This window comes from Tursiops truncatus, chromosome 1 (genome assembly GCF_011762595.2).
Source record: "Tursiops truncatus isolate mTurTru1 chromosome 1, mTurTru1.mat.Y, whole genome shotgun sequence".
NCBI classification, from domain to species: Eukaryota; Metazoa; Chordata; class Mammalia; order Artiodactyla; family Delphinidae; genus Tursiops; species Tursiops truncatus.
The window spans coordinates 16,366,425-16,488,284 of record NC_047034.1 but is presented as its reverse complement, the minus strand read 5'-3'; the positions used below and the strand labels follow the sequence as shown (position 1 = coordinate 16,488,284).

General features: G+C 37.6%; 1 protein-coding gene and 1 long non-coding RNA gene across 2 annotated transcripts; one reads left to right on the top strand and one right to left on the bottom strand.

The window, feature by feature from the left end:
* Positions 1–11,605: 11,605 nt before the first annotated feature.
* RRP15 (ribosomal RNA processing 15 homolog) lies at positions 11,606–58,415 on the bottom strand. Its single transcript, XM_019920547.3, has 5 exons — positions 58,245–58,415; positions 45,374–45,648; positions 42,832–42,929; positions 40,232–40,433; positions 11,606–12,110 (listed from the first exon to the last, which is right to left on the bottom strand). The coding sequence occupies exons 1-5, from the start codon at positions 58,387–58,389 to the stop codon at positions 11,967–11,969; spliced, it is 864 nt and encodes a 287-aa protein (XP_019776106.1). The 5' UTR covers positions 58,390–58,415; the 3' UTR covers positions 11,606–11,966.
* Positions 58,416–58,744: 329 nt separating this feature from the next.
* LOC109547523 (uncharacterized) lies at positions 58,745–106,699 on the top strand. The gene is made up of 4 exons (XR_002173318.3): positions 58,745–59,059; positions 59,840–59,904; positions 80,541–80,656; positions 101,762–106,699. It is a non-coding gene; the product is annotated as an uncharacterized lncRNA (long non-coding RNA).
* Positions 106,700–121,860: the final 15,161 nt, after the last annotated feature.

Sequence of the window (121,860 nt, the reverse complement as noted above, 5' to 3'; positions counted from 1 at the left end):
TGTAATAGGTCCTTCCTAAGTCTGGTGAAAGAAAAACGTCATTTGTAACAATTTTGAAAGCTTTCCACAATGGTTTCAAGCCTCAAAAACCAGGAGGTGGGGAAAAGAAATATACAGAGCTACTGTAATTGATTACATTTTACTCTCAATAGTTACACTTGAGAAAGGCAAAGTAACCCTTTAATGTGAAAATATACCAAAAGCCTTTTAAGTTCTTCCTTGTAACTTTATCTTTGATACCACAATTCAAAAACAATGTTTGGTCCATAACACTTTTTGTCTCATGTTCTGTACGCATTTTTATGCAAGTTTCTGCTCTCAGAATAATGAAATGAAAACGTTTAGTGATTTCCACAAGAAAAATCATCCAAATATTGTTTCCATTCTGTATCTATAGGTTTATCCAAGAAAGAAGTGATAAAGGACAAAGGACGGCACACTGGCAGGGAGGAAAAGGCTGAAAGAGAAGATCACAGGTGGTGAAAGATAAAGGGGTGAACTCAGGAGACAGGGAAAAGCAGACGTATCAGTAGGTTGTGAGGTTTTAAAGTGATAAACTCCTCACACTTTGATGATACACTGTGGGAACACTGATCTTACCCTTTGGAATTGCGATTAGTTGATGGATTACTGCTGGTGGCTTTGGGGCCCTTCCACCTCTATATTTTCAGCTCCGTGAGATTTCCAACAGGGGGCAACCTCCGGAGGCCTGGATACTGTCACCGCCTACTGAAATCAGCCAGAGATTCTGGTTTCTTACCCCCGGTGAAATTCAGCCACTAAAATAGCACCTAGTGATTGATATAAATAAATGAACATTATGGGGACAGCTGTCTTACACTAAAATATGGAGACATGCTTGATAAAATGCTAATGCTGATCAAAAGAAGCCAGCAGCAGAGTTTTCCTTAGTTTTTAGGGCAGGGTTTGACACTTGCCTTTATAGAATCTCTGCTCCTACTTCACTGACCCCACCAGCCCAGCAGTCCCCAGACACTTCACAAAGCAAGAGACTGGAATTAGGTTGCTGGGGAGAAAGGGAGACAAAGAAGTATGAACAAAGTAAAAATTCAAAGATGAGGAAGGATAAGAGAAAAACATAATGATGTTATAATTAAAATGAGTATGACAACATAAAGTGGAATTTTTATCTTTTTAAGATATATAGTTTTAAATGAATTTGTCATCATTTCAGAGGGTTTCATAGATTGTGGAAAATTCTGAATGTGTAAATTTCCATGAGCAAAGTTACCAACCTCTATTTCAAACAACCTTGCCTTTCTGCTGCCTCAATTATCCTGCAATTAAAAAATGAAAATAAAACAAAAACCAACAGGCAATAGCAATTGCAGATAAAAAGAAAACCTGGATGTAGTTTTTTTTAATGTTAGAAGGAAAAACTAGTAAATACGTATTTTAAAAAGCAAAGTGGAAGTATACTTTTAATACGTATTTTAGAAAGCAAAGCTGTATCGGTAGTTATGATTTGTGAAAGTGGAGACTGCGGGCCACAAACTTTTCCTGATGTTTGTTACAAGTCTTAGAAAAGAAAGTTAGTGCTTACATCTAGGGCGACCATATAATTTATCACACAAACCTGAGCACTTCCAAGAGTGAAGAGGATGCTTTTCATCTATACACAGGATACCAGGGGTAAACCAGGACTGTCCCAGACGGTCACCCTAAAATGAAGCCACTTTCCAGTCGGAATCTGTAACAATACATCAGTTAACTTTTCACCTTTTCTCGGTTCAGTATGATATATATTGCGTATTTCCAAGCCTTTTTTTTCTTTGCCTATGCTACCGATTCTAATAATCACTATCAGAGCTATAATTTGAAAATACTTGTACGATTTTTAGCATTTATATAAACATGCACCACGCCCAAAATGAAGTTCCTGAGAGGTGCCTGGTCAAGATTCTTCTGAGCTCCATGGAAGCCCATCCCCCACACAGACAGGGAGAAGAGGAGGAAGATGAAAATGGGATTAACAAGTATTTCATGTATTCTGGGTGCAGCCAAATTCATTTTTAAATTTTGGAAAGTGAACAATAGATAAAAGAATCTGAAAGGTAAAAATAAAGTGTCCTCTTCCCGTTTTAGTGCACAGAACGAACAGAATGTTTCCGTCATTTGCTGCTTCCGGGTCACCTAATACTGACTTTTTACATGTTGATCTTTCCTGTTTAGTAAACAGTGAAGGCTGCAACAAAACCAGGGACACCTGGGAAGTTAACGTCACCTACAGTTCTGGTTTCTTTTTAGATTATTTCAGTTATCTCTATGTGTCTTTTCAAGTACAAACGCAGTATCTTCACAGTCAGTATCAAATGGCAAGCTGGTTACCATAAACCAAAGGAATAAATCCATAAATGGGCGTGTGCTCTGACCCAAAGAGACTTCAGCAATACACAAAAATGATTCTGGCTACCTGGTTATTAGAGAGAAGCTTTTGTTTTTTAAGAGGTCTTTGTTAATTAAGTTACTTAAGGTCACTAGACAACAGATTGTTGCAAGGTCAATCTGGTTATTTGACCAGTTATAACGGTTAAATGGAATCGATACCCCGGTTGTACTGATTGTTCAGAAACTAGTCCCTCGCCTGGTGTGAGGGCTGGAGGGGAATCGTTTAATTCAATGATAGCCTAAATCGTGCCACCTAGAGGAGAAAAGTGGTATGTCCTACAGCTTCCTATTTGGAGAAAACTAACATACTCAATTTCCCTGGGTATTTTCATCACAGCCTATTAAACAATGATACAATGTCATGTGGCTGTAAATTTTTTTAACTGTAATTAACTTTCACCTCAAGGATATTTTCCATTGACTTTTTTTTCCCCCAGAGGAAAAATAAAGTGTTAGTTACTTGTTATCTCCTAGCCAATAACATTCTAAACTAAAATCTAGTCTTCATTTTTACAAAGCATAATTTGAATATCTAAATTCTTAATAGAAAAAATGTCAGCACTTACACTTTTATGAGCCATCTAATGTCATTAAGTAACAACCAGAGCTATGGGCAATATATTGTATCTTAGTATAAAAGGAGCTAGTCATGTTCCAATAGACAAAACTATTGGACACTACTCCAGTACTTAGTAGTACTTCCATTTCTGCAGCATCAAGATAATTAAATAGCAAAGTTTTAATTATCAGACATACTCAAACAAGATCTATAATAAATTCTCCAATAGTACACTGTATAATAAACTGACAATGGCAACCAAAATAAAGCCTGAGCTGACAAGCTACCTTTAAATTGCTAGTGCCAGGAAAGTGTTCACCTTTTGATACGCGCCGTAGGTTCGTGTCATGAGTAAATGAGACTAAAAAATGTAATATGCCTATTTATTTTTCCCAGAGCAAAGTGCAATTTCTAGAATCTCATTTTCTATAAGACCTTAATAATTTCTAGAATGTCATTTTCTATACAACCTTAGTATCACCTACAATGTGAGGAATCACTGTTGTGTAACAGCTCTATGACTGGAGCTTGGACTCAACTGTATTAATAACTGTGAACTTGGGCAAGTTACTGAACCCATTGCCTGTTTCCTCAACTATATGTTGGGGACAATAACAGCACCTACTTCACAGGGTCATAGGACTGACTGGATGAGTTAAGGGCATTATAAACTGTTAAACACTATCTGGCACACAATAATTACTGTATAAATGTTTGCTGTTCTTATGACGTGCTCTGGTCCAACTTATACTTGACTGGTTGATGGGCCGACCTTCATGCAGTCATCAACTGCACCTCTCCATGTCGACCCCTTGGAGTGTTCTATTAAGACAGTATTTAGAGTTTTGGTTCTGGAACAGCTGAAGTAGACAGTAAATATATTTTAATTTCTCATTAAAGGTCAGGACCTTGGTACTCAGTGTGAACTCGACTTTTCAGGCCGTCAAAAATTATTTTCTTAAAAAAAGAATGTATTACGTTCTTCTATTCATCTAATGAATCTTTGGCATTTGAAAATTTTACTTATGCTATCCATAATTTTTTACATTTTCAGTCTACATGCAATTCTTGACACGTGATTTCACCAGTCTTCACGCCATCATGTTAAATGGTAGCACAAAAGTGGAAGTACCACAGTTGATGTCTGTGTGTGCCCTCAAGTCACTGAACTTGTAGGTTGTCTAGAATTTGTTGTTATTAAAAATAATGCTATTATACTGTTCACACAGCATTTTCTGTAATTAGGATCTTTTCCTGAGGAGGGTTTCTAGAAGTAGAATTACTGGGTGAACACAAATTTTACTATCTGCCAGACTTTGAACTTTTCTGGGAGGAACTCATTATCTAGAAGAGGAACGTTTATGATTAGAGATCAGAAATGAATAACAAGTCTACACGCACAGCATCTAAACCTCCAAATACATAATACTGTTTCCTGAGACCCTCCCTACTACATAGCAGGCACTGTGCTAGACAGACGCTGTGCACTCATTGTTCCAATCCCTCCAATATACACAAACATATCCCTGTGCCTGAGGTACATGCTAGCCTTAAAAAGTTTTAAGACATTTTTGCAACAACACATGGCTTAATGTGAGTCCAAATTGAACTCTGAACTCAGTTCTGATTCCAAAATTTTGCCTTCTGTCATCTAACAACGAATACTGATATTTCTAAAAATATTCCATGTAAATATAACTTCATTTATCATTAAAAGTGTACTTGGGAGTCCTCATAAGGACTAAAGTATGGCAGCTGTGTCATGCAATAGATATTCCTATCATTCCTACCATTTGTAGAGAAGGATAATGTCACCTTGAACCTTTTGGACTCTGAGCTTTTACTATTTATAATACACTTAAGAGATCCCAGTGTTACTGTACAAAGACAAATATTACGTAGAGGCAGCCCTGATGTTGTGCTGGGTACTACTCAGTATTTCAGGATAACTGCTGTCTGGCTGCCCGGCTGATGTTTTGAGAGCTGATGTCAATCCCTTGTTTATGTCCATCCCACGGGAGGGGATCCATTTTTACCGAAGACTGAAGTCTGGCTCTGCGAGCACGCAGAGGCAACTGTCTAGAAGCCTCAGGGTGAATCAACAGCTGCAAGGCCACCCACACAAAGGACGCGGCTCTCAGCTGTCTCTCCATTCAGAGCCCCAGTTGGTCCTGACCCCATACAAATTTGGTGTTGCTGCTTTGATGTTTATGAACCGATTGCATTAAAGACCCAGGGTAATGATTCTGGGGTTAGAGAAACTGTTCTTTATACAAATGTGGTTTAACACCTCATCATTTTAAACTGGCTGTACTAACAACGCTCATGGTGCTCTTTGTTTTCCGGGTTTTTTGCCCAAATCTGCAACCTCCATTTGCTCTGGCAGGATGTCGAGTGTGTGCTGGGATAGATCTGAGCTGCTAGATACCTCGGGAGCCCTGCCACTCAAGGCGCTTCCTCAGGAAACCTCCTAAACAAGGAGGCTCCCGACAGAAGTCCCCAGCGCTGGAATTCACTGGCTTAGATGGCACCTGCTGTCTGCTGCTCTGACAGTTCTCAGCACGTCCCTTTAGTGCATCACAAACCTACTGTTTCACAGTACAGCACTGAGACTTAAAGTTTAGTGTGTTCATTCTGAAAGCTGCAGGTGGTACTACTAAAAAAGCAAATGCTATGTGTCATACACAGTGGCCTAACATGTAAGGACAATAGTTATACCTCAGGAAATAATTATAAAGCAACTTAATATAACTTTTTAAAAATACAAATAGTGAAAAAGACATCAACCATAATTTAGTCAATAAAAATCACACCAGTATTTGTATATACTTAAATTGTATCAGTAAATGTTTATGTAACAATTCAAGATAGACTTATGATTCCAAAATTTACTGATATTTTATTAGACTAAATATATGCTCTGTGACTTTATTCTCTTCTTAGGGAGACAGACCACCACTAGCCATGTGCAGCTTTTAAAATTTGAAGTAATTAATGAAAAATCCAGCTTCTCTGTATCCCTAGCCACACTGGAGAGGCTCCATAGCCACTTGTGCTACCATATTGGACAGTGGAGATATATTTCCATCATCACAGAAAGTCCTAGCGGACAGTAGTGATGTAGAGACTAAAATTATAAGGAATCAGGCCCACTTCTCTAACATATACCCTTGTTTAACTACTCGAATGAAAACCAAAGAGCATTGGACAGAAAGCTAAATATATACTCCTGCTATAGTGGAGGGGTGGGTGAATGAGGTGAGCGGTTTTGGACCAGATGTTGCTAACAAAGCAAAATGAAACATATTTTGTAACTGTCTCTGAGGACAACTCTTCTGAATACAAAAGTTTCATCACACACCTAGATAAATAGCCCTAAATCATAACTCCCTGAAAGTAGGCTCAGTAGACCAGATGAAAAATATTAATGTGTTTCTAAGCTACAAAACATCCTTTAGAGAATCTAAAATTGTTTAAGAATTGTTGGACGATATCTTCAAACTACAAAATTCTGATTAGATTTATTACAACTCGTAGTATTTTGTTAACCACCAATCACTACTCTAAATGTCCTGTCACCTATCTCAGACACCATTTTACTTCCAAATCTGTTCATTGGTCCTCCTGATTGATATATTTAATCAAGTTCTGAAAAGCTCACACAGGGAAAAAATTTACCAGGAGGCCTACCTTTGCTGCAATAGTCAGTAAGATTCATCTATCCAGCTGGCCAAAATTCAGACTCCTGCTTTCTTGGGGAAGGAATGAGAGAGCTTTTTGTAGGCATGGAAGAGTTCTCTCTCCCTTTTCCAAAATTTGTTCTAACTGCCAATTCACCTCAAATAGTCTTCGTACTCATAATATCTGCAGGACTCAACAGACTCACTACCTATCACAGATATACTGAGTGGAGACAAACATCAGTCATGTTGATCCTAATAGATACATTTAAGGAAGGAGCAGTATGAACTCTGCTTCCTTCAACTGAAAACCGTTTCCAAGTAAAAATGAACTTATCATCGACAGAGTACCGACAAATTAACCTCTTCACACCCCTAGACAAGCTTCATTATTCTAGGACTCCTATTACTGTACAATTACTGTACAATTCTGTTACAATAGTTTTTTAATGTACAACTTAGATTCCACTATAATAGTTCTTTAAAAGGTTATCTTTTAACAAACATTTTTAAAGTCATGGCACATAACTGATTTATTTCAAGTTATCACTGTTAATCCAAATTGGCACACAACACAAATCATACAGTGGGCACGTACTGCAGGAAGTCGACTTTAAAAAGGAACAGGAGATTTGACTTTTTGATTTTTTACAGGAGCAAAATTACCCGTTATTTTGCCATAAACAATATGACTCAAATGATTCTAGTACAGTTCCTGGAACAGGTGCTCAATTAATGCCAGATAAATGCTTCATTTACCCTTCTAATTCTAGTAGGAAATCTAAGTCAAGAATCAATGGTAGGGCTTCCTTGGTGGCGCAGTAGTTAAGAATCTGCCTGCCAATGCAGGGGACACGGGTTCAAGCCCTGGTCTGGGAAGATTCCACATGCCGCAGAGCAACTAAGCCCGTGCGTCACAACTACTGAGCCTGCGCTCTAGAGCCCGCAAGCCACAACTACTGAGCCCACGTGCCACAACTACTGAAGCCTGCGTGCCTAGAGCCTGTGCTCTGCAACAAGAGCAGCCATGACAATGAGAAGCCCACACACCACAACAAGTAGCCCCCCCGCTCGCCGCAACTAGAGAGCCCGTGCACAGCAATGAAGACCCAACGCAGCCAAAAATAAAAAAACAATTTATTAAAGAAAAGGATCAACGGTAGCTACAGTTATTTCACATCTAAGTTAAAAATGTACCATTTGCTATTTTATGCATTGCTGTGGACTGAATTTTTGATCCCCCGCCTTCCACAATTCATATGTAGAAGCTCTATTCCTAATATGATAATATTGGAGGTGAAGCCCTTTAGGAGGCAATCAGGTCATGAGGCCCCTATAAAAGAGGCACTGAGAAAGATGATCTCTCTCTGCCTCAAGTAGACACAGCAAGAAGTCAGTTGTCTACAAACCAGGAGGAGGGTGCTCATCAGACATCAAATCTGCCAGCACCTTGATCTTGGACTTCCCAGCCTCCAGAACCATGAAAATAAATGTTTGTTGTTTTTCCCACCCAGTCTATGGTATCTGGTATAATGTCCTGGACTAAGACACACACACACACGCACACACACACACATTCACACTTCCTTAAGAAATTACAAATGTTAAAAAGTATCTACTGATTTTTCAAATGTATGTGTTAAAAGCGAAATTCACGGGGCACAAATATATCACTAATACTAAGTGCAATAATGGTACCCTGTGATCATTAAAAAAACTGAAAAAATAAAACTTCCATCCCATTTCACTTATGACTCTTTTATATTATATAATTTTATATTAATATAATTTATATATATATTAAAATTAGTATAATATAATTTTATATTAATAAACATCTATAATAAAATAAAGTAAGTAAATCCGTATAGGGAAGAAACAAGTTATCCAAAAGATGTAATATCAACTTACTTATTTGACCTCCTCCTATCTCTTCTAAATATTTATGCTCTATGATGAGTCCTTTACAGGCATTCTCTCAGGCCTTACAATTCCTTACAAGGTCCTCAGTTTGTCCATGTTTCTGTTCACACTTCAACCTTAGGACTTCTCTGCTGTTATATGTTAACTGGGACATCTGTAGGTGTCTAGAAACTGCAATTAAATGGCTTTATGGTTAAGTACTGTGTTTACATGTCCTAAAGACCAGCACGGGAGGAAGGATTAGTTTAGCTGGCAGCCACTGAATATTAAGTATGTTCATATGTGCAAAACACAGTGACTGAAAAGCCTTAAGAGGTTTTCCAAAATTTAAACATTCCCTTTCACCCACTTATTCATATTATAAAAGACAAAATATTTTAAAGGATTGGACTTACCCTCAAATAAATCTTCCAGAATTTCCTATGGAGTCATTTCAGGTTCTAAGTACTGAAAGCGAGCCTTTGAATTAGTCCATCCAAAGCGTTTCCAAGATATATTTTTCAATGAGTAGAATAATACTTAATCTATGTAGAAGTCTAGGTAACTTGAAACTAAATTCAGTATTCTAAGTTAAAGTACTAAACTACTGTAATGATTCTAAGTTATTGTCAGTCTGTAACAGGTATTAATTTTGTGAGATTTCAACACCTAAAAGCAAAAAATAAGCAATATTAAACTATGCTAATACTGAGAACATTCACCCTAGCCATCTGAATATCCAGATAAGGGAATAAGATAATACCTAGGTACTGGCTACCTGGTTACTATTTTCCATTGTTCTTTTTAAACAAACAAAAATAAAATCTTTTTATTACTCTATTACCCTAAATAGTTACCAAAAATAAAATCCAAATATTGTTATTTTTAGATAACTATGGGGGGGGAGGGGTATAGTAATGCTGTTCTTTCTCTTTTCCCTCCTTAAAGAACTCAAAGACAATATCAGAAGTTAGGTGCAGAATTATTTATCTGATTGATGTCAGAATTTAAATGTTGTAGGGGGACTTCCCAGGTAGCGCAGTGGTTAAGAATCCGGCTGTCAATGCAGGGGACACAGGTTCAAGCCCTGGTCCGGGAAGATCCCACGTGCCGCAGAGCAACTAAGCCTGTGCGCCACAACTACTGAGCCTGCACTCTAGAGCCCGCGAGCCACAACTACTGAAGCCTGCACGCCTAGAGCCCGTGCTCCGCAAGAAGAGAAGCCACCACAATGAGAAGCCCACGCACCACCACAAAGAGTAGCCCCTGCTCGCCACAACTAGAGAAAGCCCGCACGCAGCAACGAAGACCCAACGCAGCCAAAAATAAATAAATAAATAAATTTTAAAAATAAATAAATAAATGTTGTAGGTAAAATATTTAGGGTAGAGATGACAGAGCTAGATTATTTAAAACATCCATCTAAAGATACAGAGCTTTTAAAATAATATGCTCATCCTTAGATTCATATATGGTGGTATTTTGCTTAGATATTTGATTGCCAATATGCAGAGATATTAATACATATAAAACATCCTATCTTTATGACAAAAATTATTTCACGTGATTTACATATGCTTTACACCTTCTAACATAAGTGATTTTTTTTTCTTATAGCAGCAACTCAATTTTATTTTGGAATAAAATGATTTCTGAAAGAAGAAAATCTGCCAATATTCTCTTCCTTCCTTTCAGTTTGAAAATCTTGCTCAATTTTTCTAAATTAAACTAATGACTATATGATAAGTTTATGTTAAAAAACAACTTTTTTCCTAAACAAGAAGTTATTTACCCATTTCTATCACCTGATGTCCTGTTCAGAAGAAATTTTGCAAAGCTTTAATATGATTCAGAAACAGAATAATAGCAGGAAAAAAAAAGTAAAATCTTTAATTCTGAGAAGATAAAAGTTTTTAGGTGCTGCAAATTTGTTTCTCAAAATTATCTACGTGTAAGGTTGTATTGAAATATTTATCTGTGTTAAGTTATACTGAGATGTTTAGCATGCTCATGTTACTACTGAGGACTAGTTGTTCACATTTACTTATATTACACTGACAAAATAGCAGTTCTATAATTTAAGAAGACACTAAATTTCAAAAGTTTGGATACATACAAAAATGTACTTTGAGCTCTGCTGGTTTAATCATTTGATATCTTAGATGTATACCTTCCTTTAGGATAACAAATACCAGGCCATGGACTAATTTAACTTTGGTTACATAATACTTGTAACACCCAAATGGGTTTGCAAATATAAACGTCTCTGCTCTAGCACAGTTTTGAGGGGAGGATTATCCTTCGATATATAACAGATGCAAGCATGTGCAATTTGGTAGTAGGAGGGAACTATTTTTACTATGGAAAGATGGAGTAAGGGATGGACCCTTTTAAAAAAGAACAGATCACTTTTATTAAATAATTCCCCTACAAAGTTTGCATCTTAGGCCCAGTTTCACAGAAATTTTGGAATGATATTAAATAGCCCTGCTTTCTCTTCTCTTTTTGTTTAACACCTAGATTCTGAAAGTCATCCAATTTAATAATCTTTAAGACAACTATAAGAAATCAAGTCTCAGATCAGATGCAGTATCTGATGCAGACTATCTGTTGTCTAACTACCATTTCACTGGTCAGCCAGTCCATAAAAAAAGAATTTAAGCTAACTCAAATATTTAGGGAAAATAAGAGAAACGAGAACATGTCAAATATGCTTCCTAAGAAATTATGCCTCATTGCATAAGTTAAATATGAGAATTTCCACCTCAGTAAATCTCTCATACAAAAATAACCTAACACTTAAAATAAATCTAAGCCATTATTTATATATATTACTTAGCATATAAAAGGAAATAATATAAAAGTAGAAATTTGATGTTTCTTAAATCATAATTGCCAGAGTGTCTAAAAATAAAATCATCACCCCAAATCAGAAATGCTATAATTTAAAAATTTGCTACATAGTTTTTCTCAATAGCTCACCAAAAAAAACACACCAACCCTTCCCCACAAAAAATATACATATATAGGTCTGTAAGTTAGAGGCTGAAAAATATTAACTTCAAGGAGTTCATTTTAATTATGAATTGATATTGCATTTCTACAACCCTTGGTGATACTTAAATAAAACACCAATATCCAAAAGCAACAGGTAAACCTATAATGAACTTGGCAAAATGCATATCTCAAGTAGAAATATTTCTTTCTACGAACGTTCTAAAGAACAATGCTTAAAATTATACAAGGTTTGAAATATCATTTTAACCAAGTTTACATGAAAAAGAGAAACACCAAAGTTGATAACAGTGAAAGTCTTTTGGCTCTCTTACAAATGGTATCTTTATAATTCCCCAACTTTCAGAGCACGAGTATTTTTCTAGGAAAAATAAAATGGAAACTGTGTTTCTTATATAGCTTTATGTGTCAGAGTCACTTCCAGACCCCGGTCTGTTGTCATCTGGTCCATCACTTCCTTTGTCCCAGTCTTTCATGGATGCTCCCATCATGAAATTATCACGTAGGATAGCCCATCCTGGGCCCTCTTCTGATTTTGCTTCAGTCTGTGGAAAATTATACAATCAAAATATTCAGAAGTCAATTTCATCATAAGGAAATTTTAAAATTCCAAGCTATAAAACAAACCTGTCAACACTTTTATAATAGGAGTGAAATCAAGACAAATTATAGACTGACTTTATTTATACATTATGATCATATATGCACAAATATGTAGTACTATGTTAAAATATTTCAGCCTTATAAAAGAACCATGGAGCAGAATTAAACTTTTTTTTTTTTTGCAGTGGGGGGTATAATACAGTAAAATCTAGGTTTGGTATCAATTTTTAAAATCTTCTGACAATCAAAGCAGACTTACAAAATATCGTTTAACATTCAGTGATAACTTATTAGAAAATGTTTGGCAAATTATTTTAACACAAAGAAAAATTTAACAAAGGTTTTTAACCCAAAATAAATTAAAGGCGAGAAAATGAAACTAACCTGATACTGTGCTAGGTTTTAATAGATGCTATCTCATTTAACATTTGATAAAAATTTGAACCAGGGCTTCCCTGGTGGCGCAGTGGTTGAGAATCTGCCTGTTAATGCAGGGGACACGGGTTTGAGCCCTGGTCTGGGAGGATCCCACATGCCACGGAGCAACTGGGCCCGTGAGCCACAACTACTGAGCCTGCGTGTCTGGAGCCTGTGCTCCGCAACAAGAGAGGCCGCGATAGTGAGTGGCCCCCGCTCTCCGCAACTAGAGAAAGCCCTCGCACAGAAACGAAGACCCAACACAGCAAAAATAATAAATTAATTAATAAAACTCACTCCAAATTTCAAAAAAAAAAAAAAATTGAACCAAATGTTCTTTATTTAGGTTATAATCTCACTGCCTGGCCAAATCATAGACTCAAAAGACTAATCACATGCTAAAACCATAAATATCTGAAACAGGCAATAAACATAATAGGTAGTCAATTCATTTTGTTTATTCATAGGATTTATATAAAACTATGTAAGAGAGGCTAAGAATTACAGCCTCTTATTTCATGCTACAACAGTACCACCTTGTGGCATTAATTAGGTAATGCAGGATGCTGAACTCTAAACTGGTTTCTGTCCTTCATTCCACAAATATTTACTGAGAACTGCATATCAAATACCTTTCTCAGTGTTAGAAACAGAGTGATGAACAAAACAAAGTCCCTGTCTTCATGGAGCTAACAGTCTGTGCTTTTCTACTCATGCCATTCACAGAAATACACAATGTGGGAAAAATCTCTCTAAATATACGGGAACCCATTTGGTTAGAAAATACTGTTACCTTATGGGAGCCATTAATCATATAAAAAGCAATTATTAAGGGAAAAGATCTCTTAACTGGGTTAAGAGATTACTTATCTAATTCTGCTGAAGCTATCTTTTATTTTAAAAAATATAGCCCTGAAACAGTCATACCATTAAAAAAAAAAAAAGGACACTATTACAAACAGGAAAAATCTCCTATTGGCTTACTCCTCAGGGCTTGTCCCTCAGTAGAACCCAAAGACTGGACAGCATATAAATGTGACCAAAGATTTGCAGAAATGACTTAGTGAATCAAACAGTGCACTTTGTACTATAATTTAACCAGCATAAAGAAACAAAAATATCTGTGCTAGGTTAAACCCAACAGTAAAACAGTTCCAATGGTTTTCACGCCACACTGATAGAGAGTAATGAAGTAGAAAGGCAATTTATAACGCTGCTCACAGAGGATGCTAACACCTCCCCATCCCTCATCTCTACAGTGTCAAACCTACATTCCTAAAAACGATTTCTGCTTCTGTCAGATTAAACTACCTAACTGGATAAAAGGCCATTTTCCCTGATTCAACTGAAGTTTTCTTTGCCAATCTCTTCACCTTACTTAAAAGAGACAGTTGCTCCCAATGAACAGAGATCCACTTAGAACCAATAACTGTAACACTTCTCCTGCCAAATTAATTATTCAAAGTTTTCAATTAAATTCTAAAAAGTGTATGCTTCCTGGTATAGGCATACACAAATTACTAACTAGTAAAGACAGCCTGACATTAATGTTTGTGTTTACATGCGAGTATGCACAACCTTAATGGTAAGGCTCCATGTTTAAATAACTACACCCAACATGCTATGAACACGTTACCGACCCAGAGCAGGCAGACCCCACGTGACCGACCTCAATGCAGACTTGCTTCTACATGAGAGCTCACCCTGACAGCCAACTTCTGCCGCATCACAGAGTTGCAGGCACCACAAGAAACAAGGGAAGGAAGAAGGGGAGACGAGGACAAAATCTCAAACAGGCAGTTCAGAAAGAAAGAAAGGAATAACAGTGGACCAAAGGAAAGGATTCATTAATTTAAATGGTTAGACCTACTGTCTCGATCAAGACGATCAAGTAAACGTATGTTTTAGGCAAAGAGAGCGATCATAGCATAAATTCAAAGCTCTTCTCAATTGTCCAACTGGAAAATAATGAAGTAAAGCTTTACTGGAGGGTCTTGGTGGTGGCGTTCTGGTTTTCAAGCACTCATACAGTCTGCTTCAGTCAGTCTCAAAGTGTGGCCCTCACACCAGCATCAGCATCACTTGTTAGGAATTCACAATCTCAGGCCCATAAACACAGAAACATTAAAAAAAAAAACAACCCCCAAAACCTGGGCCCTGTTCCGGACCTACTGAATCAGAAACTCTGGTTTAATCGGTTTTAATAAGCCAACCAGCGCTTCTGATGCTCACTAAAGCCTGAGAACCACCAAATGAAAGGACAAATATTTCTTAGAGACAGTTTTCTTTCACTGCTGTAAGACTAAGTACACTTTACGGCTGAGAGAGAAAAGATTTCAGATTTTGGAATCCAATGCAGACACAGCACTGGATGCTTGACAGACTGCCACCATTCAAGCTTCATTACAGTGGCATTTTTATACCACAAAGCAACAATATGGAGAAAAAAACTGACAACACAAAATTTAGTACTAACAAGTGTAGGTTAATATAGTTTAAAACCAGGTATTTTCTATAGTATCTCTCAAGACGGCAGCTCAAGAAAAAAAACATCTCTCAAGATGACCCTTTAACTTCTAATGCCTCCACGTGCTGAAGAAATATGCAGCAAGAAAGAAGGCAGGGGATCCGTGTGAAGGCGGCTGTTTGAACACAGACAACTAGTCCTGCTCAACTGCACAGCTTAAGCAACAAAGGAAAAGTGACTGTTGTTTTAAAGACATAATCCACTAGGACAAGATCCAAAGAGAAAAACAGCCACAAAGTTTTAGACGGTGGAAGCAGATGGACTGGAGGCAACTGTCTTGGCAAAGCCAAGGAAGGTGAATCCTACAACTGCGACTGTCAGGCTGACAGCTAACCCAAATCACACGGCAGAATGTTCAGGGGAAAAAACCCAAAAGTTAGAAACGGGCAGTTCTGGGTACTTCTGGAAGTGAGGGTAAGAACAGAGGAACCAAAATAAAGAGAATTGGGTGACAGTTATCTTAAGAAACAATCAGGTCTCTAGATCCGTTCCCCCCTCCACACTCCCCTGGCAGAACATTTGAGGCTTAACCCCTGGAGAGGTTATGAGCTAGCACAGATGAAGGCACAGGTGCAGTACCAAAACCAAGGGATTAGGTTACACACACACACACACACACACACACACACACACACACACACACACACACACCACCTCCAACAATGAGTCCCAGCCTTCTTCTCACATTGGGCTCCCAAAATGCTGGTCAGCAGATCTTTTTTCTCCAGGCAGGAGATCAGGAATACTCTAGAAAATCTGACCAGTTAATAACAAATAACCCATAGAGAGAAGCCTACATTAAAGCTCACATGTCATGTGGACAATATCCACATACTCAGAGTTTCCAGTAACCTTTTTAGGATTATTTGTTCTAGTCATGAACAGACAACTAAGGTTTATCAGAAAGAAGACAGAGAATAACATAAACACAAGCATTTAAAAAGCAACTTGCTTGGGAGACTGGATTGACATATATACACTAATATGTATAAAACAGATAATTAATAAGAACCTGCTGTATAAAAAATAAATAAAATTCAATAAATAAATGAAAAATAAAAAGCAAATTGCAGGAAAAAGAAACTATTCAGGCAGACAGCAGAAGCAAGAAGAACTACAATCCTGCAGCCTGTGGAACAAAAACCACGTTCACAGAAAGACAGACAAGATGAAAAGGCAGAGGGCTATGTACCAGATGAAGGAACAAGATAAAAACCCAGAAAAACAACTAAATGAAGTGCAGATAGGCAACCTTCCTGAAAAAGAATTCAGAATAATGATAGTGAAGACGATCCAGGACCTCAGAAAAACAATGGAGGCAAAGATCGAGAAGATGCAAGAAATGTTTAACAAAGACCCAGAAGAATTAAAAAATAAACAGAGATGAACAATACAATAACTGAAATGAAAAATACACTAGAAGGAATCAACAGCAGAATAACTGAGGCAGAAGAACAGATAAGTGACCTGGAAGACAGAATGGTGGAATTCACTGTTGTGGAACAGAATAGAGAAAAAAGAATGAAAAGAATTGAAAACAGCCTAAGAGACCTCTGGGACAACATTAAACTCAACAACATTCACATTATAGGGGTCCCAGAAGGAGAATAGAGAGAGAAAGGACCAGAGAAAATATCTGAAGAGATTATAGTCAAAAACTTCCCTAGCATGGGAAAGGAAATAGCCACCCAAGTCCAGGAAGCGCAGAGACTCCCATACAAGATAAATCCAAGGAGAAACATGCCGAGACACACAGTAATCAAATTGGCAAAAATTAAAGACAAAGAAAAATTATTGAAAGCAGCAAGGGGAAAACGACAAATAACATACAAGGGATCTCCCATAAGGTTAACAGCTGATTTCTCAGCAGAAACCCTACAAGCCAGAAGGGAGTGGCATGACATATTTAAAGTGATGAAAGGGAAGAACCTACAACCAAGATTACTCTACCTGACAAGCATCTCATTCAGATTCAATGGAGAAGTCAAAAGCTTTACAGACAAGCAAAAGCTAAGAGAATTCAGCACCACCAAACCAGCTCTACAACAAATGCTAAAGGAACTTCTCTAAATGGGAAACACAACAGAAGAAAAGGACCTACAAAAACAAACCCAAAGCAATTAAGAAAATGGTAATAGGAGCATACATATCGATAATTACCTTAAACGTGAATGGATTAAATACTCCAACCAGAAGACACAGGCTCGCTGAATGGATACAAAAACAAGACCCATATATATGCTGTCTATGACAGACCCACTTCAGACCTAGGGACACATACAGACTGAAAGTGAGGGGATGGAAAAAGGTATTCCATGCAAATGGAAATCAAAAGAAAGCTGGAGTAGCAATACTCATACCAGATAAAATAGACTTTAAAATAAAGAATGTTACAAGAGACAAGGAAAGGACACTACATAATGATCAAGGGATCAATCCAAGAAGAAGACATAACAATTATACATATATATGCACCCAACATAGGAGCACCTCAATACATAAGGCAACTGCTAACAGCTATAAAAGAGGAAATTGACAGTAACACAGTAATAGTGGGGGACTTTAACACCTCACTTACACCAATGGACAGATCATCCAAAATGAAAATAAATAAGGAAACACAAGCTTTAAATGATACATTAAGCAGGATGGACTTAATTGATATTTATAGGACATTCCATACAAAAACAGCAGATTACACTTTCTTCTCAAGTGCACACAGAACATTCTCCAGGATAGATCACATCTTGCTTGGGTCACAAATCAAGTCTCAGGAAATTTAAGAAAATTGAAATCATATCAAGCATCTTTTCTGACCACAATGCTATGTGATTAGAAATCAATTACAGGGAAAAAAATGTAAAAAACACAAACACATGGAGGCTAAACAATACGTTACTAAATAACCAAGAAATCACTGATGAAATCAAAGAGGAAACCAAAAAGTACCTAGAGACAAATGAAAATGAAAACGTGATGAACCAAAACCTATGGGATTGCAGCAAAGGAAGTTCTAAGAGGGAAGTTTACAGCAATACAATCCTACCTCAAGAAACAACAAACATCTCAAATAAACAACCTAACCTTACACCTAAAGGAACTAGAGAAAGAACAACAAACAAAACCCAAAGTCAGTAGAGGGAAAGAAATCATAAAGACAAGAGCAGAAATAAATGAAACAGAAACAAAGAAGACAATAGCAAAAATCGATAAAACTAAAAGCTGGTTCTTTGGAAAGATAAACAAAATCGATAAACCATTAGCCAGACTCATCAAGAAAAAGAGGGAGAGGACTCAAATCAATAAAATTAGAAATGAAAAAGGAGAAGTTACAACAGATACCGCAGAAATGCAAAGCATCCTAAGAGACTACTACAAGCAACTCTATGCCAATAAAATGGACAACCTGGAAGAAATGGACAAACTTTTAGAAAGGTATAACCTTCCAAAACTGAACAAGGAAGAAATAGAATATATGAACAGACCAATCACAAGTAGTGAAATTGAAACTGTGATTAAAAATCTTCCAACAAACCAAAGTCCAGGACCACATGGCTTCACAGGTGAATTCCATCAAATATTTAGAGAAGAGCTAACATCCATCCTTCTCAAGCTCTTCCAAAAAATTGCAGAGGAAGGAACACTCCCAAACTCATTCTATGAGGCCACCATCACCCTGATACCACAACTAGACAAAGATACTATAAAAAGAGAAAATTACAGACCAATATCACTGATGAAGATAGATACAAAAATCCTCAACAAAATACTAGCAAACAGAATCCAACAACACATTAAAAGGATCATACACCATGATCAAGTTGGATTTATCCCAGGGATGCAAGGAATCTTCAATATATGCAAATCAATCAATGTGATAACCATATTAAGAAATTGAAAAAAAACCCATATGATCATCTCAATAGATGCAGAAAAAGTTTTTGACAAAATTCAACACCCATTTATGATAAAAACTCTCCAGAAAGTGAGCATAGAGGGAACCTACCTCAACATAATAAAGGCCATATACGACAAACCCATAGCAAACATCATTCTCAATGGTGAAAAACTGAAAGCATTTCCTCTAAGATCAGGAACAAGACAAGGATGTCCACTCTCACCACTATTATTCAACATAGCTTTGGAAGTCCTAGCCACAGCAATCATAGAAGAAAAAGAAATAAAAGGAATACAAATGGGAAAAGAAGAAGTAAAACTGTCACTGTTTGCAGATGACATGATACTATACATAGAGAATCCTAAAGAGGCCACCAGAAAACTACTAGAGCTAATCAATGAATTTGGTAAAGTTGCAGGATACAAAATTAATGCACAGAAATCTCTTGCATTCCTATACACTAACAACAAAAGATCAGAAACAGAAATTAAGGAAACAATCCCATTTACCATTGCAACATAAAGAATAAAATACCTAGGAATAAACCTATCTAAGGAGGTAAAAGACCTGTACTCAGAAAACTATAAGACACTGATGAAAGAAATTAAGGATGATACAAACAGATGGAGAGATATACCATGTTCTTGGATTGGAAGAATCAATATTGTGAAAATGACTTACTACCCAAAGCAATCTACAGATTCAGTGCAATCCCTATCAAATTACCAATGGCATTTTTTACAGAACTAGAACAAAAAATCTTAAAACTTGTTTGGAGACACAAAAGATCCCAAATAGCCACAGCAGTCTTGAGGGAAAAAAACAGAGCTGGAGGAATCAGACTCCCTGACTTCAGACTATACTACAAAGCTACAGTAATCAAGACAGTATGGTACTGGCACAAAAACAGAAATATAGATCAATGGAACAGGATAGAAAGCCCAGAGATAAACCCACGCACCTATCGTCAACTAATCTATGACAAAGGAGGCAAGGATATTCAATGGAGAAAAGACAGTCTCTTCAATAAGTGGTGCAGGGAAAACTGGACAGCTACATGTAAAAGAATGAAATTAGAACACTCCCTAACACCATACACAAAAATAAACTCAAAATGGATCAGAGACCTAAATGTAAGACCAGACACTATAAAACTCTTAGAGGAAAACATAGGAAGAACACTCTTTGATATAAATCACAGAAAGATCTTTTTTGATCCACCTCCTAGAGTAATGGAAATAAAAACAAAAATAAACAAATGGGACCTAATGAAACTTAAAAGCTTTTGCAAAGCAAAGGAAACTACAAACAAGACGAAAAGACAACCCTCAGAATGGGAGAAAATATTTGCAAAGGAATCAATGGACAAAGGATTAATCTCCAAAATATATAAACAGCTCATGCAGCTCAGTATTAAGAAAACAAACAACCCACTCCAAAAAAGGACCTAAATAGACATTTCTCCAAAGAAGACATACAGATGGCCAAGAAGCACATGAAAAGCTGCTCAACATCACTAATTATTAGAGAAATGCAAATCAAAACTACCATGAGGTATCACCTCACACCAGTTAGAATGGGCATCCACAGAAAATCTACAAACAACAAATGTTGGAGAGGGTGTGGAGAAAAGGGAACCCTCTTGCACTGTTGGTGGGAATGTAATTGATACAGCTACTATGGAGAACAGTATGGAGGTTCCTTAAAAAACTAAAAATAGAACTACCATATGACCCAGTAATCCCACTACTGGGCATATACCCAGAGAAAACCATAATTCAAAAAGACACATGCACCCCAATGTTCATTGCAGCACTATTTACAATAGCCAAGTCATGGAAGCAAGCTAAACGCCCACCGACAGACGAATGGATAAAGAAGATGTGGTACATATATACAATGGAATATTACTCAGCCATAAAAAGGAACGAAATTGAGTCATTTGTGGAGATGTGGATGGATCTAGAGTCTGTCATATAGAGTGAAGTTAAGTCAGAAAGAGAAAAACAAATATCGTATATTAATGCATATATGTGGAACCTAGAAAAATGGTACAGATGAACTGGTTTGCAGGGCAGAAATTGAGACACAGATGTAGGGAACAAACGTATGGACAGCAAGGGGGGAAAGTGGCGGCGGGGGGAGGAGTGGTGGTGGGATGAATTGGGAGATTGCAACTGACATATACACACTAATATGTATAAAATAGATAACTAATAAGAATCTGCTGTTTAAAAAATAAATTAAATTAAATTAAAAAGAGAATATACTAGATAAACTTTAGTCAGTTGCTTTTAGTGTCTTTTACAAAAACAAGAAGCTCTGGGGAAAACAAGATGTTTCTGCTAGGACAAAATGCATGACAGGACAATACTGCCTGGGTGTGGTTTGGTTTTTAGTGCCTGGGGCATAGTCCATATTAATAGTATTTCTCATAATCCTCCTGATATGATCACTGGAGAAGAGTGGGAATTGAGCTTTTTCACTTATTTCTTTAAAAAAAAAAAAGAAACTATTCAAATAAAGAAAATTTAGGGGAAAATACCATTAATATCCTTGAAGAGTTAGAAGATTATATTGCATCCACAAAGAGAGAACAGTTACTATTTTAAAATAAACATTAAGAGAATAACAAAGAGCTTGAAATTTAAAACACGATGGCAGAAATAAAAAAATTATTATAAGGGTGAGAAGATAAAGTTAAGGAAACCACGCAAAAAAGAGTAAAAAGAAAAATGTGATGGAAAACAGAAGAAAAAGTAAGATAATTGGAGAACCAGTCCAAGAGGTTTAACATACAAATAACAGGTCTACAGACAGAGATATGCAAAAATGGAGAGGAGGAAAATTGATGAACTACTTCAAGAAAATTTCCCGAAAGTGAAGGACACACATTTCCAGAGTGAAAGGAGCCCTCCTGAAAGTCCAAAACACTAAAGAAAAATTGAGCCACATCAAGGACACCATGTACAATTTCAGAACAAAGGGGTGCTAAAAGAATGCGCTATAAGCTGCCAGAAAGCAAACAAATAAATCACATACATACAGATGATCAGGAATCAGAATAAGATTCAGATTTTCCTACAGCACCACTGGAAGCAAAAAAGCAATAGATGAATGCTTTCCAAATGCTAAAAGAAAAGAATTTCCAATTGAACATTTAATACCCAGATACACTGTTATTCAAGTGTGAGGACAGAATAGAGGCACTTTCAGACACATGAGGTACCCAAAACTTTACTTCCAATTAAGCCTTTCTCGAGAAACTACTGAGAATGCCCTCCACAAAAAGGTGGAGTAAATCAAGAAGAGAAAGACACAGGAAAGAAAAAAATAAGGACATCCAATGCAGGAAAGAGAAGGGCATGTCCAGGATGAGACTGAATGGAGACTCCAGCACGGTGACTAGTCAGGCAGGGAGGAAAGCTTGCAGCAGTGACCTCAGGAAAGGCTGCTGAGAGCTGTCATCACCAGCCAACTGCCACAGTCCCATCATTTTAACTGGACAAAACCCCTAGAGGGTATGCTTTACCGAAACAGTGGGAGTAAACCAAGAAAGAAGAAGATACGAGATCCAGGAAATAGGGAATCCAATCCAGCAGACATTCCAAGGATCAGAAGAAATTTACGTCCCAGGATGACAACTGTGAAGCGGCCCAAGGGAGCAATCAACCCAGAAAAAGGAAAATAGAGGATTCTAGGAGAGAATGTCTCCAATAAAGTTTTTATAATAGATACATTACCTGAGGTAATTTCATTTTGAAAAACTAAATAAATTGTGGACATTAAATATGAAAATCAAGGCAATTATTCATTTCAGGAAAAACAAATAGAAAGGAAACATAAGTAAGGAATATTACAATCTTCAGCTGTAAATAATACTTGTACAGGCATAATAATATATGCTGAACACTGAATTAGCAAAAAATTATAAACTAACTATATTGAAAGGACATCCGGGAGGAAACAGAATGTGTAAGAGGAATGAAATATTTGCCTACAATAAGAGAAAGCCAACAGGTAACACCTCAAATTGACAAATCAAAAGATCTGGCTCTGTGATAGCTGGGAATATGAGATGTGTAAGTGCCAGCAGAACTAGCCACAGGAGCCAGCTGTCCTGGTTGCCCAGGTTGCCCTGGGGTCAGAGCCGTGCAGAGTAGACAGAATGGTGCAGAAAACTGCTTTATTTGATCATGAACTTTTTGGCAAAATGTGGTCTTTTAAACTATATGCCTAAGTAAAAATTAATTTAAAAAGGAAAAAATAGGACAACAAGGAGAAAACCAACTATTCTTCAATCATTTCCACAAATCCCCAAGTTTTACAAGCCTCCTCCAACATCTTCCTAAAAAAATCTCCCCCAAGAAACCTTTCTGGTTTTATTAACCATAATGATTCTGCTTTCCTTTCTAACTTATTCAATGAAAAAAAGAATTATACTATGAAGCTATTATGTGCCAGACACTTTATATAATATTCCCTTGCTTCTAATTCTCCTAAGTTTCCTAGCCAGGTTGCCATCATCCTTCTCATCTTTAATAAGGAAACTAAGGCTCAAAGAAGTGAAGCAACTTATTTAAGTCAGAGTTAATAAACAGCTGAGTCAATACTTAAATCCAGATCCATTTGATTCCAAAGCCCAAGTTCTTTCCATAATACTACACTGCTCTACAACTTAATCAATATGAACACAATATATTACTAAGTCATCTGTTATAACCTAAAAATTACACAGTAGAGTGAGTACTAAAGTACACTGAAAACAACTGAATACACTTTCAGATAATTTCTACGAAAGTCAAAACTTGGGCAAATTATCTCATACAACAGATTTACATAATTTCAACTTACTGGATCTTTTCCATAAAGATGACTTAACCATTAAGTAGAAAACCTCCTAAATGCTTGGAGCACCCACAAAGAAAAGGTGGATCAGAGATTAATATAAGAAAAGGAGAAAGCTTGAAGCAAATTCCAAATGTGTCATTTGTTGGTAAAATTTCCCTAGGGCGATCCCTAGATAGGTTTCATTAAATGTTAAGACATCACGAGAATTAAAGTTTTTGTTTTATTTGTAAAATAGAAGTAGTGGCAATATGATGTATTATGTTTACAACAGGAATAAAAAACCAAGAGAGTTCTGGATGTGAATCATTGTTAACCACTGACTACAACACTACAAATGAGAAAGTTTAGATAGAGGTCCGAGACCTGAAAGAAATTAAATGTACTTCCCTTTCTTAACCTTGGTATAAATGTAATGTAAGAGACAGTTAATCATACTGTACATGTGAGGCACAGATATTTACCACCATCAGATGGAAGTTGTTTTGACACCTAAGTCTGGATGTCTTGACATCTAAGACGGGATTGATAAAAATTTAGCAACTTATGAGGTCTGTCAGGGTTACTGCAAGGCAGCAATGACTCAATGACCTAAAGCAACCTACAAGACAACTCTCTGTGCCTACATCAACTGAAAAATAAAACTGACTTAAATGCAAAAAACTTAATGAAAACCATATGACGCAAGGAAACAAAATAGTCCCCACCCTCACTGGCCTGGTTTTACACAAATATTTAATCAAGATCATACAGAAGCAGTCTGTGTTGATTTTGAAGATGAAGACAACCCTTAAAAATGTTAATCAGCTTCCATTTCAAGGTTCAAACATACACTGGCAGCTATTGAAAAGAAAACTGAAAACAGAGGTTTGGAATTATTCATTAGTCTAATACCAAATAATTAAGAGCTTAACCTCATTTCAGTTTTGAAGGGGGAAAATTAAAGTCAAATCCTAAAAAAATAAACATTATAATCATATCTAAATTTAGCAATCAGCAATAGCTGATTTCATTGCTTTCCCTAAGAAGAGCGTTCTGTTTCCATTTTAATTTATTTTCACCTAAACTAAAAAAGGTTCATACCACTGGTTAAATTCATCTTAATACCTTTGTTGTTGCAAATTTTTGTAAGCTATTTACAGCTGTAGTTAGTAATCTCCCCTACATTTGTGAAAGGAAAATCAAAATGGAGTCAGTATTGCTAAGAGAGCCCTCTAAAACACAGCCAAGGGGCCATTAAAGAAGTGTGACTTATGCACATCTCAGCCTGGACGGAATCTCACCCTTTGACCTGATGAAGCCATCCAGAACATCTACCAGAAATTCGTGACAGCATAGCCTATCTACTTATTGGACCCTACCCTAAAACAACTCATGATTTCTTAAGGACAAAAATATTTTCTGACTTCAGTCAGAGTCAATCACAATTCTCGTCGGGTGCCTTTTAACAACCTCATGGCTTTTCATCTTTATGATGAAACTTTCTCTTCCCTGTAACACTCTTCTGGGATCAACCGAATCGTCTGCATCTCCCAAACTGCAATTCTTAAGACCCCAAATAAACTCTTTTCTTATTTGCAGACTCCTGCTTCTTTTTTTTTTTCTTTTTTTTTTGGTTGACATATTAAATCCTATCTAAAAGTTCTGCCTTGAAATGAAGGGTATATGAGAAATCCCTTTATATTAAAAAATGTATTCTGGTAGAAATCAAAAGAAGTAAAATATAGCCCCAAATCTTTAGAATTTAAATAAGAGCACAAATGATTTTCTAATTGTGCAAGACATTGTTAACATACCTCTAAAGAACTGAAAATTCAATCATAAAGGACTGAAAATTTTCAATCTAGAATATACGAGAATTCCAGTGAAGAACCTACTGATTCAAGTTTATATGAAAGATCCCATATCTGAACAAACTCAAACTTTTCTCTGATTCCCACAGAATTCTTAATAAGCAATTCCTACTTGCCTTTATCAATTTTTGCCTTCTCTATTCCTTCACAAGCTTGTTTAACTCTTACTAGGATGGTATTCCAGGCAACAAGCCCACTGGGCTTCATTTTTGTTAACTTTTTGTTTAGTTTCCAGATTCTTGTACAGTTTACAAATTCAGATGGGTAATTTCTAAGATCCAAGCAAACTAGAAAAGCATTTAATAAGAGATCCCAGGAAAAAAGATCAAGATGCTGAAATCATGTCACCTTTAATTACAGCCCAAGCACATATTAAATGTACAGAACTCTCTAAGAAAACCTAATGCTGCCTGGCTTTCCAAGAATTCAGGCCTAATATTCCTGGAAAACAAGCTTTTTTGATGCATTTTTTTCCATCCACTATACTGTTTTTTGCTTTTATTTCATTTGCTGCCCTTCACTTTACTATGCACTTAACACTTACGTCCTTGTTCAAAGTGGTTCTATTTGGTTTCTTCTGTTCTAACTTGCTATCTATATACATCTAGCTCCACAAAATTAAGTCTTAGGAAACATTCCTGCATCCCTGATTTTCTTCATTGTTTATATTCTCTTAAGAATTGTTAAAAGCTGACTATACTGCCTAAAAAGACAAACAGAACATCTCAAGGAGCCTTTTGACACAAGTGCTCTATACATTTTCATACTCAATTAGGATCATGAAATATTTAGAATACACTCTGCCAGTCAGTCTCTTAAAGCACATCCTTATTCTTATACCTACTACATTACATAGTACATTAGTGAGAATTGAGATTTATAAACAAATTAGCAGAGCTATGAATTTATCTAGAAAAGAGACACCAATGTTTTAATATCACAACTTTGTTAAAAGCTTAAATGAAAAAAAACATACATAAGCCCCTCCTCCATGTGAGGACACAGCAAGAAGACATGGCTATGAACCAGGAAGCGGGTCCTCACCAGACACCAAATCTGCCAGTGCCCTGATCTTGGACTCCCAGACTCCAGAACTTTGAGAAATGAATGTCTGTTGTTTCAGCCACCTAGTCTGTGTTAATCTATTATAGCAACTTGAATGGGCTAAGACAGCATGTTACCTATTTCCTCTTCTGAAATATGAGGGACGATAATAGTAAATACTCTCTCCCTCACATATCACATACACACATAGCCATAAAGGTCATTGATATAAATAAATGGCTGCTTTTGCCAACACAAAACTCCTTGTCATTCTTTTAAATGTAATATGTGATTATTATCCCTCCATTCTTCTCCTTAATTTCTTGAAGTACCCAACCCCCAAGGTCTTTGCAGCAATGAAACGTACAGACTTCTTGCTAGTCCAACACTGCAGTTAGTTTATGAGATGGGGTATCAACAAGGAAAAATTTTTTTTCAAAATATGGAAAAGTTCTTTGTAAAACCATGAAAAGCTAGCTATACAAACAAAACTAAGTTATATCTGGTAGATAATATGCATACTATCAATCAATCTAGTGAAGTCAACAAAAGATTTAAAAATAAATGGATTGTCTCACTAGAGTTCCTTGTACAAATGGGTGATTCCAAGTCTGGGACACAGGAAGTTCAAGGTTTGGTCTGGGACATCTTGTTATCCCAGAAGGCAAGAAGTACTCAAAGAAAAATGGGGTCATGTCAAAAGGGCACAAGAGCCACTTTGCACTGGTTCCCATTACCTCATTTGTGAATTTAAGCATCAAAAAGCATAATGTTTGTAAAATACTGAACAAATAAAAATTCTTATGTCCATGATACTAAACAAAAAACAACAAAAGGCGGGGGGAGAGAAGGCTCTCTTGCCAGCACTGGAGATGACTGCTAACCCAACTCCTCACTCCAGAAAGCAGTAATTAAAGGGAAGGGAACATTAGCCCCCATCTTTAGGAAATTAAATTCATCCCTAGAAAAATTAAATAAATAAAAAATAAATGAGAAAATCACCATTCTGTAAACTCCAATGACATAACTGTTTTAAACAAGGATCATCAATTGATGCTAAAAGGCAAAGGAAAGATAGAGAAAGGTACTTGCTCCTTCCAAAGTTATTCATCCCAGAAATTACTTTATAACTGTAGGGGGGAAATGCACTTTTAATAAGGGACTATTTATTACCACTTTAACCAAATGAAAAACTACCATCACTAATATGGATGTGATGCAATAGTAAGTACAGAGCATCTAAGTATCACACCTATGAAATAGGCCAAAAGAGTTTAACCTAAATCCTAACCTTTAGTCCTAACTTCCAGCCTACTAAAAAAGGGGTAGAGGGGAACAAGTTAAAAGATATCATGACAAAACCATCAGGCAAATTCAGAATCTGGATTCATTCTTCAAGACAACTGGTTTGTCTCTTTATATATTCTTCTTAAAAAAAGGTGGGGTGGGGTGGGAGAGGACAAGGGACTGGTCAAGAAGAAAAGAGACCAGGATACAAGCAAATGCTCGGTGTGAACCTCGACTGGATTCCAGTTCTCGAAGTTATAAAAGAATCCTTTGAATTCTGTGGTATGTGAATCATACAACAATAAACCTAATTTTTAAAAAAGAATCTCTGGGACAGTATAGGGACTACCTTCAAATAATCATCCCAAACAAACAAAAACTAGGTGGAGAGAGGATAGGCAGACAGGTATAAAATAAACACATGGACAAGTGCTAACAATTTTAGAAACTAGGTGACAGAAATACTGGTCTTTCACATGTTTTTCCTGTTTGAAAATTTTCTATAAAATAACTGAAAAAAAAAAGGATTCTAAAATTTCTATTAGGCAAACAATGATTAAATGATATCCAATAACTTTAAATTCCTTGATAAATGAATAGAAAGTCAATTCTAACAGTAAACTTATAAAGAATTTTCTTTCTTTTTTTTTTTTTTTTGGCCACACTGCGTGGCTTCCGGGATTTTAGGTCCCCGACCAGGGATTGAACCCAGGCCCACAGCAGTGAAAGCGCCAAGTCCTAACCACTGGACCACCAGAGAATTCCCCAAAGAATTTTCTAAATGAGTCTAATGAGTTTCATAATTCTGAAGTGTTTTACTATAATATTTTATCTTACTTCCTCCTTAACCAGTTTTAAGGAATGAGGTTTTAAAGTGGGTCATTCCCCAAGTGCTACTACATAACCAGTGAAGGGGAGGTGAGACCCAGAACTCAGCAAGCTGCCTTGCTTACCTCTCTGTCTAGTCTGGGCAGGCAACACTGGGGCTCGCCAGACAGCCCCCCTTCTTTCCAGCTCATCTAGGTGAGAGAATGGAGACAGTTTTCTGTTCTGCTTCTAAAAAAGTACCTCACTATTTTAAGCACACGGGCACTAATGGCTGAAAGACAGTTCTGGAGCAATAGAGACTAGGTTTTCACCCCGAGTCTGTCAATTATTATCAGTGTGTCCTGAGGCAAGTCATTTAATCTGACTTTGGGTTTCTCATCTTTAAATGAGAGTTCTAGTATTTCTTAAAATGATAATTATATAAAAACACCTTCCATAGTACCTGGCGCAAAGCAAACAATAATAAGGCCCCTCCCAGCCCATTTACCCTGTCCCTACCACTAATGCCCTGAGTCATCACGTACACACAGAGCCCCCGACTGAGGACATCTGTGATCTTCTAATGTTCTGCGCACTATTCACAAAGTTGAGAACGTTCAAATAGTAGGAAAGCACCCACTTAGAAACCAAATCCCCCTTGCTAAGGAAGAAAGTTACAGTTCAACCACAGCTTGAAGTGTGGGGTAAGAGAAAGTGGACACATTTCTAGGTCCTCAAAATCTAGTTTTATTACTTTGTAAGAAGAATGCATTACTAGGCCAGACACACCTAAATGAGAGAGAACCTTCCAAATCTAAACACAATTTTTATTCAATTATTAGATAATTTTTGGACGATCCAGTAATTCAGCAGTAGTAACAACAGTTTCCTTACAAACTAGCTTCCAAATTCAGATTCATCTTTAACTATTACCTGTTAGGAAAAAATAAGAACTGACTATAAGAAACTCATTCTAATGACATGCTATTGCAAACATTTATATAGTGCTTCCTAGATGCCAAGCTTTCTAATTCTAAGCACTTTACGTATACTAAATCACCTGACTCTCACAGTATCTCTGTGAGGTCGTTATAACTCCTAGAATGACTGTCTTAAACAGAGAAGTATCCTAGGTTTGGTGTGGGTAAGCAACCCATCTGCAGTTAGCGGCAGACCAAGTATTCTGAACCCAGGCGGTCTGGTTCTCTAGTCAGTGTGTAAAATAATTCTTTTGATTTTTAAAAATGCACCATAAGTGCAAACACATGGGTGTAAGACACATCTTGTGCAGGACATTTAAATTAAAAAACAAAAATCAAAGAAAGAAAGAAAAAGCCTCAATCTCACTGATGAAAATCCTATGCAAGCAGCCACTTCAGCCCCTTCAAATAGAACATTTCTTCAAAGCAGGCCAGAAGATGTACGGCACCACTATTAATTTTTATTTTAACAGTAACTAAAGATTTCCACAGCAGCTCCATAATTATATTTTTCACTTATACCCATATTTCCCCCATGTCAAATGCTGTATGTTACCACACTGCCAAACGTACGTTCCCTTTGATTAAAACTGCTGTTCAAATCAGAAACCACCCTATGTTAAAATTAAACAGCATATTTTAAAAGTGAGTACAAAGAGAAACTGGCTTTAGGCTGTTCCCATCAACAGCAAAGTGTACAATCATGCTCATTCTTACTTCAAACTTGGAGTCTCTCTTTTGTCTAAACTCTAATCTATTTAGGCATTTTCAGTAAACAAACATTAAGCTGAATTATTTACAAAGTGAGCATTCCACACATTCCTGTTAGAGCCGCTTTCATGTGAGAGTAAAACAGTGTTGCCCTGCAATGTAGGGGCAACTTAAGGACAGCATCTTTCTCCACCCCCTTGCCTGCCTTCCACACCCCCAACTCCTTTTAAAAACGGAGGCCTGGAAATGGCTGGGGGACCACCTAGGGACCTGTGTGAGGAGTCCCTCCATTCCTAGGCTTTCTCCCTTGGGAGGAGAATTCAGTAGGTCTATGAATCAACAGGAATGCACAATTTTAAAAGTACACAGCAATTCAGAGTCTAGGTCTAAGTTACCAAGATACCAAAGAAGCCAGGTATTTCAAAAGTATTCCCACCACTAAATACCTAGCTGTGAAGAAATCACATAGTTGTCATTTATGAGAAATGTATGAGAAACAGAGCCCCCTAACTTACCTCTATGCTTGACACTTAAAGCACTCATATCACAAAATCAGAAAAAAGTAAATACCTAGTCTCTTCCAGTAACTTTTCCCCTTGATTTTGATTGAAATTTGTTGTCCTGCAATCAGTAAGGAAATTACTTTCTAACAGAAACTAGCTAGCACTTTCTCTTACTACAAAATTATTATTGCGGTTTCGTTTTAACAAAAGCCCAAATTGATATATTGACAATTTCAAATAAATGAAAACACTGCAGAAAGTCTGTAATTTCAAGAGTGTTAATAACATATAGTCAATGATCTCCTAACAGCAGCCAATATGCTCTCCTTAGAGACTTAACAGATTTAAATTGCATCACCTTTGCTTCTGTGCCACCTTTAAGGAAACAGGCACTTAAGTTCCAAGAAATCTTACTGAATTTTAGTCAACTTTTCAAGAAAAGAGCAAAAGGAATAATCACAACTTTGAAAGGTAAGGAAAAAAATTAGCAGCTCTAATTATTAAAACCTTGATTATTCAACATACTGGGAAAACATCACTCTAGACTGGTATGTGTTCTGAATGGGGGAAGGAAGGTACTATTATTCCCTTAAGGATTAAAACTAATCTCTAGTGAAAACTTTTCTTATACAAAATGTAAGTTTTTGTTGCTTCCTTAAACAGAGTGCCCTAAATACAATCTTATCTTAAAAAAAAGAAATTCACTCAAGGTCAACATCAAGGAAGCAGCCAACGTGCCCTGCCACATGTTGGTATGTGGCTGGTACATTCAGGGCTGCATTTATTTGGTCCAAGGGAGGGATTTACAGATTCTGGATTACAGCATTCCCTCCGAATAGGTGACAATTAATTCTTTAAACCTAGAAATGTTTCCATTTCTAAAGTACACTATTCACCTTCCCCGACTGGGTAAACAGACTAACTGTCCTCTGTGTTCGGGACCCTGCAGAGACAGACAGACTCCTGAGCTCCTGCACTAAGCGGCCTTCACACACACTGCTCTTCGGGCCGCCTGTTCCTTTGTGTCAGGCTTCCCGCACTAACCCAGGGCCTCTGCCCCGCGCTTGACGTTTTTGACCTGATTTACTGTCATTCGTCTCATTTCTCATTACAACCTGGAGCAGACATTGCCTCCAAAAGTCTTTACCTCTCAGACATGTTCCACCTTTTACAGTCTTGATTTGGTGAAAGCTGTCACCATTTCTGAATCTCCCAAGCACAGTCACCCCACCCACAGTCCCTCCCTCTCCTTCATCCCTCTGAATCAGGTGAGTCCCAGACCCAGTCAACCTCAAAACTGCCTGTCAAATCTGGCTCCTCTTTTCTTCTCACCCCTATGCAACCTTAGCTCACCCCCTTTTAGTTCTCCCCTCCTGCTCTGATTACCACAATAGCCTCCCACTGGTTGGTCTTCTGACACTGGCTTTACATCCTCCAGCCTTCTTTTTCTTAAAAATAATCAAACCTTATCACATCACTTACCTGATGAAAAATTACAACTGGCTCCCAAATGCCTAAAGGATAAAGTCCAAATTCCTTAACTGAAGGTACGAGACTAAAAAATCTGATCCCAACTTACTCACTAGCTCCCCACCCGTCAGCAAACACCCTATATTCCAACCCCTATGGAAGAAGAAAAGAGAAAAGAAAGAAAATTATAAAGAATGTGAAAAACTGGAAAACTCTTAGGCTTTTTCCCCTTACAGTAGTACAAAGATTGGCAGTTCTTTTCCTCCTAACCAACTGCTTAAGTGTGCCTTGAAAAGAAGTAAAAATGAGATGCACGGTCTCTTTTTTCCTTGAATTATTACTAGTGAAAATGTCTACTGATTATGGCTTCGTTCTCTGATGCTTATTTCATTTAAGTGTTTTCAAAGACTGTCTCAGTATAGGCTGGTTTCAGCAACACTGAACACTTGTTCCAATTTATGACTTTCTTCACGAAATTCTTTAGCTTGAAGGTAAACACTTCAACAGAAGTATCACTCACTGCTGCCTCCTTCCCTGTTATCATCTGAATTCACCATTATACAATGAAAAATGCTTCTTCAGTTACTCAAAGCACCTTTACCTACAGGCTAGGTTGGTTCAATGGATGAACTAGTGCCACCACTACGTTTGCTTCATGACATTTTAAAATCAAAGCTAAGGTTCTTATATTCTTCCAAAGCACATTCCTCTTGAGAGTCACGTTTTCTATGAACATTCTCACATCATAATTTTTCCAACTTTAAAACTTTCTAATTTCATGAGCTAACATCTATACCACCTGGAACATGTACTAAAACAATTTTTCAAATGGTTTCTCTTCTCGTTTCTATGTGAAATATTCGATGGACTGATTCATTCAAAGAACCAACCTCCACTGAATTTGACATTCAATACTTTACCCCAAATTTTTATTTTTTGGCTAAGAATCACTCTTTTCTTAGGCTTTCTAACTTCCACTAACAATGTTGCATTTCATAGCCCTATCTCACAAAATATAAATAAAATAAAAATAAACTAAGTCCCCTGTATTGATTTAACAAGATTTACTGTGACATGATATGATAGGGAATAGAGAAAACAATGGGCATAAAAGTGGATACTGGGTAGTGAACTCACCAGTAAGTGACATACTTCTGCATATAAGCTTTACAATATGAGGAACTTTTTAAAAAAGGAAAAAGCAAAAAAAAAAAGTGTTAAATTTGTGAATGCCAAGGTGTAATGTGTTTACATTTATTAACGTGATGTATATCATCTGTACAAATGACCTGGCTTAACATGATGAAAGAGATACACAATTATTTATTAAGAAAAAAAAATAAACCATACATATGTAACTGAAGAAACAGCTCATTTTTTTAGAGATGAAAAATGCTTAGAATAATAACTGCCCTAGGCACTAGAGTGAAGGCTTTTTTTGATTTACAAATATTAGCTGTTATTTCTTCTGAAACAAGCCCATCAAGTAACTTTTTGTCTTACTTCACAGTACCCAAGCTCAGCTCCAAGGAGTAAAGTACAGTAATTGGTGACTCAAATGTAATTTAATATATCAGTGTGACATCTTTTAAAATACTTGTAAGTCATTTCGAAATCTCTTTCCCTAAAAATGATCTTTAAAAAGCAATTACACCTTTTCTGCCCTAAGGAGGGGTTTCTAACATATGAGTTCCCAAGTACTTTGCTCTAGAAATAATGACTATCTACAACAAAATTAGGAAAGAAAAAGATTTAAAAACTTCTAAGGGCAACAGCATTATCCAAGTCAGCAGGATCAGAGGAGGAAAAATGTCTTGATAAAGAGCTAATGATATGAAAGGCAGTCTTGGAACATATCAAACAGTACTCCAATCTGGGCATCAAAAGCCTTGAAGAAGATCATGGTTTTAAATGAAATAAGCAGACTTTAAACAGCTGAAGTTGTAGCTCACAAAAACAGTAAATATAAAAACATAAAATGAAGTAAGTCAAATGTAGATGTATAGTGCACAAATACATATCACCCTTAAAAAAGAGTTATAAATCATAGATACGTGACTTGTAAAGAAATGAATTAGTAATTCTCGTTATCTATCAATCAGATTACGTAACAAAAATTAACAGACTAGTCATATTTTTTAAAAAGCATATACTCTCTTTTCTTCTTTATTTTCTAAGAAACAATGCTAAACGCACATGTGCCAGAGCATGAATCTAAATATCTAAAGACTCTCAAAGGAAGAGAGATAATCACAACGATTGTTTCCAAAGAAGATGCAAACCCATAGAAATAGAGGTGAATATATCTGCTTCACGTGGACGTTTCCCTCTTTATATGGCTAAAATTTTAGGAAGTGTGCCTATAATGTATTTTTCAAACAATTCACTTCAAAACATTAAAAATGTCAAAATTTAAAGGTTTATTGTTTGTGAAATACTTTATAATCAACTTAAGACTACCAGTAATTCCATTAAAGCAATAAGAAGCTACGACAGATGAACCTTTTTGCTTTTAAAATAAAAAGGAGGTCTTCCAATTAACCCCCAGACATGCATTTATCTCCAATTCTTACAGGAAAGCCTACAAAAATTAAAATAAAGGTATAAAAGTTATAAACATACAAGGAAACAATACAGAAGGGAAAACAATAGGAGACACAATATGCCAGCAAATTTTGGGGGGATGAAAACTAGACAGAGTAGTAGCAACCAATTAACAGAGAAAAAAATAAGCTGATGTTTAAGTGACAAACAGTGGATCCATGCTCAGGAACTGGGGGCAGTGGGCGGAGGTAGGGGTAATGGGTGTGATAAAACAGAAGAATGGCTGATAGTCCGTGTAAGCAGCAGTTATTAGACCTCTTGGCCCCCTCGCCAGCTTATGGAGGCAGGTGACTGACACTAACATGGACAGCAGTTTACTCCCTGAAAATATTAAACCAGAGAGGTCCTGGACTCTGGAGCACTGGCTAACACAAAGAGCTTGTACTGGATAAGTCTACGTACTGAATGCTGGAGCCCCAAAGACTATTCCTACATTCTGCTCCAAGAATACTGGCAGCAAGTTCTTACCCCATACATAGGCAGAGGATTCTTAAGAGTCTTCTCTAGAAAAGATATAAAGTTCCAGAAGAAAGTCCTACAGAAGCTGACATTTGGACATTCCCCAACAAAAGCACCAACTCTCTTGACTCTTCTATAGCTGAGCTCACCAACCAGTAAAGCCTGGGCTCATGCTGGGATGCTCAATCCATTCTCTAGTACTTTACTCGTAAATATGAGTAGACACTGAGGATCGCCATGTACTAAGGAAGGCCTCCAACTGGAAAGACTGAGGCCAAAGCAAACAGCAAAAATGAGCTCAGAAGAGACTAAAACAACGCAGAGCAGAAGACAAATTTAAGATGCCTATAATTAATTCCCCAAAGAGAACAGACAGTGCATTCGTGAAACAATAATAGGATCCCAAGAATAAAACAAAGGAACAAAAAGTGTTCTTCAAAATTAAAAAATATGAAGTCATATATTTTTAAAACTCAATTTAAGGGCTAGAAATCAAAGAACTTCCCCCAGAAAGGTGCCAGAGAGAGAGAAAATTAGAGGGGAAAAAAGTTATGAAAATAAGAGGATCAATCCAGAAGATCTAACAACCAATTAGCAGAAATTCCAGAAAGAGAACACAGAAAAAAAAAAAGGCACAAAAATCATCAAAGATATTAAATCCAAGAAACCAAACAACGTGTCTAGAAGGGAGGAACGTGAACTTCTCACTGGGTTGAGAGAGCCACCACGGGCTCAGCACAGGGAGTGAGCAAGCCGCCCGGCACATTTCACTGCAGAGTTTCAGAACAGCAGAGATACAGAGACGAGCCCAAAGGTTCCAAGGGGTAAAGAACCAGAAATCAAAACAGCATAGGGCCTCTCACTGGCAAAAAAAAAAAAAAAAAAGAAAGAAAGAAACAATAACTTCAAATCTCTGAGGGAAGATTATTTCTAACACACACATCTATACTACATTAGTTTCCCATGTCTGCCATAATATCACTACCACCAAGTGGGTGGCTTAAAACAACAGCCATTTAGCATGCCACAGTTGAGAGTGTGGCCAGGCCCCCCTTCCTGAGGGCTGTGGGAGAGAAGCGCTTCTGTGCTTCCTCCAGCTCCTGGGGGCTGTCGGCACTCTGACTCGTGGCTGTCACTCCAGCCTCTGCCTCCGCTGTGACACTGCCCCTTCTGCTTCTGCCTGTCAGATCTCCCATGTGTCTCTTACAAGGACACTTGTCACTGGACTTAGGGCCCATGCAGATAATTCAGTATGATCTCTTCATCTCAACATCCTTAACTTAATTACATCTGCAAAGACCCTTTTTCCAAGTAAGGTACATCACAGCTTCCAGGTATCAGGACGTGGACTTATTTCGGGGGCCACCATTCAACCCACTACATATATCTAGCCAATGCATCAATTAAAAATGAGGATACCCAAATACGTTCCCAGAAAGCTACTGGTAAATGTAACCTCATCAAAATGAGGGAGAAAGCCAAGAGAAAATAAGACATTTAGTCCAAGAAACAGAGACTACTGCACAGGGAAGAGGCAAAGGGAATTCCCAGGACAGTGATAAAGCAAAGTCGAAAATAGACAGTGCCTAGCAGGTAAAAAACAATCAGTCTGGACTGTAGCAGGGTGACCATGAAGAAAATAGTACTGAGAAGGGTTTAAGAGTTCTTTTGAAGAGTGTAGCAAGCCTTTGGTGCATAAAACAAAGCAAATGTTAATTCCAGGAAAACAAAAACTGTAAGGAAATAAAGAAAGAAAATATTATCATATATTACTTGGCTTAGCAGTGAATAATGTTTACATTGAATACAGATTTAGCCAAAAACATGAATATACTATATTGGAAGGACCGAGTATGAGATGTATGGGGTCGAAGGAATGTTAAGAATGCCAATTCTTTACCTTCCATAAAAGATAATATCTAATATTGATAACAACACAGTATGAATATTATTTAATATATGGAGGTAAACACTAGAAGAAAGATCTATTACCTTGGGGCGAAGGGACAAGACAAGGGGTAGAGGGGGATGGGGAAGGGTATTTTATTTAGTTATAGTTCCCTTTTGGAGCAGTGTTCCTATTGCGTTGCAAATAAAATTTAAAAAAAAAATTAATGCAGCAAAAAAGAAAAGGTTCTGAGAAAAGTAACTTGTTCAGGGCCGTAATATAGCTAAGAAACGTTTGTCACAATGTCTCAAAGTTTCTAATATCTTGCAGGAGTATGGAAATTCTTGAAACAGGGTTCTTAAATCCCCAAGTCACATGTCTTCCTAAGGATTCAAAAACGGACAAACAGACAAACAAATAAACCAACCAACCACACACAACACCAAGAGCACTCCTGAGGTATACTGACAGTAATGGACCCAACCTCTATGTTAGATTATTACCACTCTACCCAGCTTTGCTTAATATAACACAACTGGCTCTTGTTTGTTTTGAACTTTAATGTCACAACCACCGGGTAAAGGGCCTGAAGATATGAAGGTCTTTCTAGATTGGTATCCTGACAGACAGCTGCCAGTGAATCCAGTTTATATGTGGATGGACGCTAAAGATTTCACAATATTAGAAATAAGAGATTAAAAGCCTGTGTTCTGAATACCATTATGCTCAGAAAAGAGACACCAATGAGCAACTTCCATAAAATCTCTTCTGTCAGACTGTATGAGGAGAGAAGGCGCATTTATTAGGCAAATGTGTAGCAGCAGTGGTGCTAGGATAAGGTGAACTAAGAGAAAAAGCTGAAATCTTATTCTCTACTTAATTAACGTCCTCCTTTATCCAGTCCATTAATACATGACTCATTTCCGAATGGTGTTTTGGCACACCAAACCGATTCCCACCTTGGCCTTCCCTCCTTCTCTTCAATTGCCTTAAAAGTCCACCTATTTCAAGTAACCTACATAGACTTAACTGTTCTATGTCCTAAATGAATAATGTAGGTTACTTTGAAATTCTCCCCACAGATGGGAATAGCCACTTAATTTATAGTCTATTGTACCTAGTGTAATTGATGATAATAGTCTAGACATACTAATTGAGAATTTGTATGTTGTCATGTTAATCTTATTTACTTGAGATCATGTGTCTGTCTGAATTGTAAGCCTTTAAAAGATACAAGGATAGCACCTGGTACAAATAGGTACTTTACGTTTTTCCATAAGTATAAGATCAAAATGAAAACAAACATTTTTAAAAGAAAAAAATGTGCCAGGGTAGCACTGGTGTGGGATAGGTAGTTCTAGAAACAAATTACTTTTAAAGCAAAGCCACTTTGGTTTAAATCTCAAGGAATTTTTGACCTTGTCTCAGATTAGTACCATGCCTGTGATCACTCAAGTAGAAAAAAAGAAGGTCAAGGGCAAAAGAGCAAATGGTAACAAAGAAAATGCAATAATTCCACTGAAAAGAACCCTTCATGTATTTTCATAACTCATGAAAAAACTAATCCCAAAGCAAAAACAAATGCTTCTACTAAAACTTACTTTGAAACCAACGAGGAAAAGGGAAAAAAAGTCTTTCCTTTTCCATTGCCCCATTAGCTCTTTCTCATCCAATGCTGCTGGATCTTTCTCCAGTTCTTACAGTAAAATATCATTACATCACAAGTGAGAACAGAACACAGCCTGTTAGATTTTTTAACTAAAAAGTACAAATCCCCATGCACAGTATTCATGTGTTCATAATTACTTCTGACAAACACTTTAAAAAGGCAGCACCAGTGAGCACCACATTTACATAAATATACAAAATTTGAGTCCTTTGATATTCAAGAGATCAGCAAAGTATAAACAGCTTAGAAAATTTTTGTCAAAATTAGGTAAAATGGCCACTTAATCAAGAAACTTGAAAAATACTTCAACACTAGGCTAGCATGAAATTCCTAAATGCTCTTCTTGCCAGAGTTCCCATTGTCTTCCCAAAATACAAACAAAAAACTTACGAAAGCAACTCTAGTTTCCTGATTGAAGTACTCTTTGTTGGCCATAGAAACCAAGCCATCAAATCCAACTATGTACTTTGCTTTAATTTAAAAAAAAAAACACAGCCCTTCTGAGAGTAAAGCACATTTCAGAACCTTTCACCTGGTACAGTAAAAAGAAAGCTAGTGGGGGTTCATAGGTCAAAAGGCTGGAGAAGCAGAGATTCATGCCAAAGATCATGAAAAGTATTTATGTTCTTCATCTCCCAAACAGCCAAGTATCATCAAAGCTGCCTCAGCACAAGGATGAATTCTCACCATATTTCCCAAAGCTCCAATTCTTCATTTCAGAAGTTACACACCATCACAATTACTGCTGTGGGTAACAGTCTCAATTGAAGCTGTATCCCTCACTTAGTCTTCTACAAAATGCACAAAACGCAGGATTTCAGATAGGAGAGAAACTGCTCTTGTCTCTAAAAAATTTACCTGAATCTACTGGTTCCTGAGTTCTAACAACATCTATAACTGGCAACTTCCATACTGAATAAGTCATCATGAAATTTAAGAATACAAACTTTTAAATTAGGCTGTGGGCATGTAGACATTTTAATAAAATCTGAAAAAAAAACAAAACAAAACCAACCCTATAATTTTATAGTATGCTTTTTCACCTCAAAACTCTAAGAGCTGACATCTGATGCACTGAATCCTATCTAACGGTCTTACCTGTTTGGCTTTTGAGTTCTTCCCAGTCAAACATTTCTCATTTGTGCTTCCATCCATTCCTCTGAGAACACTGATGAAATCTTTCTTGGAAACAGTTGATATCAGCTTAGCACGCTTTCTAATAGAGCCTCCAGCTTCTTTAACCTTTTCATCAACGTTCTTCTGATGCTTTTGAACAGCATTAAATAATTGCACCACACCCCTATAGAACATAAATAACCAGAGCAATGTAGTTAAGTAACAATTACAACTAGAACACAAACTCTGAGGACAGAAACAATGTATTTTCACAGCTCAGAAAAGAGGCACTAATTTAATAGGCACTCAAGTGAAAAGCGCTGAATAAATCTGAAAAGTGAACATACATTTCAATGAATGAATATAAACTTCTGAATAGAGAATAAATATATGTGGATTGATTTGTGATTTTTTTTCAGCTTTAGTCTTTCTAAATCAACTTTTGTACAACTAGAACTAAGAATCAGAACTAAGATGTTTTAACACAAACATCTACTTCTCAAAATATAAAGGCTTTACAGTGTAAATGGAATGAGCACAGCCTTTATTTACAGTTAGCTGTCTAATCATCTGATGCTAGGAAAGATTTTCTGGATCTCAATTTCATCTGTAAATGGGAAAAACAATACTCAAGAAGCTCAAAAAGTATTCAGCTATGTTACCTGCAACTCTTATAAGACTAATTTAAAAAAATATTTTTTGAAGTACTTTGTCCTATAGTTAAACTCACCGAAAGATAAACTCTGAAGATTAAGAACTGTCATGTCCATTACAGTAGCCACGAGGCACACGTAGCTAGTGAACACACAAAATATGGCCAGTATGAACTGCAATGTGCTCCAAGTTTAACATACACACTGGATTTTGAAGACTCAGTATGAAAAAGAGAATTTTAAAATCTCTTTAATAATTGTTTTATATTGATTACACGCTGAAATAATAATTTGACTACACTGAGTTAAATGTATTATTTAAATTAATTTCACCTCTTTCTTTATACTTTTTTCAATGTGGCTATAAGAAAATTTTAAATTACACACATGGATCACATATTTCTACTGGACAGCAATGATTTAGACCATTAACATCCCTTCCAGCTCTAAAATTCTACAACCTATTAATTTTCCTGCTCTAATCATCACTGGCAGAGGCAATCCGCCACAGGCCCTGAGCATCCCTGCACGTTCTTGCTGGGTTCTTCAAGAATGCAAGGCCCCGACTGCTCTTTACCCAGGCCATTTCTCAGGGTTGTGTTTGCAGTACGCAACCTTGAAAGATGAGGTAATGTCTCCCCCCGGACAAAGAGCAGGCTTGTTACCATTCACCATAAAAGCAACAGACTCCCAGGTACAGAGTTCCTCTCCTGTAACACAACCCACCACAGGCACAGGCATCCATCTAGGGCACCTGCACTGCCCCCGTGGGACACAGGGAACCAGTGGGAACGTGAAGCTCTGGCTACTGCTTTTGCCGTGAGTAACAAAGTCCTTTGTCTCTGGCCCACAAGCCTCTTGTCTCCTGCCAGCATCGAAGAAACTTTACCAAGCTGGCTTATTTGTTTATAAGGAGGGTAAAATTCCATACCCTTCACAGCAGGGCTGGGACCAAAGTGAGGAGAGTGAGATGCCCAGGGTATAAAATTTAAGGAGGCACTTATTCTCTGGCACTAATCCTGCACTCTTCTAAGCTCTGCACGGGTATTAATTATTTAATTCTCAGAGAAATCCTATAGGGTAGGTATAATATTCTCTCCTTTTTCTAAGGAAAAATAAACTGAGACAGACAGAAAGTAAGTAAATGCCCAGGGACACCCAGCTAGCCAGCCAGTGTGCAGGGACAGGTCAGCAGTCTGGCTCTACTGCTCCCTCTCTTACCCATGCAGCCTCACTGTCTTACTGTACAACACCCAGATGGACTGTTGTAGGCAAACAGGACATTTAAGGGAATTCCACTAAATGTAATTGCTATATTCTTTAAGCAGCAACCCAACTGTTACCTCCACCGTGGAGCCTGCTGCAACTCCCCTACAGTCTCCCATCATATGTTCCTAACACATCAGACGTACCTTTATTTACAGAGACTAGAACTCCTATACGTAAGTGGGCAAAGACGATGCAGCAGCCACCAGCTTCTATTTATCTTTGAACACAGAGGGCAACAAATGAATGTTTGGTGCCAATGATTTAAAAAAATGCTGAGTGAAAGGACAGCACGAAGCTGCTATAATGTGTAATTTGTGACGTCATATAGTGCAAAATAACAAAAATAATCATCTAGCGCCATAATTTAAGACAAGCATCCTAAGAGAAATGCAGTAAGAGGTCTGATTATACTGTTCTTGTGACTATAAAATACAAGATGATATGAAATAGGTTCATACCAAATATCCACTTAGCACGTTATATTCTTGCCTCACGAGACCTCCAGAATCTGCGGTTGAATCCAGTATTAAATAGGCAGAGGCTCAGACATAAATCACTTGGCTCTGAGAAGGCAGACCTTAAGAATCAAAGCTAGTCAGAAATGGATCACTCCACAGCTTTAGAGTACTTATTTTTTAAAGGGCAAGAACACTGTCTTACCTCGTTGCAATTCTCTGAAGATTTCTCTCTGTTTCTTTGTCTTTGACAACATCTGGCTTTACTCTGCACATCATTTCCCATTCCCGCTTCTTATCAAGCTGTGTTATAAATATTGTTATGTGAAAGAATATTAGGCATTTTTGAAAGTGCAGCATACTTTGATATGATACTCTGTGAAAGGACAAAGGTAATAAATCATTCTGGCTTAGTTTGTCACAGGGACTTTCAAAAACCCACACTTTCAGAGGTTCGGCTCAGGGAGCCTGTGGTTAGCACTCCGAGTGTCATGTGAGAGGCACCAAGTGAGCTGACGGCAGGCTCTCTGACAGCAGGGGCCTGGAGAGCCGCCAGCCGGGCAGGACAAGGCAGGGTGTGCGCAGCCCCGTTCCCGCCCTGCCATCACCAGATCCTCGGAGGGGAGCATCAGCAAGGCTCCAAACTACCCTCTTCCGTAACCACAAGTTTAAATACCATTTCTCTTTATTTTTAGAAACTGACTTCCTCAGCAGTCAGAACTATTAAGAATTTGTATCAGCTTTGAAAAGAATAGCGTCGTATCCAGATATACCCTGTTTATACAGTGACTATTTTTCTTTTCTCTTATGGCACATCTGACCAATATCCTTGCCAAATATGGCATATCAGTCACAAACTACAACAAATGGATTCTTTGCTATAACACAGAAATAGAAAGGGATCAGGAGATAAGGAAATCTCAAAGACAACACAATCTAATTCAAAACTGTTTTCCGGGGGTATCCTGGTCTCAGGTACCTGATTTGGTAGCTCAGGTACCTCAGCTTCTCCAGGTCCCCTCCTCAGGCCAACCTATCACCAATATCAAATATACTGAAATGATGAACTAATCACCAAGAAGCTGATGAACATCAAAACAAGTAAGAATCAGTGGAAAAAAGTCTCCTTTTATCTTTTCCTTTTCTCCATTCATTTAATCTCTCATTTTGTATTAATAAAAACATCTGATCACGGTAAAACCAAATCTTTGCTCTTGGTATCAAGATTACTCTGATTCCTTTTTAAAGGAGTAGATTCTTCCCCAAATCATGTAATTTATTTTAACTATCATGAAATTCATTATCAGACTATGCCAGAAATTAAAAAATCTTACTTTTAAAACAGTTGATTCTTAATTTTCTATTGTACCCAGGGGATAACAGGCATGCAGGATCCCAAAATTTTTTTTAACTTTGAAATGTACTTTTATACTTATGATTAGAAATAAGTAGCCAATATTCTGGAAACCAGTAATATTTAACATTAAAAAACGATGATAATTTACATAGCCTCTACCCAAAAATATACACTCAGAGTGTTTGCGGCTGCTGTGTTGTGTTTCTGGTATCCACACGAGTGCTTTCATGCATTATGTGGACAGTACCATCTCTAGCACTCAAAGCTTTGGCCTAGAGCAGAGTTACAGACTCGTTTCTGTTGGCTTCAAAATGCTGTTCTCTCATTGGAACACGAGGACTACAGGTAATTAAGGATTAAAGCCTCTTCTAGCTTTTGCCAGATAGAAAACAAAGATTCAAATTTTCAGTTGAAAAGCTATCAGTAAGATTTAGAGATAAAACTGATCTTAAATAAACTACAATGAGAATATCGAATTAATAAAAGAGCGGTTGTTTCTAAGAGCAACACTTGAAAAGTTCCATCTTTATATAGCCTCTTACAGAGAGCCAACCAGTATTAGGAACAAAGAAAACATTCATCTTGAAACAAGATAAGGGGATGGTGAACTTAAAAGGAAATAAATGCCATTGAAATCTATTTTTCTTTCATTTTTACCTATAACATAACTCTTGGAAATGAGTACTTTTATATTGTCAGTATGATTGTAGAAAGTTATTTTTCTCTCATTAAAAAATACCTATTTCAGTAACCAAATATTTTTAGACCCAGAAATACCTCATCAGGGGATATAAAACCTTATTATTGTTTCTCTATCTCCTCTGTAATACACAACAGCAAACTTAAGTCCAACTTTTGGCCTTTCCCTTTCATTAGTAGGCGGCACTAGTCTAACTTCTTCCACCAGTGGTTTAACAAAAGGTACCAGGAACTCAAGTTTATCCAACAGTGAAACAGTTTGTTTTCAGAACTGCAACCAACCCCTGACAATGACATCATCAAAGATTTATACCATAAAACAGATTCTGAGCAAAAAGTAACTAACATGATTCTATTAGTTTAGAATTAATAAAGTTAGTATCTGGACAGCTAAGTTGAATAAGATACTCAAACCCAGGAGTCACTGTCACATGTATAACTACTTGATTTTAAAAGGATAAATTTCCTTGGCGTTTACATTTCTATTGCTTTGCTTAGATGAACAAAAAGTGAACATGCTCAACAGAATGATTCAGACTAGATTTCTGAACACAACCTTGGTTATGCACCCTCACGTAAAACGCAAGTTACAAACTGTAATGTTAGTTGGACAAACACTGCAGGGAGCAATCTGGTGCAGATAAGAACTAGACTAGACAACCTAATCTACAGAACAACTGGTAGGACACACCTGTTTTCTTTTCTCTAGTCTCTCTTGCTTTAACTTCTCTTTTTCCTTTTCCAGCTCCTTGTTTTTGACCAGAATGGCGGGTTTACTTTTAGGAGTCTTCTTGTTAAGGATTTTAGCCATGGCATCTGCCCAGCCCACATTAGTTCCAACGCTAGCTTCTACAGCATTTTCACTGCCATCGTCACAGGGCTCAGCTTCATCCTCATTGTCAGCTTCTACTGCTTCTTCACCAGAGGAAAAGTGATCCTTTTCCGATCCACAGCTTCCTACAGAACCTAAGAGTAGAAACAAATTAAACTTTAAAACCAGAGGCAGACCTTGGCAAGGCCACGGTAAGACCCCGGGGGCCCTTCCTAAGGCTAACGGTTCTCCATCAGTCTTCATTCTTGCAAGGGGAGACTTTTCCGAGTCCCACAGCTGCAGTAATAGCGGAGAATGGCAGGACCCTCCATCCTACTGCCATCCTCCCCCAAAGACCTGGCCCAGCCATGTGGACGGGGAGGCCGCAGTGGCTTCAGCACCGAGGACCCAGGGAGTAGAAAAAAATCCAACAGCCCCACCACGTCTTGTCATCAAGGTGGTGACAGACGCTGACATGGTGCCAGTGCAGAGTGTGTTCAAATCCCCAGGCTTTGTGTCATTAAACTACTTGAAATGACTAATGAAGGTTACTTTAAAAACAAATAACAACAAAAACTTTAATCTGTCAAGAAAATGGTATAGTGATCCCATGGCACAGAGAAGTCAGATTAAGTTCTCTGAGGGCTTTGGCCCAGATGTTTAAAATTCTGAATTTGTGTGCAGAAAAATCTAAAACCCAACTTCCTTTTATAGAATCTGCATATGACATTAATCAATTGGGGTGTTTCAACATTTCTGAAAAATAATCTAATGAAGTGATATGTGCCCAGGGTTTGACTGCACTGCTGGGTGACTGAGTGAAAATATCAAGTTCTGGGTTGAGGATACAAATTCGTATACTATTGAATTTTCTATTCAGAACCACCAAAACAAGCATATACAGGTTACCAGCAAACTATGTCATCATGTAAGATTCAAATGGCTGGGATCAGAGGAGTGGCCTAAACAACAATCCAGTTGGTGACCTTACTCAAAAATCAACTTGCCAAGAAGCTCTGGGTACTTTTAAGTTTTGCAGCCTGTCTCAAATTCTAAAGCTCACTGTACTTAAACAACAAGAACACAAGCGCCAGCACAGTGTGTGGGTAACTATATGATCCAGAGCCTTCTGAAGAGCTTCTGCTTTGCTCTTCAGAAACCCATGGAACTATTAGGAAATACTTCAAAAGTAGTTTTATATCAGCTTATGGCTACAATCAAAGTGAAAGGAACTGAATGTGTAGTCAGCTCTTCAATTCTGAGTGATCCTCCCTAAACTCTTGACTTTAAGCCATGAATTAAGAGAACTGCTGAAAAGACCTGACTTTTAGCTAGTCATCATTATATTTGCTTTTTGGTATTACTTTTGCATAAAACTTTTTTTTTTTTTTCCTCGCGGGCCTCTCACTGTTGTGGCCTCTCCCGTTGCGGAGCGCAGGCTCTGGACGCACAGGCTCAGAGGCCATGGCTCACGGGCCCAGCCGCTCCGCGGCATGTGGGATCTTCCCGGACCGGGGCACGAACCCGTGTCCCCTGCATTGGCAGGCGGACTCTCAACAACTGCACCACCAGGGAAGCCCCAATACCTTTATTTTTTAATTGTTGAGAATTCATGAAATAAAAGGATGGAAAACTAAACATTTAACATATTGAAACTAAACTTGTAACATATTAGAAAAAAGCAAATAAATATAAAACAAAACATTTTATACACATATAAAAATGAGCCTCAAGCATAGGAGTAAAAAATGAAGTATCTTTGGGCTTCCCTGGTGGCGCAGTGGTTGCGAGTCCGCCTGCCAATGCAGGGGACACGGGTTCGTGCCCCGGTCCTGGAAGATCCCACATGCCGCGGAGCGGCTGGGCCCGTGAGCCATGGCCGCTGAGCCTGCGCGTCCGGAGCCTGTGCTCTGCAACGGGAGAGGCCACAACAGTGAGAGGCCCGCGTACCGCAAAAAAAAAAAAAAATGAAGTATCTTCAAAAAATTAACAGAACAATACATAAACTAGAGTTGAACACAGAGAGCAAAATAATACTTTGTATTTTTAAAAACCATGATCTTAAAACATAAAGTATGTTAATGGTATCAAAAATATTAAAGGAAATGATAAAGAAGCAAGAATCACTAATAATTCTACTGCCTTAATGTGCTGCATATTTCTTAATAAAGAGAAAGAATTTTTTTAAAGAGAAATTAATTTGCCACATATTTAATTTGAAGCTTCCTCTGTATCCTGTACGCTGGGCAAATTTAAGAAATCTGAGAACATGACTAGGATTTGATATGCAAATGTAAGGTGATATAAGAAATCTTACTGCCTGCAATATAAGAAAAAGTATCTAAATTTTGCCAAACAAAAGCTGAAAGCACTATCATTCAATGAAAATCTGAGTTTCTGCTATATACCAGATTCCAGAGTCACATTATTTTTCCCCCAGAAGCATCTCCTAGGATCAGTGTTCCCTGGGAAGTGGGTTGAGAAACAAAGTTTGGAGAACATATTTAGCTGAAAAACATATATGTTAATATCGCATATGTTTATTCCTCAGTCAGCAGCACTAGACAGGCACGAATAACAAAATAAACAATTCTTTGAAAAGTACTTCTTCTAAGTAAGCATTTATCCAAATGTAAAGAGGCACAACAGCTTAAAAGTTTGTGTCAATGAAGAATCTCTGAGTGATTAAAAGCAGAAGTCTTTACTAGCTCCTGGTAAAATGTCAAAACTACAATACTGACATCTAGTGTTTTGTCCTGATGAATTCACACACAAATTGCAGCGAATTTCAGTTTCACCTACACTGTAAAGGCAGCCAAATGTAAGCCACTCCAATTTCTCCATTTCTAAACCCTGGCTATTTTTCTTTGGTGTGTTTCTTATCCAGCCTGACTACCACAACATGCATGTGATGGACACAATAAATCCATGACGTTTTATAACACCATTTCATACCACCTGCACTTACCCCACCAATTAAAAAAAAAAATCCCAGAATAATTTACTGAAGTCATAATTTTTATTTTATTATTTTTTTAAGAAGCTCCAGCTCAGAAGTTTTTAGTCACGCATTCACTGCCGATGGAAATGATGATATTTTATATAAATTTAAAATGCCACTGTAATGAGGTCTTCCAGCATACTAAAAAACAGGATTTACTTCTAGGATACCAAAGATAATCACTATGCAAATCAGAAAATAGAACTGGTCCTTAAAAATTTACTGTAGCCTATGAGGACGAGATTTTTTGAATTGACCATGAACTGATATTTAAAAGAAGTTAAGTGGATGTAGATAAGCAAAAAATTCCTTTGAAGTTGTGTGTGTTATTTTAAACATTAACCCTAATTCTGCATTCTATTTTAAAAATCTGGAAATTAAGGAAGGGCTACAAAGAATGCTTATTGGAAGTAATAACTCAAGGTTCCAACAGAACTTTCTGCATTCATGGAAATGTTCTATTATCAGAGCTGCCCACTAGCCACCAGCCACAAGAGCCTACTGAGTACTTCAAATGTGGCTAGTACAGCTGAGTCACTGAATTTTTAACTTTATTTAATTTTAGTTATTTCAAATTTAAAGTGACTAGTGGCTATCATATTGGACAGGGCAGGGTTAGACCTCTGAGATAATGAGGTAGACACAGGCATTTCTCCATCTCTTGCTGCCTTTTCCCCAAACTTCCACCAGCCTTTCAAACTTGCCATCTGTCCCTGATCCCAGATATATGGTTAGCTGCTGGCAGAAAAGTGAGCTATTTACCTTAGCCTTTGGGATAAAGTTTTTAAAGAAGACTGGGATAAAGTTTTTAAAGAAGACTCACAGTCCTTCAATATTTACCAAGAATCGTGAATGAAGACGAAGGAAGGCGAAAATGAAAAATCAAATTCTCCTCGAAGAAGCCAGATGTTTAGTAGGATATATAAATTAGTTAAAACCGATTGTAAAATTTGGTTTTACAATCTGTAAAATTTGTAAGTGTTCTTCTAAAAGAAAAACAATGAAGAAAAGGGTGATTGTTTAGGGGTATCTTTTACAAAGATGATTTCAAGTTGTTTCTTAAAAGTAAAGCAAGAGTTTGAATGACAAGAGAAGGAAAAAGGCCAAAGAAATAAGTTTCTACAATGAGGCCAACTGAAAGAGGCAGGGGGCAAGATCACTGAATCTAGAACCAAAAACATCCTAGATTTGAGTCAATGCTCTGTATTAAAATTAAAACTATTACTGTAATCATCATTATTATTGACATTCCAGGCAGAAGAAACCAGCATGTCCAAAAGCATGGGTATGTTGAAGAAGGTAAGATTATTTATAAAATAACAAGAAGTTCACACTGGCTGAAACTGGAGATTTGGGGATTGGACGGTAAGAATTGGGTATGAAAAGCTGGTTGCTTTACATAAATAAGCTGGCCTGATTTATCATACAAGAAATAAAATATACATCAAGCCCCAAGTTCTGCACTATAGGTGTGTACTTCCAGTAAGTGGCCAAACTGCTAGTGCTTTTTTCTCTTACCACCTACCTCAAGTCCTTACTTTTAAAAAAGTTTCTCTATTGGATTAAGAAGGTTGTTCTTTTAAAATACAAATATCATCTGGGAGCATTAAGGCTATTGGTTAACCTTGATATTACTTCACACCTTTAGAATTTACTCTAAATCAAACAGAACTCTCATAAAAATTTGACTGAGATCAGCTAGCAGTGGCTAAAGAGTAAAGACACAGAACTCAGGCTGCCTGATTCAATCGTATCTCCAGACAGAAATCTATGTAACTTTTCTGAAGGTTTTTATGTTCTCAACCTTAATTTCCTTGTCTGTACAAATGGCAATAAAATAGTATCTACTTCATCGGGTTTTGTGATAATTAAATGAGTTAATATATACAAAGTTCTTGAAGAATGCCTAGCCCATAGTAAATGTTTACATGTCAATTACACACCACACACAGGACACAAACAACGTGGCTGTGGAGAAGAGAGGAACAAAGAAGAAATAACTGGTGGCTGGAATCTACAGGACATGTGAGGTGCTGAATGGGAAGCTTTAGATGATCAGTTACAGCACAGGGGTTAAGAGCTCAGATTATAAAATTAGGCAGACTTGGCGCTATGTCCTGTTTCCATTACTTCCTACCAGGATAATCTTGGGCAGGTAACCTAATCCCTGTGTCTCTGTAAAATGGGAATAAAAACAGTACCTACCTCACTGGGTTGTTATGATGATTAAATAACACATGAAAAGCACTTAGCACAGCCCTGGCACATAGTAGGCACTAAAGAGATGACAGTAACCAGAAGACAGACAAAGGTACTAAGAACCTGGGAGCCAGAGCAGGGGGGAATCCCAAAAGCTTTAAAAAGGATGCCAAAAAACTGCGGGGAAGGGGGAATAAATTTTCCTTCCACTATAATTCTACCCACCGTCTTGGCTATCGTCTATAACCCATGCACCAGGCGTTCATGCTGAGAAGCCACCTTTGACTCTATTTCAGAAGTGGTCGATGTCTCCATCCTACACCTTTCCGAGCACTCTAAAACATGTGTTTAGGGCTAGGTGCTATTTAAAACACTTTTTATGCGTTATCATTTAATCCTCACAATACTCTCTGAGTTGCTATTATTCTATTTACAAAGGGAACGGTTCTCAAGCTTAAAAAAATGGCCAAAGTCACGAAGTTAATAAGGTAGGATGACAGGGCTGTTGATTTCTAAGGCACTACAAAGCTTTGAATCAAAGATTCAGCTCAGACTAATGTGTACTGAACTAATGCAGAAAGTATTCACAAAATAGCTTAATAAAGCTTGAATTAAAAAGGAATTTCTCTCTAGGCCACAGGTAACAGAACAGCCACTGCTTGCGTCCATTCTCATTCCGCCCCTAGCTATGCAGAGCTCTACAAAACTACTGCTCCCCACTCCAGGTTTAAATCATCTGTTCCGATCGATCATGTCACGTGATCTTTCCTGCCCATTAGTACTTAATTTAGAATATTCAAAACTGATACTTGAAAACGTTTTTAAAAAGCATTTACCTCTTAAAAAAAAAAAAAGGAAGTTACCCCAGGTTTCCATAAAAATAACCAAAAATAAAATGAAAGTTCTACCACAGGACAAACTATCGGATGTGATTACTGTGTGCTATCTGGGCAAGCCAGAGCAGACAGAGCCTGGAAGTAGTCTGTTTCCTGAGTCTGTCCTATAAACTGCTAAACCACTCAAGTAGGACTATGATATACTTCATTTCTTAGGCATGTTCCTCCTTTGCTATTTAAGTAACTTAAACGATGAAGGAGGCTATAAGCTACAGTTTGATGAAAAGCCCATTTATCTGCTAGGTTATCACATCTTGAATACTGTTTTGTAGTTTATCAAAAATGAAGGGATAGCTCCTCGGATCTTCTAAACCGATTGTTATCAAGTCTTGTGTTAGAAGTATATGGCCATTTTTCAAGTATGTAACCAGATAATTCAGAAAAAAATGAAATTACCATTCCTCTCTACTAGTTTATAGGCATATGGACACAGTCTGTGAGGGAGGGGTCAATCACTTCATGGCACTGGACCAAGGCTTTTCTCACTTGGGTTGATTCACTGACTACAGAGCTTTTTTTTTTTTTTTTAATAAAGACTATTAGTTTAAGAAGCAAGTAGGTATTGTGTCTAAACCTCCAACAGTGCATAAATTCCATAAATCTGAGTAGGTCAATGATAACTCAGAGGTAGAGGTTATCATACTCTTCTTTATAACACGTGATATCATCACCAGTGTTCTCATTTTTTTCACGATTTACTGACTGGGAAGGCTAGGTGTACCTTTGTTTTTTATTTAGACTACAAACTTAAGAGCCAAGTATACATTGTATCTAAACCTCCAACAAGGTATCAATTCAATAAATCTGAGTAGTTCCAGGTTAACTCACTTAGGCGTGGCATCCTCTCCTTTATAATGCTTGACATTTATGTGTTACTCGAATGTTGACTACGGCATTTTACCTTTCAAATACCTCTGATTCGTGATCATCCGCAATTTTACTATGACCAGATTTCAAACCCTACTGAAGAGTATTACAATTTACCAAAACTTCAGCCTGAATCATTTTGCTATCATTCAAGTTTATATTACATACAACTTCTGTTAATTTTTAACTTCAGCTAAAAATACCTGGTACATGAGAAAAGAGTGTAAAAATCACATTAAGAGAGTTTTCCAATTTATAATAAATGGATATTGAGTACTACACCATGTTTCTTATGCCAAGTTCTGAGACACAGCTGTAACCAAAGGTTTCAAGGTCTCTCCCCACTGAACTAGGAAACTTCTGCAAAGTCTGACAAATAATACTTAAGAGGTTTACATTCATAAATGCACAATTTTCTACCTTTCTTAAACAATGTGTCAAAAGAAGTTAAAGCCAGAAGATAAAAAATAAAGTTAAAACAACACATGGGTTATACCTGTGTGTTTTCTATGGAATTTAAGTAGCATCTTGCTAAAGGAAGTTGCTTTCAAATGTTGATATAAGGCACATCTCTATCAATTTTTATGAACCAATTAAAATTCAAAGATAAGTCTCTAGTCTCTAATTCAACTTCCTGATAAAATGAGCTGGTACACTTTAATAATAAGTCTATAATTTGCTGATTCCTCATGTGTCTGAAGTCAGCTTCAATCGTCTGCCTTTATAATCTCTCAGAATCCATTCTCTATAAATTTTTGATAACTTAATAGTTCTGCCAAGGCCACATGTACACAAATATCTGAACTAGAAAAGCTGTTTCCATGGTTCACTTTTTTCCAGAAATATCTGATTTCACAAGAGGAAAAAAATCAACTTCTTATATTAAATAGCAAATTCTGAGTTAAACCAAAGGAAAACGTCCCATCCAAAGGACCTACATTACTGAATTTATTAAATAAAAGGCCCTTTATTATTTATGTCTATTGAAGAGATACATTCTAAATCCTGAAAGAAACAGCAGAGGGAGACAACTAAGTAGAAATCTAAAGGACACAGAGAAGCTGGTTACGAGAAAGTGAAGAAAAAATAGCAGCTACTAGGACAGCATAAGCATGGCTAGGAGGGAGGAGAGCAAATGTGTTCACGGAACGAGGAGTTCAGAAACTGTGACACTAGCGAGCTGGGGGGCGACAAGGTGTGAGCCTTGAGGAGTAAGCAGCCGTCAGATCGTGGAGGCTGGGTATGCAGACTACCACCAGTTCACAATGATATAGTCCATCCTCCTCATTCACTGGCTTCTGTATTTGGGAAAATGAAATTATGAATTCAGCCTTGCAAATATATATATATATTTTAATATCTTTATTGGGGTATAATTGCTTTACAATGGTGTGTTAGTTTCTGCTTTATAACAAAGTGAATCAGTTATACATATACATATGTTCCCATATCTCTTCCCTCTTGCATCTCCCTCCCTCCCACCCTCCCTATCCCACCCCCCCATCCCACCCCTCCAGGCGGTCACAAAGCACCAAGCTCATCTCCCTGTGCTATGTGGCTGCTTCCCACTAGCTATCTACCTTATGTTTGGTAGTGTATATATGTCCATGCCTCTCTCTCGCTTTGTCACAGCTCACCCTTCCCCCTCGCCATATCCTCAAGTCCGTTCTCTAGGTCTGTGTCTTTATTCCTGTCTTACCCCTAGGTTCTTCATGACATTTTTTAAGGTCTGTGTCTTTATTCCTGTCCAGCCTTGCAAATATTAAGTGTGAGGTATCTATGGAACAACTAAGCATAGACAACCCATAGTTGTCAAAATCACTATTATTAATCCTGAATTTTACCACAAATACATGACTAAATGATTAGATTATGGAGTAAGAAGGACAGAATTAAGAGACAACATCCTGCAACTATGGACTGAACAGTTTTCCATTGGGAGGCACAATGGAAACAGTATCTCCAAGCCTCTGTCTCCGCATCTGTAAAACAGAAACGCCACCAGCTACCTTGCAGGGTTACCAGAGGAAATTCTAATCTTTTTTCTGGAGAAAGCTCCAGCTTATAAATATCACGGTTATCAAGGGCTGGAAGGCTTATTGGGTGGTCAAGAGATGGGACTAGCAGTTTTGTTAGATCCGAAAAAATGTCATGATCATTAACCCAAATATTTATGAGTAGGTGCCTTGTGCCAAACATTAAATGCTTTACATGTATGAGCTCATTGAACCTTTGCAAAAATCCTGAGGAGACACTTATCACCTCCATTTTAGGGATGAGGAAACTGAGGCAGGTCACAGTAAATAAGCAGCACAAACACAGGTGCCTCTTATACAACTGAGTAAAAGTGATCATTCATTTCTAGAGATAATACATGGATATTAGGAGAAAAGAAGGAAGGCTGGAATAAGTGAGGAAGGAATGAAGACTACACAGTTAAAAACAGCGGAAGGAATGCTACAGAAATCTGACCACAAAAACACCCCTTAGTGATGGAACCTCCCTGAGTGGAAGAAAAATCTGTCTCAACACCAAGGTTTCCTCATACCCAATCTTTCTTAAGATTCTATGCCCTTGCTCTTTTACTTTCCGGAGAGCTTTTTTTTTTTTTTTTTTTTTTTTTTGATCATCTCTATCCTCCTGGTTCCTCAACCATATCAGCGGAGTTAGGGGTCAGAGTAAAGGCTCTAGAGCAAACTTCAGTAATGGTCGTGTCATTTACCAACTTGTTTATCAGCTTGTGCATTGGGGGAGCACGATAAAACCTCTCTGTGTCTCAGTTTCTTATAAGTAAAATGAGGATAATAATAACCCTGTCTCACACGGTTGTTGTCAGAATTAAAGTGATACATAGGGAGCTTAGAAGAGTACCTAAGCTAATATTATTGTTATTATTAACTAATTCCTCTAACAGTATAGTACACCCCAAATTTATGATGCTACAAGTTTATTTGGAAGTTGGTTATCTGGAAAATTGAATGCTTTCCTTCTGAAACACATTTCAAGTGGGGACTTTCTCTCTGTCTACCCTGTACTTTGCTAGTGCAATCCCTGAAAGAGTTTTGCAATTGCCTGATTGTTCTGGCTCTCTATGGCAGTCACCATACAGTTAGCAGTGATGTTTATAAAGATGTGCCGCCCTCTTGCTTAAAAGGTCTCAAGTGCTCCGTACTGCCTACAAATAGAGAATCCTATTTCCTTCATATGGCAAACAAGGTCCTTTACAATCTGGCTTTATCCTCTGTTCCTAGTCTCAGTGACTCCTCTGAAGAGCTAGAGCCACAGCCAACAATTCATCTCAACCTAACCAGCCATGAGTTTTAAGAAGCTGCATGCCACTGTATGTGCTTTTCCTATGTCTGAGAAAACTGTCCTCTCCACCCCCAGACTTAGAAAACTACGGCTTCGATGAAATGACACCTTACTTATCCATATTCATTCAGCAAGAAAACATACTTAGTACCAAAATGTGTAAGGAAGGCCTTATGAAAATAAAGATACATAAGACATCGTTCCAGCACTTGAACTTATATCCAAAAGGAGAGAGACACGTTAAAATAAAATAATAATACAGTACATTGTAAGTAATATGTATAAGATAGAAGGAAGCAACGCCTACGCTGGGTTCTATAGGATATGGATTTCTCTGTCTCCATCCTTACCATTTTTAAATGGACCAGGATCATGGTAACTATAACCTTTATAATGAGCTCTTAATAATACTCAATACATTGTATTACAGTCCTGTGTTTAATATCTATCTTCCCAAAGACTAATTCTAGGGCAGGAATTTACTCATCCTTTGTATCCTCAACACCCAGAGGGTGACCAGAATACAGAAGAACATAATTGTTCATTGAACTGAATTGAATAATAAGGTCTCTATATTAGCCAAAAGCCTTCATAACCCAAAATGTAATTGAACTATAATAGCAAGAGAACCCTAGAACCTAATATTTACAGTAATGCACTGAGAAGTCAGGACAGCTCTAACTTGAAATTATCCAGTACTTGAATAGAGAAATCTACTTTCCACCTAAATCTGTAAGCAATACTGATATTCTGCTCCAAATGCAGTAGTATTTCTTTCTCTGACAACCCCACAGGAACCAGTCTATTGAGTTCAAAAAATATTGGGAGGGCTTCCCTTGGTGGCGCAGTGGTTGAGAGTCCGCCTGCCTGCCGATGCAGGGGACACGGGTTCGTGCCCCGGTCCGGGAAGATCCCACATGCCGCGGAGTGGCTGGGCCCGTGAGCCATGGCCGCTGAGCCTGCGCATCCGGAGCCTGTGCTCCTCAACGGGAGAGGCCACAACAGTGAGAGGCCCGTGTACAGCAAAATATATATATATATATATATATATATATATATATTGGGAGGTGTTCCAATCCCTGCTCAATGAATAGTCTGTTTTCCTTAACTCCTTTGGCAGGAGATAAGGATTCCAATTACCTAGGGACTGCAGTAGTATATGACAGTTTCTTCTCCTTAGTCCTGGAAGTCGAGGTTTATTCACTTATTTACTTAAATAGCTGCGAAGGATCCACAACACGGCAGGCACTGTCTTAGGCACTGGGGACAGAGCAGTCTCTCCTCTTATGGAACTTACATTCCGGCTCGGAGACACACACAGCAAATATACAATACGTCAGAGGGTTTGAGAAATGCTGAGGAAAATAAAGCAGGGTAGTAACTCAAAAAGTGAAGGCAGGGAGACACGGAGAAGAGTAGTGGTGTACATTAGATAGGGCGGTCAGGGACGAGTCTCGCAGACAAGGCACTGAATCAGAGACTGAAGGAGTGAGCAAGAGAGAGAGCCATGCAAGCATCTGAAAAGTGTTCTAGGCAGTGAAACCAGCAAGTGCAGAACCCATGGTGTGAGAGTTATGCTTAACATGTATAACAAACCACAGGATATCAATGTGGCTAGTAAGGGGCAGAGCAGAGGGGCAGATGATGAGAGAGATGCCTGAACTAGATCATACACAGGCTAAGGACTTTGTATGTTATTCTGAGATGGGTAGCCACTGGCTCATCTTGAGCAGATAACTGACATGATCTGAGGTACATTATAAAAGAATAGGTCTGGCTGTTACAAAGCTCTAGACAGTTCAAAGGAGCAATCACTGGCAGTAGTAAGTCAGGAGTCGTCTGCGACCCCTTTAACCTAAGAAGCTAGTGCCAAGAACGATGGTAAAGAGTAGAAGCATGGACACATCATGGTTGAAAGCCTTAAAATATATTTCCTTCCTTTCAATAGCAAACGTCTCTGAGAGAGAGAGTTATCAACTGCTACTTTTATTTATTCTACTTTAACCACCTACTCTTCTTTCATTTACTATCTCATTTCTAACTCCCCAACAGATGCACGCACCTACCGCACAAGAAAATTCAAGTATACCATCCGTCTTCCTCTTCCGGCCTTTTGCTCCTTGCTCCATATGAGAACTAACTCATTCTTGTAATTCCAAATATCCCCCTTCCTTTCGTCCCTTGCTACTATAAGCTTCGTTTTGCTGCTATAAGAAGGAGCAGTTTCATCTGTTTTAATTAATTACAGTGACGATAAAAATGTCTAATAAAAGAACTTGGAAACTTTAACACGCAACAGGGACCCTTCCCTGAACACCACTTTCCCAAGCCTTCCAAAGGAGCCAAAGTCGCCCCTTCGCCGTCCTGAGGAGACGAAATTCGGGCGGCTAGCGGCAAATGCATTCGCATCCCCTGCTTCCCGCAAACTCATGACGGCCTTTCCTCTGAGCAGCCAAACTCAGCCCTAGTACGTTACCTTCATTATCGGTAGCATCTTTGTCCTTATCTTCCAGCTCCGATGCTGCAGCCGGGGATATCATTTTCATCTTCCCCTTCTTCTTTAGTGAATTTTTCAGCTTTTTCCCCGCACTCACACGTGACTCTCCAACGGCCGCGGCCATGATTCCTAACCGGAAGCGTTCCGTGAGCGTTGCGTCCGGCTGTAACACAAAGGACTTCGGCATCTAGTTCCGGTGATACAAGGTTCCGGGGCGGTGCCATTTAGCCGGGAGTTCTCGGGCTGGAGGCTCACAATATGGATTGGATAGAGGACTGATTGGTTGTCTTTACGTGCTATCTGCTCCAGTAAAAAACAATAATAATAATAAAAATCAGTGAATATACGTTCTCGGCCGACTCCTCTGCCAGCTCGCCCTTTTCCTGGTCCGCCGCCCCACTCTGACCCCCAACCCGACCCGGTCCACTTTCATTTCCTCCCCACGGCTGTTTCCGTATCTGCTGCCGTATTTCATGTTGGTTTATGGTGTTGGACTAACGTCCGGAACGTGCCTACTAAACGCACTAGAAGGGAGGAAGCGAGGACAGTCGCGTGAGGGGTCGAAATCTCGCTCTGATTAACCCCTGAGTGGCTTCCAATTGCAAACCGAATAGAAACTCGCTTTCTTCCCTTGGGTCGCAGGTGTGAAGGGTTCCAGCCCCCACCCCTCCCTCCCACCTAGCTCCGCCCCGCCCGCTCAAGGCGTCCGACCGCGCGGTGGAGACCGAGAAAACAGCAGCTTTGCGCTCCGCGGGCTGCTCCTGCCTCCCTCCCGGGGCCAGCTTCTCCCTGAGGTCAGCCTTTGACACCAGCTTTCCCAGCCCCGCTTTCCCTCGAAGCTGCTCCCACAAGCTGCCCCTATTTCCTTTCCCTAACTTGTCGGCTCCTGGATAATAAGGACCATATATCATTCACTACCCTACCCCCGAGGCCAGCAACGGAGCCTGGCCCGTGATAGGAACCCAAACATATTTTTGGAAGAAATGAATGAATGAATGAATGAATGACAGGATACAACCATTCACAAAGTTAATGAGTCAAACGGATAATGTAGCAAACTCTTACATCGTGTTCCATCGGCCAGGCGTATTCTAAAGACTTTCCCTAAGCTTAGCATTTTCCTGGAAGAGCATTTCTTGTTTTTCTTTAAAACCCAAAATTTCTAAAGGGGGAGGGGGCACACTTCTTCTTTGGGTGCTGTTATCTCTCTGCTCCTTTTATCTGCTATTACTATCTTCTTTAGAGTTGTCTTCACGTCTTACTAGCCAATCCCTTGTTATTCCAATCCTCTGTTAAAGTTAACAATTCTGTATATTAAACTTTCCGAATCAAATTACTAAGTGGTTTCCATCTCCTGATTGGCCTTAACTGATACAAAGATCAGTGTTGTGATGGAAATATTATCAGTTCCCAAATACTGTCCCCACCAGCCTGCAGCACCGTTAAACGGTTCCGTTAAGGTTTAGTCATTTTTAGAAGAGTGGGGGTACTCAGAGTAGAGTTCCTTGTTAAAAATGCAAATATTTATAGGACGATAACATATAAAACAATTTCTTCTGGATGATTTGTTGCAGCTTGGCTGATGTGAGTGCATCAAAGAGCTTTGAACTACTGGACATGGAAGAGATGAGAAGGAGAGGTAATTGCACAGTGTATCCAGAGCAGGGGGTGCTGGGTCTGCAAGGTCTGCATGCTCTGGAAAGATATTCTGGGTAAAGTAATAATTCTTGGGTTCTCTACAGAGAAAGGAATCTATAAAAGGAGAGTGTAAAGGGAAAGAAGATATCTCAGGATCATAGGGAATGATCAGTGAGAATGATCATAGGGAATGATGATCAGTGTTGCTATGTGGGAAGGCATAAGAAAGAGGGATGAGGATAGAGAGTTACGAGAAGAGCAATGCTAGGTCTCTAAACACTAGTGGGACACATTCTCCAAAAGAAGTGATTGCCATCAAATGTGGACTCACAGGAAAAGAAATCATAACTATTTAATTGATTTGTCACTTTAACAAGAGATGTAAAGGAAAACTTAAAAAAAGAAAAAAAAAAGAAATGATGTACTATATTCCTGAAAGACAGATCAAATTTTCTAAAGCAATTTATTTATTCCAACAAAAGTGCCATTGGAAAGTTTGGGGAGAAGAAAGGAAAAGAGCAAAGTCTTGATAAAATAATTCTAAGGTTCAAAATAAGTAAATGATAATAATATTTTTTAAAAAGAGGAGTCTTGAGACAAAGCTTGCCTGTTCAGATATTAGAATATACTATACGTAAAGCTACAATAATTAAAATGTACAGATCAAAAGAAAAAATAAGTGATAATGAAACAAATTCTAGAATATGTAAAAACTTAAAATATTATGCAGGAACTATCACGAGGAAAAGAGAGAAGAGAAAAATTCTGCAAAACTTATTTTAGTAAAATTAACTGTTTAGTGAGAAAAGAAATTAGAGGCTCACATCTTACCCTAAAATTAATTCCAGAATTAAATATGAAATAAATATAAGGAAAAAAAAGAAGTGAAAGTCTGATTTATTGGATTGTAGAAACAATTTTCCAAGTTTAAAATCAATGGAAGTAATTCTGAAAAAGAGAACAATAGATGTAATTATATAAAAACCAAAAACTGTGTATCTAAGAAAATGACCAAAATATAAAGGTAAATAGAATGTGAATAAGACAGAAAATCGATTTTGAGATGACTACATGAAGAATTCATATGACTTTCACATCTGGTCAAGGTGGAGTAACAGGGAGCAAATTTATCCTCCCACCTGAAACAAAAAATAGACAAAATAAACAGAGCAACATTTTTCAAGAACCAGACATTAGATAATGAAGGATAATGACCAATGAGAGATGGGAAACAAACTAGGTGATCCCATGATCTCCTCAGCATACTGCTTGGAGAAAGTTTCCAGACCTGGGCACAGAGAGAGGGGATCGAAGCTGAGCCTGGAAGACTTTTCAAGTTGGAAAGATACAGCTGAGAGTCAGGGAAGACCAAGGCAACTAGAGTTAGCAGGATAGAGTACCAGAGAGAAGAGAGACAACTCAGGAGATCTGTGAAGAGGCTCCCTCAGGGATTTAGGTCAGTACTGATCAACACATACATGTGAGAAACTACCCAAGAACCACTCAAAAGAATTAGAGTCGACAGCTACTTATGCACACGTGGGACTGGGAATAGTGCCTATTCCCACCAGCCAGACTGGCAAAATCTCACAACACACAGTGTATTGGTTAGAGTATCTATCAAAAACTTAAGGGTATGAGATTTTATCTTATTTGCAAGGTAACAAGAAGCCTGCCAAAATTTCATGAATTCTGGTAGAAGACACAAGACTTTTGGGTAAGAGTGGAAGGGCAGATTATTTATTATTCAGAGCAATAGTAGTAGCAAGAGTATCAGCAATTTTTTAGACATTTCTCCGAGCCCCACCACAGAGTGACTCAAAAAGAGCTAGATAACATTTGCACATGCAATGGGTTGACTTACAGGAGAGGGGCTTGAGCTATTTACAATAGCATCAAAACCCACAAAATACTTAGGGGTAAAAGATGTGAAAGACCTATCTGCTGAAGACTACAAAGCATTGCTGAGCCAAAATTAAAGAAGATCCAAATACATGGAGAGGTCTACCATGTTCATGGATCAGAAGATGCAACATTATTATCAATTCTTCCCAAATTGATCTATAGATTCAATGAAATCCCAATCAAAATTCCAACAGACTTTTTTTGTAGAAATTGAAAATCCGATTCTAAAATTCATATGAAAATTCAAAAACCTAGAATAGCAAAAAAACAAATGAAAAAGGACAAAGTTGAAGAGTTAGCACTATATAATTTCAAGACATTGTAAGCCTACAGTTATTAAAATGGTATAATATGGCCATCAAGTAGACAAATAGATCAACTGAACAAAATAGAAAGTCAGGAAATAAAAGCACACACATATATATATACTTATTTATATACTGATTCTATATATATATATGTATATATATACTGATTTCTCTCTATATATACTGATTATATATATATCTACTGATATATATATAAAGAAGAAAGATCTAAAATCACTAATCTAAGTTTCTACTTTAGGAAACTAGAAGGAGAAAAGCAAATTAAATCAAAGTAAGCAGGAGAAAAGAAATAATAAGCATTAGAGCAGAAATCAATAAAATTGAAGGGAGGATCTCAATAGAGAAAATCGATGAACACAAAAGCTTCTTCTTTGAAAAGATCAATAAAATGGATAAGCCTCTAGCCAGGCTAAGAATAAAAGAACTTCAAGAAGTTCAAAAATTACAAATATTAGAAACAAAAGAGAGGACATCACTACAGATCCTATGGATGTAAAAAGTATAATAAAGGAGTACTATGAACAACTCTATGCCCACAAATTTGATAACCTAGATTAAATGGACCAATTTCTTAAAAGATACATTTTCCCCAGATTCACACAAGAAGAAATAGACAATCTGAATAAGCCTGTATCTCTCAAATAAATGGAATAAATAATTAATAACCACCCCAAACAGAAAACACCAGGCCCAACTGCATTCACTGTTAGGGACTGAATTGTGTCCCCAAAGTTCATAAGTTGAAACTCTAACTGCCAATGTGATTCTATTTGGAGATAGAGTCTTCAGAGATGACTGAAGTTAAAGCAGGGCCTATGGGTGGGCCTCAATCCAATAGGACTGGTGTCATTAAAAGAAGAGGAAAAGATACCAACGATGCATATACACAGAAAAGGTGGCCACTTATAAACCAAAGAGAGAAGCCTCAGGAGAAACCACCCCTGCTGGCACCTTGAAGCCTCTAGAACTATGAGAAGATAAGCATATTTATTTAAGCCACCCAGTCCGTGGTGTTTTGCTACAGAATCCCTAGAAAACTAATACTCCCGCCCTATACATGTCCTTCATTTTAGTAAGATAAATTGGATCATTGTTTAGGTCAGTTTATAATATAAGTCAGGTTTTCTGTTCTTTACATCGAAAAAACATTGCACTGGATACACTACATGACCTTGGTCAAGTTGCTTTACCTTCAAAAGGGTAAAGGTGTTTCCGTTTCCTCATATTAAAAATAAGGGAGCTGCACTAAATAAACTCTAAAAATCTTTTCAGCTTACATTTCTATGCCATTATAGAATAAATTTCCAGGTAGACATTGTTTTCCCAAACCATCCCCCCTTCGTTCAAAATCTAAGGTTCAAGACTGATATGCAAACTTTTCCTAAGTTATTTAATAGCAGTAATCTAAAAGTAATAGTAACAATAATGATGATGATGATGATGTTGATGATGATGGTGATAATGTCTGGCTCTGAACTCTGTGTTTTTTTAAAGTAGTAACAGAGTGGAAAGAATATAAAGATGAACATAAATTCTCCTGTGTAGAAAGGTTCTGAACACAGCAAAGTAGAGAAACTTCCTTTGTGGGAAAAGAGGACTCGCAGAATTTAGATGCCAATGAGTGTGTGGCTCTGTGTCTCCTCTGGAGATTGACTAGAAATTCCTAGGAATGATCTTTCATGTGTCACCTTAAGGCTTCTGAAATCCATCAAGGAGCAGGTAACTAGAGCTCCTTTCCCTCTCCAACCAGGTAGCTTTGCTCTCTAAAGGAAAAGTGGAACTACCAACAAAACCCCAGCATTTCAGACTCCTGTTCATATGGGTGTTTCTGAATCTTATCATCTTTATTTTAAGGACACATGTTTCTGAATGCTTTGGAACATCCTCAAAAAGAGGATAGCTTTCCTCTTTATCTTTACTCTCCTCTGGCACTGGACTTCTGCCGGTGATATAATTAAGACCCAGGCAGTGGCCTCATTATTCCTAACCAGACTGAGGCAATGTTTGACTGCCTCTTTAGAAACATCCCTGTAAACAAGAAACGGACAGCTTACATCATCCGGTTGGTGTTAAGCAACGAAGCAGGAGAATACTGGCAAGACTAACAGGCTTTATTTCATTTGAACAAATTACTCTTGGACTCCTGGTCTCAGAGCCTTCATTAGTGACACAGGTACTTTCATGCATCAAGAAGACATAGTCCACCTTGCATAAAGCCTTTCCATTAAACACTCACCTCCCTATGGGAGTTAACAGTCTCTTAGGCAGTATTCATCAGCCATGGCAAGATTTGCCCTGGATTTTTGAATGATCAAGCAACCAAAAGAGAAAAGTGGGCTACCTCGATCCTTCCAGATTTTCAGATTCTCATTTCTACTAGTACAAAGTGCATCCTGAATTGTATACAAGGAACTGCCACTTCTTTCTCATGGTGACAGTTGAACCCAATCTGTGTGTCCTTAATAGACCAGTGATACTTACCATGTATGGTAAATGCTGCAATTTGTCCCCTTTCTAGAACTTTAGGTGTTGCCTCAAATGAATAGGTCTAGGCAAATCTTGCCCATTTCCTCCTCTTTTATGCCTATTAAGGTATTATGTTATTATTATTAAAGTATTATTATTAAGGCATTACATGCACTAAAATTGACCAATTTTAAAAGTGTAGTTTGATGAGTGCTTGTACAGAATCACGTCACCACAATAATTAAGATACGGCATCATCTCCTCACCCTAAAGTGTTCTCGTGTCCCTTTCTATTAGACCCCTTCAATCTACCAGCAGCCCCCTAACAACAACTGAGCTCCTTTCTGACACTCTAGTTTTGCCTTTTCTACAATTTCGTATAAATAGAATTGTACAGTGCATAGTCTTTTGTATTTAAGGTCTGTCTATTTTTATCGATTCTCTAATTGTAATTTCATTAGCACCACCCCACTGATTCAGGAAAGTCGACCATATTCAGCTTTATCTGTAAAGATACAATGTTTGTAAACTAGCTATTTTAAAGCCACCACCCCCCATTTTTGTTATTGCACAATAAAACACTGCAGGCAAATATTCATATAATGCCAAGTGCTATGAGATGGATGGTAGGAATTTTACGGCTGCTATTCTTCATCTTCCAACTTGCCCTACAGGGTCACACACACAAAAGAAAAAGAGAGCATTTGAATGCTGTAACATAATATCCACCTCTCCTGTGCTTAGCAAAAAGCATGTAAATTTTTGGCATAACAAGCCGAAGTCATCAATACGTGGATAAAATTTTGAGAAAAATACAAGTTAAAACTGGGGTGACTTCTCAACTCGCGTAGATTTGCTAAATATTTCTATAGTTTCAAAATGGAATTGGTTGTATTGTTTACAACAAAATTAATCAAATTTTACTGTAAGAATTTTGGAAAAGATGCATACAAAGAAAAAAATTTACATTTATGTTTAAATATAATTTGGATCAAAGTTGTATATACTACTTTTCCACTAAACATTATGCCATAAGGATTTTTGTCACCAGATTTTCTGCTGTTTCACTGCACTAACTACCACCAGCACTGAATATGCTTTCCTCTCAGTACCTGGAAGGGATGCTAAGCACAGAGCACTGATGCTGTTACCCTACAGAGTTTTTCAGTGTTTATTTCTTATTGAATTTAGGGGTATTGGTTACACTTGCTGGGTTCAAAATATGGGCTCCACACGTGGCACAATGCACCACTCAGACCTCAGCCTTCTTTGTCTTAGAAAGCAGGGATTCTGTTTTCTGAATCTCTGATTCACAGATGGGTGATACCAAGAATCTTGACATTTAGACAATGGAGAGATTTGTCTAGCCTTTCACTCTTGTTCTGAACACTTGCTGCCCAGCTGTGTGAGAAGAACATTTTTATTTTCAGAATGATCCTGGACCTGGGCAGTAAAGGATCCCAATATGCAGTGAGTCTGGAGAGGGAGCTCTCAATTTGAGAAAAGAGATTAGGGATGAATCGCCAAAAGACAACCTCCCCTTTCTTAGCAAGGAAATTTGTCTTTCTGTTGCCTCTCATGGTCATATGAAGTCATGGAGGATTAAAAGAAAGCATGTGATCTTGTGGATTGTTTTCATTTTGTTTCTGTTTTATTTTTTTATTGAAGTATAGTTGATTTACAATGTTGTGTTAATTACTGCTGTACAGCAAAGTGAATCAGTTATACATATATATATATATATATATATATATATATATATATATATATATATATATATACACATTCTTTTTTGTATTCTTTTCCATTATGGTTTATCATAGGATATTGAATGTAGTTCTCTGCGCTATACAGTAGGACCTTGTTTATCCATTCTGTATATAAAAGCTTACATCTGCTGACTCCAACCTCCCACTCCATCCCTCCCCCAACCCCCTCCCCCTTGGCAACCACCAATCTGTTCTCTATGTCCGTGATTCTGTTTCTGTTTCATAGATAGGTTCATTTGTGTCATATTTTAGATTCCACATACAAGTGATATCATATGGTATTTGTCTTTCTCTTTCTGACTTACTTCACTTGGTATGATAATCTCTAGTTGCATCCATGTTGCTGCAGATGGCATTATTTCATTCTTTTTTATGGCTGAGTAGTATTCCATTATATATATGTATCGTATCTTCTTTATCCATTCATCTGTCGATGGACATTTAGGGTGTTTCCACGTCTTGGCTATTGTGAATAGTGCTGCTATGAACATAGCATGAATCTTTTTGAATTATAGTTTTCTCTGGATATATGCCCCTTTTTCTTTTAATCATAGAATTTTAATGCCTGACAAGGCCTTAGATGTATGGGAGCAGGTGGGTTGAGACTGATATGCCCAAGGCCACACAGGAGGAGGAACTGTCCAACACTCACGGGCCTGACTCCCAGCGCTGTGTTCTTTCTTCAGCATCACGTTGCCTCTCCATGGAAAACAAGGCTGTCCTTTTCAGGCTCTATTGAAATATTAACTTTCCAGCATTTTGGACTCCACTACCTTGGCGAGTTGTTGTGGTATTAAATACACAGAACTTTCCTTTTAAAAAAAATTGGGGATAGTCATGTGTCTGATGAAGCCTAATCTTAGCCACTATCACAACACATTAAAAATGGCCATTACTACCACAAACACTTTCAAGGTAAGCTAGAGCACATTGCCTACTTGCTTTTCTAATTTTCTTCAAGCTTTGTTCATTTTGTCATTTCCAATGGACTCATTCATATGAAAGTAGAAACCACGAAATTAATTTTCTTAAGATGGAAACTAGACCACATTTGGCAACAACAACAGCATCAAACTCAGTGCACTAGGGCCTTGTCTTTGCACAGGAGACAAGAGAAATGGGTGGAGAATGTGAGGGTTTGCAATAGAATTTGTAGCTAGCTTCACCTCCAGAGAAGGTGTCTCCATGAAGCTAGAAGTCCTCCAGTGACCTGAGACCAGATTTCGAAGTCCTGATCCAGATGTGTGCATACGGCTGTAGGTTGAAGTGCGTACCATGGCTTTGCCTCTGTGTATATTTACCCACAGATCTTTTGGGGAGGATTTTTAATAAATTGCTCCTGGAATATTGTTGGCTTTAAGGAAACCTTGGTGTCTTTACTAAAGAAGAGAGTTTTCCTCTCAGTGTCAATATTATTTCCTGAGCTTGCCATTGAATACGGCTCACAATGGTAAAACTAGATATTTAGCATGGCTTTGGATCAGAAGCAGGTCCCAAATGGCTACCTGTCCATTCAGGTTCTTTAATGTGAGCAATATTAATAGAATCCCTGGAGCTGGAATCTCACATTTAGAAAACCCGTCAGTAATATTCTTGTTACACTTTGACTATCCGTTGATGATCTGTGTCTCACTCACAGGAAAACCAACAGAAATGAAATTGTATATTTTTTATTTTGTAATGGCCCAATTATGTTCAGCCTCACCTAGTAACGGGTCTCTCTAATTAGTGGATAGAAGTTGCAGGGAAGCTATGACCTTTGGTTCTTCCTTTTACTAAGGGAAAAGGCCTTATACTGTGTGAGGGGGGTCATGATGAGATTGTTCCTGAAATCCACTAAGTAGGTTAATAAATATATTCTGACGACTGTTGATTTTTCTGTGAGATAACCAGAAGACCATTCTGCTAACTTCAGCAAGCTCAGATTGTGGTAGACTCATCAATGCTACTTTTTTGGTCCTTTATACTTGGGATTCCTCCCTGAGTTTCCTTGTAAAATGGGGATCAGTGGAAGGATGGGAACTGCTTTGACAAGCTTCTAGTAATTTCCTGCCTCCAGGAAAAACAGGTAGATAGTCAAAATGGGCCTGTGTGGCCTGAGCTTCTCTTCAAAAGGAAATGCAAACAATGTCCTTCACAGACAGTTCCAATGTCAACCTTCATAAGAAGTAAAGAGTTAGAAATTATAGTGATAAGCAATAAGTAATAAGCAAAGAGGTCTCCTGAATCAGAAAAAAAGATGGAACCAATTGAAATCAGATGGGTATTAACAAGAAGACCTGCTCTGCTGGTTCTTCCCCAGGCCTTGAGTAGGGTCAAATAGAACAGTGAAAAAGGTCAGAAAAAAGATGCCTGGCAAGATTATGAATACCACTCGCATTCTACTTCCTAATACCTCTTGAATCTACCAGGTTCTGTCCATCCTACTGCCACTATCTTGGTCAAAACCTCCATTTTCCCTCCAGTGGACTTCTTGCCAGTGGTTCTCAATCTCAGAAGTTTTTCCCCCAAGGGGCCTTTGGCAGTATCCAGAGACATTTTTGGTCATCCCACTGGGGCATATTGTTGGCATATAGTGATTGTTCTGCTAACCACCCACAAGGCACAGGACAGAACTCCACATCAAAGAATTTTCTGGCCCCAAATGTCAATATTGCAGAGGTTGCCAACCCAGCCCTAGCCCCTGCCCACCCCTCATCTTGGACCACTCTCCTCCTGACCTATGCTTCAGGCATGGTGGATTTCTTTGTTTCACAAAATTTCCATCTCATCTCCCATTTTCAGTCCCTCGTGTATGTTATTTTCGCTGAAGGATATACTCCCTCCCCTACAACTCTACCCTCTCGTTACCTAAACGTTATTTTGAGTCCCTTCCACAAGGAAACCTTGTCCAACATACACCCAGTCTCTTATACACTAACAAGCATATTTAGGGTCATTTCCAAACCTGGGTGGAGCTGATAATGAAATCCTCAGTATTGGCGGCTGGCCAGTGAGAGAGGATGTGATGGACATGGGTTTCGCAGGGCATGGAGCAGACATGGCCGAGTGCTGACCCTTCCCTGCTTAAGTTTTCTATTTGAAATGATTGTTAACTGACAGACATTTTACTGAAATAAATTCCAAGCACCATCTGTGCTCCAGCGATTGTGTCAGGTAAAGAAGGGCGAGAAGAATACCGAGAGGAACATAACACGCTTTCACATCGTGTATTGTTCAAAGTGCGTACCAATTGCGAAGAGCAGATGAGGAAGTGACTAATCTGATCTCTATTGGTGTTCATAATCATACAATAAATTTTCACTGAGTATCTACTAAACGCCAAGCATTGTGCAAGGTGCAGGGCATACTAAAGGCAAATAGCAAACTGTTTTTACTCTTAAGGTATTTCCTATCCAGTGGAAATAATAGCTAATTTTACTGGACTTCACAATTCCTTCACATGTATTGTATCTCATTCCTTCCCTCACACTTTCCGCATGAATCTGATGTTATAATTATGCCAAATTAACAGAGGAGGAAGCTGAGCTTTGGAGAAGACAGTTAAATAGAATGAAATATTTTGAGTGAAGGGCCCACGTCTGCCTTATTTATTGTTGTAACTCCAGTGGCCAGCTCAGAGTGGGTGGTCATTATGTATTTGTTGAATGAATGAGTAAACTTCCTTGCCAAAGGTCACAGCTTAGTAAGTGATGCACTAGGATTCCCTGCCTTCCAAATTCGTACTCATTCTTCCACATCAGATCCTTGAAACGGTTTCATGTCTGCCTTTAATTAATGTCCATTTGTCTACTAGGTGTTTAATCCATGAGGTATAAGAAGGAGACCTATAAGAGGAAAGGGGAAAGAGACATGCAGGCAAAGCAAAAGGGATGCTCATGATTCATTGTTTCTCTCTCTCCCTTCAGCTAGTTAGAAGCCCCTGGAATAACAGGCTAGTGCTTTAATGAATCCCTTTGACTCCCCCTGTTAATGGCAAAGAGTATTCAATTTTACACAGAAGTTATAACAGAGGAAAACTTCCACAGCAGACGGAGTCCTTTAAAATTATGTTTCATTTTCACAACTATAGACGTAAATTTAAGTAAATGAGATCTCTCCTGTTAGTTGTGAAGGTTTTGATGGTTTCATAAATCCCGTGATACGCCTCGGGTGTTAACTATAGTTGACTTTTGGAAGTAGGGTCAGGAAAGTTAGTGAAGGGGAAATTATACAACAAGGTGGGTTTTTTTCCCCTTAAATTGTTGAATACGTGTTCTTTTGGAAACAAAAACACTAATTCAAAAAGATATATGCACCCCAATGTTCATAGCAGCATTATTTACAATTGCCAAGATATGGAACCAACCTAAGTGTCCACTATTAGATGAATGGATAAAGAAGATGTGGTACATACACACACACACACACACACACACACACACACACACTGGAATATTACTCAGCCATAAAAAAGCACACCATTTTGCCATTTACAGCAACATGGATGGACTTGGAGGGCATTATACTAACTGAAGTAAGTCAGACAGAGAAAGACAAATACTGTATGATATCACTTATATATGGAATCTAAAAAATACAACAAACTAGTGAATAAAACAAGAAAGAAGCAGACTCGCAGATATAAAGAACAAACTAGTGGTTACCAGTTGGGGGTCGGCAGTGGAGGGGGAAGTATAAACTACTGGGTATAAGATAGGCTGCAGGATGTATTGTACAACATGGGGAATATAGCCAATATTTTGTAATAACTGTAAATGGAAAGTAACTTTTAAAATTGTGTAAAAAAACTTTAAAAAAATTTTAAAGAGTTCTTTTGGGGAAAGATCTTATGGGAGCTTTGTATAGAGTATATGAGTAATTGTAATGGTGTCAAGAAGATATACACACACACATACACACATATATGTGCTGTGTCATTAGTAACTCATTTTGAATAATCATATACTGAGGGTGAAAATTAGTCCTGGCATTTGTGTCATTAATCCAACCCTGGGCAGGTCATGAACGTTGGAAACCTGATACAAAATGGTCTGCCATTCATAACTCCAAACCTTTCTTTTTTGGAGTCACAGTTGTGAGTTGTGGATGTTACAGATGGTGGCGATTATCATAACGATTATCGTTATGATTATCTAACCTTAAACTGAGAACTACTGCCAGGCAGTCTTGTCTGAAAAGCTCTTAGGCATCAACACTGCAGGAAGACCATGACATAGTATCTGAGGTTAGACTTGCAGAGGCTGCCAGAATTATTCTCCCTCCATCAAAGGAGTTTGATCCCCAAACCTAAGCTCTAAATGCAATCTAGCAGTTACGTTTGCCTGTTCCTGCCTGCCATAAAGAGCGTGACCATATAAGTGTGATACTTGGTAAACTTTTAGAAGGTGAAAGGGAGCTAGGCCCAAGCCATGATGGTTTTGAGAGGAAAATATGGAAGAAGAGAGTTGAGGACCTTTTTTTTTTTTTTTTTTTTAATTTGAGGATGTAAGGAGGAATTATTAGAAGTTCAAAATCAATTCTGAGGAACTAGAGCATAATCAAGACTGGCTACTGACATCATTGACCAAGAGGCAGGTCCAGTTTGAGAGAGGACATCAAGACTTCTGCATGGTGATTCTCTGCATTCCGTGTAATCAGTGCCAGTCAGTCTGAGAGTCTGTTCAGGAGACTGTGAGAGATACCAGAACAGATTCTGGTTCAGGGACTGCTAGGAGAAAATGGGAAGGAGGAAGTAAGTCACGTTCCTATCCACCTCTGTATGAGTCTCCTAGGCCTGCCACAAAGTACCACATACCAGTTGGCTTAGAATAGCAGAAATTTATCCTTTCATCATACTGGAGACTAGAAATTTGAAATCAAGGTTTTAGCAGGGTTGGTTCCTTCTGTATACTCTGAGGCAGACAGATGTTCCATGCCCCTCTCCTAGCTTCTGGTGGTTGCCCGCCGTCCTTGGAGTTCCCTGGCTTGAATATACATCACTGCAGTCTCTGCCTGCATGATTATATGGCATTCTCTCTCCGTCTCTGAATCTCTCTCTCTTCATAAGGACAGCAGTTATTAGATTTAGGGTGCACTCTAATACAGTACAACCTCATCTTAACTCAACTGCATCTGCCAGATAGGCTCACATTACAGGGACCAAAGATCAGGACTTCAGCATATCTTTCTGGGGAAGACAGTTCAACTCATGGCAACCTCCTTCCCTCTCTTTTCTTTTTTTTTTATGTTTTTTAAAGAAGATGCTGGGGGTAGGAGTTTATTAATTAATTAATTAATTTTTGCTGTGTTGGGTCTTCGTTTCTGTGCGAGGGCTTTCTCCAGTTGTGGCAAGCGGGGGCCACTCTTCATCGCGGTGCGCGGGCCTCTCACCGTCGCGGCCTCCCTTGTTGCGGAGCACAGGCTTCAGACACACAGGCTCAGCAGTTGTGGCTCACGGGCCTAGCTGCTCCGTGGCATGTGGGATCCTCTCAGACCAGGGCTCGAACCCGTGTCCCCTGCATTAGCAGGCAGATTCTCAACCACTGCGCCACCAGGGAATCCCCCTCCTTCCCTCTCTTATGCTAGGGTGTCTTCCACTTGTCTTCACCCAGCTGCCACTCATTCCTGATGTGTCACAACCTAGCTGTCACAAGACTTGAGCATCCGTTTGAGCTGTCTCTCACATAGTAGACACTGTCTGGATTGGTGTTCTCCTGCAGCAGGCTGGATTTGTGATTTGGACTGCTGGCCCTTTCTTTGCTCTGGAGGTGGGAGTGGGTGGGGTGAGGGGATGGGGGGAGCAGCGTCACACTTGTCTCATCGTTCCCAGCTCCCTCCCAGGTAGCATTGATTGCATCCGAGCATCTGGGCTGTGTCTGTCATCAGCAGTGAGGCCTCAGCTTGTCTCTGAGCGATGAGTTTGCCATTTATGAAGAGTTTGCAGTCATTTTGCATCCTCCTTTTCATGTCTTTCTTTGCTCTCTGTTACACTCAAATTCTGACAAAAGAAAGGACAAAAATAGGGACTCACAACTAAACACTGATGCAGTTATGTGTGAAATCTTTGTTGCAATTTCCCATGCAAAACATTTTTCTCTCTCAGTAATACCTTGCAGTACCATGAGATTCTGAAGGGAGGGAGAAATGTTTTGCTGTTGATTGCTATATAACTTGGAAGCTATCACTATTCTTTAGAGTACAGAGGTGACAATCTCTAACATTAATGCACAGTTCCAAGGGGGACTGTATACTGGGATTCATATTTTCAATATAATTGAAGGAGGGGATCCTACCATAATAGAAGCTGTAGATATGAGTAACTATACAAGTCCCACAAATCCAATGCTCTTTTAAATTAATTTAATTTAATAAAGCCATAATTTCCAGTTTCCTATGTAATCTGAACTTAATTTTTTTAGAATAATAAAGTCCGGAGTTTGAAGAAAAAAAATTTTTTTTTGCTGAGATGGGAATAGTAAGAACTAAAAGAGAAGAAAATTATGCCTTCCAAACGCTATCTCAATAGCAAGAAGCAGATAAAAGGCTTTCTGTTTTGCTATAATCTTCTTATTGTTACTACAGCTAAAATATTTTTAAAGAGAGTGTTATTGATAAGAAAAATTTTTGAACACCAAATAAATTTCTATTCATCACAAAGGCTTTTCTTTATCTGTCTTTGCTAAAATAGAAATGTTTAAAGGAAAAAAAACAAAACAACAACAACAGGAAAATCACCTTAAAATGGACATGGAAAGCACCAGACTCCATAAAAATATTCCCATCTTGCCTGCTTCCTTATTTGTATTGTGTTACATTTCCTGCAAAACGATCTTGTTATTGTTTCAATGTACAGAAATGCAAATTTATTTGCCTGACCAAGTGCAAATACTAAGCCATTGAGGAGAAAGAAGTGGTTGTTTCCAAATTAAGGACTTAACAATTTTCTGTCCCTGAAGACCCTCCCAGGATGCCATGAAATGCACAGCCACGTCTGAAATCTGAAAAAGTGTCCTGTGACCCTGTGGTCAGTTCTGCGATGGAAAGAGGTCTTTCCTCCCTCTCTTGGGGGAGGCCATTGCCGGCCTCACTCTCGAATTCTTTATTTGCATGTGCTAGCCTTTTTATTGCAAATAGGGCTCTAAATCTTACTTTAGAAATGAATATTGCACTGTGTGCAGGTGGCTGCGCGGTAGAAGCTATCAATAATGTTCGTTATGAAAACCTGATCATAAGTGTTTTTAGTCCATTAGCCATTTCACTTTATTTATGTCCCCTTTCAGGCAGGATTTGAAGGCAATATTCAAAAGATGAAGTTTGGATGAAGAGCAACACAAGAGGATATAAAACACTGTCACATCTTTTCATGCTAGAAAATATTTCTTCCTTATATTATTTTTTTTTAACAGCTCCTAAAAATAAGTAACCTCTGGGGGAATGAGGAAGGCAGGAAGAGGAACTGGGCCAAGCACAGATATATTTAACACCTATTTATCCATCTATCTATCTATCTATCCATCTCTCCCTTTTCTATCGTCACATTTAATTACCTTTAACGCACATTACCAAATTTTAAAAATTACTTATCACACCCCCAGTGTACCTACAGGCAAATTGGACCCATTTTGCTTCATTTCAGCTCCTAACAGAAATTCAGCTCATGATTTATGAATAAAGTCCTATTTGCTGTTATGTGCTGCTTTATTTTCCAAAGAGCTTGCAGTCTAAACAGTTACACCTGCAAGGAGAGAAGGTTTCTGTGCCTTTTCCTGGTGGACAGTGGCCACCAACTGTTGAGATAGCTGGTGTGTGGTTACCAGTTTAATGTATCCCCGAAGCCACTGCCTGATCCTCCCGCAGAGAGAAGCACATGCAAACGTCAGCCCACGGACTTCGCTCCAAGCTTCACCTCAGCGTAGGTAACACGGCCTTAGCGATCACTTCCAGAGATTCGCTCCCATTTCACAAAAAAATGCCCAAGGAGAGCAGGAGAAGAAACCAGACTGGCGAGGAAAAGGATGTCTTGAATCATCTAACTTTCTGTTATATTAAAACGCATCATGCGGGCTTCCCTGGTGGCGCAGTGGTTGAGGGTCCGCCTGCCGGTGCAGGGGACACGGGTTCGTGCCCCGGTCCGGGAAGATTCCACATGCCGCGGAGCGGCTGGGTCCGTGAGCCATGGCCGCTGAGCCTGCGCGTCCGGAGCCTGTGCTCCGCAACAGGAGAGGCCACAACAGTGAGAAGCCCGCGTACCGCATAAAAAAAAAAACAAAAAAAAACGCATCATGTTATAAAAGCAAAGGAGAATGCATTTTTTTTCCAGGAGGTTAATAGGCATTTGGGGGTCTTTTAAGAAAAGAATCAAATGTTTAGTCTAATGTCCCAAACCAGTAAAAGAGGTGTTGTAACTCAGTGTTGGGCCCCATGCTTCATTTGAGCTCTGCACACTTAATGGTGAGTCCCTGACTTTCATGTTAATTTTCATGAATGACGATGCGTAAGTGATGTTTTAAATCCCCGTGCAGACCCAAATGAAGGTGAACCCTAGCAACCTGAGTTACCTAGTCCTTCTCTGTGGACTCATTTCTAATTGAATGTTAAGATCAAAGTTTAAGTTTATAAGAAAGAAAAAACAAGTGCAGATAAATAGTTATTATCTGACATCCTTATGAAAATTCATGACCTGCCGTTTTATCAGAGACCTTCTAAGAATTCTAATTGTGAAGTCTGCGGAGCTATTAAACGGCTAGTACACTTCAGTCTCTTGATAAGAAGTGAGTTAAATAATTGTCCTGTTTAACTTGTGCTTGTTAACCTTTAAGGTCAACTAGTTTGAACATACGTTTAATGAAATCCTGGAGCCAGAATTTATGATACCGCTGCTGAATGTTAAATTGGACAATTTACATAAGCAGGACATTAACCTTCTGAGCACTAAATAGCATTTTAGCACTTAGCCACTGGGGGCAATAAGAAACATGTTCTATATATTTGTGATAAGCTTGCCTGGAAACTCTCATGATGACCAATTGGCCTACCAAGTTCAGCAGCATAATTAAATGAATGGACTCAGCCTAAGTAAATGATCAGTGCTGTGTACAGTATATCATTATAGTTCGAAGGAAGAAAAAAAGATATGAATAATTTAATAATACATTACTAATTTATCAATGCTAAGTGACTTCGAGGTGGCTCTTTGCAGTTCATTGTTTTCAATTCGATATTTGATTGACTGCTCATGTGATTAAAACTGAATGTATTTCATTTCTTACCAGATATATATAGAAGCAGTAGATTTGATTTGATTTTTTTGAGCTGAGATGCGTGGGGTTTTCTGCTTTGGTGAGATTACAAGATACCTACTACTGTGCACTGATTAGCAGGTAAACTAGGCATTTGTCACAATCAGATGTGTGTAGTCCCTACTCCTTGGTAGCCTTCCTGAGGGGAGGGCACTAACCCCTGCATTGTGCATAAGCCCAGCTTGCAACACAGCAGCAATTATCATTATGGTTTGGAAGGGTCAAGCACCAAGGAAAGCAGTTTGCGCTTCACCCAGGAATGTTCCTGCTGATTGTGGACAGTCAATCCACTGGGCTGGCTGTCCAGGAGTTGCATTCTGTAAACTCAGTCTAATACTCGGGCGTACTGCTGGCCAAGCATGTATTTGGGGAAACAGTACGTTACCCTGCGGTCAGCTGGGGCCCCTGCCCCTTGAACTTCTAGGGTAAAACTGGATCCCAGTCCATTTCTGTGACAGTCCAAGACTCTTCCTTATATTTCTGAGAGGTCCTGGGTTTTTACTTCCTGTGCCTCTCTCTCTTAACCTCACTCTCATTCTCCCTGTCTCTGTTGTCTTGAGAGACCCTGTGTGTGTTGTCCTCAGCCTTTTAAGTAGCTTCTTCTAGACGCTACTCATGTCCGCCATTCTGTGATTCTAATGCCAAGCAGTCTGGTGAGGTCACATTGCTGAGCACCCTATCTTTCGCTGGTCTCAGCCTTTATCCATTCCTCTCTCCTCTTCACCTTCTTCTTTAAAGGAACAAGATTGTTTCTCTCCATCTTGCCGAGGTCCCTCTTAGGTTTACCTTCTACCCCAAAGAAACAACCATTTCTGCAAACAAACATTTTCTCCTTTCTAAAGGAGAAATCGTAAGTATTTTCACATCTAGTTGCAAAAGAATGGGAATATGGTACAAAGTGAAGCGAATATTTGGCAAATATCTGGTTGATCTGCTTGACGTGGCAAGTCAGGCTATGCGTGGTAAGTGCTCCCTTTCTGAAGACATGGCTTCCTGATCTGAACCACAGCCTGCTTCAGCAACAACAAACAATAATAATTCCTGGCATTTTTACACTTCAGAGAATGCTCTGCTGTATATGGTCTCATCTCATCCTTGAGAATCTGTGGAGCGGCTGTTATACCAATTTCCCATACATGAAATTATAGCTAAAAGATTTAAGTCCCTTACACAAACCCTGCCCTGCTAGTTGGTGACAGAACCAAATTAAAATTTTTTTTGTCTGCTTCCAAGTCCAGTGCTTCTAGGTTGGCATGACCCATGTGTTCCGATCATTGTTCAGATCCACAAACATAGATTGCACACCTATTATTATTTATTAATGTTAAAATACTTCTAAGTAATTTATGTACATGATAAAAGATAGAACAATACAAATAATTATGTAGTAAAAAGTAGACTTTCTCTTTTCTCTGAATCACAGTTAACCCCCTCCAGAGACAATACCAGGATCTTGTAGATCTTCCCAGTGATATTCTATTTTGCATGAGTTTGTATGTCTATCTTTTAAGGTCTGTTTGGTAACTTACTGCTCATACTAGTCAGAGCCTTGACTTTTCATGTAACAGTATGTCTTGGTGACTGCCGTATTAGCACACGTTAATCTATTTAATTTCTTTTAAGGTTGCACAGTACTCTATTCTATGTATTTGTCATAATTCGTTTATTCTTCTGGTTCCATCTAAATTGTGTGTCTTTTCCTATTACACACAATTTTAAAATCTTTGTAATACATTTTTATATTTGAATTCAAGTATATCTGGAAGATTAATTTCTTATTTGAAAAGAGTCATTTCTGATACTATTCCTGGCCATGCACTGGTTACTCAGCTTGGCGCCAAACTACCCCATTGCAGAAAGCGGGCTTTCCTATTCATGTGTGTTCTATTTTGCTCTCAGTTGATTTAACTTCATTCCATCTTTCTAAAGTAAGCTATCTCTGGGTTTGAGAACCAGAATTAGGAATATAGCAGAACATTAGGAAGTTAACTGAGACAGAGTATCTGGCCAAGGTAGAGTCAAGTAGACATAGTAAAGGGTTTAGACTCTGAAATAATACAGACCTGGGTTCAAGTGGTAGCTCGACGGATTACCAGCTATATAACGTGGGCAAGTTACCTAGGCTCTAAGTCTGTTTTTTGCATTCTTCTCTATGTGGCTAATAATAGCACCGACATTCATATAACTGTAGCAGTATGAAATTGCATAATGCTTGTAAACGCACAGTTTCTGGCTCACAGGAAGCAGTCAAAAAATCTTAACTATTGTGGGCTATTAATATTGTTTAAACTTTACAAAATAATTGACTAGATAGCTGAGTCAATCCCAGACAAAATTTGATTGTTCATTTTTAATTTAAAACTGTTTACATCAAGCTATTACTTGACAGTTTTTACTTGGTCAGAATAACAGCCAGACAATTCTGTTGACCTAACATTGTTTAGAACTGTCTTCTGAGTAGATATGGTCCAAGCTTTAGCAACTACTATATACACACTGTTGGGTGAGAAAAGTATTACTGTTCAGATAAGTGTTTTCAACTGAGACCTTATACGAAAATATTTTATAGGCATGATGTTTTATTTCCCTTCTCTGTTGCTAGTTTGCTTTTATTATTAATTTTATATTGTTCTGTAATGTGAAAGGACTCAAGTATGGGATTAACAGACACATACTAACATATATAAAATAGATTAACAACAAGGATTTACTGTATAGCAAAGGAACAATATTCAATATCTTGTAATAATCTGTAATGAAAAAGAATAGAAAAAGGAATATATATGTGTGTGTGTTTGTATATGTGTATACATATGTGTGTGTGTGTGTATAGAACCGAATCACTTTGCTGTACCCCAAAACTAACACAATATTGGAAATCAACTATACTTCAACTAAAAACAAGTAGAATTCAATGGAAAGCAGTTTAGCTATATAAATCAAATATTACATGTGCATATTTTTGAACCCAATGGTTCTACTTCTAGAAATTTATGTAACAGAGATATTTGGAAAAATCTACAAATACTGTTCCTCATATTTCTGTTCTATTGCTTCTACTAATAAAAAAGTAATAGAGTAAGAAAAAAAAAAAGAACCCAGAAAGAATGCTTGGCCTTCACTACTTTGGAAACTGCCAGGTCCATGTTTTTTATATAGTTAGAGAAAAGGAAAGATAGAATCAAGTTGCTGGTCATCCAGATGCCTAGCCTGACTGTGGAAAGATGGAATCCTTCCTCTCGAATTCCCTATGAGGATCACTCTGATCAAAAACCTGCCAAGATATTTAATTCCCACTTGGACTGTACGAGCCCTGCTCAAACTCTGCAAGTTCGCCTCTAGACATTCCATGACATTTCAGCACAGTGAAAATGAAGTACTTGGACTTGAAGTCAGAGGACCTGAGTTTGTGTCTTATTTGGCTGCTTTTGCAGCCTGAGTGGGCAGTTGCTGAAGTCAGCTTCTTTGTCTGTCAAGTTTTACCTACCTCACAGGAGCAAATGAGGTGATGGAAGTTTTTGTGAATAACAGAACATGGGGAACATTTTAGCAATTGTTGTTATTATGATTATCATTGAGACTGGAAATAATGTTCAGAGAGTCAGAGATAGTGTCTGAGGCCAGCAAAAGGAGTCATTTCTGGATAGCTGGCCCTTTTGTAATACTTTCCATTCTGTTCAGCATACCCTTCATCAGTATTTTCAGACCTCCTAGAGCTTTTCTGTTGGCAGAACTTCTGTCTTACTCCAAGGTCCAGCTTGACATTTCTAGGTATGTGTGTGTGTTGACAATATTGCTGAATGGTTTTCTCACCTTTGTTACCCCTCAGGTAGTATACTTTGAGCTGACACAGCGGAAACTATGAAAAGTCGGTTTCTTGTCTTTTAGATCTTTCCATCATCTCCCTCCTAGCCTGTCATCCCAAGGGCCTCCAACAAATCACCGTGTGTTCTGGAAATGCAAAACCACTGGAATAATCACCATATCAAGATGAAATGAGAAAGGTAACTTGCTGCAGAGAAACCCTATACACTTTATTCTCTCAAAGCTAAACAGATGTGGTTTATGGATTAGCTGATAGTTTGAGTTAGTTAAACCAACAATCCTCTCTTATGTGTTTGACACTCAAGAGTTAAAGGTGTCACTGATTCTTTTTTTCTCCTAATTCTTCTAAAATGCTCAGTGGTTTTGAGGAATTTCTGGCCAACAGATGTAGTAAGAAAGTATTTCCATCTTTGCTTCTGCCTCTCCTTTGTGGCACACCTTCCCTTGAGAATATATCAATACATTAACATTTTTAGGATGATTAGGTATGGAGAATAACAATTTTTTTTGCTATATTATATTTTGTTTTTAAAATTTTCATTGAAATATAGTTGATTTACAATGTTGTGTTAGTTTCAGGTGTACAGCAAAGTGATTCAGTTATACATATACCTATATACCTATTCTTTTTTAGATTCTTTTCCATTATAGGTTATTACAAGATATTTAGTATGGTTCCCTGTGCTGTATAGTAAGTAGGTCCTTGTCGGTTATCAATTTTATATACAGTAGTGTGTATATTTTAATCCCAAATTCCTAATTTATCCCCCCCACCCTTTCCTCTTTGGTAACCATAAGTTTGTGTTCTATGTCTGTGAGTCTAGGGAAACAGGTAGACTTTGGTACTTAAATATCTATTTTGGAATCTGTAGCGCCCCCTAATGGTTGCCATGTTTATCCACTTAGAGTCGGCTTTTTCTCTTCAAACATACTACTTGCCAGATGCTAGAAGAACAGTAGTTTGGGGACATTTTTCAAAGGATGCAAATGATTTTATGGCCTTCTTATTGGCTAGTATAATCTTAGCTAGAGCATCTTTTCAATAAACATTTGATGCCTTCATAAGCATATTTCCTCGTCTCCTATTTACTGTTCTTCCATGTTTCCTATACTTCCTTTCTTTTCTTGGCTTGGAATAAATTATTTCGTTGAGCACCTTACACTATTCCCAATCAACATCTGGCTAGAAATCTATACAGACAGATTTTTTCATCTGTAAAGACAAACTCAAAGAATTTGAAAATGAAAATGTTGGTGTAGCCATCTGAAAAGCTTTGAAACATTCTTTCAACTTTAGGGCAACCATCCCCCACTTTGCAAGGAACATGCTTCCTGTTAACTGGAAGGAAAAGAAATTTCTCTGACATATTTTCCACTCAGCCCTCTTCTAGATAATTCCCTTCATTGCTTTGGTAAGTCAACCACACTAACAGGTACCAGTGATTCTGTGCCTGCCTTGGGCTAAATGGAACAGGTGAAAAAACCCTTTCAGGTTGTCAGGTATTAATGTAAAATACCCCTAGACCTCACTGCTTATTCATCTTCATCTAGTTGACTAATGCTTTTCCCATGTTGTTACATGTTGGTAAATTAAAGAAACCTTCCAGACGGTTCTGTCAACAGTTTACTGAAATGTACCTCATTAGCGAAGTTGAGCTGTCGCACGAGTGTAATTTAACCCTATCGAATTATCACTCAAAAATGCCTAAGTGCTCGGTTTTTGTACACCAGATAGAACACTTGCTACTAACACTGTCACGTTTCCAGTTGATGAGAGAGGAAACAAGCAAAAAATATGCAGCATCTCCTCTGTCCCCCTGCCCCTCCTTCGCCAATATAGTGATACTAATGTCAACTCCTGAGCAGAATATTACGTTTCACTGTAGATCAGAAACATCCCCATGGGTCATCTTCTTTTCAAATCTAAAAAGTAACGCTTGCATGCTGACTGCTACCTCCTTTATTTCCTTGTCCACTAACAAAAGGACTCATTGATACAGAGGCTAATCTGAAGGAGTTCAGTTTTTAGAGTCTATGTGCAGCATTTCTTTAACGTTAGGGGAGCTTTTTATTGTAAGACATTATTTGTGACCTGATGGAGGCGGTATCATGTTTCATCGATGGCAAAACAGCACATGAAATTAATTACTTTGCTTTAGTTGTATCTTTATTGTGATTATTACATTATCCCGAGGTGAACTGTGTCAAGGGAAGGATAAGAACTGATTATAAGAGGTTGGGGTTTGGGGGAGTTTGGGGTTAGTAGATGCAAACTATTACATTTAGAATGGATAAAAAACAATGTCCTACTGTAGAGCACAGGGAACTATATCCAATCTCCTGGGATAAACCATAATGGAAAAGAATATAAAATAAGAATGTCTATATGTGTATAATTGAGTCACTTTGCTGTACAGCAGAAATTAGCACAACATTGTAAATCAGCTAACCTTCAATAATAAAAAAAAATGAACTGATTATAAGAAACCCATGCAGGGTTAACATTTTGTGAAGCTCTCCTTTGCAGAACACATTTGTAACTGTTTCCTTGGTTATTCAGGTAATTGTCACAATGTGGTCAAGGTGTGAGTTTTTCATTGTTGTGATTTACCTAGTTGATCAGCCTAACCTGTAGAAATTGAGGACAGTCTCTTTAATAGATAAAGACGAACAGCCAAGAAATATATAAGCAGGTCTAAGTAAATTAGCCTGACATATCGCACATATACTGATGAGGTATCTGTCATAATCAAAAATGCTTCCTATGGGACGTGTCCTGTACTCTGTATCTCACATGGATTAGTTTTTTCATTTCTCTTAACAACGCTCAGTGTTTGGCTTTATTCTGATCACCATCTTATAGTTAAAGAAGATGCAACTTATTGAAGTAGAAGCTAAGGTTATCCAGCTCACAAACGGCAGAACGAAAATGTGAACTCCAAACCCACGCGCTTAGCATCTAGGCAGCATTGCAGTAGCAGCTATGAAAGCACAGGGTCAAAGCCTGATCATAAGTTCTGGATGCTCTAACTTGTCACGATGGTTCTCCAAAAGAATGTAGTTCTGTTGCTTGCATTTGGCCTCCTGGTTATGGGAAAGAGAAGCTGCAGAGTTCTGCAGTTGTTTTCCTATTCTGTCAGAGCAGATTAGCTATGGCCCTAGAGTGGGACTTTTGTGCACTGTGATGCAGGTCACAGGACAACGAAACAAGACCCTGTAGCTTGCGGAGGCCTGGCTAGTGCCCCCGTGACAGCGCGCTCAACCTTATCTGCTTGCTGTGCTTTTATGGTCATGAAGATTATAAATTATACAGCTGCTTTCTTAGCCCTCTTACTTTCCTCCAACCTCTCTCCACCAACCCTCCATGTACCTGTCAGGCTTCACCAAAGATGCACTAAATTCTAAATGGTGGAAAACTGACTCTGCATAATGGTGGGTGAAAAGGACCAGGGAGCCTTATATTCCTATTCAGATGGCAGCCAACTTTGCCTGAGAAATAAAAAGGGAAATTCCTGGGAGAAAAATCGCAGAAAGAACACATATTTTCATATTCATTTTTTCCTCTAAAGGTAGAGCAAAGGGACCAAAATCAATCTAATGCATGTGTATTTTTTCTGTTATTTCTACTGGTGGAATAAAACCCATAAGCAACCTCTGAGATCGCTATACACACAGAACTGTTATTGATTTCCACAGCTATTTTATATGGGAGACACAAATGCGGGATGGCTTTCGGGGATTTTACTAGATCTGGGAAACCTCATTTGGGAAGCAGAAAAGAAGTTGGAGAAAAGTTGGGTCAGGAATACGGACCCACCACTATTCACTCGTGTTACAAAATATTTGAGAAATTAAATTAGAAGATCTCAGAATTCCCTTTCAAGTCTAAAATTTTAAGTCAGCCCCGCCATCTTATGATTATTTGGGAGTAAATATAATCTCACCTACCCACCACTGACACCATATTTTAGTCTTCTCAAAGTGTGGTCCCCAGACCAGCAGAATCAGCATCACTCATTAAAAATGCAAAGGCTTAGCATCACCCTGTTACCAAGTCCAAGCTCATACTGCTCACCACATGACAGGCCAATAAATCAAGAGAAGAGTTTTTGGGGTAAGGCATAGTGACTTTATTTGGAAAACCAGCAGACTGAGAAGATGGTGGACTAGTGTCCCAAAGAATCATCCTCCCCGTGTTAGAATTCAGGCTTCTTTTATACTAAAAGGGGAGGGGGATGCAGTCCCTGTTTTAGCCAGATTCCGGAGATGTGTTAATCTCTTTTTTCCTGCAGCCATTCATGGTGGGCCTGGGCAGGATGTTTCCTGTGAGCCAAACAAGGTATTTAACTTAACGCTCATTACTTGGGAGGCAGGGTTCCTGGAGATGGGCCATTATGTATAATTTAAGCTTATAGGAAATATCCCTTTAGTGCTTAACTTGAATACAAAAGTTAGCTTAACAGAATACAAAAGTTCTTCCTTATTACAACCTAACATCTACTGTATTAATGACTCTGGTGGTGGGGGTCCAGTAATATGTGGATTAACACACCTTCCAGGTGATTCTCATGCATGGCCAAGTTTGAGACCCACTGACATAATACTTACATTATGGTTCATTTATACATATGTTCCTCCATGTATTGTATGATAAACTTCTTGGAGCAGGAACGTATTGGTTTTGCTCTAACTTTAGCTCATCGATTAGGAGTGAGGCACAGCCTTTGCTTTCCTGGAGATTATAATCAAGTAAGGAACATAAAACTAGCAACCCTCAATGTGTGAAAGAGATGGGTTTCTCTCTACTCATCATTTGGAGAATCATGAGTGTGGGAGTGACAGACACATATTTGATGCCCTGCTTTTCCCCATCCACAAAGGCACAAATGAGCTGCTTACTTTTGCTGGACAAGCTTTAATATACCTTTGTAAATTAAAAATCTAAGTGGTAATGTTTGATAACAGTACAAAATGCAACTTAAAGTTCGTGCCTAAAGATCAACTGGCATGGAAATATATTGGATTCTCTAGAAAATGATCATCATGCTGACATCACCTTTTTGGACATATCAGCACACTTTTGAGACAGGAAAAAGGACTGAGTACCATGTGCCAAGCCTTTTGATAAAGTTATCATGCACTCCATAAGTGAGGAAGACGTTGCTAACCTTCTCCAAGGAAGAACTCAGAGTGAAGAGTCCCCACTGAACGAAGGATGTTTCATTGTCACTCCTTGCCTCAAAACACATTGAGCCAAGTCACAGTTAGTTTGAAAATGGTTGCAATTTTCAGATTTTGCCTTCTCCTCACGCTTTCAATAAAAGTGAGCCTGCCCTTTCTATGAACTCGTCAACAAAGAAGTAAGAACTAATAATACATCTAACATGCCTTTTAGATGACTTAAGAGTTAGTGCATCAATGTGGTTCCCTTCAGCAACTCTTCTTTGTCTTATTATTTTTCTTAATAAACCACACACACACAAATTACATGCACACAGCCATTCATTCATTCATCATTCATTTATGAAGTGGTCATGCCTATTTCCCATTCCAAACCTTTTTATCCTACCATGTCTGGTTGGTCAATCATAACAATCTTTTGCCTGTCTTCCCGCCTTCTGTTTCTCCATCGTCAGAGTTCACCTCCTCTTTACTAATCGCATTTTTCTTATTTGCCCTCAGGGTCCCTCACATTTATTGCATTAGAAGACGAAGGGCGTAGTAGCCCTATTCACATGGGTGACAAGTGTTGGAAGAGATTAGAAGGTGGATAGAAAGGACTGTTTGGACTTAATGTACTTGAGGTGCCTGTGGGACAAACATGTGGAAATTATTTCCAATATGCATGGGTCCAGGGCTCAGAAGGAAGATGTGGTGTGATGAATTAAGGATACACATGGTAGTTTAAAGTCCAGATGTAGATGAGATCACTGCAGAGATTAAGAAAAGGGAAATGAGATTTGAGCACAGAGTAGGTTCCCAGTAAATGTTTGCTGTTTGTGGCATTTTACTGGGAAATTTACTACTAGTATGTGTGTCATGATCCTTTTAGGTTGTCATGACCTGACCCTTTGAGGTTATGAAACTTGCTCATTCCTGGTGTTCATTACAGATTCTAACTCTCCACTTCAAAAGTTACTTTAAAGAGAGATATTCCTAGAAATTTTGGTTAATCAAATGGCAGCTCAGTGGATGGAACACTTCCAAAATAAATACTGAAAATAGGTTTTAACCCTCACCCCTCTTAAGGCTAAGAAAAGAAGTCTGCTTTTTGTAGAAGGAAAATCCAATAGGAGCTATAGTCAGAGAAGAAACGCTAGCAGGGTCTTCAGAGATCAAAGCTGAAGCGCTTATTTCCTATGAGAGGAGACTGAGGCAAAGAACGGTTAAGAAGCTAACGCAAGGCCCCCTGCTTAAAACTGGCAGAAATCTCAACCCATGTCATCTGAACAACAGATCTAGAGAAAGACTCTTTACTATACGTTCTGATAATGCTGGGAATGCTCCCTGGAGCTTAAAGGGTCAAAATAATGACCTATTGCACAACTTCAAATTAAAACTTAAAAATTTCAGTTACATTTTTACTTAATTGAAAAAGGAAGGCAAGGTATAAGGTAACTTCTTAAGTTTCATTGTTTTTTTTTTCTTCAGCTGTTTTTTGGGTTTTTTGTTTGTTCGTTTTAAGAGGGGAATGTGGATTGGAACAGGTAACATTAAGTCACTTTTAGCTTCAAAATGTGGCATTCTATAATTCCTAAAAATCATAATATACTTGTGTAAGGAAGGATGAGAATGTCAGTAAATAAAATAACACTCATGCTAACATTTCATAATTATAAAAAGATTCAAAATTCTTGATCAATACAATCAATTGTAAAGTGACGATTTTGCTTTCCTTGTTCTAGTTTGTCTGATAATCTGTATACACAGCTCTTTTTTTAAAAAAATTGAATTATCGTAGATATGAGTGATTTCTACAGTCTAAAGAGCCATACTATAACATTCAAAGGAAAACTTTAGACTATTATTTCAGAAGAACGGGCAAAAGTAATAGTTTATTCTTTCTTCATACTCTACATTTTTTTTCTCCATGTTAATGAATGTTTTAAGTGTGAAAGCCCAAACTTCGCAAGTACCTAATTCTTCCTTTAAAAAGAACCGACACTACCTTTTTCCTGACTTCCCACCACATAAATTGGTAGTGGTGGAGGAGAGGGGAAGAGTGAGTTTTAGAAATTAAAGAAATGATCATCTCTAATATTCTCCTCCAGTCCTGCAGGTGACTCACTGCAGCTAATAGCAATAAAACATCTTTTATGTGTAGCCGAATTCAATAATCTGCCGATTATTTATGGATCTGACATTAGTTCGTTATTTATTATTCATTCAACAGACATTTTTCAACCTCGACTTCTGTGCTGGGTAATCAGGTAAAAACATATATGATGTAACACCAAACAGTTGCTTTTGTTGAACTGAGGGAGGAAACTCTTCCATTAGGCAGAACTTTTCAAAAGCAACTTAGAACACGATATGGAGTAATTATGGAAGTTGGTAGCAGGAAAAAGAGATAACGCAATTCCTTCATCATTGCCCTAATCAATTCAACTTGTAAAACCACTAGGAATCCCTAAATCTTTTGACAGATTCACAAATTTGCAAACAGAGTCACAATGATAAGATGAGAGAGAAAGTTTTACTGTTTGGTATGAACATCAAACAATATTTTTATGAATTACAGAGATTTATTTAAGAGTTCCTTCTCTTTACCCCATAAAACACATACAAAACATTTCTGAAAATCAGCAAACAATCAAAGTCACCCAAAGTTTTTGATTTCCTTGCTTGCCATCCAAAAATGACCGTGAGGCTGTAACAAGATAGAACAGTAGATTAGAAGTAGGCTTGGTAGATAAGACAAAGCAACCCTAAAAGAAAATCCTGAACCACACACTCAATGTGGTTGAGTATGTTAAGGACAGTCAATTCTAGACGTGTATCACAAGGTTGTTTCTGGGGTTAATGTTAAATCTTTTAGAAAATTCAGAGTAAAAAATCTTTAAAGGTGGAGATAATAGAGCATGGTGTGCAGAATAAAGATTGTGGTTAAAAGACCCAGGTTTAAATCCTCCTATAAAACTTAGTTTTCTCATTTTTAAAATAGGCATAATAATTCCTACCATGCAGGATTGTTATAAAAAGAAATAGGCAACAAGTAAATGGTCATTTATAATAGTGGTTCTCAATAGGAGATACCTTGTGCCCTCTTTCCTGTCTCCCACCTCAGGGGACATTTGGCAAAGTCTAGCGACATTTTTGGTTATCACAACTAGAGAAGGGATATTACTGGTATCTAGTGTTCAGAGGCCAAGGATATTGCTGGGCACCCTATAAAGCACAAGACAGGCCCTACAACAAACAATTATCTGGCCCAAGTATCCATAGTGTGAAGGTTGAAAAATCCTAGTAAGTACAGAGCATAGCAGGTGGGTAGGAAATCATGGTTATTACCATTAGCTACAATACTTCAATACTAGATCTTACATAAAAAAGAAGCATTGTGTATGTGGGGTGAATAGACTAAATATTTTTCTAGCCCTTATGAATGAACTCCAAGATCTCCCTGGAGATCTTGTACATAATCCATTGTACAGCTTGAATACTATTCTCAATTAGCTCTAGTGACATCCAAAATGGATCTAGGTTGAGACAGGCTTCTATGAATGTATAAGGAATTTCCTGTCAATGTTACTGTTTGTCAAATAGCCAGCCTCTTGACAGGCAAAACAACTAAAACTTAAGACGGGCTTAGACTGGAAAGGTAATTTAAAATTGTTTGTCAAGGTTGATTTTCCAATATGTTCTGTCTTAGATCCATCTCTCTTATGATTACCTGGTTATTTCTTCCCACTCTTTCCTCCCTTACCATGAGCTGAATTTGGGTGTTCTCCTCACAACTCCCTTACCAGGACAATTAGGCTTTGGGTCAGTGGGACACAGCATGCTATCTATAGAATACATTCGAAAGCCCATGGTCCGTGAAAGTCTTAAATTTTTATTTCTGTGCTTTCCTGTAAATATAACAACATTCCTCTATCTTCTCTATTATGGAAATATCCTATGATGTTCCTCTGTAGGAATTTTTTCCATGGTAACTTTGAAAAAAATCACAGAGTACTTAGAGATTTTTTTTGACATATCGATAAAACAACCTAAAAAATGCAATCCATTACATCAGATTCTGACATTTTCTAAGAAGGATCTGTATTCAATTAAATCTAGTTTCTCACACATGGTTTTTAGGATTTGTTTTTTGGATTTGACATCCTCATGTACAAGTTTCCATCTTCATTTTGTCATGTAACAATTCTGAACACTCTTTTTTTTAACTTCTTTCCCAGCTTGCCTTCACCATCCATGAGACGGTTCATCACTTCTGTCTCACTATGGTGATTGTACTTTTCCACTTTTCTAATGTGGCTCATGCACATTTTTGATTACTCTTTCATATTCAGTGTTGGTTATTTATTTACACAAGAGTTAAAACATCGGCTGTTTTATTACTCTTTGTATTTCTACAAAGTGTCTAATGCAATGCAGGCACACCATAAGCCTCCCAATAAATGAGGATTCAACGAATAAAGACCTACTCACGTGCAACCAAGTTATGATGTAAGCACTGTTGATTCCCAAAGAGTGATCTGTTTACACAGTCTTATCAATGCTGCCTTGGTTCTTTCTGCTTTATGTTTAAAACATCATGATCATGTCACAGGTGAAATTTATCTGTAAATAGTACCAGATGTTACAGTAGATCTAAGCTTTATAGCCACAAGAAGGATTTTAAGAAATATTGTTAAGAGTTTGTATCTATTTTGAACACCTTAAAGTCCCTGAATAGGATACAACATTGTATCCTTGATAAGTATGAAATGAAATGAAGTTAGGCAAAATCTTAATTATAAATAAAGTCCCCACACTGATGCAGTTCATTTTTTATTAGTTACCTATCAAATGGCACTGGACTAAAAATTCCTTGCTGAATATTTAGTTTTATAACATGCTGTCAAAACAAGGGATTTTGATATGTCAATATGACTTTTAAATAAATATTATTAATTGAAACTGAGAAAACATTTCAGCCTTGCCTTCAATCCAACAAATATTTATGGAATACCTATTATGTGTTAGATGCTATTCTAGGTACTAGGCATATAGCAGTGACCATACCTTTTGTCCTTAAAACTTACACGTGCAATCTGTATTCATTTGCAACTGGAGGTGTATGGAGAGAATAGTAGTTTGCTTCTTAACTAAGTTAATAAATATGCTGTTTGCATTTTCTGGCGTATTTACTTACTTGATGATCTGGATTTCACATGAAAGAATCAACATAGTAAGGAAAGAAGGCATGAATTCTTTTTGTATTCTTTCCAAACGTTCGAGACTGAATAGTTTCAAAGCTGTTACCTAGAATGCTTCAATAATGGTTTGGTGAATTCCCAATTAGGATGACATTTTATTTTACTTTCTAATTTACTGTTTTACTTACACATAATCACTGTTCATTGTCTTACAGAAATATACTTACAAATAGCTATCTAGTTACGTATTTAGGTGTGTTCAAATTTTAATATTTTATTTTAAAATAAACAGAGAATTTGAGGATAGGGAAAAATAAGCAGAAAAAAAAAACTTACCTCTGGTCATTAGTGTAAATCCAGTTGTCTGTACTTTACAGGGAATTAGTCGCTTTTTAGAAAGAGCTTTTAATTGCTTAATCTAAGTAATGTGGGCAATGGCATACGTATTTTATTTTAGAGTCTATCTAGCCCACTCAGAAAATGTAATGGACCTAATTTTCATTTAGTATAGGTCTGCGCAGTTCCTAAAACATCTAAATGGCTATTAATTTAATCAGGTAATTTAACTATAGCTCTAGAAAAGGCCACCAGCTAGTTGTCACGCAATGATTATGAGGATGACATTTCTATCCCATGATGCCAACGGCAGACTTTGATACATCATTTTCTTTTTGAAGGTTAAACTCAGATAACCTGCCTTTGGCATTTAATTAGCTACATATTAAACACTTTTTTAATAATAAAATGATTAAAAATTTTATTGCTTCTCAAATGAGGCCCTTTTCGATAGATTTAATGACTTGGTTAGAGCTCTATAGTTTGTGAACCAAACCTTACTTAGGCCAGTATGTAGTAATGATATGCTTTACAGCTTGCAAAATCTGTATTTTATTCAAATGATGGCCATAATCATTTTGGATAAAACTTATAATGCTTTTTTCTGTATTTTTAAGTCTAACTGTTAAACATCATTGGAAAGTAACCAGAAACCCCTTGTTTCAAAATTTCCAGAAATTATCAAGTTCAAGATGAATAAAGAGACCATGAAATCTGTTTAATGTGTGGAATCTTATATACTAATTGTTTACATTTCAAAAAATCACTTGTCACCATTGAATATCTGCCAAAAAATAATACAACTATTGTAGAAATGATGGAGAAGTGTGAGTAGACTACAAATCCCCATCCATATTTTCACTTAATATTAGCTCTTTCTTCAGTGAAAACGGTCATCAGGAGACTCTTCATTGTTCATTCTTAGTGCGAATTGGGAGGGAGAAGGGGGAGTTAAAATATCTGTAAAATAGGTTGAAGAGACTGAAAGCTATCATGCAAGAACAGGGTGTAACTACAGTCTGAATAAAAGCGACCGTTGTCCTTTTATTCATTTTTAAAGTTTTTTATTTAATTTCGAATTTATTTTATTATTTATATATGCATAGGTTTTAAGTGCTCAGTCCAATGACATTTGACAAAAGTATACAGCAATATGACCACCACCTCAATCAAGCTATGGAACAATTCAATTATCACTCACACTTCCTCATGCCTCTTTCTAGTCAGCTGCCCAACTGTTTTGAATTCTGTCACCATAACTTAGTTTTACTTGTTTTAGAGCATCATGTAGATGTAATTATATGGGGGACATACTTCTTTTGCTTGTCACATTATTTTTGAGCTACACAGTATTCAAGATTTTCCCCCTCTCAGTAGCTTGTTCCTCTTTATGGCTGTGTTCACACTCCATTGTGTGAGTACATCACAACTGTTTATCCATTCACCTGTTGATGGATGTTTGGGTTGTTTCTAGCTGTTTACTATTATTAAGTAAGCCATGAACATTTTAAAATAATTTTTTGAACATGTTTTTATTACTATTGACTAAATATCCAAGAGTAGTACTGCTGGGTCATTATAATACTTGTATCTTTAACTTGAGGAGAAACTGCCAATATCTTCACTTTTGATGTAGTTGTCAATGGACCTGCATCTACTCCCTTCAGCATAAAAAGATAAAAGGATATAATGAATACTATTCAGTGCAAAGTATAATATGAGGTTGTTTAGAATTTTAATTGTGATTTTCTTCTGTATGTAGATGTAGAAATTTTCTCTTTGGTGGTTTGACAGAATGGTCCCCCTCTTATTCCATATCAACAGATTACTGCTTTTATTTCGGGTTTAGGTAAATGTGGACTTGTTTTTTGGGATTTTGGTTGTTAGAGAAAATAAGGGAAAAAACATAAACACAAATTATTAATCAAATTAAAATGAATGATATAGAAGAGGCTACCTGTTATTTTGCTAAATGTATATCTCTTTTTACATTAATTAAATTTCTATGTAATCAAGCTATGTAGATGGCAATAATTTTGGTCATTAAGATCGTTAATCAGCAACAAATAAGCACATTTTACTATTAATCCACATTACTCACTTTTAACTTTTTATGGAGCATTTTGTTAATTATAGTACAAAAATTTTGAGAACATCTGTGAACTATAGAAATATCCTTGACCTTTGATCTTGTGAAAAGAAATTTATTACAGTTTGACTCTATCAGCTTAGAATACGTTCCTGTTTACATAGAACCTTTATCTTTAAGCTAATTGTATATAATCGTATATAATTATGGTGTCTCGGTAGAAACTAACAATTTTGAGTCAAATAAAATGGTCTGGAGGCACTTTATTTTAACTTTACTTAATGATTTGCCACCTCTTTTTGATGATTTAGAGCTTCACTGCCCAGTAAGGTAGCCACTGGCTACATGTGGTTATTGAGCACTTGAAGTGTGGCTAATCAGGATGGAGACTTAGTACCAAAGATAAAAAAATCTCATTAATAATTGATATATTGATTATGTATTGAAATGATAATACTTGGGATATGTGGGTTAAACAAAATACGATATTAAAATGAATTTCACCTGCTTCTTCTTGTTCTTTTCAACATGACTATTGGAAAATTTTAAGTTACATATGTGGCTCCCATTTTATTTCTATCGGACAGTGTTCATCAAGATGTATATTCTCCTTCTATAGAAAATATAGAGCAAGTATCTCTATGTGCTAATTATCTGTTTTCATGGATATGAACTGAGAGTGGTTTCAATAGGTAACTGATCCACAGAGTCCCCTAAAATGGAGCTCTGATGAGTAAGAGAATGGCTAGGAGGAGAAATCTTAGCTCTCCCGAAGTACCTAAGCTCTGTAGATGGCAGAAGACCAATTCTCCCCAGCAACTTGATAGACCCTCCCCGTGTTGAAGTTCCAGATTGTTGAAAGGCATTTATACCAGTTTTTATGAGGGTGAATTGAGGGTGAATGGATAAACTGAATGGCATTCCATCCTGGATCCTCTATTCTCATTTCAAACCTTGATGATCACCATTCTGCCTATGCATCATTTGCATTTATCCTCATGCAGTCTCAACACAGAAGACAAGGATGAACTCAAGTGAAGAACTAACCTACCCTGAGGCAACTAGAGACTTAAAATTTGAAAGTAAAACTCCACTGAATTTTTGTTCATGTTCTGTGCATAACTTAAGAATGCAGTAGAGAATTGAAGCATAGATCCATCCCTAAAAAATAATAAACAAAAAAAAAATTTGTAGACAAATGACTGAATGACCAAATTAGGCATTTGATTTGAGGCGTTTGTAGAATTCCCCCTTGTGTGTTTGGATGCTACCAAAAGGCAGGCTGTATGGGGTAATGGAAACATGAATGTTTGGGGAAAAGACCAAGGAAGGTTCTCTGGCTTCTGGGAAAATTCCCATCTACCTCAGGAGTACTTGGGGCATGGTCCTCACTGATAACTTCTAAAAGTGAGTCTATAGAGGGTATAATTGAAAGAGTTATGAAAAAAGAAAGAAAACAATTTCACCCAATTGACAAAAGGACTACAACCTTAATTTGCTCACCTGTGTATAGGATGCTACATCAAATGGAAATCTACCTGCCACTCCTCTAAGTTACTCTGTTTAGAAAGACCTCTGCTCGCTTAGACGTCCTTCTATAAATGTAATGCTTGCTGAAATGTCAAATTGAGACTTAGACTACCTATACATATTTTACCCACCAAATAGAAGCTATCTGTGCTTCCTCAAACAAGCTCTATCAATGCATTTGAATCATGTTATGTTTTCATAACACCAAACGATTCACTGATGTGTGAAAAGACCAGTAAATCGGCAAGTTGCTTGTTCTGTGTAAACCCAATGAGCTCATGTATTTGAGTAATTAGACTGGAGGTGCAGCTGTTTAGTGCCATGAAGTTTCTAGTCCTTGGTGAGACAGAGATCCAGGAACTGTTATTTCTTATTGAAGAAATGCTCATGAATGTGACACCGAATTTCTGAACTACGCAATCCAGAGCTCTTTGTATATCCTTATCAATCATAGTTTATATGAATAACCATTGAATTATCAGAGACGTAGGCAGTCTTCTTTAAGTATAAAAAGGCACTATGATACAGCATTTAAGAGCAAGGATGCTGGAGCCAAACTGGGCTCTGCTACCTACAAGCTGTATGTCCCTAGGTACATTCTGTGCCTGTTTCTTCATCTTTAAAATGGAATAATAATAGCACTTAATTCATGGGATTATTCTGAAAATTAATGAATTAATAATTTTAAAATGCCTTGAAAATTGCTTGACATATCTAAGCTGTTAATTGCATATTTTATATTGCAATTGAGGAAGTCTCACTAGTTCAATGGAATTACAGCTGCATCAGTTTAGGAAGATGTCACCTAAGGTTCTATGGCCTTGGGTGGACTTAGTCACAAAGAACTGAAGCTGATTTCCTACAGCCTTTCAACAAACTGCTAAAGATGAGTTCTATCTCTTCTCCATGGGAAAGCATTTTGAAACAGGGACCTAGAGGCAATGGAGCCCTTTCTACTTACCAACTACACATTTTTCTTTTACGTGAGATAATTATGTAAAAAACTGTGCAAGCTAGCCATCCACTGGCATCCGCTTCTGCAACCCAAGCTTTTAGCACAATCTTTGGCACAGAGCTAAGACACCCAGCAAATAATCATAATCACATCCAAAGTTGCTATGGACTGAATTTGTCTTCCCCCAAATTCATATATTGAAGCTCTAACCCCCAATTGATGGAATTTGGAGGTGGGGCCTTTGGGAGATAATTAGCTTTCCATGAGATCATGAGGTGGGAACCTCATTATGGGATTAGTGTGCTTATAAGAAGAGGAAGAGGACAAAGCCCTCTCCTCACCATGTGAGGATACAGCAAGTCTGCAAACCAGGAAGAAAGAGCTTACCAAACACCGAATCTGCCCTTGACCTTGGACTCCCCAGCCTCCAGAACTGTGAGAAATAATGTTTGTTGTTTAAGCCACTCTGTCTATGGTATTTTGTTATAGTAGCCCAAACTGACTATGACAACAGCTAACATTTGTTAAGCATTTATTCTTGCCAGACACTGTTCTAAACATTCTATATATATTAATTTTTAATCCTCATAATTCCATGAAATATATACTATCATTATCTTATTACCCCTATGTTGAAGATGGATACCAAGGCACAAAGAGGTTATATACCTAAGATCACCCAGCTAGAGAATGGTCACACTGATGTTAAGACATGAGCAGTCTGGTGTGGGGCCTGCACTTTCGATCACTACATTATACTGCAATAAATATCTTCGAAATGAATGAATCAGTGCACACTCAGGACACAATTTTCCATCACAATTTTATTGTTAATGTTTCCTTCAAATAAAGAGCAAAGATTTCCCTGGAAGAAAAATTTGAAACAATACTGAGATATGATAGAACAAATATGCATAAAGTATGGGTTCAACACATATAGGCAGTTTTGAACAACATTCACCACGTCTCCAGGGATGGGTGAATATGAAGTCCATGGTAATTCAGTCCAGGGACCAAGGGGCAGGGAAATGGAAGCGTTACCTTGGAGAATGGCTCATGATCTAGAGAGTTAAGATAGTAGATGTTACATGCATCAGTTCAGGCTCCAGACTTCCAGGGACCTCTTACACCTAAGATACCTAAGGCACGTGACCTAACAGCTTTCAACTTCAGTTTCTTCCTCTGAAAAATGGGGATAATATTAATCCCTACCTCTTGGGGTTGTTGTGAGAACTGAATGAATTGGATGTGTGCACAGCAAGGAATACGGTGCCTGACTCACAGCGAGTCCTCAATAAGTGTCTGGTGTGTTGTTAGTGCCGGGGCTCTAAATCTCATCTCTGTAAGCTCCTGAGAGCTTTTTGTTGAGTCGTTTTGGCCTCTTGCTTCTGGTTTTCTCTCTGGAGAATTGTCAGGGTGCCCTTGTGATTTAGTCAGGCTTGAAGAAGAGGTTTACTAAAACCACAGATGCTCCTGATGAGGCTGGCTCTGTCGGTCATGGGTTTCTTGCTCAGAGCAGGGAGACTTCTCTCCAGCTTTCTCTCGGCTTGGATCAAGTTGCTTCAACAGACCAGCATCTACTTGCCTACAAGCTATAAATCAGCTTTGGAAAACATGTTTTTCTACAAGTCCAGACATAAAAAAATAGACCTGATTTCCTAATAGTGCCTGCAGTGCCTCCCTCTGAGACAAAGCCAGGTTGATTTGTTTTTTCCAGAGCAACATGAGTGCCATTAGTGCAATTGTATCAGTAAACTTCTTTTGTCAACAGACATTCCCAGCTAGGGACTTGGGCACTGATAAGATACAAGCCAAATGTGTATTTAATCATTAGATCTATATATTTATTTATTTAACATCTTTATTGGAGTATAATTGCTTTACAATGTTGTGTTACTTTCTGCTGCATAACAAAGTGAATCAGCTATACGTAAACATATATCCCCATATCTCCTCCCTCTGCGTCTCCCTCCCACCCTCCCTATCCCACCCCTCTAGGTGGTCACAAAGCACCAAGCTGATCTCCCTGTGCTATGCAGCTGCTTCCTACTAGCTATCTATTTTACGTTTGGTAGTGTATATATGTCAATGCCACTCTCTCACTTCGTCCCAGCTTACCCTTCCCCCTCCCCATGTCCTCAAGTCCATTCTCTACATCTGTGTCTTTATTCCTGTCCTGCCCCTAGGTTCTTCGGAACCACTTTTTTTTTAGATTCCATATATATGTGTTAGCATACGATATTTGTTTTTCTCTTTCTGACTTACTTCATTCTGTATGACAGACTCTAGGTCCACCCACCTCACTACAAATAACTCAATTTTGTTTCTTTTTATGGCTGAGTAATATTCCATTGCATCTATGTGCCACATCTTCTTTATCCGTTCATCTGTCGATGGACACTTAGGTTGCTTCCATGTCCTGGCTATTGTAAATAGTGCTGCAATGAACATTGTGGTACATGACTCTTTTTCAATTATGGTTTTCTCTGGGTATATGCCCAGTAGTGGGATTGCTGGGTTGTATGGTAGTTCTATTTTTAGTTTTTTAAGGAACCTCCATACTGTTCTCCATAGTGGCTGTATCAATTTACATTCCCACCAACAGTGCAAGAGGATTTCCTTTTCACCACACCGTCTCCAGCATTTATTGCTTTTAGATTTTTTGATGATGGCCATTCTGACTGGTGTGAGATGATACCTCATTGTAGTTTTGATTGGATTTCTCTAATGATTAGTGATGTTGAGCATCCTTTCATGTGTTTGTTGACAATCTGTATATCTTCTTTGGAGAAATGTCTACTTAGGTCTTCTGTCCATTTTTGTATTGGGTTGTTTGTTCTTTTGATATTGAGCTGCATGAGCTGCTTGTATATTTTGGAGATTAATCCTTTGTCAGTTGCTTTGTTTGCAAATATTTTCTCCTATTCTGAGGGCTGTCTTTTCGTCCTGTTTATGGTTTCCTTCTCTGTGCAAAACGTTTTAAGTTTCATTAGGTCCCATTTCTTTATTTTTGTTTTTCTTTCCATTTCTCTAGGAGGTGGGTCAAAAAGGATCTTGCTGTGATTTATGTCATAGAGTGTTCTGCCTATGTTTTCCTCTAAGACTTTTACAGTGTCTGGCCTTACATTTAGGTCTTTAATCCATTTTGAGTTTATTTTTGTGTATGGTGTTAGGAAGTGTTCTAATTTCACTCTTTTACATGTCGCTGTGCAGTTTTCCCAGCACCACTTATTGAATAGGCTGTCTTTTCTCCATTGTATACTCTTGCCTCCTTTATCAAAGGTAAGGTGACCATATGTGCATGGGTTTATTCTGGGATTTCTATCCTGTTCCATTGATCTATCTTTCTGTTTTTGTGCCAGTACCATACTTTCTTGATTACTCTAGCTTTGTACTATAGTCTGAAGTCAGGGAGCCTGATTCCTCCAGCTCTGTTTTTCTTTGTCAAGATTGCTTTGGGGGCTTCCCTGGTGGCGCAGTGGTTGAGAGTCCGCCTGCCGATGCAGGGGACATGGGTTTGTGCCCCGGTCCGGGAAGATCCCACATGCCACGGAGCGGCTGGGCCCGTGAGCTATGGCCGCTGAGCCTGCGCGTCCGGAGCCTGTGCTCCACAGCAGTAGAGGCCACAACAGTGAGAGGCCCGCGTACCGCAAAAAAAAAAAAACCAAAAAAAACCACTTTGGGGAACTTGGACGTATATATGTCTTAGGCTCCATACACAGGGATTTTACTAAGAAGGGAGAAAGCTTTTTCTCAAAAGATGGTCTTGTGCTAAAAAACCCCCCAAATTTCTTCCTCCTTTAAATTTCTAAAATGCTATAATTCTTCAGAAGGATACTAGACCCTCGATACTGTGTAAAAGCCTAAAACTTTGTCATAGAGAGACTTGGTTTCACGTCTTGCTTCATTTGCTACTAGCTGTGTAAATTTGGACACGTGATGCATTCTTTCCAAGCAACTCCCTGCAGCATCCCTGTTCTTCATCTGGAAAGTGGGGATAAAAATACCAATTCCGTACGAGGTTTTATAAAGGATGAAAGGAAACAATCCATATAAATTCCTTATCATGGGCCTTATATATAATAAGAGCTCAATAAATGGTAGCAATTATCACTGTCACTGACAATTTGTTTTTAGTGTTCCTGTTGGTGACATACTACTTGAATAGTTTTGGCTGAGTATGACACCTCCTGTTCCTATGATTTTGCAGATTTGAAATTGATAAGAAAAGCAAGATGATTTATTATGTATGTAATATAACTTATTGCCTTGTGCTTGAAACTTCATTGAAGTAGAGCTCTCTGTACGTAATTGGAAGGTAGCTAACAACACACAAGAAAATAATGATGGTAAAGATAATTCTTGTTATTGACTGAGCTCCCACTATGTTCCAAGGACTATTCCAGGTATTTTATGTACAACACTCTATTAGAAATATGTTCTTATTTTTAATTTACAGATGAAGAAACTGAAGCTTGAAGAGTTTGCTTGCCCATAACTGGCTTATAAGAAGAGCCAGTATTCTAACCTTCTGCTATCTGAGTCAGATATGGACTTGATAAATCTAAAGATAGGAATCCTATGTTAATTATTATTTTTGTCTCCTCGAGTTTTTATTGTGAGAATGAGAAAGTGAATGAAAAATAATGAAGATAATGGGGTAGAAAATGTTTAGGATATGAGCAACAAGATTTCTAACCTATTATTAAATTTAAAAACACACACACAAAAAAACCTTTCCAAGCAAAATTGGTGGTCTTCGGAAGAAACAGGTGGAATAATTTGAAATTGTTCAATTTTGAAATTGCCATCCCTAAGAGATTTTTTTATCCTTTACTCTCAAATAGGCATACTTTTCTAAGGGCTGGCTTATTCTTTTTTTTTTATTTCAAATTTTTGATAAATTTTATTGGAGAAAAAAATCAGATGAGGAAATAGAAAGTAACTGGGCGATAGACGGTGGGGCGCAAAGGCTACTTTAATTGTGTGGCCAGGGAAAGCTTTTCTGAGTTGATGACATTGAGGCTGAGAAAGACAGAGTCATGGAAATACCCAGGGAAAAGGCTGGGGGCAGGGGAGTAGCAAACGCTAAGCCAGCCAGGAGGCCTGTCTGACAGGGCTTGCTTATTCTTTCAGCTTATTGGTCAGCATTACTAATGTCTTAATGGAGAAGTTTTGGGCAGTTTAGGAAATGACACGATAAAGGGGGTTATGGTGGTGAGGAAGAGATTGTAATTTTTCGTAATTTTCTACTTGTCTTCTTTCTCCAGGCTTTTAGGTGAGTCATTAGCCTTGTCCAAGGAGACGACTGCTGTTTGTAACCCTACTTTTTTTTAATGCTGTTTTTTATTCTATATATATATATATATATTTTTTTTTTTTAACTAGACCTTTGGTTTTTTTTTCTTTCTTTCTTTTTTTGGCCATGCAGCATGTAGGATCTTAATTCCCCAACCAGAGATCGAACCCATGCCCCCTGTATTGGGAGCATGGGGTCTTAACCACTGGACCGCCAGGGAAGTCCCTGTAACCCTACTTTGTCAATGAACTTACCTTCAGCTGAAAAAGTGGGCAGCATTTTCCTTCCTTAATACTGCTGTAGGGTCTCCCTGTTTCTCTTGCCTCTGGCTGTTTCTTTTGCTATACCCTCACCTAATAAGATTTATTTGAGTTGAATATTCATATCACTCTTGCCTAAACCAACTTTCTTCCCTCCTTTTTGCTTTCCTGCTGTGGAGACGTTCTATTCATGCCAGTTTTATGATTTGGGGGAGGAGTTTTTCTTTTTAAGTCTCTTTTACCCTCTGAAGGTCTCCAGAGGGTAGAGCAAAGACTGCTGATACTGGCCGTGTATCTCAGTTGGAGTGAAAAGCTAAGGATGGGGGGCAAAGGGGAGATATTCTACTTGTCTGTGATTTCACAGGACCCATTTCTCTACTTTGCTGAACAGGAAGGAAGCCTCCCAATGCTATCAGATCAACAGATACACATTTTTTTTGTTTTTTTCCAGACCAAATGCTCACTGGAGGGGAGTGATATGCTGACCAAAGACATCCCCAAACATGAAGCTGTCCTGCTGGGATTGTCCTGCCAGTGGTCGTTTTCCTTCCTGCCATCTCAAATACTCCCAACCCCAAAGCAAAGAGCCCTCTGCACAAAGGTTGAGATTGTGTCCCAGCTGTGGCCATAACAGGGACATCGATCCTCATCTGTTCCCCACCACTGAATTCTCCACTGCAGGTTAGAAACAAGCAATGCAGCCTCCGCTACCAGCGACACCGGCGGGACCTGGCTTTTAGAAGTAAGATTGAATGGCTATTAGAAGAGGTGACGGCTATAACCTAACACTGTACAGATAGACCAAGGTAATGAAGTAACACAGGTTTGTAGAATGTGGAGACCTGGAAGGCTCTTTAGACATCATTCTGGCCAACCCCTTTGCTTTACAGGTGAAGAAAACCAGGACCAAAGAGGTTAATTGACTCATCCAAGGTCATAGTGTGAATTATTGTCCTTTGGTTGTTCAGGTCACCCTTAAACAAAAATTTTTTTCCCAAGGTTTCTAAGAGTTCAGAGTTCGTAGTCCATCAGCTTTAATAGTTTAAATGCTTCCCTTTAGAACTCATTCATCGGCGGTGAATCATGGGAACCTATCATGAACATGCCCCACATGTTATAGGTGATTAAAAAAGGGGAAAGAGGTTTCTGCACCTAATATCTTACAATTGAATTGGAGACTTAAGAAATATAAATAGCAAGAGGAAAAATGAAATTCTTATGTATGAAAAAAAAAAGAAATACTTGATGTATGTGTGTAAATGCTGTGCATAAAGAGAATTCTATGGAGTAAGTGTCCTATGCTTTATCTTAAAGAAACTAAAGACCATGTGTTTGTATTAATATTTAGAGAGCCATTAATTTACTATTGGGATTATAAAGTAAAAGTGATCAATAACAATTTATATTTTGTGTTCTATAATGTCCACGTATAAAGTTTCCTGGGCATTTCAGCAACCACCAACATCACTGAAAATATGTTTATGGCCCACGAAAAAATTCCATCTGAACCTTGGCTGTTTGAAACATAGCTTCCTCTCTTCATCCTTATTGCCTCATTTCTAGTATAAAGTGGTCAGATTAGATGATCTTTAAGCTTCTTACACATTTCCACTTTCCTTGATTAGTGAGTGACTAAAAACAAAAGGCAGAATAGTCCAGATGTTCTAGTAGGTTTACATTTGCATCTGAGAAAAGTCTTGAAGTACCTCAATAGGTTTAAATTATTTTTTGAGTGGTGAAATATCACTGAAAATTTTCTATGAAATTCTCCCAGGAAAATAACTGGTTTTAGAGCTCTGCACTGTTGATCTTGTAGTTCCAGGACAGATTTGGGATAATTATCGTGATTTCCACTGGGTAGAACAATATTTTAGGATCAGAACAATCAAACTCAAATTATACAGGTACGACAGTTTAACAAACGTGACACATATTTTATAATTCATATCAAACTGACGAGTTCCTTTGGTCTACCCATCAAAACAATTGTCAGAGGTAAATAGGCACTCATTTTCCATGTGAATTTTTCCATGTTGCTGCTGGTAAACCGTTTCTAAGGATATAATAGCAATAGCTGCCCCTGAAAGCCTCGAGCCCCAAATGATCATTTAAATGGTTCTTGTGAATGGCACAACTCTTGTTTATGGGTGCCAGGTCCCAGTGTTTCAGATACATAGAAACAGCCTTTGCCAATACAGCTTTAGCCAGTAAGAATAGCTAATATTGATACTTACTGAGTGCTAACTATGACTGTACTGAAAGTTTTGCATATATTATCTTATTTAATACTCCCAATAATCTGAAGACGGAGGTACTGTTATTATCCCCATTATACAGAGAAAGAAACTGAATATTAGAAGGTTAAATAGTTTGCCTAAAATACATCTAGAAAACAGGAAAGCTGAGATCTGAAGCCAGATGTACTGACCTCACGGACAATACGCTAATCACTATACAGTATTACCACGTGGCTTGCAATAGTCTAGAAGACAAATGATTTTTAAGTTGCTCTGATAAATACCCTTTATGTGGAAAATGATGGGTGTGCAGACTGAGTAGTGTGTATGATGGTGGTGGAGGTTAGAGGTGCGGGGACCATTAATTTTTATTGACTTGAGTTAATTGCAGTTAATTCGAATCTTTCAACGATTTTGGCCAACTGCACGTTGTGCCTGTCTGGGTCTGCAGTATCACTGACAGCAGAGATGTGTGTACCAGGCTAAGTAGGCATCCTTCCTCCAGAACCTTCACTGGCAGACACGAGCATGCATCATCCATCCCGGGTCTGAACAGCAAGTTCAGAAGCCATCTCATTATTTAAATTTCTGATCTGCAGTGTTGTATGAAATACCGTGAAGAACCCCGTGCTTTAGGATCTGTGGAATAGCCACACATTTCCCAGCCTAAATCTAAAGCAATGGTGCTGATAATTTATATGAACGCATCTCCCCTTTCTCCATGTGGTTAAAGATAATGAAATAGAGAACCGCGCTGTCCGAGAATGTGACAGGCCAATTTACGATTCTAATTCTCCGTTTGGTCATCTAAAATATACTATTTTAGCAGCTTTCTGCCTTTAACAGGTATTTCTTGAAAGCAATTCCTACTTGCATGACTGTTCCGTAAATGTTTGGTTTGAAAGAAAAGGAAATGTGTCCTTCAAACAAGTGTGTTTCTTTCAGGGCTACTTCTGTATGTGAATTTCTCCGTGGTGACTACCCAGTGTTTTCTGTTATCATCTTCTCAGCGTTCAATTCATTACCCCTGTTCATTATTCAATTTGTTGGGCTTTGAGCACCTGAATAATTGAAAGCTATGCAAGTATTATAAATTATAGTGTCCACGTTCATAATCCCCATTTTAGAGTTTATAGCTTCACTGTAAAAATTCACTGTGTTGGAACCTTACATACAAGGTCTTATACTGAAAACAAATTAATTTATAAATACATTTTTTTCTTCCCTAAACTCAATATTTAACAAATCTTACATTTTTCCAGTTACGATTTTTAGGGCTTTGACTGCCACAGCAAGCCCAATGAAAAAGAATGTTTTACATGTTCATTCATTCATTTTTGTAACAAATATTTACGGAGTGACTATACCTTTGACAGTGTGAGGCTGGGGCTAGGTCAGCCTATTCTCTTTGAGAAGAATAAGAGAGAAAGCAGGCTTTGCAGCCCTTTAAGTTATGGCCTCCACCTCCTGATGGCACTCAAAAATCTAAACAAACCAAAAAAAACCTAAACCAAATCCTCAGCAGCCCTTCCTCTGTAGTCTCTGCCCCTGGGTCCTTCCTGGTCCACCTAGGGCACTGAGGGCTGGAAGATTCTGTAGCCTCCTTGAGGCAGGTAGCCCAGTTCTTTGCTCTGCAAATAAATATGGGAATAAAGTTTTTCAATGAGAGTAAGAAGGAAAGAAGAGAAGATGGGTGAAGTTTAAGAGACTGATGACCCAGCTAGTAAGTGCCTGAGCTGGAAGGCAGGCTGCAGACTCAAGTCTTGTGGATGCAAATCTAGTGTGGTGGGTTTTGTTTGTTTGTTTTTTGCGGTACGCGGGCCTCTCACTGTTGTGGCCTCTCCCGTTGCGGAGCACAGGCTCCGGACACGCAGGTTCAGCGGCCATGGCTCACGGGCCCAGCCACTCCGCGGCATGTGGGATCCTCCCGGACCGGGGCACCAACCCGTGTCCCCTGCATCGGCAGGCGGACTCTCAACCACTGCGCCACCAGGGAAGCCCTAGTGTGGTTTTTAATTTCATCAGCACTGCCTCTGCATCGCTAGATTGGTTGATTGGTTGGCTTTACCATAATAAAAATAGCTTTACAGGGGTTTTTTTCTCCATAATTATACCAGCAATCCCCACCCTTCTCTTTGTAAAAGCTGAAACAGTGGATTAAGGTAGAAAGTTGAAGGTGAAAATCACCTGGAAACAAATTTGATTGGCATTAGTTCAACAAGTATTTCTGAAGCACATATTCTGTACCACTTGGGCCTTGGTAAATAGGATAACTATTACAGATGTGGTTCCTGCCCTTAGTTAACATAAAATTGGTGAAAGATACAAAAAATAGGCAAGAAAGCAAATGAATGTATATTATTTTTCTGATGGCTAAGAGCAGAGAATCATGATGGCAAATGAACAGGGAAGGTACTACTTATGTCAAGCTATTAGAAATGATCTCTCCTGGGAAGTGGTATTGTAGAGTATGGCCTTCCAAACTGTATTCTATGGCTCTGTTTATGCATTTTTATTTTTGACAAAAACAAGATCATATATGCATATTGTTTTGCAACTTGCCTTTTCAATATAACCGTGTTAATCTTCCATGTAAATAAGTATAGACTGAGTGTATTATATTGTATGAATTATATCATAATTTAAGAAAATCAATCCTCTATTGATGAATATTAATTTTTTTTTTTTTGCTTTCATATGCATTGCAAGGATGGACTTCCTTTAAAATATCCCTTGGGGCGTATTTACCATTATTTCTTAACATAAATATATAGGAACAGAATTTCTGAGTCAAAGAGTATACACACTAAAAGTTTTGATACATGTTGTCAAAATACTATATGAAAACTTGTACCAATGTATACTCCCTGGAGTGTCATGTTCAAATAGGAGACGGAAGAGAAGAATGATTTGAGAGGGCAGCTTTGGAGTTAGATTGCCTGGGTACAAGTCTCAGGTCCTGCACATGTGAACTGTGTCTGACTTTCGACAAGTTGTGACACCCACCCAATATCTCAGTTTTCTCATCTAGAGTGTGGGCATAATAACTTATGGGATTGTTGTGAAGATTAAATGAGATAACTCATGTTCATCATTTAACAAAGTACATGGCACATAATAAATGCTCAATAAAAATATGAGCTATTACCATTATTTACCCTGTGCACTTGTGAGTACTGGCTATTATCATTTTTATAAATTTTTAACATTTTAATTATAAAAATTCTAATTATACCATGCTTATGGTAAAGAATGTCTCCAACCACAAGGAAGGATATTGACGTAATCACTCCTCCTCCAACTGCTATTCCACTTCCCAGAGATAACCACTTAAAACTTTTTAAATTGCCACTATGACTGGGTTAAATGCCTACATCTGACAGTCACAAATGTCAATTTTAGACAAAATCTCCAGATAGACCACTATCAAAGAAGAGGATTTCACTCCTCTCCTATGTCTACCTGATTTTTGTCAGTTTATTTTCCAGTTCTTCGATTTCCCAGTTCATCTAAAACTAGTATTTCAAATGGAGTGTAACGTTTACACTTCTGTATTCATATTTGCCTCCATAAAATCCACTAAGTTCGATAAACCTGTTACTGCAGTGGAGCATCTAGCAATTGTAGTCTATAGTCTATAGTCTGGTTTGGTGGGACAGTCCTGGTTTACATTTTTTGTTCCAGTATAGTTTTTAACAGTGCCCGTGTTTGCTTTTAAAACTATGTTACTTGGATGATAACTTAGGTGTTCGCCCAATTTATAGTAAGAATTTGAGCAGCCTTTTGAGCTTGCTGGCAGAAGGAGGTGTCTGATGGCTTCCTGGCCACTGTGTCGTCATATTTTACTGAGTGGCTAAAGAGAGTATGTTGCCTTTGCTTTTTAAAGTTTCATATCTATTCTTGTGGGCTCTGGTCCCTTTGCCATGTTTGATTTAAATGGTGCCCCTCATGTCAACATATCATTTCTATTCAGGGCACTGTTTTCCTTAACAATTTTGAGATGGCAAAGAGAAAAAGAATCTAATTAGGATATTTATCCCACGGTAGATTAACTACTACCTTGTCAATGTTATTTTCTTATTCCTTTAAAAACTATTTCAGATTTACAGAAAGGTGAAGAGAATGATAACAATAAAAAAATCTCATGTTCTCAACATCCAGCTTAAAAAGTAAAACATTACCAATACATTTGGCTTCCCCAGTGTTCCGTGTTCCTGTGTACTCTTCTTGACTGCAATATCCTTTTCTTACCCCAAGGCAACCACTCCACTGAACGTAACGTTTCTCATTTCCATGCATTTAAAAACATAATTTCAATGTGTAGTGTATAATAAAATAGACAGTATTGCTTTCATGCTTTAAAACTTTATATAAATGATGTACAATTTAGTTTTTTTTTTTTCCCTCAACATCCTATTTGGGAGAGTCTCCTTGGTAACCTGTATAGGGATAGTTGATACTTTTTCACTAGTCTACCATATTGCCTCCTATGAATATACCACTACTTACCCATTCTGCTTTCCTTTGTTCTTACAAACTGTGTTCTGCAGCTTGTCATTGAATATTCTTGACCAAAAGTGTAAAAAACAGATTGCCATCCAAGTGGTTGTAACCATTCATATTCCCACCAGCAGTGAAGAAAAGATTTAAGACCATTGGTAAAACGATCTATCTAACTCAGGAAATCGGGCAACCAACTAAATATTATACATCTATTGTAAATAAGGTGCTTGTCCTAGACATTGAAGATGGATACAAAGATATACAAGAGAGTCTGAGTAGAATATATATGCACAGTGAAATTCTTTGCAGACAAATGCCTACTACACGCCATGTACCGCCCTAGGCAGTAGGAATACCAAAGTGATCAGGAAGGTAAGATTTGGTCAGAAAGGTAAGAACAGAGGTGGAGAGGAATCAGACAACATCTCAGGGAGAAATGCTGCGAGTGACCTGGATATCCCCTTTATTCTCCTTCCTTCTGAACCTTCTGTACAGTGGGGGTTATACACCACATTGCTGAATTTTCCAATTTGCTAAGGAAGACAACTCAGAAATGAAAATATTTCGTAAATGTTAATAGACGGCTTGATGATGCAAAGATTTTATTATTGCTGGTAAATTCCAATACCTGAGGCAAAATATTTACTTAAGTAAATAGGCTTTTCACAATTCTAAACACACTTGAGAAAATTACAGCTTTCTGTGTATAGACTTTGGTTTGCTCAAGAACAAGAATTGTTATAAGAAGATATAAAAGCTACTTATTTTTTATGGGACTTCTGCATAAATCTTATATCTCTAACATGATCTAGTGACATAAATTTTAGCAGCTTGTTTCTGTTTCACCTGCTGTGGAAACAGTGCTGTCCTACAGCAATATCCAGGGGTGGAATTGAGCTATTTGCTGGTGTCATAAATAAGTAAGGATGTCATGGCTGTTTTCATTTGACTGAGCAGTAATGGAGTTAATTATACTATCTGTCTTTGTTTTTGATCTGTGTTTCCAAAGTCATCTAAGCTTTGGGGAGTTCTCCTATTTTAACTCTTCCCTTTTCTGATTGGATTTCATAGGCTTTGGGATTTCACAGCTATCGATTACTACTCCCTTTTAATTTCCACTTTTCATTCACAACTGTGCAGATTGTGTTTCATATGGACTCTTCTTCAAAGAAATAAGAGAACTGGCATTATTTTGTACTTGATATGTAACTTTTAATTTGAGCATTTTATACAAGTTATCTTTGGAGAAGGACGGATTTTCGCCTAATTTTGTAGTTGAGACAGACTCAAGAGAAATAAGTAACTTCTGAAGTGTGAGCTAGCAAGCCTGCGAGATAGGAATGGATTTAGAATTTTCTTGAGTATTTTTGCTGAGATTAGGAATCATTGTTGAAATGAAAAAGGATTTCTATGAGTTTTTCTGCCAGGCTATTACTTATCAAGTTGAGAGAGACAAAGTAGATAAATACACACATACATACAAATATGTAAATAGTTGGAGACCTCAGATTAATTTTTCATCTTTATTGATATTATTTATCTTAACTACATAATCTGAAATACTTGGATTACTTAATCACTCTAGATACTTTACCTTTAATTAATTATCCTTTTAATTTTTTGTTTATTTATATATTCTCTCATTTAATTGGCAACTAAGCTCCCAAAGAAGAAAACTGAGGGGAAAATTATATTCACATTTTATTCAATACATATAACAATACATATTAAAATATTTAAAAATAAGGAGATTTTTAATTTTTTGCTTTTACAAATTGCTGGACAGTTTAGATATCAGATACAGATAGCAGCACATGCTATTCTCAAATATATACATACACGCATGTATACATACATAATATACATTGAAATAATAAAATGACTTTCTAATTTTTTGGTTTAATTTTATTTAAACTGTGATCTTGCTTTTTAATAGATCTAACTCTTCTTTGATAATGTTCCCTTGGTAATGAACAGCTTCATACAATAGCTTTCTGATCCATCTTATAAGTTTGAATTTGTTTTCCAAATGATTTAAACAATCTCTAGCTGCTTATTTTTATTTAAATTAAAAGTAAAGAAATCCTGACATAAAATTATTTTATCTTGTCTTTTGTCTCCTGCACAAATGACTTTTACTATTAATCATGGTATTTCTATGATTGCCATCATTTTTTTTTTTTTCTTTTTTGGCCACGGGGCATACAGGATCTTTGTTCAATCCCTGACCAGAGATCAAACCCGTGCCTCCTGTAATGGAAGCATGCAGTCTTAACCACTGGACCACCAGGGAGGTCCCTTACCATCATTTTTATGAAGAACTTATGAGTCAGTTATTTTTAACATGAAAAGAAGTAGGTTAAATGCCAGAGAAATACACTAAAAATGGTGCTGAGAGTCATGGAGGGATTTTGTTGAAATGCAGGTGAGAAGTTGAGTAGGAATCAACTATGAGGCATAAAAAGATGTTTTAAATTTTGGCCTGAGATTTTCCATAAGGAATTCATATAATTCTTCTTCTTGGCAGGAGTGTGGAGAGGTTGAGATAGGATTAGTTGTCAAGGATTTTCTACAGACCTGCAGAGGGTAAATTTTCTATCTCTGGGTATTGAGGTATGACCCCAACAGTATTCTTTTAGCTTTTAGGGTTTGGGTAGGAATTTTTGTTGGTGACTGTTAAGTTAACCCTGACCTCATCACACCTACCCAAGTACTGCTATGGCAAAATCACTTCGCAAACTGATAGGCAAGTAACTTGGGAGAGATTCAAAGAAAACCTTCTGATATTAAAAAAAGAAAAAGGTGGGAGGGCAGGTGAAATCTGCATTTTGTGCTGATTGAATGTCTTGATTTTAACGCAATCACAATTAAATTGGACTTGCTGTTCAAAAGTAAAGAAAAAAAATTCCACTGACCCTAACACCTCCAAAAGAGTAGAATTGAAAAGAAAAAACAAAGCAACACACTCAGGCCCTTTAGTGGCTGCTAAGTTTCAGTCTCAGCTTTCTCTGTGCCCTAATGTGGAGAAGAGGTGTGTGTCTCTTGTCTTTAACAATCATGGGATTCAACATAAGTCGCTGTGAAGTTTGACACATCTTTGGAATGTAGGAAAAAAAAGTACAAACTAGAATCCCAGCTTATTAATTTTCTGAGTTGTTTAGGAAGTAACTTACAAGGGAAATAGATTTTCTTCATGGGTTTTATGAATGCTACCAAAATTCCATACTTAAAAGTGAATGTAACTGAGCAACATGCTCTTCCTAAGGAAGGTCAAATGTTCTTCCCTTTGAAATCTTTCAGGCTCCCAAACCAGTTTGCATATTGAGTTTCCCAGAACTCTTTTCAACTACCTGGAGCGGTTGAGCATGAAGAACACCATTCTCAATGTCTTTAGCTACAAATTGGTAAGCAAATAGGTTCCAGAGACCTGGTGAGGAGGGGCACTCCCCTTCCATCCAGTCTGTTTATTACTGAGGAAGTTCTGATCAAGTTTATGGTGTTAAAGACTCCAACATATCAACTCTATTGAAGAGCAGGACAAGCCATTGTAAATATGAACCATCAAAGCATTAGCCATTTCAATGAAATGAAGCAAATCAATTGTTTTTTAGAAAGGTGCCTTTCAGATCTCCTCTCTCAGGTTCTGAGTTGCTGTATCAAGTTCACATTAAAACAACTTGTGCTAATGGGATTTTAGCTCAGGATCTTGGAAGGTCAGTGACTTGGCCAATAAACCATGATTTCCTGAATCTGTAGCAAAACAATCACCTCACTGCTTTAAAACCATTGAAAACAATTCAGGGACATATTAGCATTAGGACAAAAATGAAATAGCTAAAATAATTGCAGTTACTTGGGTTGTGAATTTGCTTCTATCAATCAGCTGCCTTTTATTTAATATAAATAATCGTTTTTTTCCCCTAAATGTGTTACACTTTATTAAAATTGGTATATGTATCAGATGCATGTAGACAAAGAGGTATTATCTTTTGAAATCAAAACATCTTTGGTTACTCTCTTGGAATTCTGTGTTCTGGAAAATAATTTCAGCTGCAAAGAGCATGCTGAAAGTAATTTCTGTATAAACCAGTAAGGTAGCCATTACTGTATCATAGTCTGATTATTTCTTTTAACACATTAATTGAGCACCTTGTATGCAGCAAACACTGAACTACATATTCTCACATGCTCTCTTGCTGACTGTGAATATCGTCAGCCTTTGTACACTGTGGGCTTCTAATGATCAGGGATCTTGTTTCATAAATCTTTGCTTATCCTTAGGACCTAGCAACGTGCCTGGGATATGGTCCTCAAAATCTTTCTGTTAGATAGACATAAATATACGTACTTAGCTTTAAAAAAATTAACTTCTGGCTGAGAATTTGAATTCAAAATATTTAACCCTTTGGAGAAAGCAAAAACAGTTACATTATGGAATTTTTTTCCCATGTGATCATACCAAAATTCTGTAGTGTTTTAGAAGTAAATGCTATGTTTAAATTGAGAATGGACTGAAATGAAGGGAGCATGTTTTGCCAAAACATTCTATTTGTACTTAAAAAGTTATTCAGTATTAAAAATTAACCAGCATTTAGGTAGAAGGTTGGGATATTTATTTGAAGTGAGCTATATATTAACTAAAACTAGATCATGAGAAACAGAACACTTTACCCATAGTCAAAGAATTCATTCTCTTTAAATTGGTTAGATATTCGTTTGTGTACAATCTACCAATAAAGATAGGTATGTAGGTAAGTAGGTAGATAGATGTATAGACAGATAGATGCATATGTACATACACAGACAAATAGAATTTTTTTTTTCATTAGGAGCCAAACACTAGGCTAGCTACTGCAAAGCATAGGCTAGAATTTGAAGAAGACAAACTTTCTGCCACCAGTGCATTCACAATCTTCTTTATTTGGAAATGGACAGTAAACATAATTTTTTTTTAAATTTATCGGCCGCACCACGTGGCATGTGGGATGTGGGATCTTAGTTCCCTGACCAGGGATGGAACCTGCACCCCCTGCATTAGAAGTGCAGAGTCTTGACCACTAGGGAAGTCCCTGTAAACATAATTTTAATACAAGTCAAGTAGATGACTTGCGCTTTTTTTTCTTTCCTCTTTTTTTTTTTTTTTTACAGTCCCGGTCTTTTATTTTCTTTACAGCCATCATGCTATGAATTCATAGGGAATGGGCTCCATCCAACAGTTCAGGCTCCTTTCCATTGGTTCTCACGAAGTGTGCTTCTCTGGGTGGAGCAGGCTGGAGCTTCAGCTGAACCCAAGTACCTTTCTCTTTGGCTTCCTTCTTTTTCTGATCATTTTCCTTCACACGTTTCGGGAATCTGTCTCAGCTCTTAGAGTGCTTAATATGCTCAATCTGCACATTAGTCTTGGCAAGAATTTTGCCAGGTATGTTCGTGGTGAAATAGTGGTAAAGATGGGAAGCAGAAGAAATGGAGGGATTTGAGAAGGTAGTTATGAAAGAAAGAGGTTCGAGAAGGATTTCCAGATTTCTGAGATGGGCAATTAAGAGGAGATGGAGGGCTTCCCTGGTGGCGCAGTGGTTGAGAGTCCGCCTGCCGATGCGGGGGACGTGGGTTCGTGCCCCGGTCCGGGAAGATCCCACATGCCGCGGAGCGGCTGGGCCCGTGAGCCATGGCCGCTGAGCCTGCGCGTCCGGAGCCTCTGCTCCGCAGTGGGAGAGGCTACAACAGTGAGAGGCCCGCGTACCACAAAAAAAAAAAAAAAAAAAGAGGGGATGGAGTTGTAGTCCACAGATATAGTAACAAAAAGAAAGAACTTTTTTAGTAGGGAGGAAAGTAGTACAAAAGTTGTGGTAGAAAAAAAGAATGGATTAATTTAATTTTGGATCTTTGACTTTAAAAAGTCTCTGAGACATTCAAGTAAAAATATTCAGTAGTTAGTAGATTGAAATCAAAATTTGGAATAGAGAGGGAGATTGGAAGTCACCTGGCATTCTCTAAATCCTGACTCTACTACTTCAGCTCCAGAATGTCTTGTGAAACTTAAGTCATCCAGGAAGTCTGTATTTTTTTAAATTGTTTTCCCCCAAATCTTTATCTATTTAGTGTCTATGTTTTAGAAAACATCTTTCTTAGTGTAGATTGATCTGCAATTTTTTAAGATATTGCTTTATTAAAAAAAATTATAGTGGCTCAGAGCAGGAAATGTAATCAGCAACTTCTGAGTTGGTATTCTAGCTTTGCTACTTCCTAGCCGTGTGATCACGGGCAACCCATTTCACCTCTCTGAATCTTTCCTTACCTGTAAAGTGAAGATATCATTGCTGAATGAAAGCACTGTCATGAGAATTAGATGATATATAAAATGGCTGGCAGAAGAGGTGATGTTGCAATAACTTAAAAATGGCTATATTAATGTTAATAGGATAAATATTGTTGACTGGTAGTACATAGTAGACGGTATAATTGACCCTTCTACTAAATTTCTCTCGTTTATTGCTCACAAAAACCCTGGGAGGTAAATATTATAATTCCCATTTTATAGAAAGATAAAAACTCAGAGGTCAATAGTCAAAAAGCTGCAGAGTCAAGATTTGAAGCCAGATTTTTTAAATCTTATTCTGGCATTTTACTTGCTCCCTTAGTGCTTCAGAGATTATGGATTAAAAATTCTTGTCTGTTTCCCAAGAGCCTTCGGTTTTGTACCATATAGAAGGATGCTCTGTAAGTACAGATGAGCAGATTCAGGACAAGGCAGAATATTTATTCAGCTCTATTATGTGCCAGACACTGTAGCATGCAGTGAGAATACAAATAGTTCTTGCTTTGCTATTGATATCTTGGCACAACAAGCATTTTTACAGATAACTATAATGCAGTATGTGGTCTGTGCTCAACTAGAGGTGGGCGGCGAAGGGAAACAGCACAACGAGGAGGGAACAATTTAGTTTTGTCGTAAGTTTGGGATGAGAGTGAGATAAAGTCCCCCCAGAATCCTCAGAGAAGGTGAAATCTGAACTGAGCCTATTTTGGAGACGTTTATGCAATATAAAAATAATTCTTGATCTGTGTCTCTATTAAATTTGGAAGGCCATAGTTGACATGAGACATCTCCTCTTTCTCACAGTTTCTTATCCGACACTAGAAATAACACTATATCTGAGAGCTTATAGTAATTGGTGAATTGTATTTTAGTGGTATTACTACAATTGTATGTTAGTAATTGTATTTTAGAAAAATGATCTGACCACTTTAGAAGACCTAGATTTTTATAAATTCTGATTTAGTAAGTACAAAATATATACATGTTTTTAAATATTTTATCTGTTTATTTATTTTGGCCGTGTTGCACAGCATGTGGGATCTTAGCTCCTTACCAGGGATAGATCCCGCACCCCCTGCAGTGCAAGCGTGGAGTCTTAACCACTGGACTGCCAGGGAAGTCCTAATAAGTACAAGATATTTTGAAAAATTAAATAACTACCCTGATGGCCTGAACTCAAATTCCAGAACTGTTTCTGGAATACTTCAGATACATCATCTTAGGAGGTTACTTTACTTTTCTGTTGTTCAGTTTTCTTATTCGTAAAATAAGGTTGTTGGAAAAATCAAGTATTAGGAACAGATGGTGTAATAGTAAAAGCTTGGGCTCCCGAGTAAATTGGCCTGAGTTTGAGTCCTAAACATATTGTATGCTAGCTGTGTGACTTTAAGCAACTTACCTAACTTCTCTGTGCTTCAGTTTCCTCATTTGTAAAATGAGGATAATGATAACCTCCTTCGATTGTGCTAGTACAATTTACTGAGTAGTTTGCCATTTCCTAATTTGAAATACCACCTTTATTATATATTAAATTCTTACATAAGGTAGATAAATAGGGGGTTTTCTAATGCATTCATTGTTCAGTCTCTATAACATCCAACTAGTATATTTTGTTAATTGCTTTAGCTTTATAAGACATAATCTTGAATACATAAAAATCAATTCTCCCCCCCATCATTCTCTATCTCTATACACACACACACACACACACACACACACACACATACACGCACACATGAGCATGCACACACAGAGGTTTTGCTAGCTCATTCTTCCTCATGGTAAACTTAAATTCATTTTGTAAAGACGCAAAATAAAATCCTGTTGAAGTTTATAGAAATTGTATCAACCCACAAATTAATTCAAGAAATACTATGAGATCTCACTAGCTAGAAATAAGTCAATTATTTTCTAATCTTCTTTCATATCCCATAGGAAATTTTTGTGCTTTTCTTCACAAAAGCTTGTATCTTGCTTGTATTAATTTCTGATTCTTTCATATATATTTGTTGTTAACGTGAATGGAAGAATAATTTTTCCATTGTTTTTCTGATTAGTGCTCTTCTCTGGAAATGTTACTGATTTTGATATTTATTTTGCAACTAGTCAACTTTCTGAGTTATCTTGTTATATCTAATAGTCTTTTAGTGGAGCTTATCTGATGATCAACTGGGTTTTTCATTACAACTTCTTAAAAAAAGATCTGAAATTATGTTTTATCATAGATTGTTGCCTTAAATGTTGTTAAATTCCTCTAATTTATATAGGTTTAAAAAATAAAGGCAAAGAAATATCTTACTCTAAAAAGCTTCAGAAATTTATATTAAAGAGTTGAATGAAACAATTTATAGTTAGCAAATTCAGTAGAAAATTTAATTCTACTCTTTCTTATAATTGAATATTTCACACTCAATAATGCATTTTTTCTAAATTCTGGAATATTATACTTCTTTACCTTCCATGTTTTATTCCTTATAACTCCTTAAAATATAGGGAAATTAAAAGTCCACTGAATGGTGTCCATTATCACCTACTCCTGTAAGATCAGCTATAGACAGCGAGCAGCTACAATACTTGTCAAGTTTGATCGCTTTGAAGTCTGAACACAGGATTCATTTAATGTCACTCTCTTATTTGTACCAAGAAATAATGCTGACCTAGGAAACAATTTGTTTTGAAACAGGTTAATGGCAGGAACGTTAAATTTGGTCCCTAAAAATCTGAAAAAAAATCCATAAGTAGAAAGGAAAATTCATTTAAACTGAAAATATAACATTTTTATTAGCTAAGAGAAAAAAGCGAACATCATTTTCCTATATTATTGATACAGATATTCTAAACATTACTTCGCCAGCAAACTAAATTGGAATTTCTGACATAGTTCTCTTTGGAAAACTTTCTTACTTGGGGATTTTATTAAGCCAAATTATGACTGAACATTAACAAAAATTACAAATAATGTTTATTTTTGTAGACTTTGACTATAAGGTATCAGTGAAGCACCCACTGAGTATCTAAGTCCTAACATTTTAAGATTTCGGATTGTGTATTCAAGTGGTTGAGCCAGACAATCTTTTATTTACATACATAGAAGGAGAAGGGCTACAGTATTTCTGCTGGTAGGTTCCAAAGAACTGAGTAAACTTTCATTATGTGAAAAAAGGAGAAGGCAGGAAAGATTTTGAATGCGAAAGCTGCTATGAAGAAAGAAAAGGCAGGCTAAAGGAATAGATAGAAAAAGTCATAGGAGGTATTGGAAAAGACTTCTGACTTTTAAAAATTTTTATTGAAATACAGTTGATTTATATGTTGTGAAGACTTCTGCTCTTGATGTCATCAGAAAGTCATATCATCACTAAAGCACAAAAAAACACATAGGAGTTACATCAGCTGAAGTAACAGAATTTTATTTACAAAGGTACTTTCTTGGCTTTTATATTTTGTTAAACCTTCAAAATCATAGTATCATAAAATATCAACTTAGCAAATTCTTTTTTTTTTTTTTAAACTTCTGCCTCAGTTCTACAGCAGCAGTTATGAAAGGGTAGTCTTTTTTTTTTTTTTTAAGAAGATGTTGGGGGTAGGAGTTTAATTAATTAATTAATTTTTGCTGTGTTGGGTCTTCGTTTCTGTGCGAGGGCTTTCTCTAATTGTGGCAAGCGGGGGCCACTCTTCATCGCGATGCGCGGGCCTCTCACTGTCGCGGCCTCTCTTGTTGCGGAGCACAGGCTCCAGACGCGCAGGCTCAGTAGTTGTGGCTCACAGGCCTAGTTGCTCTGCAGCATGTGGGATCCTCCTAGACCAGGGCTCGAACCTGTGCCCCCTGCATTAGCAGGCAGATTCTCAACCACTGCGCCACCAGGGAAGCCCTTAGCAAATTCTTATATGAAGTGAACAGGTATTTTTTAGATTGTAAATATATTTGATAATGGACTGCATAAGAAATTAATTGTAAGACAACATAAAATTAAACAAATCTCACACACTAAGCTCTGTTATTCCACCAGAGAAAAGCCTAGTTTATTGTTATATTTGACCTGGTATATCCTATTTGAATTGTGGTCTCCAACACTGGACAATAAGTAGTTTGAGGACACTTCTATATATTCAGTTACCTAGCATAGTATTTTATATATAATAAGCTCTGAATAAATATTTTTGATTCAGAGAATGATACTTCCACTGGATACTTCCAAGATCTTAGACATTTTAAAATTAAAAATCTAGTTTGCAACTTAAATCACATGAGTTGAGGCCAATATTGTCTAAATTCTTTAATTAAAAATATTTTGTTACAAATGTTATCTCATTCTATGAAATTCTTTGCTAAATGATACATATGCTAGCTACTATTATTCCAAAGGCATATGCTACTTAATATTATTTCTAAGACATGAAGTTGTTTCAAAAATGTGTTTTTGAATGACAATATACTTTTGCACCTCATTATATTTAAATTATATTTAAAATGAGTATCATTTTGTAATAAAATTTAAATAATCTGGTCTGTAAAAATAAAGAAAGCCCTAAGAAAAAGGGCTTTGCAATCCTAAGATCCATTAAATATTTTGGCTTTAGACAAATCCTCCAAAACTGCAGTAGAAGTTATAAAACAAATGTTTACCGAGTGTAAATGATCTCTCAGGCTTTCACAGTCATTCTTTTTTATACGGAATAAAGTGTTCTTTAAATTCTATAGTGCTTTACAATTTTCAAGTTTCACACACATGATTTCGTATAATCCCATAATCACCCTTTCTTTTCTCGCCCCCTGCCCCGTGCCTATCTTGCGCCTTCCCCCTTCCCTCTCCCCACCGGTAACCACTAGTTTGTTCCCTATATTATCCACACTCATTCTCGATCACTCACTCCTCCTCAACCTTTTTATCTATTCCAAACTCAAATTATTTTGATTTCGAGGGGAGTTACTCCGCCTATTTATAGAACACATCCATGTTGCAAAGGCAGCACTTCAGTGTTTGAGGCTGGTAGGGCTGGTGGAAGTCAACGAAACCTACAAAAATACTCGTAGGCTCAGACACACTTGCAGCTATTGTCCACTAGGGATACAGGGCGATAATAGCACAGTATCTTGGATGAGTTATGAAAACTAACTCCCAGTTTTGATCTTGTTTGCTAATACGCCCTCAAGTCAGTAATTCAGCCCATCTTAAATTATTTCCTTATCTAGCTGGTAGAGCTGGCAAATATAACGGGAGGGACACCTGAAAAATGACTTTTAAAAATCAAGTTACTTCTGTATCTGCAACTGGTACTTGGATCAGTACAAATGAAATTTTAGTGACCAGTGTAAAATGCTGAAGGTCTTTAAATTTACATCTATTCTTTTTTAAAAAGTCCCTGACTTAAAAAAAAATCTCTTCTCTCCTTTTTTTCCTGAAAGAAATATGAAAAGTTGTGTCTTAGTAGTTTCAGTCTACTTGACTGTAAAAAAAAAAAGACTTCGAGACTTGGCTGTTTGCCAATAAATCATTCCTCTCCATTATTGGCTACTGTCTATTTTATGAGCTTTGACTAAGCCACAAATACTGTGACAACATAAAAGCCTAATTTAGTAGAAGACACTAATGAGAGAAATGTCTCCTACATTCTCCAGGTAATGAAGTACACTTTCAGGTAATGTTACGGTGTTTGCATTTTTTTATTTTCACAAATATCCAATCATCTTGAATGTATTAATTGAGATCCCAGAGTAGTAAATGTACAATTATCTGACATACATACCCAGCTAACAAGTATAAAATATTTGCACTAGGCGCCATCCATCAGATTTATGTTATTTTCCATGTTCATTATGATTGTAGGCTCAAATGGCAGTGGTCATTACCCTGGTGAAGATACTGGTATGCAAGCAGTTGTGTGGGAATGAAAGCTTTTAGATTCATCTGGTTGCAACATAGTATTAATAGAGAATTTAAACTATTATTTGTCACTTGAAAAAATACATGAACAATTCTTATCGCTTAGAATATTAAGAAAAATGAATGTAACAGATGAATTACTTTTATCAACAGAAGAGGGTAAGAACACGCTGTTTTCAGTTCTAGCTGAATGGTCCTTTCTACCGGGAACACCTTCCTGAACATCCCTGCTTGACTGATGGTCCCTCTTCTGTCTTTTATAACCTATTACCCTTTGTAAACCTTTTCAAGGCTCTGATTAATTTTATGAAAATTTTCTATTTTTCTAACCCACTGGCCTATATTTATCATCTTTGTATGCCCAGTGCCTAGAAAACTACTTGATGCGTAGGTACTCAACAAATATTTTATTGGACTCACCAGAGGAGTAATTTTTATGTATAATGTCTATTAAACCAAAAGTATTACTTGAAGATACATAAACTTAAATAGGCTTTTTGGAGTCTATAAAATATAAGCACCTCTAAACCACTTTCCGCCCAATTTTTTTGGCACTATATGATGAAATTTTAAAAAATACTATATTGCAGGTGTCAGTAAGCTTTTTCTATAAAGGGCCAGATAGTACATATTTTCAGATATCTGAACTTCCAGATGATCTGGCCAGATAGTCTCTATCACAACTAATCAACTATTCTTTCTTAGCTTGAAAGCAGTCACAGAAAATACATAAATGAATGAGCATGGCTGTGTTCCAATAAAACTTTATTTTGGCATACTGAATTTGAATTTCATGTAATATTCATGTGTCATGAAAGACTTCTCTTCTTTTTTAACCACGTAAAAATATAAAATTCGTTCCCAGCTCATGGACTGTACAAAAAAAACAAGCGGTTGACCCCTGCCATATAGTATGGAATTATATATTGCTGCCATTCTCACCTGGTCCAACTAATGAATATTGGACTCTGATGTCTGTGTGGAAGTTGAATTTGAGAAATCAAGACTAAAAGCAGGAGGTTGTAGTAATCCTCATCAGACACAATAATTGCCTGAACTAGTAGGAAGAACAAATAGGAATTTGAGCCCAGAAATATTTAGGAAGTTTATATCACTGGCCCTTTATAATCAACTCTTTGGCGAGAAAGCAAAGTTCTAACTTTGGTGTCTTTTGGATGGTGATGCCATGAAAATTGGGAACACAGGAGAAGGTGCGGTTCTGGGGAAGGATTAGGCCCATATTGGACATAATGAATTTTAGGTGCTTGAGTGGTAGCTAGATGAAATATCCAAAAGGGGACTTGAATAAACGATCTGGACCCTAAAGAGAGTTACGTCTAAAAGTGTGAATCTGTTAATCATCTGCGTACAAATAGTTACTGAAACCATGACAAGTGGGTAAATCTGATTGCTCAGGATAAAATATAACAAGTCAGTTGCACCTTGGGATAGATGTAGGAACACCAGTATTTAAAGGTAGGAGAAGGAAGAGGAGATCGTGTGTATGAGGAAGAAATGGCCAGGGATGGGAGGACAGCCAGCAGAATGAAGAGTTTGGATGCTGAGAAAATAGAAGTAGGTATCAAATGCCATAGAGAAATATAATAAGATG

Coding starts and splice junctions, on each gene's coding strand:
- RRP15 (XM_019920547.3), bottom strand. CDS start 58,389: ATGGCCGCGGCCGTTGGAGAGTCACGTGTGAGTGCGGGGAAAAAGCTG. Junction 45,649..58,244: donor AGATGCTACCGATAATGAAG/GTAACGTACTAG, acceptor TTCTACTCTTAG/GTTCTGTAGGAAGCTGTGGA. Junction 42,930..45,373: donor GACTAGAGAAAAGAAAACAG/GTGTGTCCTACC, acceptor TTTATAACACAG/CTTGATAAGAAGCGGGAATG.